The following is a 144,179-nucleotide window of genomic DNA, read 5'->3' on the forward strand; positions in this document are numbered from 1 at the left end:
TTTGCATCAAGGTAACTCTTAAAAGAAGCGCCCAATAAATATAAATATTGTTAGAGTAGGCTTGAAAAATAAACAAGGAAGTAAGGTTATAAATGTACCACAATATTTTGTACAACGTAAGTTGTTGAAATTCTCAATAATTAACTACTTTAGTCGATAATGACATTAAATTTTTTAACTCGGCATACTTCAATTCATCTACGATTGCTACATTCATACCATACCCTGTGCATCCACCAGCGCCATTGTGGAGGATTTTTGAACTGTTATTTAGCGCAGTGTCAGGACACTTTTTCAACTTTTCTCCCATATGAGATGACTCTCCTTACCTCTACCCTCCATACTAACAATTTAAAGATATGGCTGACATTGTGCTGTTTTGGCACTACGAAAAGCCATAAATCAAAAGAAGAAGAAGAAGATATGGCTGTACGGTGATATACCTTTGCCTTTTCCCTATGGAAAAGAATAGAGAAAACAAAAAAACAAACGTCAACAGATCATTGTCAAATGTCATCTGTTCGGGTACTTACAATACAAGCGTAACGGCTGATAAGTTTCAAAAATTCGCGTACAGTGAGAATGTAAAATTAATACGTAAAAATCGTATTTTAATAATTATACATTCTAAAATTATTAGCAATGGACATCAAACAAGGACAAAGAAAACCACAAAACCGTATGTATAAGAGCAGATTTAAACCAATTTTATTCCTAGAACATTAAATTTACCTCAATACCACAATTGTTACTTACATTTCAGGGCTTTTGAAGCTATCTCTAAAGAAAAACAGGGTCAAAGTAGACCAAGAAACGAAGGAACTAAATCGTAGTTCTGATATTATGATAATCGACGAATCTTTCGACAAATTGGTCTCTGATTTCCAAAACACCGTAAGCATATTATATTATATAAAAAATTTCAAAATTCATTTATTTCAAGTAGGCCTAATATAAGCACTTTTAAAAGTCAAGTCTGTCTGTGTGTAGTGACTCTACCACCAGTTCGAAAGGCAGATTCTACCGAGAAGAAGCCGGCAGGAAACTCAGCAGTTGCTCTTTTCCAACATAAACAAATTACATTTTAAAATTCATTTTACTATCTTGTAAGATATGAAAGCCGAGCTGGATGCTTTCAAGCAACCTTGTCATTAAGAAATTCATTTATTAATAAAATCGTTCACTTATTTTATAACTACCTCGTTGGTCTAGTCTTTTTTTCCTGGGTTACTTTCCACTGATTTTCCGCAAACTAGCATTTACTACATTCTAATGCTCCTTATTGCAATCTTCATCCTATCAACCTATTACTGTTGAAGCAAGTGATATTTTAATTGCTTAAAACACACGTGACTTAGAAAAGTTAGTGTTGTGTGCTGGGATTCCAACTCTGGCCCCGAAAGTGATTTTGAGGTCCTACCCACTGTGCTATCACCATTTCAATCTTATATATATGTAAATAATCTAGGGTATGTGAATACTTTCCTTGTAGCACTTTAAATCCTGAGATACCCAAAGATAAAAACATTCACATACATACAAACTTCATTAAAACCATTTTTAAATTTAAGTAAAAATGTTACTGCAATAATTTAAACATTAGTAAGAATAAACTTACCGTGTAATATACTATGTTATGTAAAATTCATAATTCGTTTAAAGGAAATTGCATACAATTCTACAATAAACTACCAATTGACATCTTGGAGATGTCTCTTAAAAATTCAAAGTTTGTATTAAACGTAAGCTTATAGAAAAGTCCTATTATAGTATAAAGGACTATGTAATTGATGAAAAAGCTTGGGTGTGAATTATTGCTCTAACCAGGTTGCTCTTCTAATAATTTTAAATGACAACATGACGTGGTGATAACTAAAAAAACACCGGGCTAAGTTTGTTCTGGGCTTCTTCTTAGACCAGGAGGCGTTTGGAACCCGCGTAGCTTTAGTTTCAAGTTTACGAATGTGGTGATCACCATCATCTCACTACCGTGTAATTCTCATGTACACATCAAAAGTGCCACCTATAGGCCTACTTGAATAAAGATATTTTTGAATTTGACTTTGCCTTTGATACCAGATTTCAGCAGCTCATTATTATTAAGCAGGAGTACTTGAATAATGATATTTTTGACTTTGCTTTTGATACCAGATTTCAACAGCTCATTATTATTAAGCAGGAGAAGTGAAGCCATTCTCCATAATATAACCATTTCTCTGATCTGTTAAGGACAACTGAGACAACTCAGTGCAAATGCTATTACACCCTATTCTCCCTTAATCTCTCTCTACTTTTATAATAATGAAGTGAGTTTAATCAGTAAGGGGCACTTATTTTGTGATCTTAATCAGACACTTTGGTAGAATTATCACTGTATTACTTAGCACACTGATTTAATTTTACAGGTTCCATCGAAAATTTTCTCACCTATTGTCATCAATGACTCATTAAACACAACCAACGAAGATGACATAGTAACAAATGACGAACCAAGTAAATCTGGCAATGTGAGTAAAATACGTTTTATTACTAGCTTGAGTACTTTGTCCACGTTTATTAGAGTTTTTTAAAAATCCAGTGGGAATCGGATATAATGGGAATGGCTTATGTTATTCTCCTTCCTTTCAACTAACTCTATGCCAAAAATCAAGTTGATTGGTTACTTACTTTGGCTGTGAAGGAAGGTCAAACAAACAAACAAACTAAAACACTTTTGCTGTTATAATATTAGTAAGAATGAAATCATCATATTTTTATTTTATTTTATAGCTCACCATATATAAGCTTGTATCACATAATATTGATATTTTAATTAACATTATTTACTTCTTATCTTTATGAATATAATTCCACCTTATGTGTGTATGTCACTGAACACCTCCTAAACGACTGGACCGATTTGAATGCATTTTTTGTATGCATTTTGGTGGCACCCTGGATGGTTTAGGCTCACAAATCAGCTCGACGGATGGCGCTGCAGTCGGCATCTAGGTTATTTATCCATACTGCAACTATACTGCTGACTGATTTGAAAAATTCTTTTAGTGTTGGATAGCCCATCTATCGAAGAAGGCTATAGAGTATAATTATATCATCACGCTGAGACTAATAGGAGCATAGCACCAATGAAGAATGTTTCAATAGGGGGTTTTTTTTTCCTTTTGAGAGTTTACGCTACGTGCGCTGCGGCCTGCGTTAGAGTTTTGATAAAATGACGTATGAAAAAATTGTTCCCCTTTAAAATTTCTAAAGAAAGCCTGGGACAGCATATGTCCATCTTTTAAGGATGACTTTAATGCCGAGAACCTCTGGTTATATGTATAAACAATATAGGCACAATATCCAAATACATTTTTTACATATAAACAAAAGTTATTATTAGCAGCTAACAGTATATATTAGCAGCTAACAGTCAAGATCTAAATTTTAAATTCTTCGTTTCAGGTATCTGTGATCTCAATAAATGATGTAGCGTCACCTATTAATAATGAAAACAGCAGACCCAGCATAGGTGGTTGGTCACCAGGGCAAAACATATTATTTGCTACACCAAGAACAAAACCTGTACCCACCACTCCAAAAGATGTACTCAACGAATCCCTGGAACACTGCTCTACATCAAAGATACAACAATCACATCACAAACTGTTAAGTGAACTGTACGGCGAGACGTGGAAATCTATACCATCGTTGTTTAAATCTATACGACATAAACATGACAATATTAATGGAATTTCCAAAAAGTTACACTTTGATGACGATGAAAGTGACAAGGAGAATATAAGACATCTTTTGAAGCAAAATAAAGAGTTATACTTGACTGGGTCTGACTTGAAAAATAGAAAAGGTTTGTTAACCGTTTCATTTCATTTCTTTTTTGCGGTTATTGGTATCTACTTTTTCTTCTTTTTGGTCCTGTCTCTGTACATGACTGGTTAAAATCATCTTTTGTACGTAGAGCCGCTGGTATGGCTCCCCGATCACTCCAACCAGCCAAGCTCACTCCATAAGGCTAGCTGGACGCCCGGGTCGCTAAGTGTTTCAGGTAGTGAAGCTGAAGAGCCAAGGAATACTGCAAATTATTCTGCTACTCTGTTGCAACTTGCATCAGAGCATTACGTGTGCTGGTGTTTCATCTGCCTCCATGCATGCACTGCAGAAAGGTCTTTATTTGTTAAATCTAGAATAAAAAGTTGTTTGTTTAATTGGCAGTGCCCTGTTATCAACCAGGCAGTTCCTTAGTTTAACCCGGTTTAGTTAAATAAGTAAATATACTACAACACACACATCGCCATCTAGCCCCAAAGTAAACGTAGTCTGTGTGGATACTACGATAATTGATGAATTTTTTAATGAATAATATACATAAATACTTATAATATACATATAAACATTGAAAAAAATTCATGATTATCACACAAACATTTTTCAGTTGATTGGACTGAAACTGTCCGTTGAAACGTATCACTAAGACACTCATAATTAGACCATGTCCATGTCATGACTCATGTCCCATGAGTGGGACTGCATTTGTTTAGTTTAGTGGATAATAGAAGATCATTTGTGGGACGATTTCCAGTCTTATTCCCTGCGAAGTACTTTGTTTTCTCTCCACCTGGGGGTTGCTTGACTCTGCTTTTCCAGTTGTGGATCGCAACTCTAGCACCTTGGGAGACAAAGGTCCATTGGTCCTGCTAGATTGGCACTTCAGTTTAAGTGTCTGTACTAAGTCATCCCGCACCACAGTTTAGTTCTAATTTATAGGTGACATAAGCAACATCGAAAGGAAATCTAAAAAGAAACTGTACACAGAAAAGGTTCCCAGTACACCAGATTTACCTAAGCAACAACCGAAATTGAATAGAGATGCAAAAACCACGAACACACCAGAACTGCCTAAGCAATCAATAAAACCCAATAACAATGTAAAAATAACAAGCACTCCAAAACTACCTAAGCAGAAACCAATGAACTTCAACAGAGAAGTAAAAACGACAATAAAGAAACGTAAAGACATGACCGTAACCGAATTAGTGCGGGCTATGCAGAATGATGTTGATAATTTGACAAAGAAAGTTCAAAGTGTACATGTTACACAGAATTCTGATGATCATGTCAAAAGGCTAAGTTTTATTGCTTCTTTGGCTGGTATGTATAAATAATTATTTAAACGTCTTAGTGAATTAATGAACACACTTTTACTGTCCACAAAATAAAAAGTACGTATGGAGAAACAAGAGGGTACAATTTAGCGGCTTTTTGTTGGACAAATTGATTTGAGCGGCAGTGATTTGCATCGATTACTAATTAAATATAGAAGTAATGTGTTTATTTACTAACAAAAAAAAAAAATATGCCTTGATTCCTCAAATAAATATATATTATTATCTAAATGCTAAATGTTTTACATAAATAAAAAAGTGTGCGTATTTACGTACACGCGTTAGAAGTTATACTTACAAGATAAAAATCTTTTCAAAAATTTAACTCTCGCTTTTCTACGGTTGTAGAAAAACCAACACCAGCAATAGAAAAAGGGTATTACATTGAAAGTTGATAGTAGTTAAATAAAGTTTATTTGAATATCACAAAAATTATTTCTACATAATCACCGATATAGGTTGGTGTACATAGTTAAAGAAGTGGACATATAAACATAATTAAATTTGGAATACTAATACACTCATTATAGGACAACCAAGTTTTACTCAACAATAAAATTTGAGATTTTTGCACAATTTAATCAATTAAATCACTGGAATTAGCCAACTGTCAAACCTTATAGCTAACTTCAGGGTGTCGGTTTTTGTGACGGTGTGCGCGCGCATCGTAAAAAATACCTCTCATAATTTTTCCCTAACGCGCCAAAAGAAGTATAACTTCAAAACTTTACAGCAACACATCACTTGACAATAATTAATTCTAGGGTTATGAGCTAATTAGTCACAATTAATTAATTTGTTGTGTCATCTTTATATATATATTTCTTGTGTGCGTGTGTATGTCACTGAACTCCTCCTAAACGGCTGGACCGATTTGAATGAATTTTTTGGTATGCGTTTGGGTGGCACCCTGGATGGTTTAGATTCACAAATTAGCCCGACAGATGGCGCTGGGGTCCGCTAGTAAAAAATAAAACAAGACAATAAAAAAGGGTTTAGTGTCTCCACCGCGCTGGCCCAGTGCGGTTTGGTGGAAAATCGCTGGGAATATTATGGAGAACTCTCAGGCATGCAGTTATCCCCACGATGTTTTCCTTTACCGTCGAATCAAGTTTAATTACATTGTGGAATATGATGATGATGATGACGATGATGATGATGACGATGATGATGATGATGATGATGATTTTATTTCAGACAATGTGCCATCCTGGCGGTGTCACCCCGAAGCTCTGCAATACCATGACGACTACAAAACGCTCAAAGAAAAGCTCTCAAGGCGTCTTTATGTGGAGTTTAATAAAGTTGTATTCAATGACGCCATGGATTCTGATATGGTGATCATATGGGATGCAAAATTCAGGAGTACTGCGGGGTGAATAATCTCTTCGTTATCTACTTAAAATTATTTATTAAATTTTGCTTGAACATTGACGGCCGACTGGCGCAGTAGGCAGCGACCCTGCCTTCTGAGTCCAAGGCCGTGGGTTCGATTCCCACTACTAGAAAATGTTTGTGTGATGAATGTTTTTCAGTGTCTGGGTGTTTATCAGTATTTTATAAGTATTTACGTGTATTATTAATTTATATAGATATCCATCAGCTATCTTAGTACCCATAACACAAGCTATGCTTACTTTGGGGCTAGATGGCGATGCATACACACATCGCCATAATCTGTCGTAGTATATTTATTATTTATTTTATTGTACATTAACATTATTTTAAAACTAATAATAATTATATTATTACGATGTTATGATAACGCAATAAATTACAAATACAATTCGGTTCCCAAAGTTATAGCTAGATTTAATACCATAATATTAAAGCATGTCGTCAAATCCCAGCCAATACCAAAATGTTTAGTCAAGTTGATTACTCTTCTTAATCTATATATATAAAATAGAAAGAGTGTGGGTATGTTCCGTATAGTCTCCGAAACGGCTGGACCAAATTCAATGAAACTTTCAGGGAATTTCCGGATTGACCTAGCGAGTAAACCTGTAAAGTTTGGTGACGATCGGAGCACTCCTATTTTTGAACTGTCAAACTGTCAAATACAGCTTTTTTTTTACCATGATGATATTCTATTGTTGGGTGTACATGGGTGTAGATAATGATCTTCACCCGCTCGAGAAGAGAATAGAAGAGAATGAATACGGAGAGAAATAAATGATTTAATATATTATGAGACTTAAATAAAAAATTTAATGATGTTTGTTTATTGTTTAAATAAAATAAAGCAAAATCTAGACCGGCGAAGCGGGCTGGGTACGCTAGTGTTATATAATTTTTAAAACTAACCTACGTTATAAGGGGCGTATAAACAAACTCCTCAAAAGTTTAGCAAAGTCATCGTTTGGTCCTCTGGTGCTGCAGATGTTTAAGGGCGGCGGTGATAACTTAACACATCAGGTTACCCACTTGCTAGTTATTGACCTTTCAATACTATATATGAAATAAATAAATAAATATACTACGACAGTACACACATCGCCATCTAGCCCCAAAGTAAGCGTAGCTTGTGTTATGGGTACTGAGATGACGGATGAATATACATAAATATGACCTAACTTTTCACCTAACTTTTTTCTGTAACTGTTTTTTATCGCTTCGCTATCGCTATGTAGCGATAAGGCCGCCAAATTATATCCGTTGTTTTTTTTACTTTTCTTTTTGTTCTATGTACTTTTTGTGGTGTGCAATAAAAGTATATTCATTCATTCAAATATTTGTAATAAACAGATAAACACCCAGACACTGATTTATTGTTACGGTGCGATGTCACGTACAGACCGATAAGGGGTATGACTACCATACTCCCTAACAGGTTAGCCCGCTACCATCTTATACTGCATCATCACATGCCACCAGGTGAGATAGCAGTCAAGGGCTAACTTGTAGTGGTATAAAAAATAAAAAAGCGCGCTCAACCTTAGGCAGTATCATCACTTACCATCAGGTGTGATTGCAGTCAAGCGCTCGGCTATAAACATTAATAAAAAAAAAAATAACGTTTCCACAGTACAACGACAAATCGCCTTATAAAGACAGCGAGAGGTGATCGTATCCGGACGTCTAGTATAAAGCTGTCTACAAAAGTGGTGGATGCGGCTCAAAGGTTGCGGGATACGCTCATACACGAGATGTGCCATGCAGCCACGTGGCTCATCGATGGCGAGCTCAGAGCTGGTCACGGCCCTGTTTGGAAGAAATGGTATACCCAATTTATATCACCATCATCCGGTTGCCGGCCCACTTCAGAGCATTGGTCTCCTCACAGAATGAGCAGGGTTTAGGCCGTGGGAACATTATGGAGAACTCTCGGAAATTCAGGTTTCCTCACCATGTTCCCCTTCACCGTTTAAAGCAAGCGATGTTTTAATTGCTTAAATTAAAAAAAAAAACGCAAAAACCTCCAGAAAGTTTTAGCTGCGTTTTACAAAAAAAATTATAAATATACTACGACAATACACACACAGCCAGTCGCGTTCACTTCATACATGCACAAAAGCACTGCATACCCTAATATTTAAATATAGCCCGTATAAGAGGAGGATTTTTCCCATTTTATGGAATTTCCCTGCTGTATGCATACCCTGGTAAGAAACCAAGTGCACGCCACACAGCCAAGTAGCCCCAAAGTAAGCGTAGCTTGTGTTATGGGTACTAACATAGCTGGTGGATATTTCTATGAATATAATACACATAAATACTTATAATATACAGATAAACTCCCAAACACTGAAAAACATACATGTTCATCACTCAAACATTTTCCAGTTGTGGGAATCGAACCCACGGCCTAGGACTCAGAGAGCAGGGTCACTGCCCACTGCGCCAGTCGGACGGAGACAGAAGCTTCTCTCCGGAGTGGACTCCCAAGATCCCCCTTCATTAGGAGGTCTCCGACTCATCCTTTTTCATACCTTATTAAGGCGTTTTGGTTTACGGGCCTTCAAAAATCTGGCTAGTTTCGTAGCCGATTTAAAAGTGATTTTACACCTCGTAAATTTTCAGGGCCACGAGTGCACTGCACAAGTACCCAGAGCTGGGGGAGATATCCCGATGCCACGACATGGAGATACACTTCAAGTATTGCTACAAGTGCACCAAGTGTGGTTACAGGTATGACTATTGTCCCCATAAAATTACCGGATTTGCTCGTTCGCACTCGAAGAGTCATTTTCGTCAAAGCAAAATGGACTCACTCTCGCTTGTTTTAGAATCGCAAATCCTGCACTTCTGGTTTTCATTTTACATAAGTTGTTTGAAAAAAAATACCAGATTTGTTCCGCAATCGAAGAGTCGTTTTCGTATATCAAACTATGTATCGTCAAAGCAAAATGGACTGACTCTCGCGTGGTTTAGAGTCGCAAATCCTGTACTTCTGATTTTTATTTTACATCAGTTTATTTAAAAAAATTACCATATTTTATATAAACTGTATACAAAATATGGTATATAAACTTAGTCGTTTTGGTATATCAAACTCTGTATCGTCAAACTAAAATGAACTCACTCTTGTTTTAGAGTCGCAAATCCTGTACTTCTGAACTTGTTTGAAAATCCGAGCTAAAGAATTGTGGGCAAATTTAAGCTTTAAGCCAATGCGAATGAGTTCCATTTTACTCCGGTGTTCTAGTATTCTCATACTCGCCCGCGTTCGCGTTTATTATGGTTGCGAAATCCCGTGGAAACCGTTTGTTTCTCTGGGATGAAAGTTTGTATGGAACTCTCCGTCCTTTCAACAAAGTCTATGCCAATAATCAAGTCGATCGCATTAACAACCTCCTAGACGACCTCACCGTTGTGTGAATTTAAGTAGGAGGTCCCGGGTTCGGTTCCCGGCAGGGGAAAATTTGGAAATTATAATTTCTGTATTTTGTCTGGTCTGCGAGGCTTTGGCCGTGGCTAGTTACCACCCTACTTCATTCTGATTTAGTGTACCGGTGCGATGTCGCCTAGAAACCGATTAGGTTTATGACTACCATACTCCCTAACAGGTTAGCCCGCTATCATCTTAGACTGCATGATCACTTACCACCAGCTGATCACTCTGTGATAAGGCCGCCATTACACCCAAGTTTAGTTTATATGTTGTTTATGCATTATGTTTTGGTTTTTAATAAGAATAAGTAAGTGAAGCTAAGTAGGCCGAAGTTCTAACCATATTTTTTGGCGTGGTGGAAAAGCTTTATTGCTAAACAGAAACACTCTTAATTTAATACTTGTTATTTGTTTCAGCATAAAACGTCACTCGAAATCGATAGATATAACGAAGAAGTGTTGCGGCTACTGCAGGGGAACATTCGAGATCATTTTGAATAAGAAAAACAAAGATGGCGTCGTTGTATCGACGCCGGCCAGGAAAGGAGGCCCCAACGACTTCGCACTGTACGTGAAGGAGAACTACGGAGCCCTAAAAACCGGCAGAACACATGGGCAGATAATGAAAATGCTTGGCGAACAGTTCTCGGCGAAGAAAAACAATAAACAATCCAGTGTTGATAATTTAAATGATTTAAGTAGCGATTGAAGCTGCGATAGCGCAGTGGGTAGGAGCTTGACTTCACTATCGGGGCGCCGAGTTCGAATCCCAGCATGCACCTCTAATTTTTTTTTTCTTAGCCGCATTTTCATTTTTTTATCTTAATTAAAATCTCTAGTTATATACTATATTATATATACCCCTACATCCCCATTTCCGGTGCTGATAATTTTACATTATACTATTCCGTCTCTGATTCTCTCACTCAAGTAAACGAAATGAAAGTTAAAGCTATTTTTGTACTGTCATTTCGTTTACTTTAGGGAACGAGAGACCATAGATTTTCTGAAAAAAAAAAGACATATAAAATTAATGTACCAAATACATCATTTAATTGAGAAAAAATAAGAGATAACCTGAAAATAACGTACGTACGTAACGTGATCTTACTTTAGTAAGGCATATTATGTCAATATTCTAAACGCATTGACATGACGGGTATATTGTTTAGTGTATATCTGTATGTACAGATGCGGGGCTTTAGTCAGAGAATTTTTTTAGCGAGAAAATTACCGTTTTATTTCTATAGAGATATTTGAAAGCATCGATAGACTGTCCACGGCTGGACATAGGTCTTTAGAGTTAGTACCAAAACTTGGGACATCTACGTCCATCGGTTCTCCAAACTATGTGGTATTTAGATTTGATCACGTAGAGATACTCAGAGCATAGCTCTCTCCATCGCCTTCATACGAAGCCCATAATTAATAGTTCGAAGACAGACAATGACGAGTCGAGATAATTTTCTCGCGGTGCGCATGCTAGCCCTGCTTGACCCGGTAGAAAATTTGAATTTACTGATGCTTACATTAGTAGTGTATATTCTACATCAATTTATTGTATTGACGGTTTTAAGACTTGGTAGGTAAGTATACACTCGTTTGTTGATGAAAATAATATTATTATTAGACATATTTGTAAATATTTTAGAAATATTGTACTGGTTACAATAACTAAATGTAATAAAGGCTGCTAAAATAATAATGTACATATTTTGTAAAATATATTAGAATTTAAATAACGATATTGAAAATAATTATTAATATGAAGTGTTTTACTTGACTATAACTTTGTTTTAATTTATTACATGATTTACAATATTCTGTAAAATGTATTTTGAATTGTAAACATTGTTAAAATAATTATTATTAACTACTGTTTATTTATTGATATAATTTCGAATGCTTAAATATTTTGTTACACATAATATTATATTCATTTGGAATTAAATTCTTGATTGATATATTATTTGTTGTCTTTTGTATATACATCACTGATATAAAACATTCGCTTTGTTTCATATTTTTACCACATAACCCTTGGAAAGTCAAAAGTCAGACTTAAATATATGTATTTAAAAAAGAATTAATATTAAAAAGTTCGTACATTATATAAAAATATGTACGTAGCACTGAGATGGTGGCGATAACTACATTTCTAAACATAGAACTAAAGCTAGGAGGGTTCCAAACGCGCCCTGTCTAAGGGCCGAAACACATAACGCACGACGCGAATTCCAGCGTTATGACGTCATACTTGTTGACAAGGATGCAGTTTGTTTCTAACACTCTTGCAAACAACACGTTTCAACCGAGAAGCAGTTTTAAAATTAAAATGTCTGACGTTGACGTCGATCTGTTTATATCTTCGGTTCAGGAACACCGTTGTTTGTGGGATACTAGTGACGAAACCTATAAAGACAAATTTATAAAACAAGAAGCATGGAAAAGCATTTGTGAGATCGTTTATGTTGATTACAAGGAAAAAAACTCAACCGAAAAATCAAAACTGGGTAAGTAGTAACATAGTATTGTCTTAGGTTTACGCGATCACTATTCACAATAAAACTACAATTTTTACTGTAGTAAAAACGTAAAAATCTGATCCGCGGTTTAAATTGTAAAAATTGTAGTTTAATGTAAGTAGCATGTATCTTTTTTTTTTTAATCATATGAAATACACCATTTATTTTAATGCCCTATGCAAAAGATTTTCTCTAAGTTAAAATTATATTTTTTCTCGCGCTCTTATTCAAAAAGGTAAACAAATACTATAAATAAAACCAAATTGCCATTTAAATTGTTTATTCGCAGTTCACAACATGTTAAATAGTTTGAATCAAATGTATTAAGGTATTATTTGTATTTTGAACTGAGTAGGTATACGAACATTCATATTTTGTTTAATTGCCAACTTAGGGCGCCAACATCACTGGAAAAGTAATTACAAAAATCATTCCGTATTAGATGTGGGCTTAAATTATTTTCATTTGCTGTGGGCAAATGCAACATTTGCAGATCAGAATCATCAAAGATAATGTCATCGGTCGCTTGTACTCCATCTCGATTCAAAACAAAGTTGTGCATTACACAACACGCCTTGATAATGTCTGTCGCAAATTCGTATTGCACATTCATAGATCGATGAAATATGCGCCATTTATTGGCTAGGATGCCAAAAGCGCACTCGACATATCTTCGGGCACGACTCAGTCGATAATTGTAAACTCTTTGTTGTACCGACAAATGTTTCCCTGAGTAAGGGCGCATGACGTTATTCGAAATTGAGAATGCTTCATCTCCTACAAAAACAAATGGAGTTTCATTTTGAGAACCTGGTAAAGGCTTTGGTACAGGAATAGGTAATTTGCGTGTCATAATCAAATCATAAAGTTTAGAGTTCTGGAAAACGGTGGAGTCACTTTCCTTGCCATACGCTCCTTTATCGACAAAAATGAATCTATATCTAGAATCTACAAGAGCTAATAAAACTATTGAATTATAGCCCTTATAATTGTAAAACAGTGATCCACTGTGCGCAGGACATGTAATACGGACATGTTTACCATCAAGAGCTCCTATGCAGTTAGGAAAATTTGCTTTCTTGTCAAACTCAATAGCGACATCTTCTAGAACCTGTTTTGTTATAGGAGGTATATTTTGACTTGATAGATGTTTCCATATGGCGCGACAAACTGTCCTTACAATTTTTGCTATTGTACTTGCTCCTCGGAAGTAATTCGTATGCATGGTTTTAAAGTCACTGCCGGTTGCTAGAAATCTAAAATGAAATAATAATTAGTAGGCAAATAATAAAATAATACAAATGTAGGTATAATCAAACTCAAACTGCGCAGGTAATAGTGTTGCTAAAGGAATAGATTTTCAAAGATAGACAGGTAGTTTTTCAAAGAAGTACTCAAGAAATATTTTACATTATGGTTGTTCTAGGCAAAGTCAATCAGTTTTTAACTTGCCTAAGTCAAGAAAAAGCAGAAAATTGTTCTTTTTCGGCGGCCAGCCATTTATATGAAATTGGATGGACCGAAAGTACTTATGAAAGTTATATCAAATTTTATATGTAGTATAAATGGAATCTAGGGAATTTTAGTCTTTATTACTATTTTTCACTTGTGAAGTTATTTGTTGCAGGTAATGATTTAGTCAAGAAGTGGAAGGCCATAAAAGATAATTTTGCTAAATATCAAAAAAAACTAAAAGATGCCAATCGATCAGGAGCTGGAGCTGCAAAAATTAAAGAATATCACTTGAATAAACAATTACAGTTTTTGAAAAAGGTTTCACAAAATACAACTGATTCCAGTTTATGTGTAGCGGAAGGAGATATTGAGAATGAAATAACGGCATTGCCTCGTTATAAAAGTCAACCACGAAAACGAAAGGCAGATGATAAGGATGATATTGAAGAAGATTTATTGGCAATATTAAAAACACCGGAGAATAGACATTTGCATTTTTTCAAGGGGATTTTACCATCTCTACAATCGTTAAATGAGAATCAAACATTGATATTTCAAAGTCGGGTGCTTCAAATATTAACGGACATTCTTCAACCTTCAATTCATCAAAATACCCATCACGGCTATAATCAAGAATATCAGCATCAGGGTTATAATCAAGGATATTCAACTATGAGATACGATAATACGGTTCAGAGTGGCTACCACACTTCTACTCCTGGAAGTTCGATTACTGAACAGAGGACTACCTCATCATCAAACCAACAACGTCCAATAAATTCACCATTTTTACTGGACGAAACGTCAGCTACTTCCTATGTTTCACAAGATGAGGAGTTTGATTTTTCTTAAATTGATCATTACATTTTTTAAGGCCTATTAAAGTATTCTTAAAGTAAGAAAATTGTATAATGCAAAAAGCTTAATTTGATTCTGTCTTGTTTCATTTGAACCTGGCTTTGTACCACTAGGTACCCCCAAACCATGAACACTAGTGATGCAAAATTTTTATCGACACCCCGCTAGTACCACAGGTGTATAAAGCCAGGGGTACAAATAAAACTAAACATTTGATTCCGAGTGCCATAAACATCAATAAAAAAAAAATAAGAAACCTATTTGTTTTACCTTAAAGTTAAGCCCAGCATTTCCAAAGCAGTAACTGGTTTCCTTCCTTTATTTTTTTTCTTCTGTATATATTTTGATAACTCGCTTAATAGCTCTTCAAATGATGATATACTCATTCTAAAGTAGGCAACAAATTTTTTTTCGTCTATCTTTAATGCTTCGTATTTTTTAGAAAAGAACTCGCCATTTGGATTCATACCCTTACTTAATGGATGTATCCAGTATCTTCTTTGCCGTATTTTTAAGATAGAATAATGTCTTCTTAATAACAAATAAGCAATAAGTTTATTACGATCCATCGCAGAGAGACGTCTATCCACACTCAAAAATCACGAGAAAATGGTTACCCTACCATAATGCCCTGTTTCGCGACGCCGCAACGCGGCAACGCAACTGCCGATTTTGGCGTTGCGGCGCCGCAAAATAAAGCAGTTTGCGTTATGTGTTTCGGTCCTAAGAGGAAATTTAACCGGGAATTCTTTTTGTTTTCACCATCTCTCATTGTCATTTGAAAACTATAGAAGTAATCTGATTATTACAATTAAGAATTTCACTTGCGGCGATTAACATCATGAGGAAACCGGATTCCGTATTGTTCTCAAAGGTGTGTGAAGTGCACCAATCCGCACTTGGCTAGCGTGGTGGACTACGGCCTAAACCATGGCCGTACCCAGGAGGGGCAGGCAAAATGTATGAACTCTTAAAAAATGTATGGCAATTAAGATACAGACAGACAAAAAATTTCAAACTTCAGTATCGATTATAGATCGATTATAGAGGGCCCTCTAAAAAATCTTCACAAAACGGACGCAGAAAAACTGACCTATAAAAACCTCACTTGACCAGAAGCTTGGTACGCCCACTGCCTAAACCTATGTCATTCTATGAGGAGAAAATATCCAGAACCCGCCTAGAAATATCCCCTCCAAGTTCTGTAAGTTGTAACAGCTTAGTAAATAATTATTGTAATTTACAGAAGCTGAAGTCTTCAATCAATCCTTCCATACTAATATTAAAAATGCAAAAGTGTTTGTTTGTCCATCAATAACGCAGCAACAGAGAAACGGATTCATGTGTTATTTAGCATAGCTGTAGTTTTTTTTCTTTATTCCACTAAAAGTTAGCTCTTGACTGCATTCTCAACTGGTGGTAAGTGATGATGCAGTCCGAGATGGTAGCGGGGTAACCTGTTAGGGAGTAGGGTAGTCATACGCCTAATCGGTTTCACGCGACATCGCACCGGAAGACTAAATCGCTTAGCGGCACGCATTTGTCGCTAGAGTAACTAGCCACGGCCAAAGCCTCTCACCAGACCAGTCCAGAGAAAATTCAAAAATTATAAATTCCTAAATTGCCCCTGGGGAGTCGAACCCGGGTCCTCCTACTTAAATTCACAGCGCTCACTGTTGCGCCAGGGAGGTCGTCAAAGTTTATGGGCCGAAGTATCTTTTTGATCCCGGAAAAATGCACAGTAACTTATAAAAAAAAAAAAGGGAAGTATGATGGAACATCGCTACACTAATCTTTATCCTTATGAAAAACCTTGACTCCCTATATAATAAAAATAAAACAACAAACATATTTAATACCTTTTTTTATTTATTTATATATAGTAAATGTCAGTTGTCATTCGTTAAATGATAAAGTAGGTACAGTCTTGAAATTATTAAAAAAATAATAAGGATATAATTTACAACAAAGAATTTAAAAAAAAAAGAAACGCTCGCATACGTCACAATTTCAAATGAGCACTTCGCGTACCCGTTATGTACAAAACTTACAATTAAAAATGAAATAATAATGCTGATCGCATATTACAGCACGCGCCGCAACTACTCATCATTGAAAATGCATTGCGTCATTAACACTAAACGCGAAGGATCATTTACTTACTATGGTAATACGTAATACGTTAAGATTCAGGTAATTTAACACAGGTAAACAGATCAAAGACCAGTCCGGAAATAGAAAATTGACTGACCCTTTTACCTTCAGAAAGCAGTTAAGCCATGGGTTTGATTATTATTACCAAGGGATCATAATTGTTAAATAGTAAAAGTCCGCCAACGCGCATTCGAGCTGCGTGGTGGGACTAAGCTATCTCCTGTTTCACACAAGAGAAACATTTAGTTCAAGTAGGATGATAATATACTCTAGTAGGTACAAATACATTATTATTAGCCTACTTAGGGGATGGGATTTTTGGAAAATCCCAACCTAGTGCTCACTTTATTTTCGTTCTTCATGTACAAAATTGCATGCTTATGAAATTGCTGGTTTAAGCTGTGCTTTGTTAATCAGCCTCTATTTTTTCGCATTTGAGAAGAATGTCAAAGTTCTATTCCTTTTTTGGGTGATAGAAGCCCCCACTGATATATATTAATTGGCTGAGGATGTTGTCTTTGTGTGAGCTTTGTACTAGATGACTCAATGACTACAAAATAATAAATTGCGTTAGGTGCGTGTTATAATATGCGAGCAGCCTAAGTGGCATTATTAGATGGTATTTTGATATACTTACCATAATTTTATTTATTTATTTACATAGGAATTTTATTATAATATGAGCACTGATTATTTACGCCACAAAATCGCAACTTTACGATAATATAAATACTTTTTGATTTTTTCCCCTTGCTAGTTTTTACACAATTATTTATTACCTATCTATTTGTAGTGCCAACGCTTATATGCGACATGTTTTTTCTAAATGTACCTATAATATCGAAGAGTAAAAGTCCATTTGTTTTAAGCGACATTTCGGGCCATATGAATTATCGACATACATATTGGGAATCAGCGATTGTCGCAACTGTCGAGGGCTTGAAGATATTAATTTCTTTAGCAGGAACACAAGACTTTTTCTTGTGTACACGGCATAAAAGAAAGTTTTAAAAAACGCACACACATCTTTTCCGTACAGCGTTGCTTAGTGCGGACTCACATTACCGGCAACGAGTCAATCAACCCAGTCAACGCTCACACTGCGAAAGTAAGCAATGGATTTCGTTTTCTAACACTTTTACTGATGCAGTTTACCCAATTATTACTTGTTTAAACGAATTTACTTATTGAAACCCAGATAAAAACACTTATTTCCCTCAGTTCTTTTAATATTTAAATTTGTCTCTACTACAAAGTCGCTTAAAACAAACAACCTTTCAACCGCCGACACTTATGCCCATATATTTATAAGTCGTATAATTAACATCTGTGACAGTTACATAATGTGATAAATTCTGTGGATTTCCAATATAATTCCCGTTAATTCGATCGATTTTATAATTTATAAAATCGATAAAATTAATCGTATTTACTCGAAGGACGTAACTGCAATGGATGTTTTTTTTTTTAACAAAATACGTGACTAGTGATGGGAAATCTATTGAAACATTTATGGTCATTATGAATAATATAAATAGTATAGGTAAATAAAACTTGCGACAGTGCCTAATGATTTTATATGTACCCATTATTTATGAACTGTTACTATTAAATACTTTTAAATTAATACATTTACATAATAACGTGTTGTAAATGTGACTGTAAACACAACATATCTAAATCTATTGATATAAAATTCAATGGAAACTGTAGAACAGTCAGCTAACCAGACATTAAACGACGTTTTTAAATATTCTATAAACTCACCAATGTCTAAAACAAATATGACGTTTATCATGCAGTCCCATATTAATTTAATTGGCAGGTCTATAGGTTTTAATACGTTTTGATATATTTCTTACAATAATTATGGACAGAGTTTTTATAAACAAAATTATATCGATATCACATACATTTAATTTGTCATTTAATTATAAATGACATGATCATAATTCGTCTTGTGCCTCAAACAATTCCATTATACACTATGTATAAATACAATTTATAACACTTACTTACACCTTCTTACAAAAGCAACTATTGGTGAAAAGTAAATTTTAATTGAAACGAAATCATTAAGACACAAGTTGAATTGATAAAATGGCAACACTTTATGATATTTTTAATTCAGATAGAAATAATATTTGTTGCTAATAATTTCACCATTTCTGTTATATACAAAACTTATGTATATAATTAATACGAAGATGTAATTTTTTGTATGAACAGTATAAAAATGATGGCACATTTAAGTACTGTTGATTTAGTATTGTTAAGTTTTGTATACACAAGAATAATGTTCATTATTAATGTACCAACATTCATTAAATAACAGTAGGTTTACACATCATGTTAATAAAAAAAGAATGGCGTTATCTCTCATTAGAGATATTAGTGATAAATTCGCTGTACACAAACAAGTAAAAAACACTGGCGGGTATTATTAAGTGCTACGTTTTCACAATGTTCGCTGTGAAAAGGATAGATATACTTTTATACTCCCCAATTCAGTTTAGACACCTGTGTACAACGGATATATCACCGCTATAAAACTTATAAATTATATTACAAAATAAAAGAACGCTATTTACAAGAGGCCGTTCCGGTACGTGACCGTTTATTCCTAGCTATACATTTACAATATACAAAATGAGACGTGCAACACTTATAAAGCATAGTCACACACACAAAGGCCCTTCGGCGTTGTTTAAAAGCTTAGGTCTTCTGCCGCGGACGGCAGGGTAATGGTGAATCAGGTTTGCGAGGGACCGTCTTCTAAAGGTCTAAATCTCACGAAACCGTCCTGAGCTACTAACATACTGCCCCCAGTTTCGTTCGGACTGATTTCGTCCTGGGGCTGGGAGTAGGACGCCTCGTAACTACAGTTCCTCGGCGCCGGTTGCGGAGTCCCTAAAGCGCAAGGATAGTTCCTCTCGTCAGGGTCCTCTGTGAAACCGTACAAGTCTGTCGACTTCGGCCTGTCAGGGAACCCGTTTCCCTTCCCACGCTTCTGGCTTCCACTGGAATTCACCATCGCAGTGGAAGGCGAGTTACGACGCTGCGATGCCCTTATCTGCTGGCAGGGACCGTCGTAGCTTCTGTTGGGGTTCAGAGTCTGTATGCCAGTGGCGTGGTAGGACGAGTTTTCGGCATTGTAGTTACCGTACTCGTCTGGCATGTGTGGCTGGTGGTAGTGATGGCTCATAGATGGATCGTAGCCCATCGTCATGCAGTTTTGGACGTTCTTATTTTTCGCCCTGTGCTTTTTCCGAGGGTTGCTATTCGTTCTAGATGACACTCGGTCGTACGACATGTGTTTGAAGTTGTGCGAACTTCGATTCGAACCGCCATTGTAGTTCTGGTTCTTGATGTCCCTGATGAAGTCGCTATTACTGCCGTATTGGATGACGTTGTATTCGTGGTCTAATGGATCATCACCTTGTAAGGACTGCATCGCGGGATCGCAGTTGGAATAGTGGTCATCCGAGGTTGACTCGATGCCATTGTACGCGTGGGTGGGATGATGTTTGATCAAATGGTTGGTCACACCTTGGCTGGATGTGGCATTGCTAGATTCCGTCGAACTGCTGTGGCCAGCGTTCGCGATCGAGCTGTGGCCGGAATAGTTTTCGGTTCCAGAGTTGTTGTCGCACGTTCCGGCCAACGTGTTTAGTTGGAACCTCTGGTGTTCGACTGGCCCGCTACAGCATTGTTCCGGTATACTGGGATGATGACCAGCGGTCTCGTAAATAGGCTTCCCCGTTCTTAGGGTGTAAGTGTGAAGATTGGTATTAGTGTTACAAATAGCCGGATAGTCCGATTCGAACTGTTCGTTACTGGACCCCGCTGCGCAAGGGAACAGACCTAATCCGGATATCTTTTGCCCGTCAGTTTTCTCGTGTTGTAAAGACGCTACGATACCGACTTTAAGGCTTATCACCCATGAAATAAGAGCCACAACACTGATCTCGATTAATCGCAGCGAGAATTGGTAGCCCCATTGTAACCAGTCGAATTTTGTCATGTTTACCTGGTTAATACCAAAGATTCCATAAATTTGAAGTGTCGCCATTAGAACAAAAAGCAAAGCCGTAGCTAAATTTATATGGATAGCTTGGTACAAATTCTGGAACCCGTGAATATAAGTATGGCTTTTCTTCTGTAACACCGCTTTGAGCATTTTATACACGTAGAGATAGCACAGCCCGAGGGTCAGGCATGCCATGATAAATATAATTTGACAAGTTAGACCTAGTACCCTTTTTTCGACTCCCTGCGAAGTCCTAATAATTGTATTACTATTTTCAAGGATATGCAACATTACACAGGATAGAAGGTGCAAACTACCACCTATTATGATCGTTCTAGAACGAAATAGAAACGCACAACAGGTGGTTTTAAAATTAATACTATTCGTCAGAAGGAACAGTATTGTAGAAGCGAAAGCTATGCTCAAGAATATCTCCGGAACGTGGAGAAGTATCTCGCTGATAAACACTGGCAACGAATTGTTGATGTTGTAAGGATCGTAGCACATGTAAAATATTCTCATGAGACAAACGAACACTAAGATTAAATGGAGAATTATAAAATAGTACTGCGTGAAGAGGTGAGTGAACTTATTGTAACGAATTATCTTGAAGATGGAGAAAACTGCCAGAAGGGTGAACATGCCAGTCGCGGAATAAATATGCACGTTCCACGCGAATGGCCAAGTGACTCCTGGTCTTTGGACCGGGCCGTTATTTTTGGGATCGTGTTTAAGGATTTTCTTATCAGAATTAACGTTCGCTAAATTGTGATATCTCTCTGTTGACATTTCTGGATCGCTGAGTTCAAAACCGATCGTTGTCGCAGGCATGTATTCATCTCGCCTACTATCATTTCTGTCTGGCTGTTTGTTTGTCGCGTATTGTAGGTTTCTCCGAGTGTTCGTTTCTCCATTTTGGTCTATAATAAGTGGCCTATCTAAATTGTTCATTTCAGGGTCCAAAACGGCTAAAACACCTTCCGTCGATGTGTCCCTATTAGAATCACTGAGAGTAACTCCAGCGTCTTTTGTAATGTAAATATCACTTTTTGACGTTTTTTCCGGATTGTGCTGAGGTTTCGCGGTGACTGTTCTGAGAAGAACATCTGGAATGTCTTCTTTCCTTCCATTTGAGCCGGAGAGTATTCTCGAAATCGTCGGTATGTTTAGAGAGTTTGGCACGAAGTCCGTGAAGTTGGCCTGATCAGTTCCATGCTTCTCGTCTAGTTCGTCAGACTGTAATTAAAGAAATACAAAATGTTAGTGGATAAGGCTTGTTAGTTGATATTTAGAACTTTGGCCTACTCAGTTTTTTTTTTTAATTAAAACCAAAACATAATACGAGTACATATACAACTTATAAACTAAACTAGGGTGTTATGGCGGCCTTATCACAGATGGTGATTTCTTTCAGGCAAGTATTAAGTAGAAGGAGAACAATACAGAAAGGCTACAAGTTAGCCCTTGACTGCAATCTCACCTGCTGGCAACTGATGATACCTACAGTCTAAGACAGTAACGGGCTAGCCTGTTAGAGGTATATAAGTTTTATTAAACCCATAACCCTAATTGGTTTCCACGCGACATCGTACCGGAACGCTAAATCGTTCAGCGGAACGTCTTTGTCGGTAGGGTAGCTAGCCACGGTCGAAGCCTCCCAGCAGACAAAAGTTATAGGGCATTTTAGTAGCACTGGCTTTAACAGAGTGGATTTAAACATAATGTTCTAGATCCACTGCGCCAATCGGCATCTAGCCCTTGTTTGCAATCTCACCTGGTGGCAAGTGATGATGCAATCTAAGATGGTAGCGGGTTAACCTTGTAGGGAGTATGGAGTCATACCCCTAATCTTTTTCTACACGACATCGCCCCGGAACACTAAATCGCTTAGCGGTAAGTCTTTGTCTGCAGGGTGCTAACTAGCCACGGCCAAAGCCTCCCACGACACAAAAGAAACATGGGAATCGATTGAGATAGCATGATCCGGGCACGTAAAATGTATTATAGAAAAGTCTATAGATTTGAGTAAGCTTATAGAAAAGTCCTATTATAGCATAAAGGACTACGTAATCGATAAAAAAGCTTGGGTGTGTGCTCTAACCAGGTTGCTCTTCTAATAATTTTAAATGACATTGTGAGATGGTGATAACAAAAAAAAAACACCCGGCTAAGTTTTTTATGGGCTTCTTCTTAGACCAGGACGCGTTTGGAACCCTCGTAGCTTTAGTTTTAAGTTTACGAATGTTGTTATCGCCATCATCTCACTATCGTGTAATTCTTATGTACGCATCAAAAGTGCCACCTATGGGCCTACTTGAATAAAGATATTTTTGACTTTGACTTTGACTTATACATATGCATATGCATACTTTATTAAATATACATATGTCTTCCACTTTCCGAGCAATATCGAATACATATTTCATAGATTTTCTGTGCCCAGATAGTGGATCCGATGTACTGGATCGGATAATGTGGCGACTGGCAACGCTTGTCTTACCCGACATATTGGTTGCCAATAAATTTTATTTAGAATTCAGCATATTGTATCTTTGGAAAGAAAAATTTGAGGGGCATTTTTGTTAGCAGTTCGAGCATTTTTGGAGACAATTTGGCAATTGTTAGGACTGGGGCGACCATCCGTGGTACAGTTTTGAGGACACTACGCTACTTTATTTTTTTTATTTCTTTCTATAAGTCCTATCTACAAAGGTTGAAAGAGATTGCTTGCAGCAATAAGACCGCCTTTGCATGTCTACATTGTGTACTGTATACTCCTTACTGTTTCTTTTCCTGTATGTTATACGTGCAATAAAGTGTTTCTTCTTCTTCTTCTTTTAATTTATTTCAAAACTTTATAGAGACTCACAGAGACATTTTTCGTCAACTCCACAAACAAAGGAATTATTGAATAGGGGGAAAAAAAATCCAAGTCTGCTGTTCTCAATAAATATAGCTTTCTCAATAACGCTAAGCGATTCATTCCTTTGGTGGCCTGAAAGAGATCGCTATATAGCGATAAGGGCGCCAAAATGTACGTTCTACCTTATTGTACTATTGTATATTATCTTTGTGAATTTTCTCTAAAAGTAAAAAAGTTTCTAAACAATAAAAGTGTATTCATTAATTCGTACTGTTTAGTATAATAACTAATAAAAGCGTGTTAACATGAAGTTTTTTTTTTTATAAGCGTACCAGATTATTCTCTAACGTGGTGTCTTCTTAGCTGTGAACATTTTTCTGAAATATAGTATGCATCGGGTTTTATAATTGTGAGTCAAGGTATAACTTTCAACAGCCTATGCGTCCATCAAAATTTGTGAAACAACTCGACTAGTTTTAATCCGTACAGGCAGTTCCGATAGTTTGGTCGCCCCAGTTTTTAATAATCATATGTCAAAGGATACCGTACCTTGTAGCTAGGGGTGTTAAGTGCCTTTTTCTTCTGCGGCTCGAGTCCCACGGGCGGCAAGGGGGGTGCGGGCGGTGGGGCAGGCACTTGCGGGGAGGAGGTTTCCTGGAAATTGGGAAATTCGCTATTTGAGTGGATTTCGAAAAGACAATTGGACATGTTTGTAGTGGTAGTTTTATTGTAGAGAACTTTTAAATTCGGTTTTCATACCTCTAGCGCTTTATGGCTTGAATTGTGACTAGTATGGGCTAAATTAAAGAAAAAACGGACGGTTTTTCATTTCTTTTTGTGCATTGGCATACGTAAAAGACTGCTGTCGTTTTTGTGTTTGAAAACTTGTTTTTACTAATTTGGCATTATGTTTGTCGATTTTGATGTCTGCGCAAAAATCTCTGCAAGCATTATCTGTTTTATTATTGTTTATCTTTGTAAGTTGATTTATGTTTTATCTATTGTCTGTGAATTTCGTGTAAGTGGTTAGCATGTTCAACTATGCATGATTTTGGGTTCACTCCCGGATTGGACCAGAAATTATATAAAGTATTGTGTACATTCTATTGAAGTATTTTTAATATTAATCCGGAGTTAGGCTATCCTGTGAGGGATTAGACAGTTATATTAAACCTATACGCCATCTGTCGCCACGCAATATCGTACCGGAACGCTAAATAGCTTGCCGCGGCCGAAGCCTCCCACTGGACCAGTTTAATTCACAGCCCTCACTGCTATCCTAGAGAGGTCGTCAGTCTGTCTTCAAGTTTGATGAATCCATACCAGTAGTGGTTTTGATGGTATAAAAAAAACGCTTACCTGTCCAGGGGGTCTGATGGGGATCCTCTCGTGTCCAGGTCCGAGGGAAGGAGGGGGAATGGGCCGCCGGTTGAGGTAGCTGTTCCCATCTGTGTTAGTGCCTGCAATTATAAACAAAGCTCAGATAAGTGGTAACAAAACAGGGGTATCTACTTCACAAAGGGGTAATAGCTTAGTGGGTAAAGCTTCGGAGTTATGTGCGTTTTAAGAAATTTAATATCACTTGCTTTGGAGAAGGAAAACATCCTGATGAAACTTGCATACCTGGGTGACCAAGCCAATACATATTTGAAAATTGAATGTATATTCACAAATATATATCTAAATTTAAGACGAAATGTGACTGCAATAATTTGAACATTAGAAGCAAAAATAAACTTACATTGCAATACACTAGACTACATAAAATAAGTAATTAATTTAAAGGAAATTGTATGCAATTTTACAATAAACTACCAGTTGATATTTGGGGATATTTCTTCAAAAGTTGAAAGTTTATTAAAACTACTTTCAATAAGCTTAAGTTTAATAAAAGTGTATTAAACGTAAGGTTATAGAAAAGTCCTATTATAGTATTAAGGACTACGTCAATGATAAAAATGCTTGGGTGTTGACTTTGATCGCCGTAATGTTCTCAAAGGCCTGTGAAGTCAACCGCGCTTGGCCAGCGTGGTCTACTGCGTGGTCTACTGCAGCCTAAAGCCTTAACATTCTGTGAGGAGACCCGTGACCTGTAGTGGACACATTTAACAAATCGTAGTTACTACACGATTGATGAATTCCTTAAGGACAAGGCTGCTTGGAAGCAGGCCACTCCGCTCTCATCTCTCACAAAACAGAAAAATTCTAAAGATTGTTAAACTTTAAACTGATGTTGGAAAAGAGCAATCTGCTGAGTTTCTTGCCGGCTCTTCTCAGTGGAATCTGCCTTCCGCACCGGTGGTAGAGTCACAACAAACAGACTGACTTGACGTGCTTATTAATTGGGCCTACTTGAAATAAATGTATTTTTTAATTTTGGATGATGATGAAGAAAAACTCATGCATAGTTGGTGAATCCATCAGTACCTCTGAGTGTCGGCTTATCGGCGAAGGGGTTGCGGTACTCCGGCGGCAGCGGAGGTGTGATGAAGGAGCGTCCAGGCGGCGCGTACGAAGGCACCGCGCCCACGCCCGCCAGCAGCGCCGCGCCGTGGTGGGCGGGCGGCCTATGGGACAAACAATACCGATTATTAATAAATAAATAAATAAATATACTACGACAATGCACACATAGCCATCTAGCCCCGTAAGTTAGCGTAGCTTGTGTTAAGAGTACCAAGCTGACTGATGAATATTTTTATGAATAATATACATAAATACTTATAAAATACATATAAACACCCAGACACTGAAGAACATTCATGCCCATCACACAAACATTTTCCAGCTGTGGGAATCGAACCCACGGCCTTGGAAAGTAGGGTCGCTGCCCACTGCGCCACTCGGCCGTCCAATTTATTTTTATTAATCTATATATACAAAAATGTTATGTTGGTTTGTGTACGCTTCAAAGACCCAAAAGTTCTGCACCGATCGAGCTGAAATTTTAGCATGGTATATAATACGTATCAAGGATTGTTTTTATCTATATTTGCATCTGTCACATATCCGCGACCGCGAAACTACAACAGTTTTTTTTAACGATCGATGTACCAGTGACCGCGCCATCTCCCGAAAGCGAGAAAACTGGCTGACATATGTAATGTATTCTTTGTTTTGTTTCTCATTTCTCAACCATTCCATAAAAATGTGCCACAGCGAAGCGTGGCAGGGTACAACTAGTATATATATAAAAAGAAAGTTGTGTTAGTTATACACCATTTATAACTCAAGAACGGCTTCCTCTTAGACCGGAATCAGTATTAAAATATAAAATTTATCAAAAAAATAAATATCAGCGGTACGAAATTCGCCGGGACAGCTAGTAATATATAAATTTAAAATTTTGAAACCTCCGTCTTAAATTAAAGTTTACATCTGACGGCCGATTGGCGGAGTGGGCAGCGCTTTCTGAGTCCAAGGCCGTGGGTTCGATTCCCACAACTGGAAAATGTTTTTATGATGAACATGAATGTTTTTCAGTGTGTGGGTGTTTATATGTATTATATGAGTATTTATGTATCATATTCATAAAAAATATTCATCAGCCATCTTAGTTACCATAACACAAGCTACGCTTACTTTGGGGCTAGGTGGCGATGTGTGTATTGTCGTAGTATATTTATTTATTTTTATTAAGAAAAGAATAATAAAGGCTCAAGGCGTTTTAGCCACGGTGATAAGAAGACATTTCACGCTTGGAATTTCTCAAAACTGGCGGAACTTTGCAATTCTGGGTGCGTCCCTTCTAGCTAACAGTGATGCCGCTTGACCGTAATAGTCTAAGAGCCCACACCAACTACAATAATAAATAAAGAATAAATAATAATACAAATGCTAAACATGTAATAAAAAAAGAGCAACTGCTGAGTTTCTTGCCGGCTCCTTTTCGGTAGAATCTGCCTTCCGAACCGGTGGTAGAGTCACTACAAACAGACAGTCTTTACGTTTCAAAAGTCCTTATATTACCTACTTGAAATAAATGAATTATGAATAATGAATTTTTTGATTAATTTGTTTTTAAAATTTGAGGTATTTATTACTTAAAATATAATTATTGCGTTAAATTTTTATTTACATTTATGTTAGCTTATGTGGTGTACAATAAAAGTGTATTCATTCATACTTCCAGGTTAACTATCAGACGGTAGGCTCTTGTACTATTATTGTAATACGTTTTGCATTCACTACGGGCCCGCGATTTACGGCCTAACATTGCATTGTTAAATTGAATATGCTTTGCCTTTAGCGTTTATTGTTTATTATTCGTGTTTGTTTGTTGCTAAGTTGTTTATATATGTTTACAATTCTATGGAGTTGTAAAGACAAGTTTTATGTTCGTTCGCATCTATTTACCCACAATGTACCTACTGAGGGCAGTGCCTGATTAAGCAAGCGCGGGGCCCGTAGCAAATTCTTTAAAAGAGCGCTTGATCTGCTATGGGTTCTTAGGGGGCGTTCATAAAATACGTGAGATGTTTAAGGGGGGTCGAGTTAAATCTCATCTAATGAGAGGGGGGGGGGGGTCTCGGCAAATATCAAGCAAATTTTTTTACTGATTGAAGCAAAAAAAAGTTACGTACTAATTTTTATATTATGTTCCACTATTTTGGTCAATTGACCAAAATAGTGGAACACATAACAGGAAATCAAAAAAAACACCTCAAAAATACAATTCAATACTCAAATACGTATCTTATCTAATTAATAGTGTTGTAAATTACTATAGGCGATGTCTGTGTGCGTGTCTGTTTGTCAGTCATTCAGTCAGTCAGGCAAAGATGAGCGGTATTAAATATGCGGGTCCCTTTCACGCGGGGCCCGTAGCAATTGCTACTCTTGCTACGTTAACCACGTTCCTACTACATCACTTCTATTTTTTTTTTTATCAAATTCAAAAATGTTTATTTCTAAGACCTTATCACAGGCACTTAAAAGCGTTCATTTATTTAATATGTTAACACTAATGTTAGTGATGGTAATAACTGTATTCGTTAACTTTAAACTAAAGCTAGGAGGGTTCTAAACGCGCCCTGGTCTAAGAAGAGTCTACCACGTCTAAGAATAGCCAACAACAAACTTAGCCAGGTTTTTTTTTGTTATCACCATACGTATCATCTATGTTCCGATTTGAATCAAAAAATATTTGACTTTGACTTTGGTATATATATACAGAAACACGCGTACACGACTAATAAATATTGAAGCATCAAAATCCACTCCACTTTAGCAGTGTTTCCCGACCAGGCGGTTAGGATTCATGCCATTTAGCAGTTGACAGTAATTATTTCACCTTTAATGTCCTAAACGTTTACCCTAAAATGAGGAAAATGGGAAAAGTTTGTGAGCTACCAACATTGCGCGGGTGTGAAACGAGACGTGCGGGGGGCGTTTTCACTTTTTTTTTACAAAATGCACTGCATGCAATGGCTGAAGCGAGTAAGGGGCCTTTGTCCAACAGTGGTATAAAAAAAAACCCAAAACTTTTTTAGGAACCATTTATAATCTGTGACAGGCCCATGTTTCCTATCGTCCCACGGTGGCTTCAATTTCGCAATTCGTCATTTTCATTACGAGGCTATTGCGAAAAAATCGTGATTTTAAGTCTCGAGGAGAAATCAACACGAACTGAACGAATCACGAATATTACGTGAAAAATCTCCAAGGCTTAATACTCTACGTGTTTTTAAAAGTACTTAAGGATATGCTGTAAGTTTTTTTGAGACATAAAGAGCAATATACTTTTTCTTTACTAGCGGTTAAACGTGACTCCGTATGCCTAAAAAATATTCTCTCCGTGTAGCCTTGGTTCATGATTTGTTTGCTCAAAAAAACTCTCTATCGACAAAGTAAAATGGACCTGATGTCATTCGGTATTGATGGGTGATAAATGCTTAATTTAATGGCTTTATGGGCTACTACGGAGGCTGCGTGCAATCGGTCGCCACGGTTTGTCTGTGAATGGGGTCTTTGACGGGTAAACCTAGAGTAAATTATCACAATATGATAACTACGCGGTAAATTCAGCTCAGTGATTAGGGTCATCATTAATTACCTAGTATTGATTGGTATATTATCTGTGGTAATTATCATTGAGTATACAAACAATGCTGAATAATAGGAACGCTATCCTTGTTTGTACAAACCGATTAAAATAACCTATACATACGCTTGTTCGCGAGATGATTTTAAGAATTCGCGATAGCCTAATGGTTACGGCGTCGGCGGGTCCGAGTTCGATCCCCAGCACGCAACTCTACTTTTCAATAAAAATGTGCGTTTTACTTGACGTTTCAAAAGTTCTTATAAACAAGGCAAACTTGAAATAAATGAATTTTTAATTTAAGTAAAACTTCACTTGCGTTAACGGCGAACGATAATACCGTGAACCCTGCACGCCTGAGAGTTCCAAACTCAGAATTAAGAGGGTTCAGTCCACCACGCTGGCCAAGTGCGGATTAGTGGACTCCACACACCTTTGAGAATATCATGAAAAACGATCAGGCTTGTAAGTTTATTGTGTGTCGAAGTGTTTCTTTACAGTTAAAGCAAGTGATATTTGTTTGCTCAAAATTTACATAACTCCGGAAGGTTACAGATGTGTGCCGGGCAACGAACTCGGTCCTCCAGAAACGCAAGCCTTAGTCACTAAGCTATCAACGCTTGATGCTTGGGTGGGAGTACCAATTTCTTTACTTGCATAGAAGCAGGTGTTGCTTTGCGGAAATCCATGATATATTATGAAAATTAACATAACAACATATTAGTCTTTATAAACAAAAAGTGGACATAAACAGTCGACTTACAAGAAATGGTCATAAATTAGTGTCATCTGCATATCGTCTGCGTAAGGTACAGGGATCATTTGTGGGATTGAGTATACGCTTTTATAATATGATTCCTAAGGTGATTTTGGACCTGCCAATGCACAAGTTTAAAGAATTTGTTAAAACACATTTATTACAGCGAGGTTACTATACAATTGATGAATTTTATAATGACAAGGTTGCTTGGAAGCATCCGGCTCCGCTTTCAGCTCTCACAAGATAGAAAAATGAATGTTAAAATGCAAAATGTAAATTGTTGATGTTGGAAAAGAGCAACTGCTGAGTTTCTTGCCGGCTTCTTCTCGGTAGAATCTGCCTTCCGAACCGGTGGTAGAATCACTACAAACAGACAGACTTGACGTTTCAAAAGTGCTTATATTAGGCCTACTTGAAATAAATGAATTTTGAATTTTGAATTTTGAATTTTAACCTTAATTTGATATACTTACTCCGCGAAAAGTAGGAGAATCTGTATGGTGTAATTTATAATTTCTTCAATTCTTATACTCCACAACAAACACAACAAAAATTTCTTTACTATTTTTTTTTAAAGAAAACCCCAATAGAAATTCTTGCCCGAACTATTAATCGAATACAGGACTTAGTGATTCGCATTCATTAATGACCACTAGACCAACGGGTTAGAAATGCTGTACGCTTATAAATTAATCCTTTCTAAATTCTAAATCTAATACTTAACTTAAACCAGCATTTCTTCAATGCCATTAAGAAATGTTGAATGAGAGATGAGCAAGCCACTACACGTTTTAGGACCTACAAAAAAACGACCCAAGCCGCAGTCAAAGACTAGTTCTAAACAGATTTCTCTTCGGTACGAGTTTAGCGAGTGTCAGTGACCTGTGACGGTCCACCGTATCTTGACCTGCCTCTCCATACTGCGTTGAATGTTATCGGGGTTTACTGGAATGGTGTTTTAGGCCCTTCGCAGACGCAGCAACTTTAATTTCCGTAAGGAATAAACTAAATGCCGTAATCGAAGCTTCTGTTTTCGGTCTGTTTGGAAAATTTATAAATCCCTACTAATATTATAAATGTCAATGTAAGTTTGTTTGTTACGCTTTCACGCAAAAGCTACATAACCGATCCTCATGAAACTTGGTAAACATATTGTTGGAAGTGTTTGAAGTAATATAGGATACTTTTTATCCCGACATTAAGCTCGGTTCCTTTGGGAGAGGGGATGAGTGTTTGACGATTTTACACCATAACTCCGACAAATTATAACCGATTTAAATAATTATTTTTGTACTATAGAGGTTATAATACGTGTTTAATTTTGTCCAAGCTGTGGTTGGAGATAGAGGACAGAACTCTTCAGCGGACAGCAGCAAACCCCTCATTTAAGGCTTAGCGATACTGAATACTTTAATTCTTTTAGATCTACAACTAAATTTAATGCCACATCAAAAAACAAAATCAAACTCAGACGAAGTCGCGGGCAAAACAGCTAGTAGAAAATAATTTTAAATTTTATTAATATTTCTATGAAAATATAATATTATCATCATCATAATATCGACCCTTTACCGGACCTCCCCCATTACCGGTCTCCTCCCACAATGATACACTGGCCCAGTGCGGAATGGTGGACATACCTTTGAGAACATTATGTAGAACTCTCAAGCATGCAAGTTTTCCTTAACCGTTAAAGCAAGTGATATTTTTAATTACTCAAAACGCATATAACTTAGATAAGTTAGAGGTGCGTGCTGGGATTCGAACTCGGCCCCCCGAAAGTGAAGTCGAGCTCCTACCCACTGCGCTATCACCGCATCGACTTCCGCACCGTTTCAAAATGTTATATTGAATTTGTAAAATTAATAAACTCTTGAATGTATGCGCGAAGATATAGCTATATCTATTTTTCAATGAATTGTGGCGCGAATGAGTAATAAACCATGATATTTGTATTTAAAATATTATAAATTGGCTTTTAATTTAAAATAAATTTAAGTATTTATAAAAAATAATTTCACACCATTTCATGTAATGTGAATTTATCATTCACAGGAATTCAATTAAAATGATCGCTTTTATATTAACAAATATGCCGTAACACCCAATGTACATAAATTTCTTGAAGCAATTTCTTCGCGTACTTAGGGAACATAATGTACTATTTCACAAAAACTAGACACCGCCTAAATCCAATGCCTAGTCATTTAGGCGTCGTCTATAGAAACGTTTCACTAACTCTTAGATAATAATAGCTTGAGGTATACAAGGAATTTCCTTAATTATACACTATGACAAATTTCAAATCCAAGACAGCCGCCACCACGAAATGGCAAATTGCCTTTTTTCACAACTCCCTCAAAATGGGTATCAAATGAAATGGCGTGACTAGTAGAATAATGTACACTATATTGAAAGTCGAGGGTTTTAAATCTTTAATTTATTTTTAAACTAAGGTAAACATTAACTATCAATTTGGCCACAAGTACAGATACTGGTTGATTAAAGTCACCATGTCTACGCATTGCCTTAATCTAAAAATTGGCATAGTGCCCGCTTTGGGATTCTATTCGCCATACTCTCGCCGCGCTAACCGCATTTTAATGAATTCCACGATGTGTGTATGTATATTTGTGTGTAATACCAGTCTTTATTAGAGCGATGCGTCGCTACCGCAAACTGGAGTTGTAATCGGAATTATAACTACATTGCGATTAGATTTTCTCACGATTTCTTATTTCCCTAGCGTTATTTATGATTTTATTTTAAGTGGCGCTGTGGGAATATTCGAAATTCAAATTCAAACCGAATATTCGAAGGGTACGAATAGTTGGGAAAGTTCGGACGGTACAGATTGCGACGATTCTAAGTTCACAGTTTTACGTTATCAAAGTTTTACAGTTATTTTGCAGTTTGTAAATAAATAAATAAATATACTACGACAATACACACATCGCCATCTAGCCCCATAGTAAGCGTAGCTTGTGTTATGGGTACTAAGATAGCTGATGAATATTTTTATGAATATTTTTATTATACTTATAAAGATAAACACCCAGACACTGAAAAACATTCATGTTCATCACACAAGCATTTTCCAGTTGTGGGAATCAAACCCACGGCCTTGGACTCAGAAAGAAGGGTCGCCGCCCACACTGCTGCAGGGTGCCAGATGTTTTATAAACGTTATTAGCATTTTAACAAATGAACTTATAATTCTTATAATATTAATAAATAGTTTTTAATAAATCATTAAAATGATATTTGAATAAAAGCCAATGTTCATGACTTTATGTAAAATGTTTTTTTCGCTTCACTTAAGTTTTTTATGAGACACAGACAATGCAAAGATATCATGGTCTCTTAGTCGTCATCAAAAGTTTTTTTATTAAAAGTCTATTATTTATTATTTTAACGTTGCCTCGCACCGCGTACACCAATACGCACTGGGCCAGTGTGGTGGACTACGGCCTTAACCCCTTCAAACTGTGGGAGGAGACCCGTGCCCTGTAGTGGACCGGAAATGGGTTGATGACGATGATGATACTCTGCGTAAACGGACAGCCAGACCTGTATAAACTTTACTCGGTCAATGAAACCAATACTACCACAAAATATGACTTAATGTATTACTCCGCAGAAAAAACGTAGAAAAAGTATCTTTAGATAAATTGCTTCACTAACCCTATCGCTGGATATAGGATACCGAATTGCGTCCCATTTATAACATATAATAAATTTACATAGAAAGGATATTGTCAGTTCTATTGATTTACTATCGCCTATGGACGCAGGGTGTTTGGTTGCGAAAACCATTCGAATGTTGTAAATGGATGGGTGACCGATTTTGGGTACCGTATGGAACGTAGCTTTTATAGTTTTTCGATATTGTTACCAATGTATATTATATTAAGTTGTGAGTTCGAAGTATTAATTTTTATAGCATTTATTAAATCTTCAAACTCACAACTTAATATAAGGTTGTCAATGGTTTGGTGACCGATTTTGGGTACCGTATGGAACGTAGCTTTTATAGTTTTTGATATTGTTACCAATTTATATTGATTGGCGAAGTGGGCAGCGACCCTGCTTTCAGAGTCCAAGGCCGTGGGTTCGAATCCAAAAATTTGAACAATGTTTGTGTGATGAACATGAAACTTTTTTTTATAACGTTTATTTGTATATTACAAGCATTTATGTATATTATGAATAAAAATATTCATCCGTTATCTTAGTACCCACAACACAAGATACGCTTACTTTGGGGCTAGATGGCGATGTGTGTATTGTCATAGTATATTATTATTTACATTCGCCTTAAGACGCAGTGTAGTGTATGGTTGCGAAAACCATTCGAAATTCGCCACTGGATGGGTGACCGATTGTGGGTACCGCATATAGGTTAAGACATTCTTGTGATAAAGCCTATTTTCTTCCTTAAATTATTCAAAATCAGTCGAATAGGGTCATTGTTAAATACATTTCGCATCTAGTTCTGGGGTACGAAAACAAGATTTTTAAATTTTAACGGAATAAAGAATGTTTTGAAGTTAACATTGAAGTCGTACCTAGAGTTCAAGTTTTTTTTAATTTATTCAGCACAATACATAATGTTACATTTCTAATATAATATTTAAAATAAATCTAATTATATAATGTAACGTATGCAGACGTTTGCGCGTAGCCATTTTTTTTAAATTAAATATTTTTTCTGGCTAGTAGATATATCCGCATTGAATCACCCGATTTCACTTTTTGCGAGTTATCTTAGTTTCTTTTCAGCGTTGGGTTTATCAAAGTCGCAGTAATATGTTAGGTCCTTAAGGGCCGAAGCCAGTCTGTCATATATTTGAATGGTTAAAAGGCTTGTCCATTGATTTTCCAAGGGCCTAACTACCTACCCTTTCAGTTCAGCCTTTTTACCGTTGTACCGATCACTGACTTCTGAAGATGGGTTTAAGATTATTTTAAGTATATTTTTCTCTAAGATTATTCGAGTTTTTTATTTCTCATCTTTTCAAGCTTATTCGTCACTATAGTTAGTATGTGTGAAGTAAAATCTTGTGATTCAATTTTAAACCAATTATCTCCGATTGTGCTAAAATTTTGCGTACGCTTTTGGTTTGGATGACAAGCTTAGTGACATACAATATGGCTGACTCGCAAAGATGGCGTACCAATTATATTTTTGGATGTATCTCTATAATATACGTGACAAATTCGAGACATATTTAATCCACAGTTTTTTTCCTAGACTCACTTTTAAAGCTTGTTTTAAAAATAGGTTAATTCAATTAATTTTATACTCAGAAATACCTACCTAAATATAAAAGCTAGCAGATCCGGTGTCCGTTACGTAATAACCTTGTTGGAAGGGTGATAAGAAAATACAATGTTCTATCGTGGGCCTGCCTAGTGCGCTTTTACCTCCTTATTAACAAACATGGCGTAACTTCAGAATCGTTACGCTGCCTTTTGTCAAACTGCAACTAACAATTCTGACATAACCATTCAAATGACATTAGATACCTGCCAAAATGTTGAGTAGGTATGTAAATTTATGTAGGTTTAGTTACTTTTTGCACCATCAACTGTCAGATTAACTACTAGATTCTAACGCATAGGTTGCCTTTAAGTGATAAAGCCACCTTTGCAACTCAACACTTTGTCTGTTCTTTGCATTATTCCTTCGTGCAATCGTTTTGTTTGTTGCAAAAAAGTTATTCTATCTATACAACATGTAACCGAATTACGAAACAATGTTGAAGGATGCATAAGTGTATTTCATAAGCAATCAAAAATATGAAATCAAAAGAAGAGTATTTATTTTTCCATACAAACGAATTAAAAACGTGTTTACTTATGACAACCCTAATGAAGATTAAAGACCGACACTTGCATATTACCTACTTTACGCGAAGCGTACTTAATAGTGACAGGAGTCACAAGATTTTAATTTCGCATGTGATGTTAGGGGCTGTAACTAATTTCTTTCAGTAAAAATTATGGCAGCGGTTTACTCAAAACCTATTAGGTTTTCGGTTTCACAGTTAAGTCTCAGAGACACTAAATAATGTACCTCTAAAGCCTGCGAAGTATTATTTCGGTTGTCATTTACACGTTGTATATTCGTTATACCGCGTATATTAATAGAGAGTTATAGTTTTAGCACCAATGATTAGGTGCCATTTGGTTTTTTCAATGACCCGGTCCTTCTATGTCTATGTCTTATTGAATAAATTATTTCTTAACCAGAACAATATTATGATAAACTTTCACTGGCGGATGTTACACAAACGTTCGTATTATCAGTTAGATAATTTCTTAATTACGGAGTGCGCACACAGAACCGACAAAATTACCAGAGCGCGAAAGCATTGTAATTTTATAATCCGTCATGTGGACAGTCGGTAATTTCGTAATTTTTAATCCACTTGGCATAAACGATGCAGCCTGAATGATTTCCCCGGACACCAGTCAAGTTGAGAGGCAGGACTTAATCCAGAAGCCTGGAAGTGAATAATAAAGTTTTTATTAAAGGTGAAGGTAAAAGATATAATTATTTATTGATTTAATCACAAAATGTGAGGTTTTTTTAATCAAGAGATTTATATTTTAATTTTATTATTATTATTATTATAACTCTTTATTTGTACACCACATTAAGGACTATACAAGAAAAAAAGAAACATAAAAATAGAAGTAGTATACAAAAGGCGGCCTTATCGCTTAGTAGTGATCTCTGATTTTAACTAGTTGTTGCGCGCGTTTTTCGTTCGCTTTTAGGTATTACGGTATTTTTCATATACCGTTTGCCAGTGCCTGATTAAGCAAGCCCCTAGCAAATTCTTTAAAATAGCCGTTCATCTGCTATGGGTTCTTAAAGCGGTAAAAATACAATTCAATACTCTATTACGTATCTTAAATACAATACTTATTTGCTATCTGCAGGTTACATTTTTGTGGTTAATTAATAGTGTAGTAAATTACTATAGGCGTCTACTCTATGTCTGTGTGCGTGTGCGTGTCAGTCAGTCAGTCAGTCAGTCAGCCAACCAAATAAACACACTTATATACTTATATATCGTTTGAATCACCTTAGATAAAGAAGTTTTTATGTTAAATTGTAAAACGATGTTGGAAAAGAGCAACTGCTGAGTGTCGGCTTCTTCTCCGTAGAATCAGCCTTCCGAACCGGTGGTAGAGTCACTACAAACAGACATACTTGACGTTTCAAAAGTGCTTATATCAGGCCTACTTGAAATCAATGAATTTTGAATTTGAATTAAATGTATGAAATTTTAAAATTCTAGGCTATGCAAATGATTGATAAAATTGTTACTGCAGAAAAGTAGGACGTCTGAGGATTACGTAGATTTGCTGTTATATAAATAACTAACACATCCAGCGCCATTTTTATTTAATTTATACGTTTTTGGTTTTAAACAATCAAGTTTTCGAGCACCCAAGTTTTATCAAGTTACCTATAATAACATATATACTAGTTGGCCCGTCCAACTTCGTCTGCACCAAATCGGTTATTAGCGGAAAACACGAATAAAATGACATTTTCTAAAAATGAATCCTAGCTAGATCGATTTATCGCCCCCGAAACCCCCTGTATATTAAATTTCATGAAAATTGAGGTTCCAATTATATATATACAAGAATTGCTCGTTTAAAGATATTAGATCAGATGCAGCAATTACTTCTCTATTATTATAACTCAATGACCAATTAGTAACCATTTTTGTCAAACTAATAGGAATTTTTATTAGGGTTTAGGGGAGTGGGAATCACGAAACTTTTCCCAAATAACGTGCAACCCGTTCTCACCCCAATATTTATGAGGTCTGCGACCGGCGGGAAAGTATTTTTTTATTACATTTCTAAACTATTACATGTTTAGAAGTCAAAACAATTTGTGTAATTTGTAATATTGTTGCGGCGGGCACGCTAGCTCGTGGATTTTATTGTTAGTGGCAGTATTTTGCGTTTTGTGTATAGTGCTGCCGCTCACATATAGATGGCGCTGTAAACATGAACATTCACTACACTAACGACAACATAGAGTTAAATGTTCGTAATAAGTCAAAAACATAAAATTAATATAAGGAAAATTACTCACATGCAAATAATGAAAAATATTAATATTATTGTAAGTTGAAATTGATGGTTAGTTTTGCTACTTGACGCTAGATGGCGACATTAGTATCAGCAAAATGATTTTGTTTAGAAAGTATAATAGAGAAAGTTTTGTTTAACTAAAAGTTTTGTTAAAAATGATGCTCATTATAAAACACCTACTAAACAATTCTAGTGATAAAAATTTTCAAATAAATATAACAATATGGCTTCATCACATTTTTAAAAGGGGTAAAATCGAAACGTAGACGGGGGTATTGAATATAACAAATGGAACTTGGGGTGCATTGTAACAATGCGAGTGTAGTTGCGAACAAAAGAGGTTTTGATTAATAGTGGTCTGCCTTATTCGGGGTCGAATATTTTTTGGTAAAATAGGTGCCCTGCGCGAACGAAATCACGAGCAAATGCTAGTCATAAATATCATAGTCTAGTTTAATCTTATATATATATTTCTTGTGTGCGGGTGTATCAAACTGAACTCCTCCTAAACGGCTGGACCGATTTGAATGAATTTTTTGGTATGCGTTTGGGTGGCACCCAGGATGGTTTAGATTCACAAATTAGCCCGACAGATGGCGCTGGGCTCCGCTAGTAATTAATATAAAATAATACGTCAGCGTTGAATCTATTATCTATATGTATCTCATAATAAGTACCTAAATCTCCATGCAAAATTATATCAAAGTCTGTTAAGCGTGAAAAGATTACAGATAGACGTTCTAATTAATGATAAATCTATCAAAGTACGGTTTAGTAAATAAAGGTTTAGTAATAGTAAAGGGGGTAAATAAATAAATTTATGATAACTACAACAACCTTTTGGCGCAGTGGGCAGCGACCCTGCTTTCTGAGTCCAAGGCTGTGGGTTCGATTCCCACATCAGGAAAAAAATTTTTCAGTGTCTGAGTGTTTATCTGTAAATTATCAGTATTTATGTTGCTATTCACAAAAATATTCATCAACAGTACCCATAACACAAGCTACGCTTATTTTTGGGCTAGATAGCTAAGTGTGTATGGTCGTAGCATATTTATTTCTTTAACTTGATATGTGCCAAATATTTTATTCCATCGATTACCATCGTAAAGAATGTGCTAATAAATGAATATCTTTTACTATAATACGATATTTCTATAAACTAACGTTTATTATGGACTTTGTACTTATCGAGAGACATCTCTTTGACTTGTTAAAAGACATGTGTAGTATACTATTTCATACCGAAGACACGGATTTCAAACGATAAACGTTGCATACTATACTGAATATAGTCTTATATATACCAATTTACTAAGAAGACTTGCTTAATACTACAGTTTATTTTTTTCTCCCAGTCTTGCCGAGAATTTCTCGCTGTAAGCTGTTTATAAATTTTAAGTTAGAGCACATCTTGAAAAATTCAAAGTGTTTGAATAAAAAATGAAGCGCAGTACACTGCAGACTCCAGGGGATGAAAGGGGATGGAAAAGTAAAACAATTGTTTAGATTAATGACGGTCGCTCTTCGCCTGAAAAATAGGTTCTTCGAGTCATTGTTAGAAATCGTATATATAAATTACATGTTAGCCTAGTTGTTATTAATGAATTTTCAGTTCGATTTAAGAATTGTTATTTTGAATAATGAATTTTGATTTTCTTTTGTTTGGAAGGTGCACAAGTCGGTATATTTGATGAAAATCGGTCCAAAGTGGCCTCTACCGAAGGGATTACATATCTTTTCTCAACTCCCACAATATCGGTTTGATACCGATGATAGGGCTTGACTAGTAGAATAAAACGTAAGCTTACAGAAAAATCCTATTATATCATTAAAGGATTATTTAAACGATAAAAAAGCTTGGGTGTGAATTGCTCTAGCTTCATAGCTTAATTTAAATTTACTGGAAGATGGTGATAACAAAAAAATAAATTTACCCGGCTAAGTTTGTTGTGGGCTCTTCTTAGACCAGGGCGCGTTTGGAACCCTCGTAGCTTTAGATTTAAGTTGGCGAACGAAGTTATCACCATCCCGTTACAATTATGTAAACAAATATGTATGAACGCTTCATAAGTGCCTGTGATAGGCCTACATGAATAAAGAAATTTTGAATTTTGAATTTTTTTTTGAATGTACACTGTAATCAAATTCGGGGGTTTTTAAAAACTAAATACTCAATAGGTACTAAAACGACCTCCCTGGCGCAACGGTGAGCGCTGTGAATTTAACCAGACGGCTCCGGGTTCGATTCCCGGCAATTAGGGAATTTTTAATTTATGATTTTTCTCTGGTCCGGTCTGGTTTGGCCGTGGCTAGTTTCCACCTACCGACAAAGACGTGCTAAGCGATTCAGCGTTCCGGTGCAATTTCGCGTACAAACCGATTGGGGATATGAGTTCCAATGGCGTGTACTTTATACATGCACAAAAGCACTGCTTACCCTAAAATTTATATAAAACTCGTGTATAGGAGGATAATTTTATTTATACATTAATTTTAAGGGACAATCAACAGGTACAACTCTTAATAACTAAACAAAAAATGAAAAAACATATAAATGTAATATTGTAGACCCACTTAAAGACTGCCACAACTTGCGAATACAAAACTATATTGTCAGTTAGAAGGAGAAAAAACGATTAAGAGAGACATTAGAGTACTTATAAGCTGTAAGATCCATGAAGCTGTGACATAAACTTGACGAATCTAGCACTATTTGTTTCCGTTTTATGCAATTTTCCTGCTGTATGCATACCCTGGTAAGAAACCCAGTGCATCCCACTGGTGACTACCATACTCCCTAACAGGTTGGCCCGCTGCCATCTTAGACATACCACATCACTTACCACTAGGTGATATTGGAGTCGAGGGCTGACTTGTAGTCGGAAAAAATAAGGAATATCATACAAATTTTACCAAAGTTTTCACGTAACTGTTCGTTACCGGTGAAACGTGGGTGATAAACTAACTATATACATCAGTACAGTTTTTAATTAAACAGTAAAAACCACGGACGACGGCGAGTTTGGCGAGTGGGGCCGCAATGGCACGTCCCGTGATGTGCCATTCGTTTGCATAAAGCTCGGGTAAAACCTGCCATAGCGCACGAAAATCACACGTACGCTAATTTAGCTTTCGTTTTGTCATACCGAAATAAATTTTATATTTGAATTGTATAGGAATCAATTTTAAAATTTACCCGGCTAATTTTGTTGTGGGCTCTTCTTAGACCAGGGCGCGTTTGGAACCATCGTAGCTTTAGGTTTAAGTTGGCGAACGAAGTTATCACCATCCCCTTACAATTATTATAGATTACCTAGGTTTAAACAATATATTAAAACACATTTAATAAATCGTGGTTACTACACGATTGATGAATTCCTAAACGACATGGCTGCTTTGAAGCAGGCCACTCTGCTCTCATCTCTCACAAAACAGAAAAATTCTAAAGATTGTTAAAGTTTAAAATTATGTTGGAAAAGAGCAATCTGCTGAGTTTCTTGCCAGCTCTTCTCAGTGGAATCTGCCTTCCGAACCGGTGGTAGAGCCACTACAAACAGACTTGACGTTTCATAAGTGCTTATTAATTAGGCCTACTTGAAATAAATGAATTTTGAATTTGAATTTGTAAACATATATGTATGAACGCTTCATAAGTGCCTGCGACAATATTGGCGGTGATAGCCAAGTGGTTAAAACTCGGCTTCACATTTCGGGCGCCCGAATTCGATACCCGGCACGCATCCATAACTTTTCGGAGTGACGTGAAATTTTAATTCAAGCAACCGAAATATCACTTGTTTGAAAGGTGACGGGAAACATCGTAAGAAAATCTGCATTCCTCAATAATGGTTTCGAAGGCGTTCATAAAATAAGTGATACATTCAAAGGAAATTGTATACAATAAATCACTGGTTGATATTTTGGAGATGTCTCTAAAAAAGTTTGTATTAATCGAAAGCATATAAAAAAGTCCTATTATAGTAAAAAGAATTACGTAAACGCTAAAAAAGCTTGCGTGTGAATTATGGCTCTAACGAGGTTGCTTCTTAAATATTAGTTGTGGGTTTCTACTTAGACCAGGGCACGTGGAACCCTCGTAGCTTTAGTTTTAAGTTTACGAATGTAGTTATCGCCATCACTTCTGACTACTAAGTACATATTTTGTATGTTATGAACGCATCAAAATAATCTATGTGCCTACTTGGATAAAGAAATATTTGATTTCCCTTTGAGTTATATTAAACTTATACATCTGATCGTTTTTTCGAAACATCGTGCCAGAACGCTAAATCGCTTATGCGTTGTAACTAGCCACGGCGGAAGCCTTCCACTACTATCTTTGTGTGATAATAACAATCCGGAATTTCTCGAAGAAGTTTCATCTTGAGTAATGAATTCCGCTTTCGACAAAAGCTCAAACTTGTTCGCCGTGATTGATTGAGTCGACGGATTGATGGTGGGGGGGTGACTGGGCGATTTTTTTTTTATTAAAATTCCGAGATTCTTTAAGTTATTTATTATTATGTAGAGCGAACAAGGTTGGCCTAGTTTTAAGAGGGTGATGGTTCGGTTATGCACCTATCATCTCATTCGGTAAATAGATGGGAACTAATTTAAATTATCATCATCAGCACCACTTTATTAACTGTTCGGAATACGCATCTTCATACGAGTGAGGGTTTTGGAGCAAAGACCCACCACAGTGCTCCAATATGGGTTGTATTGGAGGTTGAATTATTACCACACGCGCGATGCGTGCTCTGCGAGGCACGGGTATGGACACCACATTTTCTAACTCCTTCCACGTATAGCGAAGTTTGGTTAAAAAAAATCGATACTTAAATTATTTTCTGCCGACTCGGGCATCGAACCCAGGACTTGGTGATCCATTGAACATATATATATAAATATATATCTATATATACTTTATAAAGAAAGTGTATATGAAAGTAACATATTCATATAAAAACGTGCTGGAACTGCTCTGGTTTTGGGGTGGACGTACCAGGGCTCCATAATAATGGAGTAGTCAGTAAGATTTTTAGTGCTTGTTTTTGTTTAGGGCAGTAAACATGTTTTGCGTCAGGGTATTAATTTTAAGTCGCGCAAAACTAACAGCTGGCCAACAAATCCTGCGTCCAATATAAAAATTGGGCAAAATTTATCTCAAGGATACCGAAAATATTATGATCTTCCTCCACGTAGGGATAGACTGACAAAGCTTCAGCGGATATGAGACTTTATTGTGCTGTAATAGTAGCTTTATTACTTTGTCTCCAACGCTATGTGCGTAGGAAGTTATATATCCGAAGCGTCGAAACGAGTTTATATCGACGAAGCCTATTCGTGAATCTGTGACCGTTTGGAATTAATGGCTAATATTATTTAATCGACTTTTTGCAAAAAAATATCCATATTATAAATGCTTTAATATAATATATGCTCTATCGGTTGTTTTTTTTTAATATATTGCTTACATTTTCTTTACCATTTGTTACGGATCCGACACCGTCAGAGTGATTTCGCGTTTTGGTACGATGTCGCGTGGAACCGAGTACTAACGCCATGTTAGTTTTTTCACGGGCGAGTCCTGTCACAAAAAGTTTTACTACTGGTGTTCTTATTAGAAATCATGCTTGTTATTGGCCGTTAGTGAGACGCACGGTTTGATCGATCACAATATGAAGTGCACGTTCAAGCAAGAGTGAGTGATTGGTTTGACGCATGACGCAACATTGATCTCTGCTTGACGCAGGTTTAGCGATGTAGCCAAACATCAAATCAAAATCGAAAATAGATTATTTTTCAAATTTTTACATTTTTAACAAGAATGTAAGTTTGGATCCTTCTTTTAGATGTAGTACACCTGTTTCAGAAGACTCCGCTCTTCCATTAGAACATCCGTTATATGCGTAAATGATGTAAGTTGCATTTTCAAATAAGTTTAGGTACACTGAAATTTAGGTAAATTAACATAATGTGTATGTGTGTGCGTGTGTGTGTATGTGATGTGTGTGCGTGTGTGCCGCTTTAGTCCCACTTCGTCGGGTTTATGAATAAATCAGAATTTAGTCATGTACAAAACCTCAGTACTGATACCCCCAGCTGGAGCGCAGACGTGACCAGTCTTCAACTCTTTTATAAAATGCAGCTTTGCAACTCAAAAGCGATTCAATTACTGGCATTAAATCCACATTCAATCCGCTGGCTTCGCAAATAAATTGAATCCAGTGTCGAAGCTCGATTTAGTTTCACTTGCGAATAAATCCAATGTAATAAAACAATAACTATAGTAACGGATAACGACTAAACGAATAACGATTAAATCGTTATCGTTATTGTTTGTTATGGCCTCTCTGGTTTAACGCACGTTCGATTAGTGTTCTTTTTTGATTTAAAAAGTGGATGAACTGGGAAAAAAACTGGCCCGTTATTGAAAACAGAGTGTCTAGTTTAAGATTTTCTTCCTACACAAATAGACATTACAAAAAAACAACGACATTTCGTAGCGTTAGGGTGCAAAGGCGGCCTTAGTACTTAAAGTATTCATAAGATATTGGATTATATTAGAGTATCCTCAGAAATCCTTAAGTGGTTTCTCAATTAGTTCAAAGTTTATATAAAACATAAGCTTATAGAAAAATCTTATTATAATATTAAGTATTACATGTATGATAAAAATGGGAATGCTTGGGTATGAAATGCTCAAACTTCATAGATAGACAGTAACTCGACTGTGAACAAGTCTAAGTTTGTTGTGGGCTCATCATAGACCAGTGCGCAGTTTGGGCAGTGCTTGTAGCTTCAGTTTTAAGTTAACGAATGCAGTTATCACCATCACCTAACATTAGTTTTAACTTGTTAAATGTATGAAAGCTGTGATAAGGTCTGCATGAATAAAATATTTTTGAATTTGAATTTTTTGACAAACTGAGGCATCCATCTGATTGTTTTAAAATTTGCAAGCGCGTGGTAAGAATAATCTGGTGAAATAAAACATAGCTAAGAACACAAAAAATGTTTTTTTTTCTGAAACCTCAAAATCAGTTCGTCCGTTCGTTAAATATGATGCCACAGGCAGACACACACACGCACTCATATACGTCATACTTATATAACAACCCCTTCGTTATTACGACGGGGGTTAACAATATAAATTATTCTAAATTTAGACGCGAACGGATAACAGACTTTTACAGAATTTTTACTCCTCAAAAGGATTAAGCTTTGATAGGGATGAAACTTTTACGCTCCGTAAAGGATATTTAACTTTAAGAGGCACTAACCCCAATTTACGGTAATGATTTAATTTCTTCCCGGAATTACCGGGAGCTATTTGGGGAATGGCTGTAAATGACGTAAATAAATAATGTAACAAAAAGTTTAAAGTAAGCCGATTTCTAAAGACCTATTAAGTGGCATACTCGCTATCTTTCCAGATATCTTTTTTTTTTTACTATTAACTAATATATTAATGTTGTGTTATGGACTAGCGTTTCATTTATGTTCTTACAAAATGTTTCATTCTACAATTTTTTTTTTTTTTATTAATAACGTAATTAAATTCTTAATATGTTTGTGCTTTTACTTTGTAATCAGGAAGAAAGCTTCGTAGCTTGTGTTATATGTGCTAAGATGACTGATGAATATTTTTAGGAATAAAATTTATAAATACTTACAATATACAGAAGACACCCAGACACTGAAAACCATTCATGTTCATCACACAAACTTTTTTTCATGTGGGAATCGAACCCACAGCCTTGGACTCAGAAAGCAGGGTTGCTGCCCACTGTGCCAATCAGCTGTCAAATTAGTTGTATAGGTTTAATATAACTGTCTCACCAAAAACACTTTTGCCCGCTACTATCTGAGACTGCATCATCAGTTACGGTCGGTGAGATCGCAGTTTAGGGCTAACTAGTAGGGAAATTTAAAAAATAAAGTGAGATTACCTATAATGGAAATTTTTGGGGTTCCGGACCCTCTTACTAAGACTCCGATGTCCGTCCGTCCGTCTTTCCGTCAGTCACCAGTACTGTACTGACTGTAATGAATCAGTTAGACAGTTGAAATTTTCACAGATGATGTATTTCGCTTCGTGCAAAGAAATACTAAAAAGCAGATTAAATTAAATATTTAAGGGGGCTTCCACACAATAGCATGATATTCTTGCCGTTTTATGTAATAGAGGGAGTTGGGACCACTCGCACTTGGTCGGTCTTTATATCAAAACGACAACAGATGGTGTTTAAAATTTGATGTCGCTGTTAGGTTGGCAGCATTGCACCGAGCTTACCTGGGCTTGTGATAGGTTGGATTGCTGTTAGTCTTAAGTATGTCTGCGTTGGGGACGGACGTCGGCAGTGCGTGCTCCCGTTCCAATTCACTCTCGTAGCTCTCAAGTGGTACATGCTTGCCGGGTAAGGGGTCCGCTGTAACAAATAAAAATAAATTACAACACTGTTGAGTATTGACTTATAATATTGAAAAATTGTTACGATCAACCGGAATTTAGGGAATTGGCGGTGCCCACGTGGAGAGCATGGCAGCAATCCAACAGTATTTTTTGTATTCCTGAACAAGTTAGCCCTTGACTGCAATATCTCACCAGCTGGTAAGTGATAATGCAGTATACAATGGTAACGGGCTAACCTGTTAGGGTTATATTTAAACCATGCCCTAATAGGTTTCTACGCGACATCGTAGCGGAACGTTAATCGCTTAGTGGAAAGGTCCTGGCTGGTAGGGTGGTAATTGTTCACGACCGAAGCCTCCTAGAGAAAATTCGTCAAATATAATTTCCGATTAACCCCCGCCGGGGATCGAACACGGGGCCCACACTTATAAGACCTTAGTCTTACCACTGTGTCGATATCTAAAAGTACAATCGTTGTACCGAATATGAGATGGTGCTAGACGCAGTAAAACTTAGCGTAGATAAGATACTCTTTGCAAAGTCCTCGCTAGCTCGTGGGAGTCTCACCGAAGTCCTATCAAAATCGTTTCAGCCGTTACGAAAACTACCCAGTAATATATAAAAAGATAGTAAGTATGCGGAGAGATTACGTTTTAAAAACGTGTGTATACAGATATGTTTTTCAAATGCTCATTATAAAAGGAAACCTTCTATGACTGGAATCACACTACAAACGCTAAACGCGTCGTGATGTATACAAGAGTGTGTGTATTGTTAAGTGATCTTTAGATCTAATCTAGCAGAATATATTTTATTGACCACAACAATACACACCAACTTACATACAGAGTTACTAATCTAATAACTAATTATCAATAATTTTAAGTCTATGATGTGTCGCGAACTGTTTAGAGAACGGTGTATAATTACCTAGATTTGGAAGAAGATCACACCGATTAAATTGGGATATAATCTAATTAAAAAAAAACAAATATAAGATATGGCAGAAGTGTACAGGAATACATTTAGTTATAAATGGGATACAGGACCTGTCAGATTTTGAAAGAGAAATCTCAAAGAATATACTAAAGTAGATATAAATTCAAGCTGATTCGATTTTCATCTATTTTATTCTGGACGATTCGACGCCGCTGGGTATAAATAGGCGACCTGGTTATCATATCAACAGTTCAACTCAGAAGCTGGTACTGTAAAGGTCAGTAATAAGTAAAAGTCATTAAGAGATAGTGGAAAAAGTTGTTTACGTGGAAATGCTTGCAATCGTTTTATTTATTTATCAAATATAACAATCACATCAAAATGGTTAGTATAAAAGCACCGAAAAAACCGCAGAGGTTTGTCCTCTTTCCCTATCTGCAACGATTACTTTACGTGTTTAATTAGAAGAATGAATGAATGAATGAATACACTTTTATTGTACACCAAAGAAAAGAAAAGTAGTTACAGAGATATAAATACATATCAAGAGAGTACAATTTGGTAGCCTTATCGCTACATAGCGATTTCTTCCAGGCAACCAATGGCGTAAAAGGAAAAAACATAGAAAATTGAGGTGGTGCAATAAATAAGATTTAAAATTATACAAATATATAAATAAAATATATATAAATGTAACTATAATATATATATATATATAAATATAAGAATAACAAACCAGCTGTGGGAAAAACATACTGCTACATTGTAGAACGATAGATCCTAGTAATGGGTAATTTACCTCGCGATTTTGGTAATTTTCTCGGTGAGAGACATATATGTTAGTATCACACACCGTGTGTGTGTGTGCGTGACTAATACCTATGACAGACGCACATTACCATCATACCGGTTCTCGCTTGCTACCGAAAGCGGCGGTGGTCAAGTGAAGCGTTTCGCGCAATTTGTTAACGTTTTCGTACGCAAGCCGCGCGACACTTACATGTAACAAACAAGTACCTTTTTATGCTTGTACCCTCTTTTGCAATATTTTTGTATAAAGCAGAAATATCCACAAATATTTCGCAATTTACTTATAAGTGGTATAATTTTAAGATGTTATGAGTTGCTTATTGTAATTATACTGTATATTTTAATAGGTGATTTTGCCTTTAAGTAAATGTTATCTTGTGTTTTACTATTTGTGTCGTATGTATGCATATACGGTTCTGTAAAATGATATAGATCAATAAATAATTTCTTAAATAAAAAAAAAATAAGTATCACACACCAGATGATTTCATCGCAATTTTTAATTCTCGGGCTATGATTTGTAGAGTTACAAATACCAAAAAAAAATTGCGCGGTTCTTTTCTCACTGTGTGCCAGTCCTAACGGTATGTTTCCAGCCGTACAAGTAATATCACGTATTGCATTGCTACAGTCAAGCTCACAATTTCCGTAAAACCTGCGACAACAACTGTTTCACACATTCCCGGAAATAAAGAACCTCCCGGAATATATTCCTGGAATGATTAATAGCTTTAAACAAACATTTAAATGAAACGTTTCAAACGTGCAACGTTTTTTGTTAAGTGCGGTTTCAAACTAGATTTCCTAGCCGCGCGTTTAAAAACGCCAGTAGGTGCTTTGATATACTCAAAGCAACTCAGGTATGTGTTTATAGGTTTTTAATAGATAGATACTAAAACCTCGTTTGCGGGAACTCTTTTTCCAGGCGCATTCACATTTTTTTTTAACAAGTTCGACGCAAAATTATTCATATTATAAGTATGTAGTCTGTAGCTGCTATGGATATTATGTGTAGATGACTGAAACTGATTTAAAAATAGAGTTTGCCCCCAATTTCGTTTGTGTACAATCGGATAAGCTAAAGGGCGATATTTGTTTCAATGGGCGCGATCGCTATCGCCGCCTCTAATCAAAAGTATAACCCAAATATCAATAATTATTATACGAAATCCTCACCAACAAACCACAGAATCCTGACGCAATAAAGGCGTTTATGATGAAAAACTGAAAATCGTACTTACAAGACGAGTGGTCTAGTTAACTTTTTATAATACATTTTTGGGCATATTTTACTCTTACTTAGTTTTAAACGGAATAGTGAGATAAGTAATGATCACAAATATAATTCCCTACTGAGTTTGGATAACTTAAAATTTTCTCGTCTTATCTTTAAGAAACAGGACGAGAAAATAGTAGACATAATTACGAGCTCGAGGCTCGCATATTATTTTTGCCAGTCTAAAAGGATGACCAGGACGAAATCAGTAGGAGATTGATATTGCAGTTCGTATTTTTGTACCGTAAAATACCCTTGATTTTAGGTATTGATGAACCGCACGTACGCATTGTGTGGTCTAGGAAGTATTTTATAATTGATTTATGAGGACAATAAGCGCGTATCATATTTTATTTTCTCACGAGTTATCAAATTCGGGGCCCAACAGCCAAGTCGTCAGATAAAAGCCATTGTTCCTATATAGCATTAGGTCAATAGTATTGCGTTACTGAATGTACGGAATTCATAAACAACGTCTTTGTTAGAACGTTGCCGGCCTACTTCTTGGTATCAGTCTGGAGTAAGCGCACATTAGCGACGTGTTGTGCGACAAAAGGTTTGATTTCTGTTCCCTTAAACCGTGCATAAGTATATTCAATTAACAGCCTATACGAAGGAGAATATTATTGAATAAATAAAATAAATAAATATACTACGACAATACACACATCGACATCTAGCCCCAAAGTAAGCGTAGCTTGTGTTATGGGTACTAAGATGACTAATGAATATTTTCATGAATTATACATACATGAATACTTAGAAAATACATATAAACACCTAGACACTGAAAAACACTTATTGCTCATCACACAAACATTTTCCAGTAGTGGGAATCGAACCCACGGCCTTGGACTCAGAAAGCAGGGTCGCTGCCCACTGCGACAGTCGGCCGTCAATTGAAAATATTATTTATGAATATTTTCACGGCTAGCACGGACAGGAGATAATTCTCTGCCCGGAAAAGGATAAAAAAATATCTTCTCCCACAGCTTTATCAACTCACAGAGCTCTGGCGCACGAGTAGAAATAATGGCTAAATAATATGTGTGTAATAATAAACGGGGGTAAACTTCTGCTATTCCATGTTCCAGGTTTAGCAGGGGATATAATCGGGAGATATAATTGTTGTCTTCTGCCTGTGCTTAAGCTAGAATAAAATGGAGCCATGTTACTCTCAGATCTTTTAACAATCAACTTGACAGGTCGCTTGGTAAGGGCGTAAAGGAAGGACAAACCAATAATCAAACACAATTTCCCATTTATAATACTAACAGTATAATATTGAGGACTAAAAGGATGGGAAATTTTAAAGAGCGTCATTCAGCCATTATTGCATGCTGTGTATTGTGTTCAAAACAGTGAAAACGCCTTGTATCACTTTACAGCTACGGAATGTTGCTAGCTCACAATTTTTTTCCCATTTTTCCGTTTTATGGTGCACGCACATTGCATGCACGAACATTAGAGGTAAAATAATTACTTTCAACTGCGTAATGGTATGAAGTGACTAAGCGTTGGTTCGAGATACCATTCTAAAGTGGAATAGTTTTTGATGCTTCAATATTAGTCGTGTACACGGCTTCTGTATGTTCTTAATTCTGTGTTTGTCAACATATGTAATGTTTGAATCAACCGAACGAAATTTGGCACAAAGATATCTCACACTTTGTAGCCCGGGAAAATACTAAGAAGAATATTCCTACGGGGTTTTTATTATCATTTGTTTTGTTGTATACGTTACCTATTTAGCGTAACCGCTTAACCAATCTTAACGTCATTTAGATAGATACAGATATAGATTGCATTCTGTACTATCCGTGCTTTGATATAAGTTATCTCTAAACTTTATGATAGTCTAACTGACTCTGACAGTGGTGTGCATACATGGTATGAATTAAGCGGGCACATGATATAAAAGGAGAAAATATCCATTACGAGTCATAAAAACTTGATAAAAACCTTTTTCAAATTGAGATCGTTTTGTAATTGAGATTTTTTTTATTATATATTATCTGCCCGTTAAGTCCTACCCTATGAATACTTTTTGTATGCTATGCCACTAGCTATGACGCCGTGCAAAGACTGCGCAACAAAAAGTCGCAAGTGTGTTTTAAATGTGAGATCAAACCAGTTTCCTAGTAGAGTCTAGGCTTTGGTTTTAACGTGATGAAGATTTCAAACAGCGATATTATAAATTGTTATTGTTACTTAAAATGTAAATAAATACTCATATTATAAACGGTCCGTTAAGAGAGAAACGTATAAATATTTTGTCTATTGTTGAAGCCGAATTTCGTCGAAAAGTGACTTCATAATTAGGTATTCCTAAAGGCTCTTAATGAGCAATAAAAAAGTACTTGCTTTAACCTGCATACTTTAGTTTCCCATAATATCATATTATTTAAAAATAAGAATTTCATCTTCATGATGACGGCCGACTGGCGCAGTGGGCAGCGACCCTGCTTTCTGAGTCGAAGGCCGTGGGTTCGATTCCCACAACTGGAAAGTGTTGTTGTGATGAACAAGACTACTTTTCAGGGTCTGAGTGTTTATCTGTATATTATTATAAGTACTTATGTACCTATTATTCATAAAAATATTCATCAGTCATCTCAGTACCCATCACACAAGCTATGCTTACTTTGGGGCTAGATGGCGATGTGTGTATTGTCGTAGTATATTTATTTATTTATTTATGATTTCTTAATCGGCTAACTACTGGACACGGGTCTCCTCTCAAAACGAAAGAGGTTTCAAATTCAATTTAGTTTCGTTCAAGTAGGCTTAGTTATACGTACATAAGTTTGTAGTGACTCTACCTTCGGTTCGGAGAGCAGAGTAAACAGAGAAGAAGCCGGAAAGAAACTCAGCAGTTGCTCTTTTCCAACAACAAATTTTAAAATATTTTTGTTATCTAGCCGGAGATGAGAGAAGAGCTGTGCTTGTGATCAAGTTGAAGTCCTCCATGCTGGCCAAGTGAGAACATTATGGAGAACTCTCAGGCATGCAGGTTCCCTCGAGTAGTTTTCCTTTACCGTTAAAGCACGTCATAATATAACCAAACCTCTGAAAAGTTAGAGCATTCCTTCTGTGGTTTTAGGAAGGAGGTGCCGGGTTCGTTCGTTCGGTCTGATCTGGAGGGAGTGTTTGGCTGAGACTGGTTACCACCCTTCCGACAAAGACGTGCCGCCATCGATTTAGCGAACCGAGTAGGGTTAAGGGCTTATATAACGACCATATCCCCTAACAGGTTAGCCCGTTACCGCGCTAGATCGCATCATCACTTGCCATTAGGTGAAATTGCAGTCAAGGGCTAACTTGTAAAGGCAATAGAAAAAAAAGCCGAAGTCCTAACACACCGCTTCCAACCAAAAATGTTTTTGATGTCGGATAATGCGACCGCAGCCTAATTCGGAACACTCGTGATTTGGTCTCGTTAAAATCGCATGCGAATACAGTTCTTACATGCACGTAATTAGATTGAGAATTGCACGTTGTACGATTAATTGCTACGGTAGACAACCGTTGTAAGAGGGCCTATTTTTTTCGTTAATTGCATTTTTGCGATGGGTCTTCATTTCAAGAACGTTATTAGGAAATAGAAAAATAGTTATTTGTTAGGAAAAGAACGGCCATAATTAGAAAGTACCTGACGCAAAAAGTGGTGTAATAGGTTTGAACCTACGCTTGGTGTCCGAGGAGAGAGCGTCTATTATTGTTTTTAATTACATTTATCTATAGAACTGGAGATAGAAAATAAGTTGAAAAAAACTGTTGTAGTTTAAATTCAAATTCAAAATTAATTTATTTCAAGTAGGCCTACTTGATATGCACTTTTGAAACTCAAGTATGTATGTTTGTAGTGACTCTACCACCGGTTCGGAAAGCAGGTTCTATCGAGAAGAGCCGGCAAGAAACTCAGTAGTTAGAAAGTAGAGTTTGGTAGGGTGGAGGTGTAGTAGGTTTGACCCTTGAATAGGTATCTGAGTATTTTTTTAATGCGGTAATGCTATAAGCCTGTATCTTAAGAACGTTATTAGCAAATAGAAAAATAGTTTTTTTTAATTTTTTAGGTCTTAGCTGGTAGACCGTAAATTCTTTTACCTCAACGCACAGAAGGGTATGATAAGTTTACCCTACATTTAGTGTGTATAGTTGAAATTGAGGCATACTTTAGGCGTTATGGAAATTAGATGAGAGATTTTTCGAAGAGATATTTAGAATCGTGATTTGAAACTGTAGAAACAAAAATGGTTAACGATAAAGAAACAGGTACATAAATGTATAGAAGAGTATGAGATAGAGTGCAATACACATTTTGTTTCCTATTTTTGTTACCTGGAAACTGAATAATATGTAGATAAGAAAGACATAAATGTAAGCATAAATAAAGGTATAGGAGAGAATGAATTATACATTTTGTTTTCTATTTTATTTATCATGGAATCTGAATAATCCTTACTATCCTGACTAATATTATAAATGCGAAAGTTTGTTTGTCCTTGATTTTTGCATAAAGTTAGTTGGAACGACGGAAAGTAACATGACCTAATTTATCCCAGGAAAATTAAGAGTTCCAACGGGATAAGTAATAAACCGTAATTAACGCTGACGAAGTCGAGGGCAACAGCTAGTTTTTTTATAAAGGTACACATTAATGTGAGCATAAATGTATAAAAATCGGATGAGAGATTTTTTGAAGTGCAATTTCTTTAGTATCATTGCGATTTGAAACTTGAAGACATCAATGTATGGGAGGGAATGAGATAGAATACATTACACATTTTGTTTCCCATTTTAGTTACCATGGAAACTGAATAATATATTTTTTTTATTTGCCTTTCTGAGTCCGAGGCCGTGGCTTCGATTCCCACAACTGGAAGATGTTTGTCTAGTGTTTATATGTATATTATAAGTATTTATGTATATTATTCATAAAAATATTCATCAGTTATAGGACTTTGGTCCTAGATGGCGGTGTGTGTATTGTCGTAGTATATTCATTTATTTTATTTTTTTTCCTTCTGTCTTTTCACAGATTCGCCAATGTCAGGTGTCACCAGCATAATATGTTTTACTTTTGTCTTGTGTGAACATATAATAGGATATATATATCTTTATATATATATTTCTTGTGTGCGTGTGTATGTCACTGAACTCCTCCTAAACGGCCGGACCGATTTGAATGAATTTTTCGGTATGCGTTTGGGTGGCACCCTGGATGGTTTTGATTCACAAATCAGCCCGACAGATGGCGCTGGGGTCCGCTAGTACAAGTAAAAATTAATTAAAACCGTTACACAAAAAGAATGACTCACTTAGTATTCGATAAAATCGATTTTCGTATCATAGTGCTGTACAGTATCGATATTATGATTGATTCACCGCCGTGACTCAATCAGCGGAGCGCGCGAGACCGTTGAGTCATCAACAGTTAACCGCATTCAATTACTACGTTCCTTTTTTTACGTTAATTCCATTAACGATTACGTTCCGACTATCGTTTCATCTTCCGAGACGACGGTGTCGAGTTCCACATGAATAGATTAAAATTTTAAATTATTAAGCATTGATTTATTAATTTGTTTATAGTTCGGTAGTGAATTAAATGAAAAGGTATAGTTTTATGTTTTCTATACATTTGACTTATAGCGACTTACTTCAGACTTTACTTTGTTGAAATTGCATCTTACGTTTGTATTGTATACCTACCCTTATTTTTATGTTTATTTCTTGTTATGGAAGAGCGGTGTCTTCTGATACAGGGGTAGCAATACTACCCTTAAAAGAAAGCTCCATTAGCGTTTACAGTAATTTTATTGACCGATCGAATAAGTTACATATAATTGTTTATTTGGGTAAATAAATAAACAAATACAACAACAAATATAAAATAGAGTCTGACCCTTCGGGATCAATGGCCTCGGAAGAGTTGGTTTCGAACCCAAGTAGGTAGATGCAGGTTCATATTAATTTGGATAGCATTGGACCCGCACTGGGGCTTACGGCCATCTTTTAAAGCAGTATGATTTTAATATTGTTGACGCTCCTGTTTTAGAATTATAGTTCTTATTTAAAGGACGTTAAGGTTTGTAAGCTTTATGTCTACACTGTGCACCCGAACGCTTCAATAAAGAGTGTTGTGAAACGGAGGGATTTCTTTAGATTGGTTTTAATGGCTATTAAAATTGCGCACTTATGCAACTAAGGCCATTGTTAAGAAAATTGGTCTGAGTTTGAATTATTATTCGGTAAGGATTTGAAGGATTTGATGAAGCGGTGATAGTGCGTTGGGTAGAAACTAGACTTCACTACCTTTTAACCGACTAACTTTTTTTAAGTTATGCGTGTTTTAAGTAATTAAAATATCACTTGTTTCAAAAGTGTTGTGAAGGAAAACATCGTGATGAAACCTGCATGCCTGAGAGTTCTACATAATGTTCTCAAGGGTGTGTGGAGTCCACCAATCCGCACTGGGCCAGCATGGTGGACCCCCTTCTCAGTGTAGGTGGAGACCCGTGCTCTGTATTGGGCCGATAATGAGTTGATGTGATGATGATGACGAAGGATTTGATCTACATTTTGCATTTACTTCTTACTTTATGTTCTATAAGGAAATGAAAGAAAAAACGTGTGTGTACTTATGTACACGCGTTAGAAGTTATACTTCTTTGGCGTAACAAGATTTTTACGTAACGTATTTTCAAAAATAGTATCATACGCCTCATTCTACGTTTGTAGAGGAGACGACACTAACAATAGAAAAAAGGTATTTGATACATTGAAAATTTATTATAACGCATTATCTAGTTATGTCATTATCAGACCACAAAGTTTCACTTAACATTAAAATTTAAGATTTTTGTAAAATTGATTCAATTAAATCACCGGAATGAGCCCGCAGACTTTGACAATTGAAAGTGAGAGACTTATAGCTAACTACAGGATGCCGGTTTTTTGTGACGGTGTGCGCGCGCATCGTAAAAAGTGAGCTGGCGGACGATGTATTCCCCTCTCGCTCGGTTTCGCAACTACCTTCATCCCGTTAAAATCGTGTAATCATGTGCGCGCGCATTTCTTTACATCGTATAATTTCACTCCAATGATTTTATCCTAAAGCCGCTAATGAAGTAGAACTCCAAAAATTAAAAAAAATAAGGTTTGCAAGTGATATAAAATCATAAAACCATCAAACCATCAAATTTACGTTTAGTAATTGATGTTTGTTTCAAAACTGATAGCGATTGAGAGTATAATTTTTTTTTTAATGATTTATAAGTATACCGATCCCAATAAAGGATAGAAATAATAGGATAGGATATAAAAATTTTACATCCATTATTGCATGCAGTGCATTGTGTCCAGAAACAGTAAATACGCCTCGCCTACGTCTCACTTAACACCCGCGTAATGTTGCTAGCTCACAAACTTTTTCCCATTTTATGGTAAACGTTTTAATTATTTTACATCTAATGTTAGATGTAAAATAATTAATGTCAACTGCTCAATAGTATGAAGCGACTAACCGACTGTTCGAGAAACATTACTAAAGTGGAGTGGTTTTTGATGCTTCAATATTTGTCGTGTACACGGCTTCTGTATGTTCTTAATTCTGTGGTACAACAGCAATGCATTATATCACAACATCATACAATAATTTACAGCTTTCGATTTTTAAAACATACAACTCAGCATCAGTAAAAAGGAGTAGAATAGATGTGAAGCATCCTTTGCGAAGTGTCACTCAAGAAAGCTATTTCACGAAATTTGAATCTTAAAAAATGAACCTCCCAAACACTGTCTAAACAAGATTAAGTAACCAATTCGACATGACACTATAATAAATGGAACGAATAATAAACGATATAAAAAGAGAACGTTGTTTTCACTCTCTGGCGCGTAACTAAATAAATAACTTCGGTGAGACTTCCAAATTCAAATTCGGTGTGACCTTGAGCATAGTGTTGGCTAAGGATGCAAAAAAAACGGAAGTATATTGACGTATCGTTAAAAAAAAGGTCTATTAGCCTGTTAATTCATTACTTTGCTTTTGGAAGAACAAGTTAAGCTAGTATCTTGCATTTCCACTGGCTTTTATTTTTAAACTTTAACTTTAACTAATGTTGTTTTATTTTACTATAGTACAAACACTTTTAAGTTACATAAATGTCTTGCATTTGATAAAAACTAAGAATAATCATTTATTACTGGGTTGAACTTCGGACAGTAAAGAGTCATGTCGTCAAAAATAATCACATACATATACATAGAGGCATCAAATCTGGGTCCGTGGTGGCATCCAATTCCGTGCTCTACTGTGAAATAATAACAAGACTTGCTCAAATGAGCACATCCGGTGCTTGGTCGTATGCTCGCCGAATGCTTGGTTGGCATTTTTCTAATTTCATCCAGGTTATTTCAGCGTGAAAATACTTCAAACTGTAACTAGAACGGAAAAAACCGATATGCCCCGTTTTCTAAAAGCATCGATGTATCCAGTTTCCATAGTATTCACAACTTCGATACATCATTGTTTTCCCATTTGAAAAGCTTGCTACCGTATACTGCTCTGAAAAAACCATGTTTCGCGTTTTAAAATATCGACGCTATGTCCCGTGGGAGTCATGGGACATCACTACACGCGACGTCATCTGATGAAATATTCGTAACCTATTTGCTACAGTGTGAACCGGTCATAAATTATTTGTGACTTTTCTAGAACCTAACAGTCACTTAGGAACTCTTTTTCTCGACCTATTTCTTGAGTCGATTTTATGTTTGTTGTTTCCGTTTACATGCATTTAAATATGTTAGTATCAATCGATACAGGTGGAATATTAATGAGTACGGGCACTCCAGAGTAGTATTTTATTCACAAGCGTCTTATTTGAGACTCTTATTGGATTATTACGAAGAATAGAATAGAATAGATTTTTATTTGCATAAACAATGATTTCAATAGAGTAAAAAAAGTGTGTGCGTGTATTTATGAAAGAGTAAAATGTTCCTGAGAATCCGCCATTTCATTGAATGTTCACTATTTCATTTTATATACTATTTCACTTTCACATTTTATAAATATTTTCATTTTCTAAATAGAATAATTTTTAGTAAAAAATTTAAGGTTAGATCAGCACATGTCAATGTAACGTTGTCATTGAATATAATAGAATGTCGCAATCGTCAGATTTTTTTAAAATTATTTATTTGTAACAAAAGTAATAAATAAACAAACTGCATATTAAAAGATTTAAAAAAAAAATCAATAAAAAAAAAATCCGGATTGATTATAATATTTGCCACTAGCTGACGTTTTAGTCAAGAAGCGTGGTGTATATGACATATACTTACGACCAATCCAAATTATTATTTTTGAATAGCGGAAACTACACAGACGTCTGACGTTACTTCCGTCAGAAAAAAATCTGAGTTAGTCCCTAGTTTTTTGTCACATCGGAAAAATTCATCTGAGGAGTAGAAATTCTCCACCTACCATTAATTCCTGTAAAGTTTGCGTAAAATATTTTGTTGAAAGTATTTCGAGATCAGATGGAAGTTTATTTACTAAAGATTTTTATTGTTAACAGTTTTTGCTAAATAGTGCGTATTGATGAACAGTTTATCTTTATTCCTCAAGAGCTTTCAAATGAGAACGCAAACGTTTTAATTTATTTTATTAACTTAAAAAATTCAATAAAGAAAATAGCTTTTCTTTATAAAAAAAAAAAAAAAACTAATGAACAAAAGGATATAAGGATTATTAATGTTTAATATATTTAATAAATCAATTATTCAATGCGGAAATTCCATTTCTGTATTGTTGTCCAATTATTATAAAACTGGTATTAAATTATTTTATTAAAGACGATGCTCCAAACAAGCCTGACCTATTTCGGTTTAATTTACTATGTATAAAACAGTGACATGATAACACCACAATTTAGTTATCATGCAGTAGGACAAGATAAAGATACGAGTACCTTTTTTTTTTCGACGGCCGATTGGCGCAGTTTGCAGCGACCCTGCTTTCTGAGTCCAAGGCCGTGGGTTCGATTCCCACAACTGGAAAATGTTTGTGTGATGAGCATGAATGTTTTTCAGTGTCTGGGTGTTTATATGTATATTATAAGTATTTATGTATTATATTCATAAAAATATTCAACAGCTATCTTAGTACACATAACACAAGCTACGCTTACTTTGGGGGCTAGGTGGCGATGTGTGTATTGTCGTAGTATATTTATTTACCTTTATTGTAACTCTGTCTACGTTTTGTACTTGTGATAGTTATAAATAATCTTCTCTAAATTGGCTTATGGGATAAGCCGTGATAAGTTACCGTCGCTGTAACGACACCTCATCATCACAGCAACTTCGAAATGAAGTTGGGCAGCATGCAAAATACTTTGCCGATCTGGATATGGGTCTTTAATGTATTCTTTATTCAAATATTGCAGTTAATTTGAATTCTAGAAGCATGTTGTTTTCAATTTTGCTAGCCATGTTATAGAAATAAACTGTGACTAAAAGGTAAATAAAAAATAAACCGAACACACTCCGAACGCACTCACCGAACAGTATTTTAAGTATAGATCAGTACACTCTTGCCAGGTACTTTTAAACTTAAACGTAATGTAATACTAGTATCTAAGTTATTATAATTCCTACATATTTTTATGATCTAGCAATCCTTGTTAATATATGTTATTAAAGTGTAAGTTTTGAAATGGCACGGATTGTTCACCTACTGTACGATTGCAAAACTGTGATAATACAATATTCATAACGCATTTGATTGATTTACCAGCCTCCTTTGTTTATAAGAATATTGCGTTTACCATCGCGGAAAATATCAAATATATTCACGAATAATTTGTTTTGTATAAAGGCGAGAATTTGAATATTTTAATATTATGTCGGCGCAAATTATTATAACAAATATTAAAGGAATATAATTACATTCTCGCCTTCCTTTATGTTGTACAGTAATATAAAAAATTTCATTTAAGTATGTACACAAATTGAAAATTCAAAATGATTTTCCTTATTGCTGGATGGAAATAGTAATATGTTTTCTTTTTAAATTTAAACAAATATGAATTAATCACTTTTATTGTACACCAAAGAAAAAAAGTAGTTACAGAGATTTAAATTATAAACATAGAGCAAGAGAGTACAAATTGATGGCATAAATAAGTATTTATTTCTTTAATTTTTGAATAAAGAATTTAAGCGTTCGAAATATTCAAATGGGTGAACAATCGTAACAAATATTCGACATGACTGCGCCTTTTGAGATCCAATACTACCGACCTTTCCCGTTTGATTCCCAATACATTTTCCTTTTTTTTTTCTTAATTTCCATCGGTCCTTCGTTATTCTTCCGAGTGATGTATTTATTAGAGCACTTTTGTTCCTGACATCGGCAGTGAAAGATAAATAACTTGTTCCTTGGTTTTATTTCCTCTTATAGTATAGCATGCGACAGACATGTCAACTTCAAACCGAACTTAGGTCTTCAGCAGACTACTAGTCCACTGATGGACCAAAGGCCAAACCCAAAGGGGGGTTTGATGAATATTTTTTGTGAATAACATACATAAATATCTATATATTATTTTGTAAGTTTATTATATTTATATATCATATATGTATATATGCAAATATATATGTTTATTTATACGCACCATCTATCTCTCTTCTTGAGCTGTGTTTAACGCTTTTGGTTGCCTGGAAGAGATCGCTATGTAGCGATAAGGCCGCCAAATTGTATACTTTTGTAAATTTTTTATTTATATTTTTACTATATATGTTTATTTGGTGTAGAATAAAAGTGTATTCATTCTTTCATGCATTCATTCATAAATACTTATAATATAGGTACAGATAAAAATCCTGAAAAACATTCATATTCATCACACAAAAAATCTCCAGTTGTGGGAATCGAACCCACAAACTTGGACTCATAAAGCAGGCTCACTGCCCACTGAGCCAATCGGCCGTCAAAGAAGATGGTAGTAGTAGCACTGAAAACTATTAATTACTGATGGGGCGAGTGGAGAACGGGCGTAACTTTGATTTATTGGTACGCACAACTTTGCCTCCAATCATTGGATGTCATCAGTATGATGCCATAATGGTGATGTTATTTCTATTATCAATCAATTATTGTTAAAGACCGAAAGGGATATTAAGTTCTGACCCACCGCAATGATATTGTGCGGATTGGCAGTATTTCTAAAATTAATCATCATCGTCAGTCTATAATGCCCTACTGGTAGTCACAGGTCTCATGTATTATAGTAGCTAGGAGTATAAAGATTTGTGAGTTGAGCGAGTGAGGCAGTGAATGAGTGAGTGAGTTGATTGGTGGTACACAACACGTTGCTCAAATGCAACCTGCATTTGAGCAGCGTGGTGGGTTAAATATTATTTTCACCACAACAACACACTCACACTTAGTGCTCGATACGTTATTGTAAATATGTTGATTTTAACTTATAAGTTTAGTTAATAAGCCAGAGTATAAAAATAATTGTTAAGCTTTCTATCTACTGAGCGGTTTTCAGCAGATAGCAGTAAACAATTAGTAACGGATAGAGTGGAACGTGTCTGCATCCAGCCTGTCAGCACGTCTGTAGCCGCTTAATGTTATAAACAGTTTGTATTTGGTTTTGTTTACGTTCCTATTCGTTCGGTGCCCCGTGTTGTCCTTCTGGCCCTCTTAACAGGATTTCGCTATTAGGGGTAAGAAATTGTCTGGGTTTACCCCAGTTTCACAATAAACTTCGATCCTTGTAGTTGTTTGCGATCTGGGGAATCTTTTATATAGCCCGCTGCAATTTACGAGACTGCTGCAAACCAAAAGGTACCTAATATGTATTAAATGTATAGAGCGTTGTATTTTAGTAAGTTAGTTTGTTTGTTTCCTCGTAACTTCGACATACTAATATCTAGACAAATAATAATATACTATTATCTTCCATCAGTGGTGGATTGAAAAAATATTCGTACCTACTACGGTTGTACCGTGGATAATTAAACACTTTATTTAAAATTTTACTACAAGTTAGCCCTAGGCTAGACTAGTGGTAAGTGTTACTAAAGTCTAAGGTAACGGGCTAACCTGTTAAAGATTAACATATATATTAAATCCGCACCCCTAATAGGTTTTAGCTTAGCATCGTAGGAACGCTAAATTGCTCCGGGGTCCTTTGTCGTTTTTTTTTTAATTTTGCTACTGCCAAAGCAGCCCAAGGCTAGCACAGTCAGGAGACAAAAATATCCCCGGATACTATCCACTAATAAGGTATACAAATTTATATGTACATCTGCCAAAGTACGGTAACAAAGAATAGGAGATTACCCCCGTTTATTATTATATTGTTGGAGAAATAGTCAGAACACGTCATCGAGGAGGGGACAACGCGTAGTGGTGGTGTTTTCGTTTCTTTCGTTCTCTCATTCGAGAGAATCTTCGGGTACCGTCAACTAGTTTAAGGGGGACCCCTGTCCGTATGGAAAGTCAACCTGCTCATTTTTTTTTGTTGTAAATTAGATTTATAAATTGAATTTCTTTAAATAAGTTATCTGTTTTATTAGTTCCGTGTAAACTCTTGCTTCTACTAAACATATATGTGTGTGTAGTCATGATTTGTTTTTTTTTTATTAAGATTTTACCTCTGGTTCCTAAAAATATGTATATTATCTGTTCATTATTTCCACTAGTACGCCAATGCTCGGAGAGTTGATAAAGCTGTGGGGAGAGATAAAATTGTATCCTTTCCCCTGGGAGTAAAATATCTCCTTCACAGTACAGTCTTTAACGCCATTAAAAGCGTGCAGCTTACGTGTTAAAGGGTGAATAAACCTACGATTTTATCTGATTTCAATTTTATTTTAATTCTATTTAAATTTTAAACATTATAACCTGTAATTAATTAGTAAAATATTATTAGACATTTATTTTGTAATGCAGATGTATTTAAAATGTTATTAATTTTGAAATTTGCAAACGTTGTGAATACCTGTAATAAGCTGAATATTCACTTAGCTCAGAAACTTGTACGCGTAGGAAAAATAGTAAAATAAAGCCATCCGAAACTGTTTTTGACTTAACTTAATTCCATCCGCGAGTGTCTGTTTTATCGCGGAACTCAAAATAGATCACTGGAAAACAAGCATTCTATGTATTTAATCCGGGATATTGACAAATTGTATTCTCTTTCTCTGACAAATTTTATACAAATCCGTTAAGCCGGTTGATACGTATAAAACATACACAGATTGATAATAGACGTTCGATTTTTGAAAACTGATAATATATTTTAATGAATAAAGAGCTATCTGCAGAGTTTTGTCAGTTGGGAGGCTTCGGCCGTGGCTAGTTACCACCCTACCGACAAAGACGTGCCGCTAAGCGATTTAGTGTTCCGGTGCGATGTCGCGTGGAAACCGATTAGGGATATGTCTACCATACTCCCTAACAGGTAAACCCGCTACCATCTTAGACTGCATCAATTACCACCAGATGAGAATGCAGTCAAGGGCGAACTTGTAGTAAAATAAAAAAAAGTTTCCTGCCGGCTTTTCTCGGTATAATCTGCCTTCCAAACCGGTGGTAGTCACTACAAATTTACTGATTTGACGTTGCTTAAATTTAAATATTATCAAATAACTGTAATTATAGCATTAATTAAACAATATTATATCAATCCTTGTATATTTTTTTCTTGGCCTGTTGGCTTGAGACACAGGTTTTACCTAGTTCAAGCATCAGGCCCCACATTATAACTGTGTAATAAAAAAGCCCGTAAGGAACACTATATATTCACTCACTCATTCGTTCATTCATACATTCATACATTCAACTTAGTTAGAGTTAGTTGAAAAGACGGAGAGTAACCAATGGTTCCCACGGGATTTTTAAGAAGCCGAAATAAACGCGGACCAAAACGCGGTCAAAAGCTAGTTGAAGAAATAAAATATATATACATTTGTAGTGTAAATAAAAAAATATCTCTATTAATAATAGTCACTAAAAATCCAGCTTTGATTTTATATTTATATGATTTGTATTGAGACGTTTTTAAAAACAACTTTTTTTATGACGTTTCATCCGCACCTTCCGCATGCTGTATATCAAGAAACATCTTAAGAGCGAAAGCTGTATTTTTTTAATAGTTCCAGGGTAAAAGTTTCTAATCTCAACCTCCTTTGCCCCGGATGAACATAACTTATGCGTTAATTTTAGAGCACGCGTGCGTTTCCATTACACCTCGCCGGATTTAGACGGAATAGAAAAGAATATAAAAATAATAGTTTTAAAAAAACTAAAAAACACGCTTTTTATAGAAAATCGAACTAAAAATTAGAAAGTAAATTTTAAAAAATTTAAATTACGAATAGTGTTAAAAATTTTAATAAATATAAATTAATAATAGTGTAAATAAAAAACATATATTTTATTGTAAAAAAAGCGTGGGCAACCACCCACTTTATCCGGCTTAGATTAGAGGTAAAAATAACCGTGGGGTTAGTACTTCCCCGGACCACCCCTGTCACAAAAAACTTTTCTACTATTTAGCCCACCAACCCATTTTGGAACAGCGTGGTGGGTCCATTCTCAAGAACCTTCTCTACTATGAGGCATGTGCTCATAAGTCGGGTGATAATAGGTTACGGATGATGTCGACTCAAAAACTACACGACAAATCTGATTGGAATTCCCCACTCCCGTCTGTTTAGTCGGTCCGTGAATGTACCCGGCTAGGTGTAGTGGAAACTCGGCCTAAAGGAAGCGTAGTGTATACTTTCTTCCTTTTGGATAAGTGGTAGGGGATTTAAGTTGATTATTTTACGTTGGGTGACACTTTTCGGAGTAAATTATGCCCGTATTAAGTTTCAGTCGTTAGGGAATCTTGAGTAATTTATTTTACAGAGATCTGATAGAACTTTGGGTACAATATATTTTTGTTGGCAGTAACTTTCGGACGGCGACTTGGGTTTTATTTATTTAATAAATTTTTCGTGAAAACAAATATCACTTTGTCTTATAATTAAAATAAAAGTACAAAATAAAATTTACTAACACCCGAAGTGTCTACAAATTTTAAATGTACTTTTATTTTGTTATTAAACTTTATTATGGACAGAAATTTCTTTTGAATTTTAAGATGTTTTGCACGCCTCATAAGCGTAGCGTTGAGGTTATGCTCTACTCCCTGCCGATATATGAAAGTCAAAGACTTTTCGAAACTAAAAATGAATGTATTTTTCTAACATTTCACTTATAGGATGATATTATCATATATAAATAATAAATAAATACACTACGACAATACACACATCGCCATCTAGCCCCAAAGTAAGCGTAGCTTGTGTTATGGGTACTAACATAGCTGATGAATATTTTTTTTAAGAATAAAATACACATAGGTAAATACTTATAATATACAGATAAACACCCAGACACTGAAAAATATTCATGTTCATCACACAAACATTTTTCAGTTGTGGGAATCGAAACCAAGACCTTCGACTCAGTAAGCAGGGTATCTGCCCACTGCGCCACTCGGCCGTCTAAATATATATATTAAGAAAAAACTTACGTTTAAATTTATTTGATATATATTACATTATTGTGGTCGTGATAATTTGTACTTGTCAACAGCTTATAAAATAAATAAACGAATATTTCTAAAGCGCTTCATTCTCCGAAGAAGCCCCTGGATAACTCGGAGAAGTATATTTTATAGAGGTAAAATTTAATATCGGTGTAATAAATAAATTAATTGCACGTTAATACTTATTTAATCGTCACACTAAGTATATTATTTAGGAATATTGAATCCTAATTCTGATATTCACGCTCAGTTCGGAAGCTGTCTATATTCATTACCGTAAAAGTACACGAGCGGGGGTTAAATTTAAACGGGAAGATTAACTACGGGTTAAACATGTGTTGGTTGTTTTGAAGGCGCCGTTAAGTATTGTTTCGTGATGGATACAAATTTATTGCCCAGTTGAAACGTTTTTTTTTGTTTAACGGGAAGTTATTTGTGGTTTCGTTAATGTTTACTTTACAAAGCAAAGTTTTAACTGGCCATCGTAATTTCATCATAATTCGTGCGTAATTTCAGCTTCATTTTAATTCTAAATTTATCCCATTAAAGGCTCTCTACAGGGCGCGTGTCTCCTCCCAGAAGGAGAAGGGTTTAAGCCGCAATCTACCAACGCTGGCCAAATGGGGTTTGGTACACTTTACTCGCCTTTAAATTGTCCCTGTCGGGGAGCGAACTCTTGACCTCCCGCTTAAAACCACAGCGCCAGGGAGGTCGTCAAAAGTCACAAAGATTTTGAGCTAAGGTAGCATCTCTTTGATGCTACCTTAGTGGTCTTAATAAAACTGATCAATATCACGGGCATAAGGTTGTTTAAAAACGATAAAGAATTAATTATAAACGCAACGTGTGGTCCCGGCATTAAAATATAAATCTAAAATACTTTATGCGTTCCTAGTACCGATAAAAGCAATAATACAGCTTCCTTAAAGCCATTAAAGCCAGTCCTAATGTCAGGATGTACTTTAACTGGCAGCTTTTATAATGGATCCTATTGTTTAACCCCTTACCCCTTTTCTTTTCCCCATAGGTATATAAATTATCCAAAACAATCAATTTAAAAATTCGGTTCGTTAAAATAACTCATCATTTATGAATTAGTTAATTAATGAATGAACTAAGGAATTCGTTGATGAATGAATGATAACAGAAAAAATATGCTACCAAATAAGTAACGGATGCTGTAATAGGTATATGAGTTATGAAATCTTTTAATATTTTATCTCTAGTAGTCAAAAAGGTGATGAATTTGGTTTGAAAATGTTTGCTCTAATCTCTGGAACTAACAGACGGCTTTGGAAAAATTGTTTTAGCTATCGATAAACTAATTGTCGTGATTAAGGTTATTTGTCGAGTTAAAATACGGGCGGGCTATGCGCCGCGGTAGGTCGGTTGAAATTTTGTATGAAACAAGACTCAGAACAGCTACCATAAAAATTATAAATTTATTTACATATTTGCGTTGGTAGTAACTATAAAAGTTATATAGCTTCCTCAAAGCTATTAAAGTCTGGCTTAGCGTCTGTATGTACTTCGGGGGCCCTTATAATGAATGCTTTTGTTAGCTTTTATAATTATTTCCCCTACCCACCCCTCCTTTATACTGAATTGTCTGTCTTATTTAGCCACGATGATGCGGTGATAGCGTAGTGGATATGATTTTGGCCTCCCTTTGGGAGAGGTGTTCGATACCTGGGACGCACCTATTAACGTCGGATTTAAGTAATAGTAATTTTTTAGCAAGAAAAACTATAATCAACTTTAATAAAAGAATAACTCTAAAAAAGCGCACGAAATGTAAATATTATATAAGCTAGTACATAAATAGATTACTTACTATTCAAACTACATTTCTTTTCAAAACTAATTAATTTCATAAACCGTTTTAATTAACGAGTTATAATCGAAAGACAGTGTAACAACACTTTTACTCAGCGAAGCCTTTTTGTATTTCTGCTACTCAACAACAGATGGCGCTACTAGTACAAACCTCACCACAGACTAGAAAAATACCAACGTTTTTATTATAAAGCGAGTCTGCGGTCAATCGTGCGTGAATTGTGTGCTTTGTAAATTATTGTTGTATGGAGCAAGAATACACTGTTGCCAATAAAAAATATTTCAGCGCTTTTTTATATTTTATACCTGCTTGTATTCGTGTTAGTTTCATAGTAATGTCATTTTAAAACTCACAAAGGAAATTGAAATGCGTTTTATTATTTATTTCGTGTGTGATTCTCGAAAAGAATAGACATTTAGGAAAATATATTTTATATTAATACGTCTGACAATAGACTATAGAGTCTTTGCGAAGTAGGTGGGTACTTAGGGCTATTGCACACGAACCGTTATTGGAAACTAAGAACGATATCACATTCCTTTTTTAAATTTGAAATAAATGGGACGCTATGTCAGTTTTTATTTTGTATCTATCAGTTTTATTTCTCAGATGAGTTATTCGATGACTGAATTTATTTTTCCACCAACGACGGCAGATTGCGGACAGCAAACAACTGCTTGGCGCTCAAAATTACAATATAAAATATTGCATTTAGTACATTTGTAATGTTATCCTTATCTTACTTTTCCCTGTAGATACTGATGAGATTAAATTTTTAATTCGGTCGTTAGTTTCCTAATATCGTCTCCATTAAAATCTTCCAAAGGTTTTCGCAAAGATAACTATTGTCCTTCGGCATACACATTTTTAGAAGCGGTCATAGCTTAGTGGGTAAGGCTTTGGCTTTCCTTTCGTGGAGACCGAGTTCGAACCCTGGTACGCACCACTTACTTTTCGGAGTAATGTGCGTTTTTAATTTAAGCAATTTAATGATCTACACTTGGCGGGGTTGACTACGGCCTAAAACCCTAAGTGGGAGAACCGTGCCCTGTAGTGGGCCGGTAACGGGTTAATATGTTGTAAAGGATTATTATACCTGCGAAAGTAGGTACTTATGTTTGTTTATATTTTGTTTGTTCGTTACCTACGTGCAGCCTAACCTCCGCAACAATATTTATAAAATTTGGCACATTGATATTTATCCCAGGGGAACAAGCCGGAATAACAACAGGTTCCCGTGGGATTTTTAAAAACCGAATTGCATGCAAAGGCGCGGGCACTTCCAGTTTTATCAGCTATAATCGGATTATACGTGACTGTAATATCTAGTTCTACATAAACTACTTAAATATTTCCAGGAACAATAATTAAACATTTTCGTCATTTGTATTGTTCGATCCATATCTTATTATCCATTCATCCAGTTTAACACAATAAGTACTCTAATTATTATCTAAACTGTACATTCAATAAAGACATTAAGATAGCCTGTGTTTTTTGAGAGCACTAATTAATTTAACCATAGAAAATAACTATAAATTATAACGATAATAAAACAATAGGTAAGCAAATATTGTTTATTTCTATTCAAACGAAGTCCATAACAAATATCTTCGTAAAATCTAACTTTAAGACTAATTAATTCAATTCCAAGAATTATCAAGAACTATTAAATTCTATAGAATTTAGAAAGAATTGAAAACTGCTGTCCTTTGCAGATGGCGGGTCGGACACCACGTGGTTTTAATTCAAATATAATATTTGAAAACCACAATAATGGAAAAGCAATAATATAATATTAAACACAATGTATATTATAATATTCGAGCATCACAATGGATGGGAAAATAATAAGTTAAAAATTCAAGTTTTCAAGATAGTTGAAATAAAACTACGTATTTTTAATTCTGTTCCAAATTTCAAGGAATAATTCCACTTACTTACTCTCCAAATTCCATTTCAGGTTACGAATATTGTCGAAAATGTTGAGTGAAAGCACTCTCAACATTTGAAATTAAACACTCTATTTTCGTCTTATTCGGAGAGCAGTAACAATTTTATAACTAAACTGTAAGCTTTAATTCTGCCGAAGGTTTTTATAAAGAAATAACATAGTTACTATTTATATGATAAAACCATACATAGCAAAGGTGAGCAATTTATTTTTAATGGATTTCAACTAATTAAGAAGAACGTATGTCTTCTCTCCGATCTCCAGCAATTAAGAAATTGGGGAATAATTTATGATTTCAGAATATTCTTTGGACTGGTCTGGTAGGAGGTTTCCGCCGTGGCTAGTTACCACATTTCATTCTCCCTAGTCATCATCATCATCATCCGCAGCCTAACGTCCCAATGTTGGGCTTGGGTCTCCATATAGGAGAAATGGTTAGAGCATAGCCGTACCACGCTGCTCAAATGTGGGTTGGTGGGCTCTAATAACAAATAAGTGATAATAACCGCTGGTACTTGAAATACCTACCCGGATTCCCGGGATTCGAACATAGGTCTTCGTGATCCGTAGTTGAACATGCCAACCAATAAACCAACGAAGCATTTTTTAATTTCCCGAGTAACATAGCGGATTTATATAATCCGTTAATTATACCCGCGGAATTTCATCCCCAATTCCGGCAATTCCGCGAAAATATTAACTGTTTATTATTAAAAGGGAATTAATTAAGCGAATTTTCTAAATTGCTTCACGTTACGCCACACAGGTGAGTTAAGCTTCGCCGATCGTTTATATGTAGGCGAAAATACCGCGATAACAAAAATTTCCCTCTTAGTACACAATTGAAATATTTAGAAATTTTCGGATAGTTGGGGATTGCGTCATTTTGCCAACCTCCCTCGCAGCGGTGGGTGCAGTAGTCCCGAAAGAGGCAATAAGGGAGTTTAAATTTCTGAATTTCTGATCTCATCTCGCCGAAGAATCTGCCTTCTCGGAAGGAATACCGAAGCTATAAACACTAGGTTATCACCGCTTATATTATGCTCTACCAATTTATTTTGCTCTAACAAATCTAATTAATAAGCATTCCCTTGTTTTGAGTGAATTTTAATAATGGATTGTCAGCATATAAAGTCATACTCAAAAATATATTTTTCAAGTGCACACAGGGTACTTATAATGCGTACATTACATAAAAAATGTGTACATGGCAGTGAGATGATGATGATGAAAATAAAGCTACATAGCTAAGCTAGCGGTTAAGTTGCAAAGGTAAATAAGAAAGAAAGAGAAAAAGAAAATATCTTTAAGTATTATATAAATAAGCCACACACTACAATATTTTAACGCTATGCATCTAAGATGCAACCCAGGCGCTTCCAGAAGAAAAAAAAACCTTTGCCTTGCCACTGGTCAGGTGGCACAACCCAGTAAAAGGTTCCAGCTCAGCATAACGCTTAATACGAAAGCAACTGGAACCCTAAGCCAATCGACGACTCGGAATTTATTATCTTACTATACGATAAGAATAAAAGAAAACAAAAGCTAAAAAAAATAAAGGAGTACAACTTGCAACACATTGTGATATAACAAAAAGCCCACGCTAGTATGCAATAGGTAAGTCCATAACATCGGAAAAATATTAAAAGCCCAGAGAAATAAAAGGCAACAGACTTTTAAACCTGACCAATATTAAGACCTAATACGCCGGACACGTCTTCAGATATAAAAAGTAGTCAGTCAGAGACACGAATCGTGCGGCCTGATCACGTTCACATAATTCAGTTTGCCTCGGTTTGTCTGTATGTCCACTTTCGAAAAATTCCAATTGAAAATACCCGCCCAGTGGAAGTTCGATTTAATATTTCGATTCGTTGAGAAACGAAATGTACGTAAGCAATATTTTTTACTTCCATTTTTATTTGTTTTTATCTGTATTGAAGAGGATCATGACCGAAATTAAGCAGAAGTTAAATATGAGAAGAATTAACCTATTTTCTGAGGTGAGCGTGTTATTTGACGTTTAAATTGGTGGGTGTGACGGTAGGCTACCTACCTATTCAATAAATATTTCCAAGGGAGCTACCAATCTTAGGCAACTATAAGCACTATTTTAAACATTCGATAAGCTGACTTATGAAGGAAAATGAATAGAACAAATAAGGAATTAAAATTCCATTTTTAAAACATTTAACACTTTTTTTAAATGAATAATTGAAGTAAAGAACATATAACAGCTACTTTGTACAATAACTAATATTAAAATGTATTATTTTTACGAATCCGACACCGATTTTTGAGAAACTTTTGTGTTGTAGAAAATAAATAGTGATGTGCCTATTTGGTACCCAAAATATCTAAATTAAAGTTTTTTACGTTGTCCTATTTTTTTATGTAATACTAATAAAGCGATAGGTACGAATGATGTTAATATGTTACTTCGCGCGCAAATGCTAAGTTATTGCGTATTGATTATGTATAATGAATAGTGCTTAACAGTTTACTAACAGTCAGTAGTCAGTAAATACCTGCCTAGTTACTAAATAAACTTGTTTTGGTAGAGTTACATGATGTTTAAGCACAAAATAGTGAGCCATTTATCGTCTTCATATTTATGTGTCTGAATAACTTTATCACAAAATAGTTAAAAATCAACTGTATTTCATAAAATAAATTAATAAAATGATACATACTTTCAAAAAATTCTTAGGTAATTTAAGGGCGATAAATAACGACTATCTACTAATCAACTATAAAAAGCGCGGTTATAATCCGTTAAAAAATTAGCAGCGCACTCAAATCATTAGGGTCGATCGTAAACAGTCATAAAAAGGTATTCGCACCATAAATAATTATAATTATGTAAATGAATTTTCTATTCCATCTCTAAGCTTAATTAATTTTAAGTAATAAAGCGATTTATATCTCCAACGTATCTCACATTTGCATAATATCTTAGAATCTCAATAAAGCGAGGCTCATGTACTTATTACGTTTCTTTTTCATAATCTAACGGTACTCGAATTCTCGGATGCCTGTGAGTTGTGATGTTCACATTAACATACGATTTAACATATTTTACATATATTAGTGTGGTGTTTATAATACGCTAGACTTGTTGTTGTGTTGACAAGTTATAATTAACAATATATATTTTTTAATGCTTACATTTTACTTTATTGTGCTTTTTTACAAAACAAAATGATATGATATTTAATTAAGTCTGTGTGTTGGTGTTATCAACGATGAGAATTTTTGGATGATAGAAATAAATAATTTTACAGTCAACATTGAAAATGCAGATTTAATGTAAAAAAATATTCATAGGTATCTTTTGACTTTCGTTTAATGTTAACGAAAAGCTTTTATGATAATAACAAACTTATGGAAATTTGGAAACCTCTGTATTAGCTTCAGTTCAAATCTCTGTTAGGTATAAAGTATAATAATCGTCTCATTACATAGTTATTGGGCACGGACGAATACAGGTCAGAAATATGCGAATAATTTTGGTAGATGAGACATTTAAATATTGCCAGTAAATTTGGTAATACTCCATTATTTCCACAGCATTAAACTGTCTAATATCCTAATTGACATAGTAAATATTGGTCCATCAAGCCGGATCGAATGGCAAATATATCGGAACAAATAAATTCTACTAAATATTGTTAACTAACTAAATTAATCCAAGTCACGGATAGTTTGAAATGTTGAGTTTACGTTTATCATTTGTATCTATGCGGGCGTTAACTTAATTTAACGGGGTGAGATAACTACTTACCTATTTGTATTATGTTATTTATTACCTGTCTTTATCTTTAGCTCTTTTATATTGGTTTTTCTTTAAGCTTTAACGTCTTTAATTTTCGTTAATGGTTCTTTTGTTTAGATTATGTGTAATACAGCTTGCATTAGAGCATTGTTATATGACCATTTAGTTTCTTGGGTGGATATTATATATATTTTTATACTGTATAGCTAATTAATTCTAAGATTTCTATAGCCCAACGGTTTAAGCCCGGTAATCCAAGAAGGAAGTAAAATTATCCTATATCAATATTTTCGGGCATGGTGTTGGACACCATGGCATATTGTTGTAGATTTCACATAGGTATTACGTTAGTAGTTATTTGTATATTGTATTTAATAAATCTAACATATTGGTATTAATTCTTAGTGATGTAGTTATTCAAATGCACGTAAGTGTTAATTGTATCATCTTAACATTTAGTTGACTTCTCTTTAGAAATATGAAAATACAACTTTTTAACATGCTTATTTCAGTAACGATAGTTCAATTTTATTTAATTTGTTACCGATGCGAAAACCTTTATTCCTAACGGGAATCAATATCTATTTAGGTTTATGATTTGTTAAATGATTCATACACTCAACCACAAGACTGTGTTATCAGTTAAAATACAAAGCGTAACATACAAGCTTAATGTAGAAAGATATCTGTTCAGAAGTTACTTCTCATAAATATCAAAGTTATCACTTTACTTCCTAGGTATATAGGTATATCATTTACGTTTCTCGCAATAAATCTTTACTTCCTATATATAAATTTATGTTTCTCGCAATAAATCGTAAACAGTCACTATAATAATAATAATATAATAATGAAGTTTTTTTATTAGAGGCATACAAACCCATATCAGTTTTTATATACAAAGAAATCTATAATGGTCCACTTACCTAAAACTACCAATATAAAGCACAAACTAATGTACAAGATCATCAGGAATCTTTGGTAACTAATAAACTAATATTATCACACACAAAAATGGCAATCATCTACGCGATCGCCAAATTATATCACAGTTCACATCACTATCTACACAATTTTGGTCACACTGCGATCCCATCAAGCCATCACTATTACCAGCACATAATATTTTTTGTTGAGTGCATTCGGACCACAACTTTTTTTCGAACTCAAACTTTCGGTCATCGTACGAGATGAAAACCGTTCCTCTGGTCCGAAGCGTGTCCCATCACTATTTACGACTAATCCGAGTCGATTAGCGAATTTTTAATTCGATTCAAGTCACTTTGAATTGTTTAAATGTTGTATTGTACGATAGTTTTAATGTAACGCGCGACACAGGTTCGCCCTCGACGATGGTCGGGACGCAACTGGCGTGAAGTTGGTTAGGATTGGTGAAGAATCAAGAATGCGCGGCGCATGGTTGCCTCACCGGCCATGCTCGGGTGGTTACCCGTCCAAAAATGAAAGCTCTGCCAATATCGCTTATGGAAAGTAAACTTACGTCTTCTGAACGTAGTTGGGTATTATAACCAGATAGACAGTCGTGCATTGTCTGTATCGTCGCCCTCGGTCTTGGCCGCTTTCGTTCCGTAGGTAGGTAAGAACGCATTGTCGAAACGCATTCGAACAACAATTCTAGTCGTCCGTCTCTGTCTTGCATGCGTTGGGTAAAAAAACAGGTAAACGCACCGATGCGACGCCCTCGACACAGTTCGATTTAGTTTAGAAATATTTTCAAGAATCGAATAGTTAGGTAGGCACGGTTTTTTGAAATGGGAATAATAACACGGTAATTTTAGGAGCTTTTAGCTTTTATGAGCTTACTACGTTGCTGTGTAAAGTTAAAAGCCTGGAAAGCCTGAATCTGGAGTTTGCAGGTGTACAAGCTCATTGCAATGCAACATTAAACGTTGGGTCGTTGCTCCTACTTTGTGGGCTAAATTTACTTTATAATTCAATGTTTACATCAGATACAATTATAATCTACATTTACATGATACAACATATGTAAGAACGTCGTTTCTACCTAAGTATGTCAATATCGATAATATAATTTGATTATTTGGGGACCTATATTGTAACATGATTACAAAGAATGTGTTATATATAACATCGGGGTGACCTACTCTATAATTGAAAAATTTCTTGAAAGAAAGAAAAAGGCTTTAATGACAAGTTATTTAAACAGCAGCTTTACTATAAACTCACACAAGCAAGAATAATAATTACTGATAAATTATAATTGTTGAATGTTTCTAGCTGCTCGCTAGAATATAACTGCCAAATTGCTGGTAGAGTCACTACAAATAGACAAATAAGCTGTTCAAAAAAATTAACTTAAAATATTTGAACTCTGAATTTTATCATAGATAACTTATAAGTCTTGTTTATAACAGCACCTATATCTAACTACCGATAAGTAAAATAGTATCGGTAAAGTAGTAATAGTATACATAAGTAAAATTACTAAAGCTATAAATTTCAGTGTATGATGAATCTAAAATATACTCAAACATATTATAAAAAATAGGGCATGCAATAATTATACATTAATGATTTATGATTGGCCGACATTGCAAACTACACATAATTACAATAATTAATTGTAATAATATATTAAAGTTGTAAAATATACATTTGATTCTGTCAACGAAGACGATAAATTCTGATAATTAGCACATCGTTTATTGAAATACCGAATAGCGTTGTAAAATATAGGTGTAGGTACATCGGTGGTTATCGTTATGTAAATTAGCTATTATAATTTATCTGATTTGCTTGAATATATATGCTTTCTTTGTTGTAATTAGTAGTGGCAGTTTCATTTGTCCAAAAAAAGTCGATAAGTCGATTTAACATCGACACATCACTATTTGGATATTAAGTAGATAAATTAAATCCCAAAAATATATTATTTTTTTAAATCTGCATTTGTCAATTGGTTTCTATTATTTTGATAATAATTTTTTCGGAAAAGTATAATTGAAAACGACTTTTTGAATGCTGTTTTTTTATCTTAGGATTCCGGTGTCTATAGCACCACGCTTTGTATTTTCTGATAAATGTTACTTTATGACATTGTTGCTTTGTATCTACATCTTATAAATCAGCAATTTAGAATATATTATTATCTTCAATATTCACTAATAAAAATTGAAGTATATTTAAATTATAAATTAAATAAAATGTTTTTGGAGAAATATTATATTGTGGTGTTAATCAATCCAGTTTCGCAGTAGCCAAAAAATTTATAGATTTAAAAGCGTTAAATATCCTCTTAGCTATGAAATTTAAAAAAAAGTTTTACAATATCTGGTCGTACTATTGTATGTCGCTAGTAACGAAGCGTTCAAACACTCAAAATACCTCGAGAATAAAAATAAAAATACATATTGTAAAAATAAAATGTACCTCCTGTCTGTGTTCGAGTAGGAACGTAATCTGTGGAACAAGGACCAAAGACAGAAGTCCTAAAGGCTTTATAGGCGATCTCCAGCCAAAAAAAGTTTACGATAAAACTTAAAACGACCCGTTGTATGTAGTGTTGCCAGCTTTAAATATAAAAAAGCGGGACATGAAAGCAGAAACGACGACATCCCTAACGCAGCGGTAAGCTCATTGGTTTTTAAGTGGGAGGTCTCGGTTTCTACTCATTTACTAATAATACCAGTGAAAATTCAGAAACTTACAATTTAAATAGTCAGATAGGAGGTATCGGCCGTGTCGCTTAGAAACCAAGTAGGGTAGAAACGACGACCTCCCTGGCTCAGCGGTTAGCTCATTGGTTTTTAAGTGGGAGGTCTCGTATTCGATCTCCGGCAGTGGCACTTTGTAAATTTACAATTTCAGAATTTTCTCTGGTATGATTTCATGGGAGGCTTTGGCCACCAAGTATGGTTATTTGTATAACTGCAATACCCCTAACAGTAGAAGAACCAGAGTTACCGACATAGCTCAACGAGTCGCGAAGCTGAAGTGGCAATGTGCCGGGCACATAGTTCGGAGAAAGGATAGACGTTGGGGTCCCAAGGTGCTGGAATGGCAGCCCCGAGCTGGTAAGCGCAGCGTTGGTCGACCCCTAACAGGTTAGCCCAATACCATCTTAGACGGCATCATCACTTAACAGCTGGTGAGATTGCAGTACATGACTAACTCCATTATTCTCACTACAGATATTCCTCAGCTGGGAACAAGCTGCCACTCTACTAGGAGAATATTAAGAGCTTGCGGGTGTGGTCCAATGCGGTTTGGTGAGCTTGTATACGTAGTTATAATTGAGTAACCAATCAGATCGCCTACCTGATGGTAAGTGGAAAACCTAAAATTTAAACAGAGCAACACCCCGCGGGGCGTGAAAGCAACGCGTCCAGCAAAGTGCCGTCCTGTGTCCATCAACGTAAAACGTAGGTGTTAAAAGCCCATGTGCCTGTAATTAATTAAATATATAAAAAAACAACGGCAACCGCGCTCGGAATACAGCAATGCTGCTAAGCGGCAGAAACAATTACCTATGGCAGTAGTACTACCCCGGACGAGCTCTGTCACAAAAAGTCTTATTGCTGTATCAAAATCGGGATATATCCCAAAAAAATAAGAACGTATGGCAAGCGTACATTGATGGAACCATTTGGGTTTCAAGATAGGTACAAAAAAATTGTCCCTTAACTGTCGACGAGCCAAAGTTATGTTTTAGCTAAGAATGGAGTAAAAAAGTTACATTCTGGGGCCCTTTCGTTAATTATATTATGTTGAGTATGGATAGAAGAAAGGAATCGTCAACGCAGTTCACAGTAGTTTGACGACCTCTGTGACGCAGTGCTTTGGTTTTAGATGGGAGGTGCCGAGTTCGATTCCCGGCAGCGGCAATTTGGAAAATCCGTATTTTCACTGGTCTGGGAGGCTTTGGTCGTGGCTAGTTGCCACCCTATCGACAAAGGCGTACCGCCACGCGAAATAGCCGTTCCGGTACGATGTCGCTGCCATAACTGGCTAGCCTGTGCCACCAGCGAGATAAAGAGAGAAAATATAAAATAAATTATGTTCTCGCACAGCTTTATCAACTCTCAGAGCACTGGCGTACAAGTGGAAATAATATCCAAATAATATATGTGCAATAATTAACACGGGCCAACTTCTCCTTCCTATTCCATATTCCCGCGCTTTAGCAAGTGGACACGATGATAATATCCATTAGGAGCCAGGGGATATAATCGGGGGATATAATCTGTCTCCTGCCTGTGCTAGCCCTGCTAGTGAGATCGCAGTCAAGGGCTAATATGTAGTGGAATTAAAAAAAAAACTTAGTACTTTATTAACAAGTATTTGCCGCTCGCCACCAAACCATGGTTTAACATTAATTAAACACAGTTCAAACTACAATCCGAGCGTGAAGTTAATATTATACGCGTATATAAAATATAACATCGGCACCAAAATTCTATTGGTTTGCCTGTAGGTGTCGGCTACCTGCTGTCAATTAGTTTTTAGGGTTCCCTATTTTTCGTTATAATAATACTTCGTAAAGCGGTGATAGACCAGTGGGCACGTCGACTCACGGGGGGCCGAGTTCGAACTCCAGCACCTATAACTTTTCTAAGTTATGTGCGTTGAAAGCAATTTCTTCAACGGTGTAGGAAAACATCGAACCTGCATGCCTGAGAGTTCTCCATAATGTTCTCAAAAGGTGTGTCAACCAATCCGCACTAGGCCGGCGTGATGGACGGCCTTAACCCTGATGATTACAGCAATATAGAGGCCTTACCTCATAGGCTCAGAGTCACTCAGCGGGCAATGGAGAGAGCTATGCTAAGAGTATCTCTACGTGATCAAATCGGAAATTAGGAGATCCGTAGAAGAACTAGAGTTACCGACATAGCTCAGCGAGTCGCGAAGCTTAAGTTGCAATGGGCAGGGTACATGCTCGGAAAACCGATGGACGTTGGGGTCTTAAGGCGCTGGAATGGCGACCCCGCACCGGTAAACGCAGCGTAGGTCGGCCCCCAACGAGGTGGATGGATGAAATCAGGCGAGTCGCTGGGAGCCGCTGGAGGCAAGCGGCCCTGGACTGTGTATTGTGGAACTCCCTACAAAAGACCTTTGTCCTGTGGACGTCGATTGGTTGAAATAAATAAATAATTATTTAATAAATAAATAATTGCCAAATGTTTGGTTCTACAATCTACGGAACCCATTAATTTAACTCCACTCGTACCTGTCTCCCAAACTCAAACGCTCTTGAAAACAGAAAAAAAACGGTCAAACGAATAACAAACGTTTCTATTTCCAATCGTAAGATGTTGCAACGTTAAGACTTTAGAATATTTCTTCTGTAATGACATTGTTTTGCATTAAATATTATTTGGCTTGAAAACTGAGTGAAATAAAAAAAAGACAGGAATAATCTCACCTTATACAAATGCTGTTTTGTGCCAAGTTTATTAAGGTTTTTGTTTTCAATCACGTTGGAACCGTTAGTTTTCTGGAATAAAACTTACCTACCTAAACATCTTAAAGAGTGCAAAAATATGCACACCTTCAAAAAATTACTAAAATACCATTTTCAGAATAAAACTTAAACTTTACATTTTAAAAATAAAACTTAACTTATTTTCTATCCAAGAAACAAAGAAATGAATTACCCAACTAACTAACCAAGTAGCAGTTTTTGAGTTGTCACATCTAGTTGTGTATGAATTCATGATACCTATGCAGTGACGTAGACCGTTGATATGATTTTGATTCGATGGTGCTTCAAAACTACTCACTTACAATTTACAATTTATTTATTGTGCGCTCGAAGATGCCCTCTATAACCCTCTTTTTGTAAATTAGCCTGTAAGTTCAATTTAAGTGGAAATTCCTTTATTGAACAGTAAATATCTTAAACCAGAAAATTTACTAGCGTACTTTCAACTAATCTTATGCAAATTAGTGTATTGTCATCGGTCCTCGATATTTCTACAAAGTTTGAAAGAAATCTGACCGTTCAAAGTAGGACAAAATCGAGCCCAAATGAGTCGGTTACAAACATACATACAAACGTACATACAGGTGAAGCTAATAAAAGCGTGTTAAAAATTAGTGTATTGTCATCGGACCGTTCAAAGTAGGACAAAATCGAGCTCAAAGGAGTCGGTTACAAACAAACATACAAACGTACATACAGGTGAAGCTAATAAAAGCTTGTTAAAAAAATCAAGTAGATTGGTCTTTACGCCCGAACATTACGCCCTAGTTAGGGCAAGCAAACAAACACACTTTGTCATTTATAAATATTATCATCATCATCATCATCACCCATTACCGACCCACTACAGGGCTCGGGTCTCCTCAAAATGAGAAGGGTTTGAAGGGCCGTAGTCTACCACGCTGGCCAAGTGCGGATTGGTATTCGCACGACCTTGAGAACGTTATGGAGAACTCGCAGGCATGCAGGTTTCCTCGCGATGTTTTCCTCCACCGTTCAAAGCAAGTGATATTTAAATTGCTAAAATTAAAAACGCACATAACACCGAAATGTTGGTGCGTGCTGGGCTCGAACTCGGTCTCTACGAAAGGAAAGCCGAGGCCTTAACCACTAACCGACCGACCATCCATTTTCATTTTTCGGATGGACACTTGCCGATAACCATCTGAGGGGTTGCTACGGCGTCACTGGGGGAGTGGGGCGAGTGCAAGAGCTCGCCATGAGAAGAGCCCCAGGGCTCGACGACATCGGGGGGGAACCGACCATCCATCTTTGGATGTTGTATATATCGTCATTTTTCGTGACCACTTCGTTAGCGCGATGCAGGATTTTTGTGGCGCCATCTAGCCTAATAATGTGGAGACGCTACAGCATGGTGGTGGTAGCTCTTCCCAGGCGAGATCTTTTATAGAATGCTCTGCTTCTACTAATCTGTAGTAAGCTGATATTTACGATGTCACGAGGAAGTTCATCTATTCATCGAAAACTATCGAAAACTACGAGTTACGCGTAACCGTGTTTCATTAGACTATCACCAAACTACTCGCTAACTTATTTACCGAAATACGAGTTAAATTAAATCGAAGTTTGCATCAGCTCCGAAACAAACTTTCAGATTTGTGGATTCAGATTACTATAATATTCAGGTCCCCGATGCGTTATTGGCTTACCGTTGGGACGCACAAACACACATTTGTTTTCTTTTCTAAATGTTTATATTCGCACTCAGTTATCCACTGACATGGTGTCAGAGACCTTATTTATGCGACTTTTCTCTGGCTGACTTTTTTTTTACTGCCTTTTAACTTCACCTTCTCCTTACCCCCAGTGCTCCGTCGATCTTAATATCACATATATAAAATAACACACATTAGTACTGTTTAAAAAAGAAGTGTTCTTTTCAACTCACTCCAATTCCACCTGGTAAGTAACGATGCGATCTAAGATGGTAACGGGCTAACCTGTTATGAAACCCCCGAAATACTTAATCGCTTGGCAGCACATCTTTTTCGTAGCCACGGCTGAAGCATCCAACCGGACAAGAAAAAAATCTAAATTGCTTCTGCCGGGAATCGAACCAGGGACCTCCACTTATATGACCACAGCTCTCACCACTGCGACAGAGAGGTCATCAAAATATTTATCTTTAGAATCCTTAAAGTCCGTTCGCTCGAATAGTTTGCGCCAGACACATGAATCTAGTTCATCGCCCGGTTATACAGATATCCTCTGACCCAGTGATAGAGCACTAGAAATAATATAATACGAAGTATGCACCTTAATATAATATATACTTAATCTCCAGAATCGTCATGGGTGGCCAATGATAAAACTGTGTCATACGCGTAAATCGATAGGACCTTAAAGGAGCGCATTGGGTGATTTATTACGTTACGTAAGTGAAAACGTAATAAAAATGACATGAAAGTAAAAAAAAAATTGTGAATTTATTTCAAATGAAAGGCAAGGTATAGTAAAATAAAAATGTAGTAAAACTTATTTGCAAGTAACATTGTAGAAAAAAAACAATAGAAATAATATTATAATAAATTAACAAGGCAGGTAGGTACATGAGATAAAATGGAAAAATTCCCCTCCAATTCAAGACGTAAAATAAAGTAATTTGGGTATGCAGTGCTTTTGTGCATGTGAGAAGTTGACGCCACTGGTTATCACCATCCCCTTACAATTATGTAAACATATATGTATGAACGCTTCATAAGTGCCTGAGATAGGATTTTACATTACATTACATGAATAAATAAATTTCGAATTTGAATTTTGGAATTTATATATATACGTAAGCAGATAAACTAACCAAACGGACGCACTTTTGTATTTTATAGTACGGATCGGTGTGTTTACTGTTTACCTAGTTTATGTATAATGAGGAAGCCTCACGTATGACATTTGATAAGAGCCGTTATTTACGGGTCCGACTCGAAAGGTCAGTGCGTACATCACTCCACTATGAAGTGAAGACAGTAAGCTTTCTATTGGACACACGTATTTTGAAGTTTAGTAAAATTTATTTAGAAGCTTTGATAGCGCATTTGGTGGGAACTGGACTTCACTATCGGGGGGCCGAGTTCGAATTCCAGCAACTCTAACTTTTCTAAATTTTTTATTATGTTCGTTTTTAGTAATTAAAATATCACTGGCTTCCGTTAAAGCCACTGATATTTTAACGGTGAAGGAAAGCATCGTGAGGAAACCTGCATGCCTGAGAGTTCTACATAATGTTCTCAAAGGTGTGTGGAGTCCACCAATCAGCACTGGACCAGCGTGGTGGACAGACTTAACCCCTCCTCATTGTTGGAGGAGACCCGTGCTCTGTAGTGGGCCGGAGATGGGATGCTAAATGTTTATTTTATGTTCTACGAGCTTTTTACTAATCCCGTGGGAACTGTTTTTTTTTTTTTTTTTTTTTTTTTTTAATATATAGACAAGTGCTGGACTGCAATCACAGCCTGATGACGCAGCCTAAGATGAAGCGCGCTTGCCTAGAAGATGCCTATTAACTCTTGATTTGAAGGTACCCAGATAGAAAGAAGATTGTTTTCTAGCTTATGTTACTCTTCGTCCTTCCAACCAACTCTAGTTTCTCTTAAGACGGCCGACTGGCGCAGTTGGCAGCGACCCTGCTTTCAGAGTCAAAGGCCGTGGGTTCGATTCCCACTACTGGAAAATGTTGGTGCAATGAACATGAATATTTTCCAGTGCTGGGTGTTAATCTGAATATTATAAGTAATTAATATTTATCTATTGTGTATCTATTTTTCATAAAATATTCAACAGTCATCTTAGTACCCATAACACAAGCTGTGCTTACTTTGGTGCTAGATGGCGATGTGTGTATTGTCGTAAAAACTCTATGCCAAGATTCCAGATGATTGGTTGCTAAGTTAAGGCCAAACAAACCAAGAAACACTATTTCGCATTTATAATATACGCAAGGATTGTAAGCGGTCGAAGTCGACGTTTTTAGGGTTCCGTACCTGTCTATCTGACTGCCTACCTGTCTGCCTGTCTGTCTGTGTATCTCATGAACCGATATTGTTAGACAGTTGAAATTTTAATATGTAATGTATTTCTGTAGACGACATAACAACAAATACTGAAAAACAGAATATAATATATATATCTCATCATTTTTTCATTCGATATTGATAACGGCAGTTAGCTTGAAATATTCACAGAATATTTTGTTTTATATTCATTTTGAAAATTAATAATAAAATTCAAATAAAAATAATATTTAAAAGCGACTGCACGACAGTAGACATGATATTTTTGCCGTTTTTTATAAATAATGGTACGGATTCTTTCGTGCGCGAGTTTGTCTCGCAATTGGCCGTTTTTTTTCTGTTGACCCCTACACCATGCACTGTTTGATTGACAGATATTATCTCAACTCCACAATAATCAGGCAGGCACCTCACGCGGTCATAATTAGTCGAAAAATGCTAATTCGTAGGGCGGTTTCGCATACAGCTGTCAGAAATGACGCGCGAAGTGTGAAATTGCGTAATGGCCAACCCAGATTGTAGGGTTGATACTGAAAATATACGGGGATAAATTGCGAGCGGGCCCGCAGCTTTAATGATAAAGAATTAAGATAATGATTTAAACACGCCGAATATATTTTCAGAAATTATCTGATATGTTTTAACATTTTGGGTGAACGTCTCTTGATTTTAATGAGTTCTGTATTAAGAAAAGAAAATTTATCCATAAATTCTTATTTATTTATATTTTCGGTGAAGAGTTCTCTATAATGTTTTCAGAGGTGTTTGGAGTCCACCAATCCGCACTGGGCCAGCGTGGTGTACTGCAGCGTGAATCCTTCTCATAATAATGGGGCCAGTAATGATTATTACAATCAGACTGTCGAGATACGTATAACGTAGACATACCCACGGGATAGCCACAGTATGCCTGCTAAACCAAGAAGTGGCCGTATCGCATAATTTTCAAGTTACGTCGGCGCAGCATATTCCGGAGGCTAGCTTTGACTCGTGAAGCGATACCTTTTTGACCACAATTGGAATTAATTGTAAGACCTAGGCTATCTAGCTCGTGCCACAAATCGGCCGAGCATAGTTAATAAGTTTAGTTTTAATGTTATAATAATTATTAGTTCTTAGACTAATCAATTTTTATTAGTCCTAATATACTTTTATTCCACGCCCTGCTGCGACCCAAAATATAAGTTACCTCTGCGCAACTTTGTTTATTGTTAATATTAGTGAAAACACACGTATTTTATTTATCAAAAATAAATCTATCCTATGCCGGATAAATGTTATACCTATCCTATATCCATCCAGAATACAAATAACTCGTGCGTCAGATTTCATCAAGATTGGACGAAAGATTGAGCCTCAATATACCTAATACGGATAATTACGCTTAGTACCTAAGATCTAGCATGCCTTTCTGGCTTCCGTTTCCTCTACCCTACCTTAGGCATGAGAGTATTAAACACTAAAGACATGGCTGTACAGTGATATACCTTTGCCTTTTACGTATTGAAAAGAATAAAGAAATGTTAGGCTTCATCTTCACTGCTGTGACTGCAGTCAAATCCTAGTTCATATTTTAAAAAAAAAACCTTAAACATGGAATGGATCTCTATTTTTTTCGAAAAAAAACTTACGATGTAACCAATATCAGAACTTTCAGTTAAAATGTTTAGACCTTTGTAACGCTGCACATCAAAAAATATCATAATAAATTACCCATAAAAACTAAGTGAAAAAATGGGAGTACGGTCCACAAAAAAAAAACACTGAGCGTTGTGAAACACGTTCCTCTGCCATAAATCATTTATTACGTATTAAAGCGTAACGACTGCTAATGTCTTTTACAATGGACGTTGGCCCCAATATTGGAACAGCTTTGGGCCAATATCAACTAAATCCTAACACTGTTTTGACTCGTAACATGTATTTTCAGAACAAGGATTTTAAATTAAATAAATACTTACTCCTTAAATAAATTTCAGCCTTGCCTTTTATTATTTCTTCTATCGGCTGCCTACATACATTCTAGAAGAACCTACTGCCTGGAGTTTTATATCTCTAACTTTACAAAACACCACTTGCCAAAACACAATAGCACTTAGACCACTCTGGCGCAGTGGTGCGATATGTTGTCTTGTAAATGGAAGGTCACAGGTTCGATCTCTGGGGGGTTGCAATTTCGAAATTTATAATGTTTAGATCTTCTCTGGTCTGGAGGCTTCAGTCGTGGCTTGTTACTCTAACAACAAAGACGTGCCACCAAGCAATTTGTTTCAGTACGATGCTGTGTAGAACCAATAGGGCGTATTGATTAAAAATAACTGTCATATCGATAACAGGTTAGCCCGCTACCATCCAGTGGCGTGCATTTCATACATGCACCCTAAAATTAATATTTATCTCGTATGAAGGGAGGATTTTTGCCGCTTCATGCAATTTTCCTGCTGTATGCATACCCTGGTAAGAAACCAAGTGCACGCCACTGCTACCATCTCAGATTGCATCACTGACCACCAAAAAGGATTGCAGTCATGGTTTATGTAGCTAAGGTGTAAAGGACACTTGATCCTCGGGACTTGCTTTTTCTTGTTCTGCTTCGAACCTCCCCAATTCTTTTACCACGTCAAGTTTACTTTGAATGTGCATATATCTCTACATCAGCTGCTTTTACTCTGAGAACATCATCATCATCATCAACCCATCACCGGCCCATACAGGGCACGGGTCTTCTCTCAGGATGAGAAGGGTTTAGGCCGTAGTCTACCACGCTGGCCAAGTGCGGATTGGTAGACTTCACACGACCTTGAGAACGTTATGGAGAACTCTCAGGCATGCAGGTTTCCTCACGATGTTTTCCTTCACCGTTTAAAGCAAGTGATATTTAATTGCTTCAATTAAAACGCACATAGCTCCGAAAAGCTAGTGGTGGCCGGGGCTCGAACTCGGTCTCCGAAAAAGGAAAGCCGAAGCCCAACCCACAAAAAAAAACACAGCAAACAGGTACAGAACAGTTACACATAATATAAATTAAAAAAAGCGAAAAATATATAAGCAACCTACACGAAAGGGACATAAGCTATTGGCATCTGCATATCGTCTGAGAAAGGTACCGAAGCCATTTGTGGGATTGGATATATGCATAAGTTTAAAGAACACATTTATTACAGCGAGGTTATTATACAATTGATGAATTTCTTAATGACAAGGTTGCTTTGAAGCATCCGGCTCCGCTTTCATCTCTCACAAGATAGAAAAATGAATTTTGAAATGTAAAATGTAAATTGTTAATGTTGGAAAAGAGCAACTGCTGAGATTTCTTGCCGGCTTCTTCTCGGTAGAATCTGCCTTCCGAACCGGTGGTAGAGTCACTACACACAGACAGACTTGACGTTTCAAAAGTGCTTATATTAGGCCTACTTCAAATAAATGAATTTTGAATTTTGAATTTAAGAGTAGTATTACTACCCCTGTGTCAGAAGACTCCGCTCTTCCATTACAATTAAAATAAACTTAACAAATTATAATAAAAGGAAGGTATACAAACAAAAAAAGATATACGATGATATACAAAAGGATAAACATGTTATACAGAAATTTAGTTGTTTATAAACAAACAACAATTATCATCGAAAATTAGTTTGTACATTCAAAGGGGCAATGCTGCCAGTATTTTAGGCACTATGCCTCGCTGCTGTGGTTTAAGATTTAATTTAGTTTTATTTTGGTAATTTTTTTGCTTATGAATGAATAAAATATTAAAAAAAAATATATCATTGAGGGTCATGGTATTGTGAAATCAAAGCGGTTTAAATCTAAAAAATAAGGCCGAAACGCAATGTCGCAATAAAATTATCCCCATCAAAACTAGCAGAATGAACGACAATGATATCCGTAAAAGACCTTCGATATCTCCATAATCTGGAGTTGGATCGTAAAGAAACTACATTAAAAAGCGATCAGCGAAAGATTTTTTCCTTGATTAACGGACTACGCAAGACGTTGGGCCACGGTTTGGGCAATAATCTGAAAACGGTGAAAAACTAAACTCAAGCGATTAAATATTTCGATGGTTCCGTCAATTTTTTTTAAATTTAAATAAATGCAAGAGGAAGTAAAACGTTGGAAAAGTTATGTATTGGGTACAGAAGCAGGCGCTACTTTGCGGAAATCCATGATATATTATGAAAATTAAGATTCAAAACATTACGTTACGTTAGAGGTAAAAGTGACATTAAACCCACACCACTAATAAGTTTCTATGTTTGTTCTTAAATAAATAAAATAAATACACACATCGCCATCTAGTCCCGAAAGTAAGCGTAGCTTGTGTTATGGGTACTAAAATAACTGATGAATAATTTTATGAATAATATACATAAATACTTATAATATAAAGATAAACACCCAAACACTGTAAAACATTCATGTTCATCACACAAAAATGTTTCAGTTGTGGGATTCGAACCCACGGCTTTGGACTCAGAAAGCAGGGTCGCTGTCAAGTCGGCCGTCGGCAATGTTATGTTTTTTTGTCGTTATTATTATGATATTTAAGTTTACAAAGTCAGATTTTCAAGTTTTACCTTAGAACTACTTGAATATCACATCGAAAATATGATAAAACTGACCCGACTTTGATGGGAAATACAATGCACTGTATACAGTGTTTATAATATATGTTAGTATAAGTTCTCATTAAACGTAGAGTCTAAAGTTTTAACTTTTAAAGTTTGTCCTATTTGTAACTTGTATTACGTTTAAATATCTTTTTTATAATACTTATGAAATAAGAAAAGTAATAAGTAGGTAAGCAAGAACCGTTCATGCGAAAAATATGTTGTGAACTGTGACAAATTTGTGAAAGAAAATGCAGTATAAGTTGTGTAAGAACAAGTTTATACAGACCCTTTCCTGTGTAATATAGGTGAATAAAGAATTTAAACCCTTTCATTTATCAATATCTATCAGTATACTTCAATTAATAATACTTCCGTCAGTCTATCTGTTGGAGCCCTCAATATCATTGTCAGCCTTTTAAAGTCCCACTGCTGAGCACGGATCTCCTCTCTCAAAGGAGAGAAGGTTTTTGAGCATCGAACCACCACGCTGCTGCAATGCGGGTTGGTGGGTTTTAACATTTTTTAACAACAGATTTTTTTAACTCTCTATCATTTATTGTTTTTTTTTTTTAAATCCTTAACAATGCTTAAAAATAAAATAAAAAACACTACTAAAAATTTATAAACAAGAAACATCCACCCTCCGCTTGCGGGGCTTTTGAATGCCCAAGCAACCGGCGGTCAGGTCTCCAGAGTGAGGAACCTCCTCACAATACGCGCCGTTTCAAGGCCTTCTGTATCCGACCCTTGATCCAACAAACAAGCGAAAGCTTCTTAAGATGTTGGTCGAAGCTTTTCGCGAGAAGACCATTGACTGAAACGACGATCGGAACAATAACGGTCGACTCAACATTCCACATGGCGGTAATCTCGTGAGCAAGGTCCAAGTATTTAGATACTTTTTCCTATTCAGCTTTCACCAGATTATCGTCATGTGGAATAGTAATGTCAACAATTATTGCACGGCGCACTGATCGATCGACCAGCAATATATCAGGTCTTTTAGCTGTGATATACCTTTCAGTGATAATCGTTCGATCCCAGTAGAGCAATGCTATTACCAATTATCATTACATATTAGTAATGATAACCAGGTCGGGAAGCTTATCGTGTTTTCCGAGGCGCTGGGTTGGCCACTGTCAATTTCCTAACTTCAGACTGGAACTGAGTGCTTTAGCATAACCTAACAATTTTGAGCCGGACGGTAATCGAACCCAGAATCTCTTGGTTACTAGTTAACCGGTAAACGCAGCGTTGGTTTTGAGCAGCACTTTTGAGACGTCAAGACAGTCTGTTTGTAGTGACTCTACCACCGGCAAAAGAGCCGGCAAAAAACTCAGCAGATCGCTCTTTTCCAATCATTTTAAAGTTTAATAATCTTTAGAATTTTTCTGGTCTGTGAGAGATGAGAGCGGAGTGATCTGATTCCACGCAGCCTTGTCGTTAAGGAATTCAGCAATCGTGTAGTAACCAGGATTTGTTAAATGTGTTTTAATATATTGTTTATCTGTCTGTTATTGATCTGTCTTGTAGCGACTCTAGCGCCATTTGGTAGGAAACATTGTACTTTTAAAGGTCCATATTACAATTAGACGAATTTGATAAAAATTATAAAATTAAAACAAATATTTCCATTACGGAACTCTTTTAGCGGATTTGAGACACCTTTTTTTCTAGATTACGCGTCATTTCATTAATCTGTCTTAGGCCGAGATCAGGTTTTATTGTGGGTCAAGGCTGGAGAAACCTAGATGTGATTTTGTTGACTACAACTAAATTAATTCCAGTAACTTACTTTCGCAATATCATAGAAAATCGTTACTTAAGATAGAGTTCTGACTACGCCAACTCTCGCATTTAACCTTTTTTTTTCAAGTTAGCCCTTGACTGCAATCTTACCTGCTGGTAAGTTGGTGATGCAGTCTTAGACGGTAACGGGCAAACCTGTTAGGAGTACGGCAGTTATATTAAACACATACTTTTAATCGGTTTCTAGGAGTCATCTTACCAGAACGTAACGTAACGGAAAAGTGTTTATGTGAGAACCCACAGAAATATCATTTATTCATTCGCAGCATACTAACGTTTAATTACTGGGTACTAGCCTCCTCACTCATATGCGGTTTCGGGCATGGGCCACGATGCTTAACGACTATTATCATAAGTTATGATAATCGGGACCGACGTCTTAACGTGCTCTCCGAGACATGCGCTTTTATATTACACAATACCTAACAATTTTTTGGCCCGACCGGATCCGGGATTTGAACCCAGGACCTCCTGATTTGTTGTTGAACATGCTAACCCCTATACTAACGAGGCAGTTATACCTTTATACGCAGAATTAAGAACATTCAGAAACCGTGTACACGACTAATATTGAAGCATCAAAAACCACTCCACTTTAGAATGATTTCTCGAACAAACGGTTTTTCACTTTATGACAGTATTTATTCTCCCTCTAATGTTCTAAGCTTTCACCACAAAATGTGAAAATGGGTAAAAGTTTGTGAGCTACCATCATTCCGCGGGTGTAAAGGGATACGTGCGCGGGGCGTTTTCATTGTTTTTGGACACAATGCACTGCTGAATGAGGATTCTGTATATTCTTAATTCAAGGGCTATATAATATCGTGAGGGTTTTTTTATTCATCATCATATCAACCCATTACCGGCCCACTACAGGGCACGGGTCTCCTCCCACAATGAGAAGGGGTGAAGGCCGTAGTCCACCACGTTGGCCCAGTGCGGATTGGTGGACTTCTCACACCTTTGAGAACATTATGGAGAACTCAGGTATGCAGGTTCCCTCACGATGTTTTCCTTCACCGTTGAAACAACTGTTATTTAATTGCTTAAAACGCACATAACTTAGTAAAGTTAGAGGCGTGCTGGGATTCGAACTCGCCATTTTTTTATACCACTATAAGTTAGGCCTTGATTGCAATCTTAACTAAGTTAGTGATGATGCAGGCTAAGATGGTAGCGTGCTAACTTGCACGAACTGGAACACTAAATCGCTTAGCGGTACGTCTTTGTCTGTAGGGTGGTAACTTGCCACGGCCAAAGCTTCCTACCAGACCAGACCAGAGAAAATTCAAAAATTATAAATTCCCCTGCCGGGAATCGAACTCGGGACCTCCTTAAATAGCTTAGTAAATATAATAAACTTAAATTCACAGCGCTTACCGTTGTGCCAGGGAGGTATATACTCGTATTTCCCTATGTGAATTTAAGTCAAAAGTCAAAGTCAAAGTCAAAAATATCTTTATTCAAGTAGGCCCGGCTCACAGGTGGCACTTTTGATGCGTACATAAGAACCACACGGTAGTGAGATGATGGCGATAACCACATTCGTAAACTTAAAACTAAAGCTACGAGGGTTCCAAACGCGTCCTGGTCTAAGAAGAAGCCCACAACAAACTTAGCCGGGTGTTTTTTTTTTTTTGTTATCACCATCTCACAATGGCTGAAACCCTTTTTTTAATTCTCCTCTCAAAATCCATTTATTTCAAGTAGGCCCAGTTAGTTTATAAGTACTTTTGAAACGTCAGTCTGTTGGTAGTGACTCTACCACCGGTTCGGAAGGCAGATACCAATTACGCCATGCGTGCATGGCCTTACAGTGCATGCATAATAAATGCAAGGCATTTATTTTAACGCATCTCTTAATGATGCCGTTGGCCAAAATACTCTCCGATTACCTCGAAATCTTCATCGCGAAGCCGTAGAGATGGGCAACGCCGATATCGATATTATGCACCGTTGTCACGAGAACCGCTAAAACGAGTCTCACATTCGTGTTTTGAGCGTTGTAAATTAATTCTGTTGTGATTTTTTTTCATCGATAGGTAATATGTTGGTTAGTTAGCTGCTGGAATTAATGTAAAACTGGAGTTAGACATTAAAATCTAGCGATCGTAACATTTAGTGCTGTTTTGCTGCTGCCATTTGATAATAACAATGTAGCGACAATATCTAGTGCTGGTACTGGAATTAATGTTTGTGGCGTTTTGATATGAGTCATATATATAACTATACTTATTATAAAACTGTTACTAAAAGATTTCTCTACATTTAATATATTTTGAAAATTTTGACCGGGAAGATGCTTTATCGACACTGAGTCCAAAACGGATTTTAATTAACTTTTGTCTGTCTGTCTGTCTGGGCATCACGTGAAAACTACTGAACGGTAAACTAAAATTTGGTATAGTGGTAGCTGATATACCGGGTCAACATATAGGATACTTTTTATCAATAAGTTTTCTCCGGGAAATGGGATGAAATTTTTTATCAATTTTACTTCATAGCTCCGTTAGATTTCGACCAATTTTTATAATCCTTTTTATTTGAAAGTGTATACTATCAAGCATGTTCTGTCTTATTTTAATGAAGATCTGATAAATATTGTCGGAGATAAAGGACATAACTCTTCACAGATAACAGCAACTAGCAAGTCGCGAGGCATATGGGACAACGATCGAATGCATGCGTATCATCCTACTAAATACTAATATTATAAATGCGAAAGAAATAAAGTAATATAAATAATAAGTTTGGTTATATACCTGCAAATTTAGTTTTAAAATATTCCAATTGAACCTATCGCTTAGAAGTTGCGACGGGTAGAATAACACGTACGGCCGCGAATAACATAGTTTGGAAATAAGACAGGTCCACCTGGTAGGTAGCGCTGCAATTAGTTTCTAGGTTTTTTTCTAGGTGCAGACGAAGTTGCGCGGGTCAGCTAGTCTATTCTTAAGTTTTAAAGATTCTTTCTTTTATGGCCACTTTGATAATTAAATTAATGTAAATAAGATTGATGACAAAGTAAATAATAAAAAGTGCAGAAATTGTTTGTGTGTTGACAAAGACGATGACGCTGAGCGATTTAGCGTTCCAGTACGATGTCGCGTGGAAACCGATTAGGGGTATGACTACCATACTCCTTAACAGGTTAGCCCGCTATCATCTTAGACTGCATCATCACTTACCACCAGGTGAGATTGCACTCAATGGCTAACTTGTAGTGGAAAAAAAAATTATCACATTTTCTTATTAATTAGCGAAGGACAAGATGCAAGTAGAGATGGGAAACGTCGATATCGATATTACGTTCGGTTGTCACGACAAGCTCTGAATAATCGTGTGTGAAACACCCCAATTTTTTCGTGTCTCAAGACATTTAAATTAATTCGTCTGTGTTAAGGTTTTGTTTTATTTATCGACGGTCTTACGTAATTTATGATGCCGTAAAAATAATAATTGGGGTGTGTTTGGAACAACGCTCAATATGGGCTTTAGTTCTCTGTGGCACACTGTGTGAGGGGGTGATGGCCCAAAGGGTACATCGTCTCACTTTCGGGGGGCGAGTTCGAATCCCAGCACGCACCTCCAACTTTTCTAAGTTATGTGCGTTTTAAGGAATTGAAATAATACTTGCTGAATCGGTGAAGGAAAACATCGTGAGTAAACCTGTATACCTGAAAGTTCTCCATAATGTTCTCGAAGGTGTGTTAAGTCCACCTATCCGCACTGCGCCAGCGAGGTGAAACACCCAATTTTTTTCGTGTCAGATGAAGTCCATGTACCCTTTGGGCCATCACCCCATCACACATTGTGCCACAGAGAACTAAAGCCCATATTGAGCGTTGTTCCAAACACAACCCAATTATTAACAAAACATTGTAAATATTATTTTCTAATTTAGTTTGTATTATTACCCTACAAAAATATTTTTTTCGTTGGTTCTTTAAATAAATGGTATCAAAACAGACGTTATTTAAAAACAAAAAAACTTAGAATAGTGCTGGGATTCGAATTCGGCTCCCCGAAAGTGAAGTCTAAGTCCTACCCACTGGACTATCAACGCAAAAGAAATAACCATGGCTTTTGACGAGCTCGGTCACAAAAAGTTTTACTGCTAATAAAATGTGAGGTTTTTTTAAATTCTGTAATTTTTTTCCTTTTTAAATGAATAATTCGAAACAAAAAATCCCGCCATCCAGTATTGGAGTAATGCAAAGGGTATACCCTCAAATTCTGCCATGGCTTGTGCCCGTCAGTAGGAAATTCAAAGGCTACTTCTTTGGAAATTTAGTTGTTTTTTATATACCATAGACATACGCTATTAGCCGGTAATGACTAGCTGTTTTACTTCGCGGGCTATTGGTTAGAATTTCGGTCGCAAGAACTAATTTGATTAAAAGTTGCTCCGGTCTCCTCTGACCCAGCAGTTCCCGTATTTAAAGCAGGGTCTGTTCATTTTAATTATGCGCTACGGCGAATTCATTATCCGAAATTACTATCGAGTAGGTATTAGGGAATCATTTATCGTAGATTGCAAAATGGTTGAATTTATACAACGTGTAACCGAATTACTAAATAATTTTGAAGGATGCTTTAGTATATTTTATAAGGAAACACCCTATAAATCCTGCTCCTTAGTCGTTCACTCTTGACAGAGTGGTCGTGGTTGACGATGGTTCTTTTTCTTTGCCTACAGCAGCCCCCGCGATGTGCCTCCACTTGTCCACGATCTTCAGCGTTTCTGGAACATTGGACTATGGAGGTTTGTTTTGTAGTTTTAATTATGTCGGATTATATAATTTTTGGATTTTCTTTTGCCTGGTGGGAGTCTTCGGCCGTGGCTAGTTACCACTCTACCGACAAAGACGTACCGCTAAGCTACAGAACAGATAGGGCTATGGGTTTAAGATAACGGCCATAAAGGATTAGGCCGTTACACTTTGAAACTGCGTCATAAGTTACCAGCGGGTGAGATTGCAGACAAGGCTGACGTGTAGTTGAATAAAAAAAAACATTGGGTGGTAGGATTGTCTCACCCACCAGTGGCGTGCCTAGGGTGTTGAGTTTGAGCAAGCCCAGTTACATATTTAACTCGTCATGATCTCTAAGTCACCATTCTTGTTGTGCTAAATGACAAACAATATCAACAAATCTTTGAAAAATACTACGATTAAGGTCAGCACGCGAATTATGATAAAGAAGTTTCTATGCAATGTTTGCCAAAATTAAAAAGTGATCATAGAAATCCCAAGTGTTTCTTTGAGTTCTGCTCTCTTTAATTCTTATGATGCCTGGTAATTTATGTCGTAACTAGCCGCGTTCCAAACATTCTTTTCATAAGAAAAAAAATATGCAAAGCCAACAAACAATTTTTAAATTAATGAAAATTACCTGTTGTTCGCCAATTATTTTTTGATCGCCACAGAAACAATTTTCACACAGTTTGAGCTCATATTTAACAACATTTACTATAATTTGTAAGAAAACAAACCAGTAAAATTCACTATTCAACTCAAAAAAAACAATAATAAACTCCTAACTAGTTACTAATCAATAATAATGAATCTGTCAAGTGTCAACTAGTTGTAACGCAAATAATAACACGCGTGAAGTTGTTTCAATTCGCTCGCTGGTCATCTTCACTAACTTCAACTCGTAATCTGGCATTTGATCTCCATACTAAATTATTAAATAATCTAGATTGACACTGCTAAATACATTGAAATTTCTATGAGAAAGAGCAGTAAAATAAATCCCCATATAAGCAAATGTAGCATAGTATTTCCCGAACGGATAAACCGACGTTAATTTTCGTTTTTTTTTTTTTTTTGAAAAGTGACTTAGTCGGGATTGTTTTCAGCTATGTTTGATGAAAATAGCTGCCAAGATGGCTGCCACCACTAAATGGCAATGGTTGCCATCCGCAACTTCCTCAATATGGGTATCAAATTAAAGGGCTTGACTAGTAGAATAACGTACACTATTGATAAACGTCTAAGACATCGGGAGATATCTTTGCATCGTTCGAGTCCATGTAGGACGAAGTGTATCGAAAATGCACCCGTATTTATATCGAAATACCCACCAACTCAATGTCATGAACATTGGTTGTTAATCCAATATAATTTCAATTGTTTCTTGGAAACTATTAATAAATTATAAGCGTTTTTGTAAAAATCCTAATCAATTTAATAAAATATCTGGCCAATACGAATGTATAGTTATCGTAGTATATTTATTTATTTTTATACTATTTTGCGTAAAAAGGTTTTCTATCTTGTTTAATCAAAGATTTAACGTTATAGCTGATACGACGATGATAGACAAGCCCAGCTTTAAGAAAAACCTGACTTTGTGTACGTACGTTATAGTTTCCGTATTTAGACAACGAACATTTCTCTCCCGAATGGTAACGTGTGAACGTCGGGGTGCATTTTTATTTTGTTTGCTTTTAAATAGATACCAGTAAATCTTATTAGAGCGGGACGCGCCAGGAAAACTAAAACCCTTTCCTTATTCGGACGTCTCTTGAAGTTAAAAGGTCTTTTACGAAAGAATTGGATGCATTTAGTGCTTATAAGGATGAAATAATACCCGTACTCCCGGATTCTATAAACGAAAGCCAAATAGGTAACGTTTGAAGTTTGGATAATGGCGTTCTTATTTCAAGATGATATCATCAAAGGCAAACAGTCTGCTGGACTAGAGGCCTTTCCCAATAGAAGGGTTTGCCCATAATCACTACACTGAGTAGACGAGACAGAAAGACGCGGATGTTCTCCGGCATATTCCAGTTGCCTCGTCTGAAGAGGAGAGGCGGTGAAGTGTCCAGTGTACATGTTTACCATACTCTACATTATGATAATATTATTTTTAGGTACCACTTATGTATCAGCCTTAGGTGATGTGGATAAAATGAAAATACAGCAGCTCACGAACAAAGTAGTTACATTAATAGTTCCATTATTATGTATGACTAGATTTATTTATTTAGGAAGCCAACGTTATATACAATGTCTTAAATTAATTATAAACATAACAGTAATATTCTTAATTTTACATTGTATACCCCACTTACAGGCTAACTCTGCATGCATCATGAAATATAGACTTTCTTCAATATACAGAACCTAAAACTAAAGAGATAAATTAAAAAAAAAAGACAAAAGATACTACAAATTAAAATCAAAATAAAAGAGGATTACGTAACAAACAGTTTTTAATTTTGCGCTTATAACTCAGAGCGGAATTGTGAAAAATATCTAAATCAGTTTTTTTAAATGCACAATTGTAGATTTACTTATAACACTTATTGACTTATTCTAATCGAACAACCTTCCTCCGCCAAATCACTCTTAGAATGCCCCTATCTTTTTCTTTCCTTTCCCAGCAATCCCACCGCCAACTCACGTTGACCAATCGGAAGAGAGCTAGGAATTGGCGGTCAACTGACTTGACTAAAATTATACAAAAATACTAAAATTATTTCCGTTTTAAGTCAATACACCATATTAATATTTACAAAATAATTACGTAATTAAAGAAATCATTACATTTGTGTGCTGTATCACGTCGGGCGTTGTTTTAAAACTTGAGTTCACATACTGGTTTTTACACTGGTTTATTGGCAGATGCGTGTGAGCAACGTTACGAGCGGGCGACCGACGTTCAAATACTCTTGTTTTACTTTACATGGTGTAATTCTTTAATCAAAATTTTCACTACAAATTTTAATAGGTTCCTATGTATATTTTCAGTTTCTTTTTAATTTCTTAACAACACTAGAAAAGACTTTTACCATCCATTTTATAATAATATTGACGAATATTGGACTCCAGTCAATTTGGAGTGCACTTTTTTTAATTTCCTCTAGTTCTTCTTCTACTACTACTATATTTTTATTAAATTAAAAAAATTAAAAAATATATCGGTCTGAGGAGAATCTTCTGTTCAAGGGGGACCGAGCTCGACACCGTATATTACGATACTTGCTTCACGGTGAAGGAAAACCTCGTGACGTTCTCTATATCACTTCACTTTTTACATTTCAATGCATGCTGCGATAACCTTCAAATAGTTGAACATATTTTACTCTGTCACTCTTTCCAAAAAAAAAAAGAGCAAGTGATATGTCTATTGGTTGTCCATTATAAATAAATAAATGAATATCGACAGTATTGTAATTTTATTTATCGACAAATTTACGTGATTACACGTACAACACTCGCGCGATATTCTTCTGTAGGTGCGTATTACAGACATAATACCATAATTTAGGCCATATTAATGTACAGCCGGATCACCGCAAATCTTCGTTCGGCATATGTTACTGACTCGTGGTGACCATGTTTTGTGTTAATTATCGGACAGACTGTGGTAGTCTGTGAATTGTGAAAAAGATCGATCGATACGTAAAATGACTAGATGAGCAAAATTAGTATACGATTATAGATAGATGGATATATCAAAAATAATAGAATGTGCTTAATGTTAAGACTTTGTTTGTGTTTCACTTGTTCAGTTAACTAGGTAACTCATTAAAATTAACTTATTGTCGTTGGCAATATTGACCAACATCCAAATGTCCGTCTGTTGGAATTACATTATTTCGCATTTATTAGATAACTAGCTTAGTTGTTCGTGTTCTTCGCCAGTGTTTATTAAAAATTCTGTAGCAACCATTTGTTTTTCTGGGATAAAAAATAAAAAAGCTTTACTCTCCGTTAAAATAACGCTGTGCCAAAAGTCAAGTGAATTGATTTCTTAGTTAGGGCGTAAAGTAAGGACAAACAAACAAACATATAAATACACCACGGATGACTGTGTAAGTAATGGCACAAGAGGCCTAACACCTACGCCTCAGATTGATGAAAACAGGACTGCTCTTTTCATCAATCTGAGGCGGAGGTTATACTTATTTGGCGTAACAAGATAAAAGCCTTCTCAAAAATTTTATCTTTCGCCTTCTTCTACGTTTGCAGTAAAAATTACACTAACAATATAAAAAAGGTATTGTTTGAATTATTAAAAGTCAACCGACCAACCTTTGTTAGAAAAATAAAATGTTGACTATAGCTAACTTCATGGTGTCGGTTTTTTGAGACGGTGTGCGCGCGCATCGTAAAATATTACTCTCACCATTTTTCCCTAACGCGCCTAAAGAAGTATAACTTCAAAAAAACAACACAGCGTATACTGTTTCAGAGTGTATCAATAGATCTGTCAAGCTAATAAATATCAACTGTTAATTGAAAATGGGAATATCCCGCTAAATGAAACTAACATGGCCACTCTACTCAACTGCAATTTGCGGCTGGTAGTTAACATTAAGCACACGCGACGCACTGCGTTAAGCTGTATGCACACTAACAATACAGTTTGGAAACCCGCCCTGGCTCAGCGGCGAGCGCGGTTTTAAATGGGATCCCCGGTTCGATCAAGGGTAATTTAGGAATTAATAATTTCTGAATTTTCTCTGGTTTGCTTTGGAAGCTTCGGCCGTGGCTAGTTACCGCCCTTCCGTGAAAGACGTGCCGCTAAGCGATATAGCGTTCATCTCGTAGCCGAAACGCGGGATATGGGATTAATAAAACTGCTGTAACTCTAACAGGTTAGCCCGCTATCATCTTAGAATGCATCATCAGTTACTACACAAGATTGTAATCAGTAGTAAAATACAAAAAAAAAACTCACAGCTGGGCTGGGCTGCCCACTCATACAAGAGCAAAGACCCAACATGCTGCTAGAATGGGTTGGTGAGCGTATTGACTCTTAGCTACCTTAGTTACCCAGATAGCCTTAGTACAATCAAGGAGTCCTTTTCGAGTATCAAACTCTGGTGTGATGAACATGAATATTATTCAGTGTCCGGGTGTTTATCTGAAGTTTTTTTTTTCATTTTTTTCCATCCGACAGATAAGTACCCATAACTCAAGCTACGCTTACTTTGGGACTAGATGGCGATGTGTGTATTGTCATAGTATATATTAATTCCCAAATTACCCCTGCGGGATATCGAACCCGCATATTTTTTATTACGGGATTTTTTAATACTCTTGTAATATTTAACGTCAGTGTGTACATCGCATAACAGTTTAATGCTTGGTTTAAAAATATGTAGCTTTCATTACATCTAGATAATGACGAATAATTTACGCTTGTACTTTTTTTTCTGTCTATTTAAAAACACTTAGCTGCATTTACATTTAATAATATATTTGCCGGTTAAAAGTAGTTTTTAATTTGACGACCTCCCCGGCGGCTAGGGCTGTGGATTTAAGTGGGTGGTGCCGAGTTCTGTTCCCGACATAGCCAATTTGGTAATTTATAATTTTTGATTTATCTCTGGTCTGGGCGGCTTCGGACGTAGCTAGTTACCACCCTACCGACAAAGACTTGCCGCTAAGCTATTTAGAACTTAATTTCTTATTCGGGTTTTGGGTGTACACTATAACTGCCGTACTCCTAACAGGTTGGCCCGATTTTATCTTAAACTGCATTTTTGCAATTAACTAGTGGATTTAAAAAAAATGCACTATTCTATTATAATACCTGCCCCGTTGGTTTAGTGGTCAGCAAGTTCGACTACGAATCACCAGGTCCGCAGTTTTTTTTTTTTAAATCTTTAGTACCAGTTGAGTTTGCAAAATTTTTTTTTTTTACTGCAATCTTAGCGATAAATGATGTTTTTATTTTTTATATATTTGGGACAGAAAACATTTAAATATTACAACAATAGCTCTTAAATCTAAACAAAAAAAAATTAGGTTAATAACATCCATATAATATTGTAAGGAGCAGGGCGAGACGATGTAGATGCAAGAAACACTTACTATGCCAGATAATATTAATTTTGGGTACCTAAATTTCCTAATCAAAAATTAAAATTAGCTCTCATAGCAAGTTAATGCAAAAATCGCTAGTGCTACCAGTGGCGTGCATAGAGGGTATGCAGATAAAATAGAATGAAGAAAATCTCCAGTAAATTCAAAAAAAATCAAAATTCATTTATTTCAAGTAGGCGTAATACAAGCACTTTTGAAACGTCAAGTCTGTCCGTGTGTAGTGACTACCAGTATGAGTTACTACTAAATACTTGAGGGTAGGCTTTATATAACTCTAACAATGCCTATCCTTAAATTTTTAATAACTCGTACTTAAGATTTTCTTCATTTTATATAGTGTGCATACCCCTCTATGCACGCCGCGTCGTGCTACAAAAAAAAAAGAAACAAAAAAAAAACAAAGGAATAGAAAAACTAATTGATTAATTGATATAAAAGGAAAGAAAGGAAGATAACACACATTTAACTTAGAAGACTAAATAAGTGCATCATATGATTCAGTCTAAGATGGTAGCGGGCTAAATTGTTAGAGCATGGATTTATTATGTTACCATGTGTTAGAGTCCACCAATCCACGCTGGGCCAGCGTGGTGGATTACGACCTAAACCCTTCTTATTGTGGGAGGAGTCCCGTGCCATGTTGTGGACCGGTAATGGGTCGATAATGAAATCCATACCGCATCTATTTTTACGTGGAATCGTACTGGAACGCTTCATCGCTTGGTTTGTCAGCAGGTTAATAACTAGCTACGGCCGAAGTCTTATATCATATCTGAACAGACAAAATTCATAATTTTTTTTTTATTTCCTACTGGGGATCGAACACGGGACCTTTTTTAACATAACACTCACCACTACGACATAGAGCCAACAAAGTTCAGAGTGGGTTACAGACACAGAATTAAGAATATACAGAAACCGTGTACACGACAAATAAATAAATAAATATACTACGACAATACACAAATCGTCATCTAGTCCCAAAGTAAGCTTAGCTTGTGTTATGGGTACTAAGATAACTGATGAATAATTTTATGAATAATATACATAAAAACTTGTAATACACAGATACTAATATTAAAGCATTACCAACCACTCCATTTAAGTAATGTTTCTCGAAAAGGCTGTTTGTCACATTATTCCATTAAGTAGTTTTTTCACCTCTAATGTTCTAAACGTTTACCATAAAATGGGGAAAATGGAAAAGTTTATGAGCTAGCAACATTCCGCGTTTAGTTAGTTACTTAGTTTTTTTAAGTTTTAATGATTATAGACTCTCAACTTAGCTAGGACACCTGGGACTTTCAGATTCCCGAATTCACCCCACTGGAAGCAAATCCTGCCTTCGCCATTCAAGCTTCCTTGATTTAAAACATGATAACGCAAATTCGAAAAAAAATTCCAACATTTTCATTCGAAATTCGAATCTTCGAAATCAGAACGCGCATAAACAATTCCTTGCATTTCATTTCACTCAATTCGGAAGACCGGCGATTACATTTGATTCCCTTAACACCCTTATATGTATACGCAGTAAAGTTTAAATTTGCAAAACAACTTTTATTCCAAGTAATATTACTTTGTACGAAAATATTTTTTAACTTAGATAGAAATAAGGTTCAAAATACAGAAGCGAGTTTAAATATTTCTTTGGCTTACAGAGTAGGTTATAATTAATATTACATGTTCTTTATTTTTATTTAGTTAAGGTTCAAAATTGATTAGCATTTGGTTTTGCAGATTGTTGCATCGATACAATGGATTCGAATGAACGACTTTATCTTGTTTAAAATCCCGCGAGTTTTAAATATCGAACTTTAGAATTCAGATGTTTCAGTTTATTTTGTAAGCTTGTAACAGAATACTTTTAATGTTAACTTTGCTTTATCTGTATTTACTAAGTTTTACAGACTATCTCATGTTCGCGTCTTTGTCGTTCCTCTGAGTCGAAGGCGGTGGGTTCGATTCCCATAACTGAAAAATGTTTGTGTGATGAACATGTTTTCACTGTATAGGTTTTATCTGTATATAAAATGTATTTATGTATATTATTTTAAACCACTCATCTTAGTACCCACAATACAAGCTAAGCTTACTTGGAGTCTAGATGGCGATGTGTGTATTGTCGTAGTATATTTATTTATTTATTTGTCGTGTACACGGTTTCTGTATATTCTTAATTCGGTGTGTTTAACCCACTCTGAACTTAGTTGGCTTTTATGACGCAGTGGTGAGTGTTATGATCTCATAAAAAGGTCTCGTGTTCGATCCCCAGTAGTAAATAATAAAAAAATAAATTTATGAATTTTGTCTGTTCAGATATGATAAAAGACTTCGGCCGTAGCTAGTTATTAAACTGCTGACAAACCAAGCGATTAAGCGTTCCAGTACGATTCCACGTAAAGTCGAAGTCCTACTGGTCTATCTCACCTCTTGTAGAAATCGTTTGCATCCTAGGTAAATATTTTTTTATTTATTATTTCAAGAAGGCCCTGTTTATAAGCACTTTTAAAACGTGAAGAAGTACCGGAAAGAAACTCAGCAGATTACTCTTTTTCAACATCATATTTTTACAGTTTACAATGAAAAAATATATACTAATATTATAAATGTGAATGTAAGTTTGTTTGTTACGCTTTCACGTGAAAACTACGTAACCGATCTTCATGAAACATTTTATACATATTCAGGTATTAGATATAAGTACCAATACTATTCGTTGAAATAAAAAATCCGTAAGATAAAAAAATGTTTGTAAAAAAATCTCAATATCTCATATATGACTATGGGTATAGACTAGAACTAGCAGAACGCTGCCTCCCAAAATCACGCGGGCGAAGCCGCAGGGCACATCTAGTATGTAATAATTTTTTTATCATGTGATGAGAGCTGAGCCAGCTTCCAAGCAGCCTTGTCGCTAAGAAATTTATCAATCATATATATACATATATATAGTAACAACGATTTATTAAATGTTAAGTAATTTATATAACTAATCAATTCATTTGGTATAATAATTTTTTCAAGAACAAATTCATCAGAACCAGTGGTACTTTACTCAAGTAATATTTCGTTAAAAAAAAAAATCTTCAAAAGTCATTCCGTTATCCGTTTCAAAGCGGTATGAAAGAAATATTCGCAAGTTTTGAAAAGGCCACCGGCCGCGGCCGGGGCAAACCTTTTTACGCATTCGCAAAGTTTTCTGTGTAACAGCGTATTTCATATAAAAATGAAAGGCAGTAATTAGGAAAAGATTTTTCATGTTTCGTTTAATTTTATTTAATAATGAAAGAAAAATTAGAATTATTTTCATTAGGTACTAGCTGTTGCCCGCAGTTTTAGTCCGAGTTTATTACGGTTTTACTACGATTGAACCGATTGTTTCTTAGGATAAAAGTAACATATATTTATCCTTGCAATTAACTTTACAGCAAACATAAAGTCGATTGGTTGTTAAGTTACGTCGCAAAGTAAGGACAAAAACACATGCACGCACACACGCACACACACACACACACACAACACACACACAGACACACTTTCGCAGTTATAATATTAGTATCGACGATATTAATATACCTACATTATCGGTATCGAAATATTCAAATTTTGAAACTGACAGCAGTATCGAAATGGGCCATTACAATTTTTTTTTTTAATAATTTTTTTTTAAACCGGTTTTTCTGTTTTTTTTTCTTATTATTGACAGTCGGAAGAATTACACACCCATCATACCTAACAAAAATAAACATATACGTACATATGGAGGAACATGTACAAATACATATAGTGTTTTGTAAAATGGCATATTATGTATATGTGCCTGGTGGGACGCTTCGGCCGTGGCTAGTTCCATCCTACCGACAAAGACGTGCCACCAAGCGATTTAGCGTTCGGTGCGATGCGACGTATTAGAAACCGATTAGAGGTATTGGTTTAATATAACTACCTTACCCCTAACAGGTTAGCATTCTACCATCTTAGACTTTATCATGCTTAAGTTTTATGCTTTATGACGGTCGAGTGGCGCAGTGGACAGCGAGCTTTCTGAGTCCAAGGTCGTGGGTTCGATTCCCACAACTGGAAAATGTTTGTGTGATGAACATGAATCAGTGTTTATCTGAATATTATAAGTATATATATGTGTATTATATTCATAAAAAAATATTCATCAGCTATCTCAGTACCAATTACACAAGCTACGCTTACATTGGGGCTAGATGGCGATGTGTGTATTATCGTAGTATATTTTTTATTTTTATTTTTTATTTAACGAATGCAGTTATCACCATCACTAACATTAGTGTAACATGTTAAATGTATGAACGGTGCATAAGTGCCTGTAATAAGGTCTACTTGAATAAAACAATTTTGAATTTGAATTTGAAAACATCAATTAACAGCAGCTTAAAAAACTGTCAAGAGCTAGCTTGTAGTGAAAAAAAATAACGTGTAACAACATGCGTGGCGTCGCGTGGTGGAGGGTTGCATACTACGCCCCTTGTCATTTTTACATGACTTTCAGTTTAAAACCTTGACAAACCAAAAATGCCCGGTATGACTGGTACCCATTTAGAACCACAAACCCGATACTTTTTCTATAAATAATAGACAAGTCACACATATGGCACTGTAGTGAAAATCTGCTTAATCATTCTGAGACCATAGACTAGGGGATAAAAAGCAGATGGAGCAGCAAATGTGTCCGTTAAATTATTGCTAATTATAATGACGCCAGATCTGAATACAGTCGCCACCTTTATTTATTTATTTATTTATACTCTTTATTTGTAAACCACTCAGAAAAACGAGAAAAAAAACAAACACATGAAGAATTAAGCAGGATACAAAGGCGGCCTTATCGCTAAGTAGCGATCTCTGCCATGCCTTAGGATTAGGAAAACTAAAAAGAAAAACGAATAGGTGGGGTACACTATTTAGAACACACATGCGAATATCTACATACTAATACATAAACCAGTTTGCACAAATACATCAATACTATTGATATTTATAAAAAACAAATATACTAATAAATGTTTTAAAATACCATAAATACTTAAATATGAATAAATATGATAAATAAATAATAATAGTCGTCTTTATTGAGCAAGATAATGAGCCTTAACAGTATTTTTAGCCATTCCTTCTTCATTTTTAATAATGTACATAAATACTTATAATAACCACACAGACACTGAAGAACATACGTGTTCATCACACACACATTTTCCAGTTGTGGGAAGGGAATCCACCGCCTTGGAATCAGAAAGCAGGGTCGCTGCCCACTGCTACAATCGGCCGTAACGATTCCATCTGTATCGTTCCTTTAGTCTTTGACCCTAACTAGCTGGACCCTGATTCATTGGGGGCTGCTTCATTATTCTTGACCCTCTGATTTAATTATAAAATGAAAGGGGAGGCGATAGAATCGTTAGTTCTATTAGCAGGATAGTGACACGCCATTTTGTTAATGTTATTATATCCGTTTTGATTTTAAACTAGGTGTGCAACGCAGTTTCATCTATTTCAAAATAGAAAAACAAAAACGTGTGTGTACTTATGAACACGCGTTAGAAGTTATACTTCTTTGGCGTAACAAGATAAAAATCTTTCAAAAAATTTATCTATCGCCTTGTTCTACGTTTGAAGAGAAAACGACACTAACAATAGAAAAAAGATATTGTTTGAATTATTGAAAGTCAACTGTCAAACCCTTTTTTTGATAAACTAAAATATTGACTATACCTTACTTCATTGTGTGTTTTTAGTGACGGTGTGCGCGCGCATCGTAAAAATTTACTCTCACCATGTTTTCCTAACGCGCCAAAAGAAGTATAACTTCAAAAACGTGTGTGTACTTATATACACGCGTAAAAAGTTATACTTCTTTGGAGTAACAAGATTTTTTTTTACTTTCGCCTCATTCTAACGTTCGTCGAATAAAACCACACTAACTATAGAAGGTATTTAATACATTGAAAGTTTTATTATAAAGTTTTATATTTATTTAATATATATTTTATTAGCTATCTCATTATCGTACAACCAAGTTTAACTCACATTCAAATTTGAGATTTTGGAATGTTATTATTATAGACATATATATAGCTAACTTTAAGGTGTCGGTTTTTCGTGACGTAAGTAAGTGGTAAGTGTTTATGTAGTTTAAGATGATAGGGGGCTAACCTGTTAGGGGTACGGCAGCTATATTTATCCAGGGGACACCGTACCGTAACGCTTAATCGCTTAGCTCACATCGCCTCGTCTATAGACGCCGAGTAGGTCACACTATCGAAATGTGGCGCAAAATGTCCGTGCTTGCGGTCTCCCACCTGCGAATTTTGGTCTCGCAACCGTCCCATAGACAATTGGTCTATAGTCATGTCAACGTAGACAAACTGAGATACACGGAATTCTGATCGGTGTTTAGCTGCAATCAAAATATATTTAAAAAAGCTTACCTTTGGTTCCTATGAGCGAGACATGAAAAAGAAAATTTTATGAAATAAAACTAGTATGGAGACTAATAAAAATACATACCTACTTGAAGCACAGAACGAGGAAGGTTGGATGAAGATATTTGTCAATATACAAGGTACTTTGGGAAAGGGGTTACTCTTCATAAATCTTATAGTAAAAGCTGAAGATTTTGTTTACTTGAACGCGATGATCTCAGGAACTACTGGTCCTATCAGAAAAATTATTTCAGTTTTAGATAGGCCATTTATCAAGGAAGGCTATAGGCTATATCTCATCACGTTAAAACAAATAGCAGCATAGCACCAAGAATGTTTCCAAATCAGGGTGTTTTTTTTCCTTTTGAGAGCTTAAATAAATAATATACTACGACAATACACTGTACACACGTCGCCATCTAGCCCCAAAATAAGCGTAGCTTGTGTTATGGGTACTAAGATAGCTGATGGATATTTTTTTATGAATATAATACACATAAATACTTATAATACACAGATAAACCGACACTGAAAAATATTCATGTTCATCACACAAACATTTTCCAGTTGTGGGAATCGAACCCACGCTCTTGGACTCAGAAAGCAGGGTCGCTGCCCACTGCGCCACTCGGCACTCAAACTTCTAGCTTCCGCTGCATGCGTTGGGTAAACGGTTAGTTTCGATAAAATCGTGCAATAAAAAGTTGTTCCGTTTTAAAAGTTCTAAAAAAAAGTCCGCGAAAGCATAATGCGAATTTTTTTCGCGGCTTGCGTTGCATTTTTAGTAGTAAAATTTTAAATTCATTAGACTTACTCTTCACAGTACGAAAAACAAATAAAAATCACACATTTTCCTAATTTGAATTTGGAATTATCTTCTTCAAAATTTAAACTTTTAATGATAACAAAACATGCCAGATACAAATAGTATAGCCAAAGAGATTTCATTAAAAGTTCATACATACTACATATAATGCGAAAAGCCTTTTTCCCCAACCTAATTATTTGTTATTTGACATAACATCCTCGCGTTTATGTGAACTTTTATTTCAAATATATATTGCTATAATATGTAAATTAAAATAAACTGCAATACTTTCGCTTCTGCTTCTTTGAAACGTAAAGGAAATAAACCGCCCGTTTGCCTTCTAGCATTAACTCGAGAGATGTCATCAAATCGAGAGGTGAATCAAACGATATCGAAAAAAACCTTCCATTCCATTGGACTGTAATGGAAGGCTATACTTTTAGCGGGTAGGTAGACAAAAGTTCGATCTCGTTCGAGACAATCTGTCCGCTTGAGCGTGTCAAGTTAAATATTTGAACTAAGGAAGTCGCTTTGAAGTTTACGACTTTGTGCCGCGTTTAGTTACTAGCTAGTAGCTTTGTTATGACAGATTCATTTAAAAAAAAAAACGTGTGAGCTGTCAGGGGACGCCTGGCAGATGTGCAAAATCGAAATTGTTTTCTGTAAGTTATTGCAGATATTACATAATGAAAAGATAAAGTATTACATATTTGTTCCAGAGAAAAAGAAGTAATATAGGATACTTTTTATCCCGATATTAAGCTCGGTTCCTTTGGGAAAGGGGATGAAAGTGTTTGAAATAATAATCGATTTCAATAATTATTTTTGTACTATAGAGGTTATAATGTGTTTAATTTTGCCCAAACTTTGTGTAGATCTGATGAATGTTGTTGGAGATGGAGGACAGAACTCCTCAGCGGACAGCAGCTTAAGGCTTAGCGATACTGACTACTTTAAACTTTTTAGAACTACAACTAAATTGAATACCACATCAAAAAACAAAATCAAACGCAGACGAAGTCGCGGGCAACAGTTAGTAAACAATACATAAACAAATTTTGTGTGAACTGACGCCATCGACTCGAGCGTGTAAACTGTTAACTATCAAACGCAGCACGCAGGTTACTTCCAAGGCCCAGGCAGCGTCTTCAGTAGTTCGTGTGAATTCATGCCCCACTAATAGAAGCTGATCTTGAGGACGCTTTAAGAAGTTCCCGAACCTTCTGTGGTTTGGCGCTACTAAATCGTTTCTGAATTATTGGTTTTGAACTTTGCTGCGTGCACTTTTGTCAGGTTTGTTGATTATTAATTTTTAACTAAGTATTGCCAGAGTTCTTCGAGCGCGTTTCTACAGGTTTTTTTTACAAATTCCGGAAAAACCGTTTGATTTACCGGGATAAAAAGCCTATGTTATATTAATAGCGGGCAAACGAGCAAGTGGGTCATCTGATGTCGGCCGCCCATAATCATCTGCAACACCAGAGGACAAACTCTCCGTTACTCTTCTTTCAAATTCAAAGTCAAGAGGACAAACAAACTTTCACATTTATTAGACTTCGCAAATCTTTAGGAACATTATAGAGAACTATCCGGCATACAGGTTTCCTCACTGGGGTTTCCTTCACCGTGAAAGCAAGTGATATTTTAATTGCTTAAGTACCACACCTTGTGGCAAGAACCATAGACAACTTAGGTTATGAGTTGCCTAATGAAAATCGATTGGTGAAAGGTGAAGGGTATGTCTTTCTTTAGGCATTCATTACATAGGCATTGACTTGTCTGTTGGTAGTGAAAATGGGCATCAGTGTCAGAGGTTTATATATTTTTTTATTTGTGATTATAGACGAGCGCTTCACTGCAATCACACCAGATGGTAAGCGATGATGCAGCCGAAGATGGAGCGCGCTTGCCTAGAAGATGCCTATTTACTCTTGATTTGAAGGTACTCATATTTTCGGTACGGACGGTACGGTATCGCCAGCTAGCCCCAAAGTAAGCGAAGCTTGTATTATGGGTAGTAAGATGACTGATGAATATTTTTATGAATAACATACACAAATACTTAGAAAATCCATATAAACACTAAGACACTGAAAAACATTCATGCTCATCACACAGACCTTTTCCAGTAGTGGGAATCGAACCCACGGCTTTGGGCTCAGAAAGCAGGTTCGCTGCAAACTGCGCCAATCGGCCGTCAAATTTACATGTCAAATATGAATTCCGAATTCGAATGTCCAATATTGTATTTCATATGGAGCTTAAGATCTATTGACTCGATACACGCCGATGAAGATCGTCGATCGAATCGTACATTTCTGGAGCTTGAGAAGTTCTTGGAGTTAGACAAACGTTTCGCCAACAGCAGGGCTAGCACGGGCAGGAGACAAACATTATATCCCCCGATTATATCCCCCGACAGGGGAAATAATTAACGTGTCCACCTGCAAAGCACGGGAACATGGAATAGGATAAGTTTACCATCGTTTCTTTTTACACATACATTATTTGGATATTGGAGTTTACTCCTTAAGAATCGATTTTCATATATAAGGCGCCCGGTATGAGAAAAATGTGAGGAGTAAAATCTACTGATGAATGACCTCGTTACGTTTTCGCTTTGCGACGTTGCATGCCCGGCAACTGTGATGCGCAAACATGCAACGTCACTTTCGTTTAATTAACTTATTTTTCCTATTTAAGTTACTAAGGAAACCGAATATTGTCGAGGTAAAGAAACAAACACATAAATATGTGGACCAGAGTGAGATAGAAAACATTATACATTTTTTTCCCCCTATTCTTCTTCCCTATCCTAATATTTCTGATACTCTGCATCCACCTCAATCTCCCGTAGGCTACTTTTAAAAAGTTACACTTCCACCGTGTGTGAATTTTAATTTACCCTTTCATATGGTATTGATCTTTATTCAGCTAAATAAACTCTTTTTGTGTATGTTTCGACAATCGTACTTAAGGAGTAAACTCCAGTCGTGCGTCGGAGCTGACACACACTTTTTTATTTCCACTTGTGCGCCTAGTGCTCTGAGAGTTGATAAAGCTGTGGGAGAAGATACATTTTTATCCTTTCCCCGGGTATATAATTGTCTCCTGCCCGTGCTAGCCGTGCAGGTAACGTAAACAGGAATTCCCAGGCCACTTTTTAACCCCCGACCCAAAAACGATGGGGTGTCATAAGATTCCTGCTTTCGCAGAGTATAGCAAATGAAGCTTAATTTTCATATAATATTATCTGATAAAAAATCTCAAACCAAACAGTTTTCGCCCGACCCGAGCTTCGAATCTAACACCACGTGATCCGCTTAACACCAAACCAACGAGGCACTCACACCCCAAAACTAATTTAGCACCAATAATTGTCTCAAAAGTATTTTCATTTTAGTACATCAAAAGATTTTATAGTTAAAAAAGATCCTTTTAATTTAAAACGCTGTCCTTTCCAATAATATTAGCATCCCTTTTACATCCCCCAAATCCTTTTAACGCTGTACTAAGCCGATTAGAGTTTTTGCTATAGCACCCTATCGGGTTACCAATGTTTTTGTATCGCTTTACGGTTTAAATGCTACTCTTTGGCAAAAAAGATCTCTTTGTAAAGCATTTGTTTGAAAGCCCGATACTAAATATAGGCGATTATTTGAAACATTTATTAGTGCTAGCTGTAGTTCAGGGGTTAGTTTGATTCAATTTTTGTGAAATCCCGAGTGCATTGCTAGTTTTCCCGAGTTTGAAGACCTTGCCGCAGTTTTTAGTGTGAGGTTTGTTTTGGCGTGGTGGAAAAGCTTTAATGCTGCCTCCGACCCTTCGGCAGGACGGAGGTTATGTGGGACTCCCCCCTCTAAAGGGGGTATACCCAATATTAGTTTAGTTGTATACCTCCCGGACGTCTAAAGTTCGAGTACCGGCAGGAGCTATTTGGAAATTTTCTCTAATCTGCTCTGGTGGCTTCGGCCGAGGCTAGTTTAAACCTTACCGGAAAAGACTTGCCGCTAAGCGATTAGCGTAAAAACAATTAACAAAGAAAATTACTATCAGCGACACAAAAACGAAGAGCAGCTGAATATCTCTTTCTCGCTCGGGTACACTCGGCAGTCCCGAGTTCACCCGATCGAGCCTTTACCTTAGTGACGGTTCAGCTTAACTTACTACCTACGGAAAACTCTGTGTGCGGTGCGCTAAAAGAAGTTTCACCTTCTAAAACAAAAACCTATCGGACCTCTGTAAGACTATCGTCCCTCTATTCTTTTTTCGGATTGTGTGTAGCTGATTGACCCTAGTGATTTCAACAGCGTAACGCGGGCTTTTTAGCGAGCCTCGGAATGGGGCTCTGCCAGGAAGATTTGAACCCTAGGGCTCGAAGAAGCGAAGGGATCGTCGGCCTGGGGGCGCCTCATGTGAGGACGAGCTATTACAAAGTTGCAATTGTATTATCATAGTATGCATTACGTCAGGGCTGATGCATTGAAAAAGGACCTATTTACGTTTAAACCTGATATCGCTTCTACCTGCGTGCAGTACAAAAACTCTACTTCATTAAATATGAAACCTTAATGGCTATGTAATTAAGTTTAGATTCCATTTTAGTGTAACTTTACAAAGTTTCCGAGAACTGATCGGTGTTGATAACATCGGCGAGGCGATTAATTTGTTAACTTTTGTTAATCTGAGAACTTGGGGTTTTTGACGTATCGATGTATTGTTAATTCATTTTTTAGTCGATTTGTTTCGATCCGACAAAGTAACGGTACGGAAATAATTAGGAGCTTAGTCAGAGTTTAGTGGTTTGTCAATTTTAGTCTTACAATATTAGCTAAAATCTATTTAAAACGTGTAACCGAATTTCGAAATACTGTTGAAAGGTACTTATGCAGTATATTTTATAATCACCCTGTAAAAATATTAAATCAAAAGAAGCATATTTAAACGAATTCAAAACATTGTTTGTGTTTACTTATAACAACCCTATTGAAGATAAAAGACCTTCACGCGCATAGTACCTACGCTACGCAACGCGTACCTAAAGTGGCAGCCCGTCTTGCATCCCGGGGGATAAAATATATCAAACTAGCGATCTTCGTCGGCTTTTTATGCAATTTTTAAAAATTTCGTTTGAACCGTTTGTTTTCCTGCAGGGCAGGGGATATAATTAACGTGTCGACCTGCTAAAGCACGGAAATATAGAAAAGTATACCCCCGTTTCTTATTACACATGTATTATTTGGACATTATTTCCAATTGTAAGCCAGTGCTCTGAGAGTTGATAAAGCTGTGAGAGAAGATAAATTTATATCCTTTTAAACAAACATGTTCCAGTTGTGGGAATCGAACCCACGGCCATGGATTCAGAAAGCAGTGTGGGCTGTCAAATTAGTATGTATTAAAAACTTCGCCATTTTGCAAGTCGGTTTAAAAGCAAAATGAGGTCGTTCGGAGATATCTAAACGTTTGCCGATGACAAACAAGATTGGTACTTTACTGGTTAGACAAGAATTAGTTTGTTTTCGATTCAAATATTAGTTGTCCCGATATCAGAGGGTTAGTATTGACGTTTATGGACCACACAGGGGCTGTGACTCACAGAGTAAATTGGATTTCTTCACATAAAGACATCTTCATCATCATCATCATCATCTTCAATCTGTTACCGACCTATTCTCCTCTCATAAAAGGCAGCTCATGACGTGATATCGCTTTTGCAAAAATACGGGAATCCAAATATTGTACGAAAGAGACAGCATGACATCGGACGCTTTTTAAAAGTCTAAAAAAATCTTTTACATCTTTGATATCTTTAGTAACACACAGACAGATACATTTATGAAACCTGAAAAGGTGTTCAGGCATTTTTTTTTAAATTATGAATTTATTATTTTTTCCATATCAGATATCCTACACACGTGGAATCAAATAAAGTAATTATAAATAAATAAATATACTACGACAATACACACGTCGTCATCTCGTGACTCGTCCCAATGTAAGAGTAGCTTGTGTTATGGGTACTAAGATTAAAAGCAAAATGAATAATTTTATTAATATAATACACATAAATACTTATAACAGATAAACACCCAGACACTGAAAAACATTTATGCTCATCACGGCCTTGGACTCAGAACACAGGGTCGCTGCCCACTGAGCCAATCGGCCGTCAATACTTGATTGCCAATGTTTATTATATAAATACGGTACAAACTCTTTTCGAATTATTAAATTGGTTAATCAGAAATATATTTACTTTTACCGGAACCAGCCTGACCAGTAAAGTACCACAGCTAGGTTTATAAAAACATTTTGAATATTATATTTATAATGTAATTGTTACACAAATACCCCGGGCGGGGTTTTCAAAGGCATTCCTTTCCCCCGGGGCCAACCTCAAGCATTCCCGCCATGTTTCTTCTCCTTGTATTTTCTTTTATAATTCACGCAGAATTTTAATGATTCAAGTGCGTAAGTTAAAATTGGAGGCAAAGTGTATTTAACTTTTGTAATAAAGAGCTGTTTACCCTTAGCCTGTTCCGGGGCTAGATGATCATTTCATGAGCCCAGTATTTTATCACACCTCGTTGGTATAGTGGTGAGCATGTGCGACTGCGGATCCCAAGGTTCTGTTACGTGGGCCGGTGATTAGTTGTTATGGTGATGAATAAACCATGACTTTTTAACCGAATTGGGAAAATCATTATTTATATATAAATAAAGTCAGTATGTTTTTAATGATAGTCTCTACAAACAGACTGTCTTGACGATTCAAAAGCTGTTGCAATTAAAATATCCCGTTTGTTTTCCTAGTAAAAAGCGAACACTGTTACTCTCCTTTCTTTCAGCTAACTCTATGCCTAAAATCTGCTTTTAGAATCTAAGGCTGTGATTCCCACAACTGGAAAATGTTTGGAGTTCGATACCTAAGTCGGGCCAATATAAGTATTGGGTTTTCTATCAAGTTTTTTTTGTACCAGCCTCCCGTGCACTGGAGTGTACATTAATCTTTCTGTGCTGCGTTTGATGTCTTTCTGGATGAGTAGGATATGCCGTTCCGTCGAAATATGAAAGAGAGGAAATAGGGAATAAATCTGAGGGAAACTATGTATTTGTGTATTTTACCAGACCCTGGTTTAGATAGGTACCGCGCATGTTTCTTTAGTGTAAATAAATAAATATACTACGACAATACACACATCGCCATCTAGCCTCAAAGTAAAAGTAGCTTGTATGGGTACTTACATAGCAGTTGAATAATTTAAGAATACTTCACATAAATACTAATAATATTCAGATAAACAACCGGACACTGACAAACAAACATGTTCATCACAGAAACATCTTCCAGTTGTGGGATTGAACTCACGGCCTGTACTCAGAGAGCACGGTCGCTGCCCACTGCGCCTTCTATGTATATGTACGTATAGTGTGTATAGCCTGTTTTCAAAATAAAGAGTGTTTAATAGGTTAGGGTGAGAGCCCAAAAGTATTGAAAGAAGGTGTTTTTGTGTGTTTTCATCTGCAATTACATTAATATTATTTAAATAAAAAACCTATTTTTAAATTAGACATCTTGTGCAAAAATTCAAATAAAATTTTGTGTAAATTTTCTGAAAAAGCCGTTAGTTATCAATAAAAATAATTAATAAATCACCTACCTACTGTTTTTTTTAAATCAGGAACTGTTAAATTACTTTTAAAAAAATATACTTAGCAAATAGAAATTCCTATGGTTAATGTATGTGGTTGGTTTTACCTGTAACAAAAGAAAAAAACATTACGTTAGATTTAGGTCCATAAAGAATACATAATACCAACAATTGACATAATTTGTAAGAAAACGCACATTTAATATTAAAGACAGTCGCTTCTGGTGTAAAAGTAACCAATATTATTCTGTTAAAAAAACCGATTAAATCGCGTACTTCTGGCATAAAGTACAATTGACTGACTTTTTGACAACCTGCCTGGCGCAGCGGTAAGCGCTGTGATTTCTAGTGGGAAGTCCCGTGTTCGAACTTTGGCGGAGGCAATTTGGAAATTAATTTCTTACTTGCTAGGGCAGGGATCTCCTCATTCCGTGGCGGTTTTTGGTTTGGGTATAACCCCTTTAGAGGGGGGAGTCCCATATAACCTCCGTTCTGCCCAAGGGTCGGGGGCAGCAATAAAGATTTTCCACCACGCCGAAAAAAAAACAATCAAAGTCAAAAGTCAAATTCAAAAATATCTTTATTCAAGTAGGGCCATAGGTGGCACTTTTGTAGTGAGATGATGGCGATAACCACATTCGTAAACTTAAAACTAAAGCTACGAGGGTTCCAAAAGCGTCCTGGTCTAAGAATAAGCCCACAACAAACTTAGCCGGGTGTTTTTTTTTTTGTTATCTGGTGATAACAAAAAAAAAAAAAACACAGTGTCATTTTAAATTATTAGAAGAGCAACCTGGTTAGAGCAATAATTTACACCCAAGCTTTTTTATCGATTACGTAGTACTTTATATTATAATAGGACTTTTCTATAAGCTTACGTTTAATACAAACTTTGAACTTTTTAAGAGACATCTCCAAGATGTCAATTGGTAGTTTATTGTAGAATTGTATGCAATTTCTTTTAAACGAATTATGAATTTTATGTAACCATTGCACTGTAAGTTTATTCTTACTTCTAATGTTTAAATTATTGCAGTCACATTTTTTCTTAAATTTAGAAATGTTTTTATTGACGTAGATTAAATTTTCAAATATTTACTATCATTATTTTAAAATCTTTAAATTTATCTCTCAATGACTCTCTCGGACCCATTTTGTAGATCGAACGAACAGCCCTCTTCTGCAGCACGAAAATAGCGCTAATATCAGCAGCATTACCCCAATTCAAATGGAATAGGCCGTAGTCCATCACGCTGGCCCAGTGCGGATTTGTGTACTTCACTCGTCTATGAGACTATTATGGAGAACTCAGTCACTCAACTCAGAAAGGCAGTGTTTCTTCCCAATGTTTTCATTCACCGTTGAAGCGGGTTATAATTACCTAAAACGCACATAACTCAGGCATGTTAGAGGTGCATACTGGGATTCGAACTCGGCCTCCCGAAAGTGAAGCCGAAGTTTTAACACTGTGCTATCACTGCTTCCCACCGAGACATAAGTACCGTTAATTCCTTATCGCTAATTAAGTAAACCAACCTCGGTAAACACAATGAATAACAAAAATAATAGTAAAGTTAATGAATCACATTAATTAGCACGTGAGAACCCACTATCTGGTGACCCCTTTTGTGATTCATCGCATAGCTACCTACCATGTACTCAAACATTGTTCTGTGATCGGCTGTATGTTATCACAAAGGTCGTCTTTAAGACACCGTAGTTTTAGCAACAAGTTCAACTCTTACTTCAAAAATAACGTGTGCGTTTAACCTTTACGGGAGATTGAAGTAAAACTTTTATTATTATTTATTAATGAAAGAGTAAAATGTTCCTGGGACTCCCCCATTTCATTTAATATTTCACTATTTCATTTTATATTCTATTTAAAATTCATTTATATCACTTTCACATTTTATAAATATTTACATTTGTTTAGTTGAATAATTGGGAGCAGAAAATTGAAGGTTAGATCAGCACATGTCAATATAACCTTGTCATTGAATATTATGGAATGTGACAATCGTCAGAAAATTTATTAATAATTTGTTTATTACAAAAGTAATAAATAAACAAGTATATTTTCAAAAACTTGTTGAATTTTTATTCACTTTGCTCCGTTTGAAAATATTGGAAATAAATAATCCTAATTAATTATGATATTTGCCACTAGCTGGCGTATAAGTCAAGAAGCGTGGAGTATATGACATTTCAATTCAATTCTTGTACTTACAACCAATTTCTAAATACCGGAAACTAGACAGACGTCTGACGTAAGCGATACTTCCGTCAGAAAAAAATCTGAGTTACTCCCTAGTCGCGCCTAAAGAAGTTTTACTTAAAAAAGCTCAGTGCTTGTTGGATTCGAAAACGGAAGGTTCGCAACATAAACCATAAATAAAAGGTGAACTGAATTTGAATTTCCGTCGCCGATTGCCCGACCGGTTTCGAGCCTATTCGCCACAGAAGAACATACAGAACCCACATTCAGCCATTATAAATTAATCCCTTAATACTCTCGTAGACAGACTAAGCTAAATGCGGACGCTAATTGAAATCTCTATCACAACATTGCTCTGTGCCCAATTAAAAAGAAATTTCGGATTAATTGACAAGCGTATTACCGAAGCCAAAGTTAATTTGACAAATTCATGCGGGCTTTACGGTTTCCTAAGCCTCTTTAGTTGGGCTTTAATCGTTTCACTTGACCGAGGAAGCCTTAAAAACTAAGGCTTTATTAGGCGAGATAAGTCTCTGAAGTTGTCATCATTACTATCAATATTTTAAATATTGCACTATCCCGTTTCCATAATCATTAATTTTCTTCTTTCATTAAGGGTTGTCTGGAGGAGATCGGTTAAAGCGATAAAACCGCCTTTGCGCATTTTTATTTATCTTGTATTACTCTTTCCGACAATTCGACAAGGTTATATTGACATGTGCTTATCTAACCTTCAATTTTCTACTCTAAACTAATGAAAATATTTATAAAATGTAAAAGTGATATTAATGAATTTTAAATAGAATATAAAATGAAATAGTGAATATTAAATAAAATGGCGGAGTTCCAGGAACATTTTACTGTTTCATCTATAAATAATTATAAAAGTTTTACTTCAATAGCACGTAAAGGTTACACGCACACACTTTTTATCTTTATTCCATAATTGTGTGCCATAAGGAATTTATATATCTATCTACCTATCAATTGAGCAAAAGTAGTAGGTATTTGACTAAATACTACTATTTTTGCTCGTTTCGGATATTTAAGAAGCCCACAGCCATCCTTTTCTTGGGCGAAAATTTATCTTTTGTAACACGAGCTCTGACATAAGATACTTAGGCTTTTTCATAAAAAGCTATAGTCGGCCGGTAATGGGGTGAAACGCGGGCGAAGCTGCCGGCAATGCTAGTTCTATAATGTAATAATGTGAAAACGCAATGTATCGTTCAATATTCGTTCTATAATTAAAATCAATTAAAACTTTAGATAGTATTAAGCCGATAATTGAAACGGTCGCTTTAAGCTCAGCTCGTTTTCAATTTGTTAAGTGATTTGTGCGACCGGGGAATATATGTATGTTTTCACCACATACTATACAAGGCTTGGAAAGGGGGCACCCGACATATGGGGGTATTAATGTATTCATGATAAATTTTGTTCCACAGTTTTATGCAACACTTTTGCAGGAGTAAATAAATGGAGCCAGTGGTTATTTCTGTACTAGGGTTCATACACTACTAAAGCGGAGTGGTTCTTGACGTTTCAATATTAGTCGTGTACACGGTTTCTGTATTTTCTTAATTCGTCGGAACTCCTAGTCATAATTGCCAGTGGTTATTATTTGATATAGCAGCTTCATTTTTGTGCCTTTTGGAGTAGAGTAGAGTAGACTTTGGGACCGTGGGGTCCGGAGGCAAGAGCCCTTTTCAAAGAATTATCGAAAAGGGTTATCGAGTCTACCGGTGATCCTAGAGCGGGCAGTTACCTTGGCCAACGAATTAGTTTGGCCATCCAAAGGGGCAATGCTGCCAGCATCTTAGGAACTGTGCCTCGTTGCGGTGGTTTCGAGGACGTTTTAGATTTTATTTAGTTTTAAATAGTTTATTTTAGGTTATATTTATATTTTAAAGAAACAATATTACTATAATAAAGTTTTTCCTTCCTACTTAAATAAAGAAAATATACATTTGAAACATATAATCTAAAAGGTTGTCTCGTAGGTGGGAGGTAGGCTTCGGCCGTGGCTAGTTACCACCATACCGAAAAACAAAAGTTGTCCCGTTCTTTGCTCACAAGTGTATTTAGAAACTTCACAAAGTCAAGAAAGAGTGCATGCTAAATCCGCCATTGTAAAACCTACGTACGTACAAAATCCGTAGTTTCAAACTGTCAAGCGTGAGCCGTAATCCAAGGTGGCACCATTGTGCTATTTATTCCGCGTTTGGAAAAGATTTCCTTCAGGCTTTGCGGCGGGACAGGTCGCCTTTGCCGCTCCCACGGTTATTTAAGGCCTTCCGCGAACGAGTATCTACTGTGTCACTATAACGCTGGATCATATATTGGTCAACCCCCAGCGAGGTGGACAGACGATTTTTAGCGCGTCGCAGGTAGCCGCTGGACCCAAGCGGCTCAGAACCGTGGAACTTGGAACTCCCTACAAAAGACCTATGTCCAGCAGTGGATGTCTATCGGTGGATATGATGATGATGATACGAGTCTTGTTGGTCTATTAGCTATTCAGACAGGAATAACCAGGTCTTAGGTTCGAATCCCAGCACCCACCTCTACAAGTTACATGCGTTTTAAGCAATTAAAATATCACTTGCTTCAACGTTAACGGAAAACATCGTGAGGAAACCTACATGCCTGCGAGTTCTTTATACGTAATGTTATCAAAGGCGTGTAAGTCCACAAATCCGCACTGGGCCAGCGTGGTGGTCTACGACCTAAACCATTCTCGTTCAACCAGGAGACCCGTGGCTGGTAATAGGATGATATTATATGATAATAAGTTGTGTAAACTTCATTGGTTTATGTGTTATAAAAATACGGCATTACTCTTATGAGTAAAAGTACTGTTTGTTTCCCTTGAAAAGCTAATTGTTCACGCCGTTCATCACACTCGACACTAGATGGCGTCATACGGACAATAGTGACAAGACAATTATCATAATAAAAGACATTTGACATATGACATCTGACAGATGACATTTAACAGTGTTCATTATAGTTCAGTTGTTGGAAAGGAGTCAGGGATTTTAGAGTTGGTTACAATTTGGAACATTAAGAACAATTCCGAGTGCAAAGACATTATTAATATTGACAGCCGATTGGCGCATTGGGCGACCCTGCGTTCTGAGTCGTTAAAGGCCGTGGGTTCGATTCCCACTACTGGAAAATGTTTGTGTGATGAATATGAATGTTTTTCAGTGTCCGGGTGTTTATATGTATATTATACGTATTTATGTATATTATTCATAAAAATATTCATCAGTTATCTTAGTACCCATAACACAAGCTACGCTTACTTTGGGACTAGATGACAGTGTGTGTATAGTCGTAGTATATTTATTTATTTATAACTATACATTATTCACGGGTAACTATAGTGTAGTTTTCACTAATAAATAAAAAAAAAAGATGATGATGATTTTTCGCTAGATAGCGCTCATACGATACCATAACAATCGAATTTAACTGTCACTCGATGGTTTACTTAAATGAAGGTAGAAAGTCTCACTAGTGGCAAGAACGTGAATGGTCACGCAGTTTGTAGTTAGCCTATTATCAGACGTTCAGTCATACCGTAAGCAAGATCCCTAGATACCGTTAAGTGATTGGTACACCCACCTCGGGCAGACAGACGGGGTAAACAAGCTATTTATCATGGAGTTTTTTAGGTTTATCTCCGGAGACTAACACTATTATGCAGTTATTTCAATGTAACTGTATATCTATTAATATAATAGATACATATATCTTTGTATATCTTTTTGTAAAAAAAAACGTGTGAGCCGTCACGGGACGCCTGGCAGATGTGAAACATCGAAATTGATTTCTGTATGTTATTGCAGATATTGCATAATGAAAAGGGAAAGCATTACAAATTTGTTCCACAAATTAAAAAAAATACAACCAAATGGATAACCACTCCTTTTTGTAAGTCGGTTAAAAATGACTGTTTTATTATAAAATTAATATTCATTTTTAATGTTGCATACGAAATACAAAAGTTCAATCATATAGCGTGGCGAAGCGTCGCCACGGTCTGTGTCGTCACGCCAAAAATAAGGTTTACCCTCCGCCTATGATAAAAGTCGACTACGCCGGCCCTGTACGGTTTGGTGGATTCCACACACCTTTGAGAACATTATGTAGAACTCTCTGGCATGCAGGTTTCCCCAAAATGTTTTCTTTCACCGTTGAAGCAAGTGATATTTAAATTACTTAAAACGCATATACCTTAGAAAAATTAGAGGGGCATGCTGGGATTCGAACTCGGCACTCCGAAAATGAAGCCGAAGTTTTAACCACTGTGTCACTTCCCCATACATACATCAAACGTGATCCATCACAATGAAACATTAATTCAGAATTTTTATTTTTCTTATTTTTTATTATGACATACAACTAATACACCATATAATGCTATTATAGTGTACATATGACGTTCTTATATTTACAATTTTTATTATTTTCAATATATTTGCAATTGAGTAGTGGTGTACAATAAATTAATATACCTAGATACTTTAAGATTTACATCTCGTAGACTGCGATTAAACATTGATATTTTGTCATGTTTCAAGCAAATAAATGAATTTGAATATGAATTTGATCACTAATTCTATATATCCACGATCCGCGATGAAGCTCCTGCGATCGCACCGATGAATATTATTGCAATTATTCAAACAACAAGGGAACAGCTAGAGTCAACCGTGAATCCATATCCAATACGGAATATCTTAATTTCACAAGCATGAATAAATCCCGAATTTCAATAAATAAATATACTACTATTGGATAGAAGCAGACGTTACTTTGCAGAAATCCATCATTCTTTATGAAAATCAAGCTTAATCTGCTATACTCCGCGAAAAGCAGGAGAACTTGTATGGTGTTATTTGTAATTTCTTCAATCCTTATACTCCACACCAAACAGATCTTCGGCAATTACCCTGTATCTGTACCTCGGTTTGATCTGTTTCGATGTTGACTTTACAAGGAACAATTGTCAAGTGACATCGACAAGTCGACAAGTCAACATCTCCTGAGGATGCTCCGGTTTCGAAGCGCAACGTACGTTGAGGGTACATTGCCGAAGATCTGTTTGGTGTGGAGTACAAGGATTGAAGTAATTATAAATTACACCAAACAGATTCTCCTGCTTCTCGCGGAGTATAGCAAATTAAGCTTAATTTTCAAAATATAAATATACTACGACAATTCACATATCGCGATCTTACCCCAATTTAAGCGTAGCTTGTGTTATGTGTACTGACGTTACTGATGAATATTTTAAAGTTTAATATAGGTACATAAATACTTATCATATACATATAGATAAACACCCAGACTCTGAAAAACATTCGTGTTCATCACACATTTTCCAGTTGTGGGAATCGAACCCACAGCCTTGGACGCAGAAAGCGGGTCGCTGCCCACTGCGCCATTCGGTCGCCAATTTGTTACAACAATACGCTGATATCACTCCACCGCGGAACCTGTAATCTAACGAAGCAATTTGCGATAAGGCCTGCGACTTCGCCTGCGGTCATATTCAAATCGACGCCTCTTACCAAACTACACTATGTTTAGGGTTGATATGTTACTGATACTTTTGATTTGCGATCCATTGCTGGTTGCGGATTAAGCAAGGCATCGAAATACCTATAATATATATATTAGAAGTCATCATCATCATAACTTCAACCAATTTAAGTCCACTGCTGGACAGTTTTTTTGTAGAGAGTTCCAAAATCCACGGTCCTGGGCCGCTTGTTTCCAGCGGCTCCCAACGACACGTTTGATGTCGCTGCGTTTACCTGTGCGGGGTCGCCATTCCAACACCTTGGAACCCCAACTTCCATCGGTTCTCCGAGCTATGTGCCCCCCCCCTATTTGCACTTGCACCGCAACTCGCTGAGCTATGTCGGTAACTCTGGTTCTTCTACGGGTCACCTCATTTCTGATTTGATCACGTAGAGATCTATGCGTTAGTACAGGCCAGAAATGTATTCAGTAATTGTAACAGATCGTTTACATCTCTCTAAGCGGCGATAGGCTAACGGGTGGGACGGGGCCGATTTTAAAACCCTGTGAAGGAAATTATCGTGAGGAAACCTGCATGCCTGAGAGTTCTCCGCAATGAATCTCCGCCTCCAGGCAGCCCTACATGGAGTTTAATATATAACTTGTAAATTGAAGAGTCATATCTATTTGTTAATGCGTTTAATGCTTACCCACGTTGTTTCTATCAAGGATGCTATTCGTTTCCTTAGTTTGCTATATATGTTTGTTCGTTAGTAAGTGTGGAAAGCAGGGAAATAACGAGAGATGCGTCCGGAATTCGGGCTCATCGTCTAATCTAGATCGATTCAACCCGCAATGTACGTGAAACATGATGCTATAATGGGAGGGTAGGAAGATATTTGTAGTTGGATGCAGTACCGTAATAACAGGAAGGGTTAGCTACCCGCAAATGATCCCCAGGCTTGCGACGGCCGGCCTATTGATTGAAGATTACTCTGAATATGGAATCTTAGTGATTGATAGTGTGACATTTGGATTTGGACTCTCACATTATTAATATTGGAAGTGAAAATAAACTTGTAGTGCACTTTACTAGGCTGCCTAAAATTAGTGATTATTTTAAATACATAATTTTTTGCCCGCGACATCGTCCGTGTTTGATTTTGTTTTTTGATGTGGCATTAAATTTAGTTGTAGTTCTAAAAAAATTTAAAGTATTCAGTATCGCTAAGCCTTAAATGAGGGGTTTGCTGCTGCCCGCTGAGGAGTTCTGTCCTTTATCTCTAACCACAGTTTGGGCAAAATTAAACACATATTATAACCTCTATAGTACAAAAATAATTATTTAAATAGATTATAATTTGTCGGAGTTATGGCGTAAAATAATCAAACACTTTCAACACCTCTCCCAAAGAAACCGAGCTTAATATCGGGATAAAAAGTATCCTTTATTACTTCTAACACTGCCAAGAAGATGCGTACAAAGTTTCATGAGGATCGGTTAAGTAGTTTTTGCGTGAAAGCGCAACAAACAAACTTACATTGACATTTATAATATTAGTAGGGATAGGGATATGGATTACCAGATGAAATCCATAAATGTTTTTCAGTGCCTGGGTGTTCATCTGTATATTATAAGGATTTATCTATATTATACATCAAAAAAAATATTCATCGCTCATCTTAGTACCCATTACACGAGCTACGCTTATTTTGGGGCTAGATGGCGATGTGTGTATGTCGTACTATATAGTACTACTAGCTGTTGCCCGCGACTTCGTCTGCGTTTGATTTTGTTTTTAAAGTATTCTGTATCGCTAAGCCTCCAATGAGTATAGTAGTATATATATATATATATATATATATATATATATATAACATGTGACTCAACTAATTATAGAGAAATAATTTGCAATAAAAAAAAATTGCGACTATAATTAAAAGTAAGGTATCCTATCTCTTAAGTTGGACCAGACTGCTCACGGTGTACCAATTTAATTTGAAATCGGTTAAGTAGTTTAGGAGTCCATCGCGTACAAACATCGTGACAGGAGATTTATATATATTAAGATATAGATGTCTCTGAATTGGTTCAAACTTTATATAAAAAGGAAGCTTATAGAAAAATCCTATTACAATATTAAGGATAACATGTGTGATAAAAAAGCTTGGATATGGATTGCTGTAACTTCATACCTAAACGTTAACTCGACTTTTTATAAACTTAGGTATGATTTGAACCTGCAACTCTGCGGCAATCGACTTTGAGATGGTGATAGCAAAAAAAACTGGCTCAGTTGGTCGTAGATTCTAACCACGTCCTTCGGACCAGAACACAGCATTGCAACAATGCTGCTTCGCGGCAGAAACAAGCATGGCAGTTCCAGAAATTAGCGCGTCCAATTACAAAAAAACAAAATCATCATTTAAAAATTATTCACATTTTGCATTGGAAAGTACAAAAATTTCCTTTGTTTTGGAATCGTCATAAAAGCATAAACTCAAATAATGGCTGATATTTATTAAGAAACACATGGAAATAAAACTCTTCTTCTTCTTAGTCGTTTCAGTCTTGACAGACTGGTCGTGGTCGTCATCTGGGTTTTGTGGCTCGCTTGACAATACTTCGCCACTCTTCTCTAACGGATGCCTTTCTTGCGCATTCATGTAGAGGAGCCTCGATTGTGGCCTTCACTTGGTCCGTCCAAGTCCGGAAATAAAACTACTGTTCTGCATAATGGACCTGGAGGCATAAGTTAATTAAAAGTATTATTTCATCTTTTTACTAAGTGATACAGAATACAGTATTAGAGTCGGAATAGAATATTATAAAAATATTTTGAATCCGCAGACAGTGAGCAGCTGGTTCAAATATGAGAAATTCTTTAGAAATTCATTTCAAAAATGAGATTTTCCTTTCAAAATAATATATAAAAAGGTACACGTCCATGGTACTCGTACATTGTAGCTTAAGAGCTAGTAGAGGCGTCGTTTGAAGTGTTTGATCATCGGCAGAAATATTGACCCGTTGTTGGGCACCGCAGTTAGGGTAACCAAGGTGCTTCAATGCATAAAGGTAACCCTACAAAAGTAAGACGTTCATTTGTAAGGGGAAAAGGAGTAAATGATCAATTTATTTTATTACACTTAACAGCTACAATCAATTGTTATAAAGCAAAGTACCTTTTGAATGATCTTATTTAAATTCTCTTCAGGTAGGTTCCTAGTAATTATACAGTATTTATGTAGAAAAATAATACAAAATTGACTAAACTGGCTTTGTAGTATTCTGGGAAAAATGTATATAAATATATACAATGTGTTTTATCTAATAATTTTATTAAGTCCAGGTTACTACTATACAATTGTTGCAGTTCTTATAAAAACAGTCAGCTCCATTTACATTTCACCTATAAAGAATAATGATTGTTAAAATTAAATGCTGATGAGTGCCTCGCTGGTTTGTTTTTTATATAATGTGCCTTACAAACATGTAAAAAAAAAACAATTTACTATGTTTAAACAGTGCATATAGCTTGTGCATATTTCTATAGTATCTACCTAATCCAGTATTTTGATGTGTACATGTACAAACACGGACTCAATCATTGACTGGCTCTCGGCCTATAAGTGATGTAAATAAAATGTTATTTGCCTTTGCTTTCTAACGGCAACTCATACCGAGACTGGTAAACTATATTATTATGTCTATTTATATAAAGTTAGTATTTTATTAGATACACTTTTAGAGAGTTGTATTATTAAAAAGAGGTGTATATAAAATATCTACACTCATATAAAAAGAAAAATAGTTTGTTCGGTTGAATGGGCTAATTTCTGGGAGGCTATAAGCTTTATGACTACGCTACGACTAATAAGATCGAATCGTCAATTAAACATTTTGCAAAACCGAGGGAAAAGTGCGCGACAGCATATCAATGTAGGTGACTCATTAGATACATAATATTTTTGTATGGTAGTCAAATTATTGGTTCTAAAATAATGTATTATTAACGAAGGTTTTTTTATAAACATTGTAATATCATATTTTTGACGGCCGATTGGCGCAGTTTGCAGCGACCCTGCTTTCTGAGTCCAAGGCCGTGGGTTCGATTCCCACAACTGGAAAATGTTTGTGTGATGAGCATGAATGTTTTTCAGTGTCTGGGTGTTTATTTATATATTTTAAAGTATTTATGTATATTATTCATAAAAATATTCATCAGTCATCTTAGTACCCATAACACAAGCTACGCTTACTTTGGGGCTAGGTGGCGATATGTGTATTGTCGTAGTATATTTATTTATATTTTTTAAATAGCTCCGTAAAAAAATAATGATCCAGTACTTTTGCGTATTTATAGAAGACGTGTATCAATATATTGGTTTTTAAATGTATAGGCATTATTTATAAATTGTACTCACCATCGTACCTACTACATGAAATGTCTGTTTCTTGTTTATATCTCTTTGTGGAGTATAAATAAAGTCAATAGTAAATAAATAAATCGACTTTATCATAAGAACCGTTAGACGTCCACTGATGGGCACAGTTCTCCTCTTTTATAGGAGAGATGGTGCTAGTGTAAAAAAAACCGGGACCAGCATACGCGCTGTCCGAAGACTTAGCCAATTGCCAAACTGGGTCGCAAGGAAATTTTACCCTGACGATCGGATTACTACTGACAGTGCTTCCTATCAGGAAACGTAATCAATCTCTGCACAGCGTCTTCGCCGGCGAAGACTAGTTCCTTGACTTCTGACGTAATCCAGACATGGGTTCATACCACGGCCTCAAAGGCGTGCGGATTGATTACCGTCTGTAACCCTTTCACTCCAACCTAAGCCGAGGTTCGGGCTCAAATAAGGCGCCTTCAGGCCTTCGCTTCTTCGGGCCTTAGGGTTCAAACTCCTCCTGTCAGAGCCCCATTCCGAGGCACGCCAACAAGCCCGAGTTATGTTGATAAGATCATAAGGATTCATCAGCTAAACAGAATCCGAAAAGAAAAAAAAAGGAAATTTTATTACCATTAGATAAATTTATATTAATTTTTTGGATTACAGTATACATAGGTATTCTTACAGTAGCTTCGCAATACATTTATAATAATATAGTCTTTGTGAGGCAAAATATTACTCTTTATAAATCAAAAGCTGAAATTAACAATCGACTTACCAGAAACGGTCATAAATTAGTGATATCTGCATATCGTCTGCGAAAGGTGCAGAACTCCTTTGTGGGGTTGAGTATACGCTTTTACAACATGAATCCTAAGGAAATTCTTGACCTACCAATGCATACATTTAAAAATTGTGTAAATACGCATCTAGTACAGCGAGGTTACTATACATTTGATGAATTCCTCAATGACAAGGTAGAATGGAAGCAGCCAGCATCGCTCTCATCTCCCGCAAGATAGCAAAATGATTGTAAATGTTGATGTTGGAAAAGAGCAACTACTGAGTTTCTTGCCGGCTCTTCTCGGTAGAATCTGCTTTCCGAACCGGTGGTAGAGTCACACAAACATACATACTTGACGTTTCAAAAGTGCTTATAAAGTAGGCCTACTTGAAATAAATGAATTTGAATTTAATTTGAATTTGGATTCCTCTTAGACCGGAATAGGATAATAAGTATTAAAATATAACATTCATAAAAAAAAAATCCGCGGTACGAAGTTCGCCGGAACAGCTAGGACCTAATAAAAACGTTTTATAAGGTGTAATGATCGATGAATAAACGTTTTATAAACCAGCATGGTGAAATGCAGATTACACCTTAGACCTAGATTACACCTAGATTTTTTAACCGAGCTAAACCTTTCTGATACCGAGAGGAGACCCGTGCCCGGTAGTTGGCCGGTTATAAAGAGATAGAGATAGAGTAAGAGAAATGCATAAACAAGCTTCCGAATCTCCTATGGGGCTTGGCTAGGTTCACCTCAGTACAACTTTATGCTTAGTTAGTATCGAAGTACGTACATAAGCAATTTCACGTTATAAATTGCGAAACAATACGAAACTAGTTATGAATTGCATCAGAAAAGTTTTATTAGCATACACCGTTTCCATTATACTTTGACAGCACCATGAAATCTAATCCAACGGCTATGAAATAATAATTGACACAGCCAAGCGAAGTTTCCTACATTGTTTATCCTCACTTATACACTATATGAGACTATGTGTTTATATGTCGTTCCTTTACGCCATCCATACACACATCGCCTTCTAGCCCCAAAGTATCGCCGTTTTATTGCTGTATTTTTATTAATTTTTTTCCGATTGTTTTTTGTTTTTTATATAATAAATTTTGCTTGATTTATTATTAAATTGAAATATTCAAATGCAGTCAGCAGATGGCTACGTATTTACGTGGTGTCACCTGGTACAAGGTGCCAACTGAAAATCAGCGCTGTGTGCTCCCATTGGCGCATGCAGAACAATGCTGAGCTGGCCCCTTTTTTCTAGGTTGTACCACACATAACATGCGTGGTGTAGTTAATATTGTTATGTGTGGCGCAATGTAAAAAATAAATTTAAAATCAAACCCACAGCCATGGACTCAGCAGCGTCGCTGCCCACTGCGCCAGTAAGCCGTCAAAATATATGTAGTAGAATTTTTTCTGGCACAGCTTGTTCAGGTTCAGAAATCTCAAACTCCTCACAAACATTAAGTGAAGTCTACCTGATTAGGGGTACGGGTTTAATATAACTGCCATGCACTCTAACAGGTTTGCCCGTTACCATCTAAGAGTTCATCATCTTACCACCGGTAGCGGTACCTCGGCCGATTTAAAACTTAAAATAACCGTAGTTTTTGCTTTCCATGATTAGCATAACGTATTTCCAGCAGAGCGTTAGCCAACAGTGTGAAAATGCAAAAAGTGCAAAAAAATAAACATTACCAACTTTAAAAGAGAAAAAATCTAAATAAGCAAAATGAGGAATCAAACCGGGGTCCTCACATTTATGAGTTTTTTTTTAAATAAAAAATCTTTTTTCTGTAATATACAATAGAATTTAAAATTATAATGCTGGATACTCTGATATTCGCTTTTGAAAACCTATGCGGTGCTAAAATTTAATATTCAATGAGAATAGCGAACCCCAATGGATACCTACTCAGCGCTCTGATATAAAATTAAATCCCCACCACCGGCAGCCATACCATATAAATCATTACTAACACCTCCATTCTCGAATCTTAAACACAAATTATTCAGAAACTAGACGGTACCCGTCTCTATCAATCGATAACTCATTGCATATTCTCATTTTAAATCGCCCCCGTTTCCAGTATCCAATAAAACGCCGCCTAGACGTCTGCACGGCGACCCGGCCCGCACAATAGTGATAATGAAACATGCATTACACCGTCTTTTGTATTCCCCCCTCCACTCGCCGACTGCCAATCACAGCTCTTTAATGCTCTATTCGGGAGTTAAACAAATTTTGAATTTCGAATTTCCCTCGTTATAAGTGCCGTCGAATACGGAATTTCGTTTGATCCGGAATAAAGCGTTGATTTAAAACCGTAATTCATAGGATTAAGGTATAGAATCGCGTGGTTTGCGATTTGATTTTTTTGCGCGGCAATATTCAATTAGGATTTCATCGTTATCGTAGTCAGATTAGATCAGCTTATTATGTTTTCTTTTTTAATATTTTAATTGAGTTCCATTGTCGGTACATTGGAGATTGGAGAGGATTCTAAGAGTCTTAGAATTATTATTTATGGATAATAATAGGATAAAAAAACGGGACTGTTCGAGTTACTGTTGACCTTGGAGAAGTACCGTCCTTCAAAGAGCTTTATCAGAACTCTATGTAATTTAAATCTCAAAAAAAAAAAACGCAAACATGCAAAATAACAACACTATCAGCCCACTAGGGTCCACTACGCGAGTTTTTTCTCTTAATGAGAAGAGTTTAGGATATAGTCCACCAAGTCAAAAAGTCAAAAATATCTTTATTCAAGTAGGCCCCATAGGTGGCACTTTTGATGCGTACATAAGAATTACACGGTACTGAGATGATGGCGATAACCACATTAAATACACACATAAATATAAACTTAAAACTAAAGCTACGAGGGTAGACCAAACGCGTCCTGGTCTAAGAAGAAGCCCACAACAAACTTAGCCGGGTGTTTTTTTTTGTTATCACCATCTCACAATGTCATTTAAAAAATTATTAGAAGAGCAACCTAGTTAGAGCAATAATTTACAGCCAAGCTTTTTTATCGATTACGTAGTCCTTTATACTATAATAGGACCTTTCTATAAGCTTACGTTTAATACAAACTTTGAACTGGTTTTTTATTTTTTACATTACAATTGGTAGTTTATTGTACAATTGTATGCAATTTCTAGTATATTGCACTGTAAGTTTATTCTTACTTCTAATGTTTAAATGTTTAATGCTGGACAAAAAAGCAGATTGGTAGACTTCGCGTGCCTTTGAGAACGTTATTGAGAACTCTCAGGCTCCACCTCATGTTTACCTTAACCGTTGAAACAAGTGTTTTTTAAGTGTTCAATTAAGAACGAAATGTCAGAGGGATCGAACTCGGTTCTACGAAAGGGAGGCCGAAGCCTTGACCACTAGGCTATCACCACTTCACCGCTTTATACACCAGCGGGGTTAGCACAGGCAGAAGACAAAAGTTATATCCCCTGGATATAATTAACGTGTGTTAAAGTGCGGGAACAGGGAATAGGAGAAGTTTACCACTGTTTGTGATAACACGTAATATATTTAATTATTTGATTTTTTTTTTTATATTTTTTTTATTTCACTAAAAGTTAGCCCTTGACTGCAATGCCACCTGGTTGAAAGTGATGATGCAGTCTAAGATGGTAGCAGGTTAACCTGTTAGGGAGTATGGTAGTAATACCCCTAATCTGTTTCCACGCGATATCGCACTGGAACACTAAATCGCTTAGCGGAACGTCTTTGTCGGTAGGGTGGTAACTAGCCACGGCCAAAAAATTTTTGCACTAGTGCGTCAATGCTCTAAGAGTTGACAAAGCTGTTAGAAAAGATATTTTTTTATCCTTTACCCGGGGAGATAATTGTCTCCTGCCCATGCTAGCCGTGGGTTCAGTATCTTTATGTTTATCCATTATCCTATATCTCTATTCTCTATAGAAAAAAATACGAGTAGTTGGTAGATATAATTAACTCGTGGCGCGCATGCTAGCCCTACAGGATGTCAGAAGAAGTTACTAATCTATATTATATAACAAAAAAGAAATATATTCAAACTATTTTATGAAACAATCCTTTAAATCAATTTAAATATAGTTTATCGAGAATAATTAGATAAACTAAAATGTGCGTACATAAATTAAATTCCTGCGCTATCCAATTTCATGATCAATTTACTATTCGGGACAACATTAAACTCTAACCCCCAGTTACAGAGAGTCTGTGTCAACTCGCTTAACTTTGTCGTAACATGCGGACTACGCGGCTATGAGCGTCTGTAAAGTTTTGCATCCAGATAACGCATCGCAATTTTTTCCGCAACCCACTTCATGACGGTCATCTTTCCTTGTGATTAGCCGCTGCGTCGTAGAAGTTATGATTAACAGTGAGATTGAGCTCACTAATGAAACTCCTGTACTGAAAACATTATTCAACTCAATTTTTTTATTTAAATAAGTGTACTAAGATAATACACACATCGCCATCTAGCCCCAAAGTAAGCGTAGTTTGTTGTTACGGGTACTAATATGGCTGCTGAATATTTTTATGAATAGTATACATAAATAGTTGGAAATTAAATTTATATTCACTTATAAAAGCAATAAAGAATAAAAAAAGTGACATTTTAAGTTGGAAAATTACTCGGTGTGCGTATACTGACACTCAACCCTTTAATACTTACAATATACAGATATACTTAGAGACACAGACACTAATAAACATCTATTTTTATCTCTGAAACATATTCCAGTTATGGAAATCGAACCCACGGCCTTGGACTCAGAAAGGAGGGTCGCTGCCCACTGCGTCAATCGGTCGTCAATCTAAGACAATATATACTTTTTTAATGAACAAACCGAAATCAAAGTTTTCATTCTGAGATCAAAATTAGTTAACCAACCTGGTTAACCAATGGAACGTAAGAACTCTGCAGGAAATCTCTACAGGTAGAATAACTTAGAAAAACCAAATATTTTCTCATTATACTCTTTTCAAATTGGTCGTCAATTTGGTGTTGCCGGCTTGACAACCCGTCACTATCGCTTTTGTACAGTTTAATGGAATATTTACAATACTTGTACAAAATTTCTTGTACAAGCAAACGTGTCGCCAGCATTATAACTACTATCGTGTGATACCTTATCGTAATTGGAACTTCAGAATGCTACCATGACAATACGAAATTGAGGTGGTCCTATAGTTCGCAAACTATCTTACAGCTATTTTAATGACGATCACACATTCAGTCAGTTTCAACACAGAAAACGTAAATGACATCAACACTTATTTATTTACGGCTTAACAATATTTGCCTGTTGTATTAAATATTTAAATCAAGTAACATATTGGCAACCCAATAAATTGAAAATTATCAAAGTTGGTATTCAGCAGGGTTTACTAATTTAATTGTTATCCACGACCGATTTACAAAATCGATGATCGGCGTTTTAGCAACTGGGGTTAAATATTTTGTATTCGGCTGAAACACGAATAGAATTAAATAGTTTGTCGCTTGTAAGGGCTAATTTTATCCGGCTCGCAGGACTGGCGGGACGCACTCTATATAATTACATTACAAATTCAGATACTATGTTTTATTTGAATTTAAATTTTTATTAGATTGTTTGTCTTTATGTTACTGTCTCTGCACGGCTAGCGTGGGCAGGTGACAATTATATTCCCGGGGAAAGGATAAAAATGTATCTTCTCCCACAGCTTTATCAACTCTCAGAGCACTGGTGCACAAGTGGAAATAATATCCAAATAATATATGTGTAATAATAAACGGGGGTAAAATTCTCCTATTCCATGTTCCCGTGATTTAGCAGGTGGACACGTTAATTATACAGTCAAACCTGGCTAAGTGAGAACTGGATAAGTGAGAAAACTCTATAAGTGAGAGTAATTCCAGGACCCGTCATTTTAAGCTCCCAAAACCTCTATTAGCGAGAAACAGAAACCTTTGTAAGAGAGAGTCGTTTTTCCTTCATGGACCTCCGTAAGTGAGACTGCTACTTATCTATACCTGTATAAGCGACAGTCGAGCAAGCAATATTCGACAAAATTTATGAGTTAGAGAAAAACATTCAAAATACAAAAACAGAAACCCAAACGAAATTCACGGATCTTTTTAAATGTAAATAAGTTCTAAATAAAATAAAATTACATAGTGCATGATTATGTCTTGTTATTACTGCGTACCTCTATAAGAGAGAAACGCTACCCATGTACCTGCATTAGCGAGAAACTCGGGTTAGTGAGAAACCTCTATAAGCGAGACTGAGATTCTGCTCCCTTGAACTCTCGCTTATCTAGGTTTGACTGTATATATCGGGGGACATCACTTTTGTCTCCTAACGTCTCCGTGCTAGCCCTGCTGGTTTCGTAGTTCCTGAGGGACTCGGAATGCTAAATTATTTTTTATTCTACTACAAGTTAGCCCTTGACTGCAATCTCAACTGGTGGTAAGTATCCGGCTTATGATGCAGTATAAGGTGGTAGCGGGCTAACCTGTTAGGAGTTATTAGACCCTAATCGGTTTCTACGCGGCATCGGAAAAGTTCGCCAAATTGACAGTGGCTAGATAGCTAGGTAACTAGCCACAACCGAAGCCTCCTACAAAACTACGAGGGCTCATGTATTTTAATTGATACAAATTCCTGACTGATGACATAAAATAGCAGGACGCATAAAAAACTCTGTGATAACAAACTGACACATTTATCATGACAAAAACAAAATTATATTGTTGTCTATGCAGCGACGCGATTGTATGTAAAATTGCCATTCAAAATGGAAGGTACTAGAGTCAAGAACGGGACGGGTTTTTTTCTTTTTTTTTTTCACATACTACCCAAGTAGTTGTTATGTTAAGTTAACAGTAAAAGCTAGAAAGGCTTTTGGGTTTGGATTTAATATAACTGTGCCTATTTTATTTATTCGAGTACAAGTTAGCTATTGACTGCAATCTCACATAGTTGTAAGTGATGATGCAGTCTAAGATGGTAGCGGGCTAACCTGTTAGAAAGTATGGTAGTCATACCCCAAATCGGTTTCCACGCGAACTCGCACCGGAACACTAAATCGCTTAGCGGCACGTCTTTGTCGATAGGGTGGTAACTGGCCACGGCCAAAGCCTCCAACCAGACAAACCATCATCATATCATACCTCTAATAGGTTTGCCCACCATATAATGAAAATTAAGCTTAATTTGCTATACTCCGCGAACAGTACTCGCGAACAGAATAATTGTTACTTAACAATTATTCATTGTAGAGTCAACATCTCCTGAGGATGCTCCGGTTTTGGAGCGAAACGTGCGTAGAGGGTACATTGCCGAGGGTCTGTTGGGTGTAGAGTATACGGATTGAAGAAATTATAAATTACACCATCCAGATTCTCCTGCTGTTCGCGGAGTATAGCAAATTTAGCTTAATTTTCATAATATATTATGGATTTCCGCAAAGTAACGCCAGTTTCTCTAAAAGGTTTGCCCACTACTATTTTGGACTGCATCTTCTCTTAGGTACCATCAGGTGAGATTGCAGTCAATGGCTAAATTTAGGAATAAAAAAAAACACATGTGCATACAACTTTAAAAGTATTTAAGTAAAAGAGACAGCCTCGTTAAATTTTAACAACACATAAACTACGAACTTTTTGTCTCTATGTTACTGATCCCTACAATAGATTGGCTTATCAGCACAAATCATCAAATATCAAACTAAAACGCGCATTAATGTCCCTATTTCAATATTTATTGCGTCCATAAACAATATTGCTAACCACAAAAACTGTATATAAATTATTATTATTATACTGTTATTGCTGCCAGATATTGGATAAAAACAGGTGTTACTTTTCGAAAGTGTTTGCTTGGTTTCAGAGCAAATTAATCATCACTGTATATATAGATGAAAGAAGCACAATATAAAAGATCACCAAAGTAACTATAAATAAGTAAATATCCGAGACATCGGCAACGGTCTACGATTTTTGATATCGAGACAAAAGTTCGATATTGCTTATGGAGTGAGGTAAACTCACAAACCTACTAAAAATAAATAGAAGATTATAAAAAAAAAAAAATAATAACTATTATTACGCAACATGAATAGATTATAGTTAAACACAGGTTAATACCAATTTACAGCTGTTATTAAGGATTTCTTGGCAGACAATCGAATACCTATTTGTTTTCTTTTTAGTTTTCCTAATCCTAAGGTTGCCTGGCAGAGATCGCTACTTAGCTATAAGGCCGCCTTTTGTATCCTGCTTCATTCTTCATGTGTTTGTTCTTTTTTTGTCTTGTTTCTTTGTTTGAGTGGTGAACAAATAAAGAGTATAAATAAATAAAAAATAAATAAATTTAGGTATTTATTTATTTTTTATTTATTTATACTTTATTTTTCTTGGGTCTGGGCCTCTTGGTTGAACATCCTAAGGGCAAGTATACTAAACTTCCTTGCGAAATTTCACTAACATTTGTTTAAATAAAAAATTAAAAAAGGAAAAAGTAATAGTAGTTAATTAAAAATAGATCTACAAACTCAAATCAGCAATCAGAATTTCATTTGACATCACTAAAAGGGTAACAATGTATTTAAAAAAGAAGTTTCAAAAATATTTTATTCATGAAGCGCCGCGTCTATAATAAATAATTATTAGTATTCGTCCCCGTTTTGTCCAGCGATTAAAATTTTCGGGCTATTTTTTGAGAAAAAATAACAAATATGGGAGACAAACAATCGCGGTGTCACGATGGGAATGCCTGTGGGACGTCGTCGGCTTACGAAAAAATTATACATATATTTAATATGGATTTAAACCTTCATTTGCATTGTTCTAGCGATGCGATAGCTATATTTTGGTATGCGATTAAAAGAAGCGTACGGTAAGAACTAAAAAGAGTTTCGTTTCGGTCGTTTCTTTAATAGGCCGGATACCCCATTAACTAAAATATAAGAGATAGATAGTGAAATTATAACTGACCACACGATATTAACAGCAATACTATAAATTTACATACTTTTTTCATTAGAGCTCTCAACTCATACAATTGATTTATGTGCCCTACTTTTGTGTTAAACTTTTTATAAAACAGGATTATTAATATCTATTGGATAGGCGGTGAGAGAATGAGAGGCGTGCATGAACAATGGCATATGGCACAATGCTACTATGAAAAAACTGTATATGTTGCTGAACGTAGACATCATCATCATCATCATCATCACATCAACTGATAGACGTCCACTGCTGGACATAGGTCTTTTGTAGGGAGTTCCAAGTTCCACGATTCTGAGCCGCTTGGATCCAACGGCTACCTGCGACGCGCTTAATGTCGTCTGTCCACCTCGTTGGGGGTCGACCAACGCTGCGCTTACCAGTACGGGGCTGCCATTCCAGCACCTTGGGACCCCAACGTCCATCCTTTCTCCGAACTATGTGCCCGGCCCATTGCCACTTAAGCTTCGCGACTCGTTGAGCTATGTCGGTAACTTTGGTTCTTCTACGAATCTCCACATTTCTGATTCGATCGCGTAGAGATACTCCGAGCATAGCTCTCTCCATCGCCCGCTGAGTGACTCTAAGCCTTCATATGAGGCCCATAGTTAACGACCATGTTTCAGAGCCATAGGTCATCACTGGCAACACGCACTGTTCGAAGACTTTCGTCTTCAGGCACTGAGGGATTTCTGACGAAAAGATGGCACGGAGTTTCCCGAACGCTGCCCATCCGAGTTGGATTCGGCGGTTCACCTCCTTCTCGAAATTGGACCTACCTAACTGGATCGTGTGTCCTAGGTATACGTATTCGTCAACAATTTCGAGTGCAGTGTTCTCAACGATTACTGGTTGAAGCGGAACATGAGCATTAGACATAATCTTCGTCTTGCTCATGTTCATTCGTAGGCCAACCTGTTGAGAAGCTCTGCTGAGGCCATCGAGCATCGTATTTAGGTCTCCCAGAGTCTCTGCCATTATGACTACATCGTCGGCAAACCGAAGTTGAGTAATCCAATCCAATTGAACGTAGACAAGAACTTTCAAATAAATTAGCGCGTGAACATAAATACTATCTTATTTTTCTGTATCTATACTTTATACGAAATATCATATTTACAGTTATTCTAAGATACATGCTTGTTGGTAGAACTACGATTATCTACGATACGATCGGAAGGTTGTTAGGTTTTCTAAATACTAAATAGCATTAGTCTAGCTAAGCTATTATTGGAACAGTAGTTTTACCAAAGAACGCATTTCTTTTGTTATAGTCAAGGGCATACATTCCTGCTACCTCAGAAAGTTTAGTGGAATTAATAATTAGTAAGGCATATTTATGTGCACGGGTAGACGTTTTGAAGATAGACATCTCGGTATAAGCTGTGGATACACGAGCGGAATTTGTCGTTGAAAGAAATAAGAGTCACCCTTAAGGGTCACTTCTCTCTCTCTTTCTCTCTGTTGTCCGTTTTACTAGACAAGTGCAAACAAAATATTTATAAATTTAAGAATTCAGTTAGCCGGTTAGGTTTGAATCTTCTTTAGAATCGTTGTGATTTCAAACCGGATGCAACGGAAAAAACGACAGGTAAGAGACACAAATACAAAAATGTGTAGGATAAAGCCGGCAAAGAATAAGACAGAAATATACATACTATTTTATCTGTTTTTTTCCTATTTAAGTTACCAAGGAAACCTAATAATATCTATACAAAGTAACAAACACATAAATGTATAGGACAGAGTGAGATAGAACACATTATACATTTTTGTACCTATTCTAGCTACCATGGAAACTAAATAATAAACCTTACATTTATCCTAATAGTTCTGATATTCTACATCCACCTCAATTTTTCAGGCTACTTTTCAGAAGTTACACTTCCGCCGTGTGTGAATAAATTGCACAGGATTTTTTTAAATTAAGATTTGTATAACCGTACTTATGTTGACGCAAAAACCGTTAATTATTATTTACGTGCAAAGTAACATTATTTTTATATTACGTATTTTTTTATTTTTTATAATATAGCAACAAGTATAAATTTCATTATGTTTTTTTTTATAATTATTAATTAATGGACCAAGCAGATAGCCAGATGGTAAGTGAAAAACCATCGCCCATACTATATCTTGCCTATTTATTTCCGACCAAAATGACCATATCTCTGATTTAGTATAATGTCAAAATATTGTAGTTATTGATAGACATTTGTCGAGTCAATATTGTGTTATTGTACTTGTCTAACACGAAAACTGTTCCTATTGGGAATATTCAGACTGTTCGTACCTACAAATTGTAACACCCGAAACATTAATAAATAACATCTAATATTTATCACTTCCTTACTAGTTTAAATAAAAACGTACACCAACAGATGCAAGGGTTATATAAAAAGAATGCAAGGCAACTTTCAAAACTAAGTTAGATTTTCGCTTGAATTAAACTTTACTGACAACTGAATTTTAGCTGCATCCCATCGCGTTACATCGTACCGGAACGCTAAATCGGCCACGGCCGTCTCCACAAAAGTTAATAATAAATGAAATGTATATCCTATTTTGTTAGTCAATTTCATAGCTGCAGCGGCATTTGTGCACGGTGTAATCAAAGCCTTACATGATTAAGCTCATTTTTATGTAAGTAAAACGTTAAAGAATCGATCCCTATCAAACTAATTATAACAAATCTTGGATGTCATCTCCATTTTTGAGAACGTTTGATTACGCCACCAGCCGTACTAAATGTAAACGACTTAAAAATTGTATGATTAAATGGGATGTTCATTTTTTCTATGATATATTGGAACTGTTCCTTTGATGTGACATAGGAAAGTCAGTATATTTAGATTACTATGACATTTTTGATACTGTTGCTTTTATTACTAAAGCTCACTGTCATAGTGACATGATAAACTGTATATATATACATAAGTAAATAAACGCTGTATATATATATATAAGTAAGTAAACTGTATATAAATTACGTAAATTAGATAGTATAAGTACAATAAGGGCAATATATTACTTAGCTATGAAAACATTAAAATAGAAAATAAGAATTTAGGATTAAGGAAAATTGTATTTAACTTTATTATATTTAGCCAGTAAGGTACTTAATTGTAAGGAATGTAAATAAAGCTTTATTATTATTATTATTATTATTATTATATATATATATATATAAGATATAAGATAGTTATATTTGATATTTTAAAAATATTTTGAGATGCCAAATGATAAATAAAAATAAAACGTGAATTTTATATATAAAGGATTTTGAGTATTCTAGAATGAGGTTCAAACCATTTTAAGTTCTTCACAGCGAGATATGTTATTCTTGACCATAATACGTCTGAGATAAAGGTAATTTGATATACTAAATTCAATTAAATTTTATCGAAAAAAAACGTATGGTTTTATGGTAATTTTTTTTAATTAATAATTAATATTCACTCGTAAGAATAGAAAAATAAAATATACTTTAAATGTAAGGATTACTGATTATTTAATTTAACTTGGTCAACTAAAAATTGCAAAAGATATGTGGAAATAGAAAAAATTCTCGGAGCGGCCATTTTAATGGTATAAGTTTTGTTAGTTTATTTCACGTAGCATTTTAGGTCGCGTTTTAGTTTGCAACGTTCTGAAATCGAATCCAAGTCAAGTTGTTAATAGTTCCTGTAATTTCGTAATTATTCTATCCTAGACAGTGAGTGTTATTTCGCTTTTATACTAGTATCTAGTATATTTAGATTCACTCAGACTGGAACTGTCCGGGACTATCACCTAATGCCTGAATGTCATAGGATTTGAAATCAAAATCCCACCTCGCAGACAGAATGACAGATAAGCATATTATAGCTCTTACTACCTACGCCGTAGAGTCTAGAATTAGCAGGGATATCGACAAAGTGTGGCCTACCGTATATAATTAGAGCATCTAGGATGGAACTAGACTTAGGGTGTTTCCAAACGAAGCAACTTTATTTAATAACAATGCCTTATTTTCTTTTTTGTTGTTCTAGTGGTTCGCATGTTCGAATAAAAATCGCGTGATCAAGTCCCGGGTCAGGCTAGTTTTTTTTTGTAGATTATACAAAAAGAAAAATTTATACAGAATAAACGAGGACCTCGGTCCCCAAGCACGATCACCCGCTCGGAGGAAGATCTTCCTATTGTTACGGTCGAGCATATCACCATAGCTCCCGTACACCTGCATGCCCGAGAGTTCTACATAATGTTCTCAAAGGTATGTGGAGTCCACCAATCCGCACTGGGCCAGCGTGGTGGACTACGGCTTTAACCACTTCTATTTGTGGGAGGAGACCCGTGCCCTTTAGTGGGCCGGTAATGGGTCGATGGGGAGAAATCGTTTGGTGAAGAAAACAAGTATTTTTACTTTTTATCACTATTGGATAGAAGCAGACGTTACTTTGTGGAAATCCATAATACATTATGAAAATTAAGCTTCATTTTCAAAATTTTTATCACTGCCAGTGACCCCTTACAGTGCCCTGATTAAGTCCGGATCAAGGTAGTTGTGTACCGTGTCTTGAAGAGTAGCGGTCCCAGTTATCACCACAAAACGTTATCATCATCATCAATAACCTATAACAGTCCACTGCTTGACTCAAGGCCTCTCCCAAAGAGAGGATTTGCCCATAATCACCACGGGGGGCAGACGGGTTGGTGGGTGAACACTGAGGACGCTGCTACTCGTTCTCAGTTATATTCCCTTAGTCATCTCTATGGCAGTTATATTTAACCCTAATCGGTTTCTACTCGACATCATACCGGAACGCTACGACGTGTAGCGTTCCGGTATGATGTCGAGCCATACGTCGAGCGTTCTTTGTCGGTAGGGTGGTAACTAGCCGCGGCCGAAGCCTCCCACCAGACCAGAACAGAGAAAATTAGGAAACAATTTATTCACAAATCTCCCCCGCCGGGAATTGAACCTGGGACCTCCAATTTAAAACAACAGTGCTCACCGCTGCGCCAGGAAGGTTGACAGAAGGTTGGTTACCTTTACCAACTCGCCGTCTAAGGTTACCTAGTCTG

At 36.1% G+C, this 144,179-nt stretch overlaps 3 protein-coding genes across 3 annotated transcripts; 1 reads left to right on the forward strand and 2 right to left on the reverse strand.

Annotated features, from left to right (window-relative positions):
• Nucleotides 1-535: 535 nt before the first annotated feature.
• On the forward strand, nucleotides 536-11,728 carry LOC120634572. The gene is made up of 9 exons (XM_039905273.1): nucleotides 536-679; nucleotides 764-894; nucleotides 2,406-2,507; nucleotides 3,445-3,847; nucleotides 4,765-5,148; nucleotides 6,360-6,537; nucleotides 8,191-8,382; nucleotides 9,186-9,293; nucleotides 10,413-11,728. The coding sequence occupies exons 1-9, from the start codon at nucleotides 643-645 to the stop codon at nucleotides 10,702-10,704; spliced, it is 1,827 nt and encodes a 608-aa protein (XP_039761207.1). The 5' UTR covers nucleotides 536-642; the 3' UTR covers nucleotides 10,705-11,728.
• On the reverse strand, nucleotides 10,948-15,509 carry LOC120634645. Its single transcript, XM_039905376.1, has 5 exons — nucleotides 15,104-15,509; nucleotides 13,562-13,776; nucleotides 12,944-13,297; nucleotides 12,253-12,407; nucleotides 10,948-11,001 (listed from the first exon to the last, which is right to left on the reverse strand). Exons 1-5 carry the CDS (start codon nucleotides 15,400-15,402, stop codon nucleotides 10,948-10,950), a joined length of 1,077 nt encoding a protein of 358 aa, XP_039761310.1. The 5' UTR covers nucleotides 15,403-15,509.
• A 1,192-nt stretch (nucleotides 15,510-16,701) lies between these two features.
• Nucleotides 16,702-75,794, reverse strand: LOC120634490. The gene is made up of 6 exons (XM_039905134.1): nucleotides 75,375-75,794; nucleotides 47,110-47,245; nucleotides 26,308-26,447; nucleotides 25,240-25,340; nucleotides 24,430-24,534; nucleotides 16,702-22,253 (listed from the first exon to the last, which is right to left on the reverse strand). The coding sequence occupies exons 1-6, from the start codon at nucleotides 75,415-75,417 to the stop codon at nucleotides 19,740-19,742; spliced, it is 3,039 nt and encodes a 1,012-aa protein (XP_039761068.1). The 5' UTR covers nucleotides 75,418-75,794; the 3' UTR covers nucleotides 16,702-19,739.
• Nucleotides 75,795-144,179: the final 68,385 nt, after the last annotated feature.

This window comes from Pararge aegeria, chromosome 24 (assembly GCF_905163445.1).
Source record: "Pararge aegeria chromosome 24, ilParAegt1.1, whole genome shotgun sequence".
In the NCBI taxonomy this organism is placed as follows: Eukaryota; Metazoa; Arthropoda; class Insecta; order Lepidoptera; family Nymphalidae; genus Pararge; species Pararge aegeria.

Excerpts from the sequence above, each read along its gene's own strand:
- LOC120634645 (XM_039905376.1), bottom strand. The coding sequence starts at position 15,402 with ATGGATCGTAATAAACTTATTGCTTATTTGTTATTAAGAAGACATTAT. Across the intron at positions 13,777-15,103 it reads ATGCTGGGCTTAACTTTAAG|ATTTCTAGCAACCGGCAGTG; the intron begins GTAAAACAAATA and ends ATTTCATTTTAG. Across the intron at positions 11,002-12,252 it reads AACTGCATCCTTGTCAACAA|AAAATCTATGGTCTCTCGTT; the intron begins GTATGACGTCAT and ends TTTTTTTTTCAG.
- LOC120634572 (XM_039905273.1), top strand. The coding sequence starts at position 643 with ATGGACATCAAACAAGGACAAAGAAAACCACAAAACC. Across the intron at positions 895-2,405 it reads TCTCTGATTTCCAAAACACC|GTTCCATCGAAAATTTTCTC; the intron begins GTAAGCATATTA and ends TTAATTTTACAG. Across the intron at positions 3,848-4,764 it reads TGACTTGAAAAATAGAAAAG|GTGACATAAGCAACATCGAA; the intron begins GTTTGTTAACCG and ends TCTAATTTATAG.
- LOC120634490 (XM_039905134.1), bottom strand. The coding sequence starts at position 75,417 with ATGATCTTGTACATTAGTTTGTGCTTTATATTGGTAGTTTTAG. Across the intron at positions 26,448-47,109 it reads CCAACCTATCACAAGCCCAG|GCCGCCCGCCCACCACGGCG; the intron begins GTAAGCTCGGTG and ends TTTGTCCCATAG. Across the intron at positions 25,341-26,307 it reads CGATAAGCCGACACTCAGAG|GCACTAACACAGATGGGAAC; the intron begins GTACTGATGGAT and ends TTATAATTGCAG.